At 41.4% G+C, this 144,179-nt stretch overlaps 6 protein-coding genes and 1 long non-coding RNA gene across 10 annotated transcripts; 6 read left to right on the top strand and 1 right to left on the bottom strand.

Moving 5' to 3' along the window:
- The first annotated feature begins 1,689 nt into the window (after window positions 1-1,689).
- LOC133020205 (uncharacterized) lies at window positions 1,690-4,827 on the top strand. Its single transcript, XR_009682916.1, has 2 exons — window positions 1,690-1,746; window positions 4,114-4,827. It is a non-coding gene; the product is annotated as an uncharacterized LOC133020205 (long non-coding RNA).
- A 6,849-nt stretch (window positions 4,828-11,676) lies between these two features.
- Window positions 11,677-15,157, top strand: LOC133020971 (programmed cell death 1 ligand 1-like). The gene is made up of 4 exons (XM_061087742.1): window positions 11,677-11,695; window positions 13,111-13,431; window positions 13,830-14,090; window positions 14,844-15,157. Exons 1-4 carry the CDS (start codon window positions 11,677-11,679, stop codon window positions 15,155-15,157), a joined length of 915 nt encoding a protein of 304 aa, XP_060943725.1.
- Window positions 15,158-26,854: 11,697 nt separating this feature from the next.
- LOC133020890 (pyridoxal kinase-like) lies at window positions 26,855-44,254 on the top strand. The gene is made up of 11 exons (XM_061087631.1): window positions 26,855-27,194; window positions 34,715-34,769; window positions 37,345-37,449; window positions 37,541-37,624; window positions 38,662-38,696; window positions 39,083-39,168; window positions 40,250-40,295; window positions 40,433-40,544; window positions 40,668-40,804; window positions 40,904-40,970; window positions 41,147-44,254. Exons 1-11 carry the CDS (start codon window positions 27,114-27,116, stop codon window positions 41,260-41,262), a joined length of 924 nt encoding a protein of 307 aa, XP_060943614.1. The 5' UTR covers window positions 26,855-27,113; the 3' UTR covers window positions 41,263-44,254.
- Window positions 44,255-47,662: 3,408 nt separating this feature from the next.
- Window positions 47,663-54,234, top strand: plekha3 (pleckstrin homology domain containing, family A (phosphoinositide binding specific) member 3). Its single transcript, XM_061086988.1, has 8 exons — window positions 47,663-47,930; window positions 48,590-48,706; window positions 48,808-48,957; window positions 49,417-49,538; window positions 49,913-50,017; window positions 50,256-50,299; window positions 50,830-50,924; window positions 51,205-54,234. Exons 1-8 carry the CDS (start codon window positions 47,891-47,893, stop codon window positions 51,312-51,314), a joined length of 783 nt encoding a protein of 260 aa, XP_060942971.1. The 5' UTR covers window positions 47,663-47,890; the 3' UTR covers window positions 51,315-54,234.
- Window positions 54,235-58,160: 3,926 nt separating this feature from the next.
- ppp1r1c (protein phosphatase 1, regulatory (inhibitor) subunit 1C) lies at window positions 58,161-67,861 on the top strand. The gene is made up of 6 exons (XM_061087741.1): window positions 58,161-58,313; window positions 59,780-59,837; window positions 61,482-61,519; window positions 62,524-62,578; window positions 65,429-65,629; window positions 67,800-67,861. The coding sequence occupies exons 1-6, from the start codon at window positions 58,233-58,235 to the stop codon at window positions 67,859-67,861; spliced, it is 495 nt and encodes a 164-aa protein (XP_060943724.1). The 5' UTR covers window positions 58,161-58,232.
- Window positions 67,862-69,812: 1,951 nt separating this feature from the next.
- On the bottom strand, window positions 69,813-97,019 carry nckap1 (NCK-associated protein 1). Of its 4 annotated transcripts, none has more exons than XM_061087883.1 (32): window positions 96,717-97,019; window positions 90,523-90,540; window positions 85,034-85,144; window positions 82,954-83,046; window positions 82,798-82,854; window positions 82,482-82,624; window positions 82,274-82,364; window positions 81,610-81,747; window positions 81,442-81,490; window positions 81,189-81,345; window positions 80,943-80,999; window positions 80,402-80,498; window positions 79,580-79,686; window positions 79,313-79,445; window positions 79,005-79,086; window positions 78,799-78,857; window positions 78,517-78,662; window positions 78,252-78,384; window positions 78,025-78,144; window positions 76,668-76,807; window positions 76,264-76,395; window positions 75,872-76,090; window positions 75,385-75,515; window positions 75,176-75,273; window positions 74,924-75,017; window positions 74,474-74,556; window positions 74,285-74,365; window positions 74,088-74,181; window positions 73,879-73,995; window positions 72,571-72,680; window positions 72,328-72,417; window positions 69,813-72,237 (listed from the first exon to the last, which is right to left on the bottom strand). In XM_061087883.1, the coding sequence occupies exons 1-32, from the start codon at window positions 96,822-96,824 to the stop codon at window positions 72,121-72,123; spliced, it is 3,405 nt and encodes a 1,134-aa protein (XP_060943866.1). In that variant the 5' UTR covers window positions 96,825-97,019; the 3' UTR covers window positions 69,813-72,120. The 4 variants fall into 4 exon arrangements, with proteins under 4 accessions (XP_060943866.1, XP_060943867.1, XP_060943868.1 ...); XM_061087884.1 differs by having other exon boundaries at window positions 82,954-83,040; XM_061087885.1 differs by lacking the exon at window positions 90,523-90,540.
- Window positions 97,020-97,909: 890 nt separating this feature from the next.
- Window positions 97,910-110,482, top strand: LOC133021113 (dual specificity protein phosphatase 19-like). Its single transcript, XM_061087888.1, has 6 exons — window positions 97,910-98,071; window positions 98,702-98,947; window positions 102,972-103,018; window positions 105,007-105,159; window positions 109,738-109,921; window positions 110,180-110,482. The coding sequence occupies exons 2-6, from the start codon at window positions 98,719-98,721 to the stop codon at window positions 110,332-110,334; spliced, it is 768 nt and encodes a 255-aa protein (XP_060943871.1). The 5' UTR covers window positions 97,910-98,071; window positions 98,702-98,718; the 3' UTR covers window positions 110,335-110,482.
- Window positions 110,483-144,179: the final 33,697 nt, after the last annotated feature.

Genomic DNA, 144,179 nt, shown 5'->3' with positions numbered 1-144,179 from the left:
CACTTGTTCACGTGTACAACTCCTGTATGACGTATAAATCCTGCTGTGGAAAGATCAGTGTTGTTGTTTACAGCTCATCCACCAGGGCATCAGCCCTCATCACCAAAAGCTCTGGAATCTCCTCGTGTTTCCAAGTTGACGTCTTCGTCTTCTACATGTACGGCTCCTCTTCTTCATTCTGAGATATTCGTGTTCTTCCAGTTTCATGTCCGTCACGTGTTAGAAACCTCATCATCACGTCCACTCGCTCTCTGTGAATCCTCTGGACATTCACCTTCTCTATTCTCACATGGTCTCACTCAGAAACTGTATTAAGAGGCTGCAGGAAAAGTTCCAGAAAATGTCCAGAGCAACTTGACTCAGACTTCAGGTCTGAAAACAGGCATTGATGTTTAATCAAAGTCCTTTATTTTCACACATGAGCTCAGTTTAATTTAGGGTTGAGTTTTATTCTTTATCCAGGGTGAAAAACTGCAGTCTGGCAGAGATCAGCTGTTCTTCTCTGGCTTCAGCTCTGAGGTCAAACCCCTCTCATCTGAAAGAACTGGATCTGAGCTACAACTACACCCTGCAGGACTCAGGAGTGAAGGAGCTGTGTGGTTTTCTACAGAGTCCAACCTGTCGACTGGAGACTCTGAGGTCAGTTTACTGACTGACTTTTGTAGATCTCATATCTAGAAAACAGCATTTATACATAATTTATCTCATTTAATTCTAATTTAAGATAATTTCTCTTCATACATAACTTGAATCCATTCATTAATAAATCTTTGACATTTTAAATATTCAGCTACTTGTTAAAACACTGAGTTTAGTTCTGGATTTCCTAAACTGATCTGCAGGACAGAAACCAGGTCCAAATAATCTTTTTGTACTGAATCAGGACTCGTTTTTAGTCCAACTTGTCTGATTTCACATTTATCTTCCATGTTATGAGTCTGTGCTGACATGAATATGTGTCTGTTATTTTCACACATGAACTCAGTTTAATATACAGTTAAGTGTTATTCTTTATCCAGGTTGGGGGGCTGCAGTCTGTCAGAGATCAGCTGTTCTTCTCTGGCTTCAGCTCTGAGGGCAAAACCCTCTCATCTGAGAGAACTGGATCTGAGCTACAACGACCTGCTGGACTCAGGAGTGAAGGAGCTGTGTGGTTTTCTACAGAGTCCAACCTTTCGACTTGAGACTTTGAGGTCAGTTCACTGACTGACTTTTGTAGATCTCATATCTATAAAACAGCATTTATAACCAATTGATCTCCTTTCATTCTAATTTAACATAATTCCTCTTTATACATAGCATGATCCATTCATTCATTAATCTGTGACATTTTAAATATTCAGCTACTTGTAAAAAAACTGACTTTAGTTCTGGATTTCTGAAACTGATCTGCAGGACAGAGACCGGGTTCAAATAATATATTTTTACTGAATCAGGACTCGTTTTTAGTCCAACATGTCTGATTTCATATTTATCTTCCATGTCATGAGTCCGTGTTGACATGAATATGTGTCGGTCATTTTCACACATGAACTCAGTTTAATTTACAGTTAAGTTGTATTCTTTATCCAGGTTGGAGGGCTGCAGACTGACAGAGATCAGCTGTTCTTCTCTGGCTTCGGCTCTGAGGTCAAACCCCTCTTATCTGAGAGAACTGGAACTGATAGGAAACAACCTGCAGGACTCAGCAGTGAAGGAGCTGCTTGATCTAAAGCAGAGTCGAACCTGTCGACTGGAGACTCTGAGGTCAGTAGATGGTTTGAGTCAGTCCACGTGCTTTCATCAGTAATTTACTAAACACTGTCAGTATCAAAGATCCAGGGTGTGTGCTACCAAGCAGGATTTGTGGTTACTTCTGATGAACGGCTAACCTGCTCCAGGTTAAGTTGGAGATCAACCCATACAAAAGGTCTTTCCACTGACCATATTGACTCTCATTGTTGGGTGGGACATACTCCTTAAAGGGAAGGATAAGGGAAGTTTAAATCACTCAGTCAGCTTCCTGAAGATAGGTCCATGTGTTTTTTTATTGAGTAGTTATGTCAGAGGTTTGCACAACAGTGTATGTCCTCAGAGTCAGTGTGTGTCCTCAGAGATAGTGATACAGTGTGTGGCTTCAGAGACAGTGAGACAGTGTGTGTCCTCAGAGACAGTGTGTGTCCTCAGAGACAGTGAGACAGTGTTTGTCCTCAGAGACACTGTGTCCTCAGTGTCAGTGAGACAGTGTGTGACCTCAGAGTCAGTGAGTGTCCTCAGAGACAATGAGACAGTTTGTGTCCTCTAGGGGTGTAACGATTAGTCGACGTCGTCGAATTTACTCATCGATGAATCGTGCTGATGGAAGTAGCTGAGGAGTGAGCCATCACACTCCCTTCCTATATCTGAAAGTTGCGCATGTGCAATAGCGACAAAACATGGACCAATGGCGGCGTCCACTGCCTCGCGCACCAGAAAGTAAAAAGTACGAGAGAACTTCACTCTTAACAGCCCGAAAAACACTACCCGCAATATCTGTACGGCGGACCTTCTCTCCATGGAAGCAGGACACGCGCATGTGAGGCACGTGTGACATTGTAACGGAGACGATGCGGACTGGCCTCTGTCAGATGTTGTATATACACGTACATACCTGCGCGGGATTCTAGAATCCATTACAAAAATAGTGTTTAAACTTTTTTTTAACGAGTTTAAAAGCGACATGTTATCCTATTGCCTGACAAACGTCTTTTTTTAATCACAATTATTTAGTCTGAAGAAGACTGTAGTTTCGTTTGTTGAATTTTTTATTATTGTTATTTTCCCTGTCCTTTTTTGTTAACACAAAAAATGGATACTTGATTTTTAATTTATTTTTAGTATCAGCACTTGGCCTGTTCTTGGTTCACAGTAAAAAGGGAAACTTGAATTTAAATTAATTTTTTTTTTTTTAGCACTTTGCCTGTCCTTGGTTTTAAATGGACAAAAACTTGATTTTTCTTTGCTTTTGTGTCAACAGTACCCTTTTATGCAGCAAAGTTTATTAAAAGACATTTTTTTTAATGATGTTTCGATCTTTATTGTCTTTATTTTCAGTCATCACATGCCTCAAACAACCTCAAGCTAAATTTAAAAGCTGCTTGCTAAATAATAGCAATTGAGAATTTGTGTCATTCATAATCCGATTAGTCAGTTAATCGTTTCAATAATCGGTGACTAATCGACTATCAGAATAGTCGTTAGTTGCAGCCCTAGTGTCCCCAGAGTCAGCGTTTGTCCTCAGAGTCAGTCTGTGTCCTCAGAGACATTGTGTGTCCTCAGGCTCAGAGACAGTGAGACAGTGTGTTTCCTCAGAGACAGTGAGACAGTGTGTGTCCTCAGAAACACTGAGTCAGTGTGTGTCCTCAGAGACAGTGTGTCAAACTAAAGCTCATTATCGAGGCCACATCCTGGGATTCAAACGTTTCTCATCAATAATCTTCTTCTCTTCCACTCGTCTTGTTTGTAAACAACAGATTCAGATCTCGTAACCTCAAGTTATTTATCTCGTTCACACACGTTATTATGTCGTGGTCACATAATATATTTTTACCAAATGCCACCAGGGGGCGCTGTAACTTACACAAGCTGGACCCCAGCTGACAGCCTCACACGAGGAACAGAGACGATGTCGTCTTCATCTGATCTGAGACAGTTTGTTCTCTCACTTCATCAGTGAACAACTGATCAGGTGGATCTTTGTCACAGCTCTGAGATCAGTGGGACTGAAGCTTCTCCTCATCACCATGGTTACCAGGAGCTCTTTATACAGAGCAGATCCTCTGCTGAGGTCCATCTGTCTCATCTAGTCCCAGTTTGTCAGAAGCAGATGTTCATTAACACACAGTGAAACATGGCTTCACCTGTAACAGCAGTAAATCCACCTCTCAGGTGTCCACTCTGCACTTTGACATGCAGAGGAAACACACTGAGCTCTTAGCGTGTTCATTCCAACACGTGAACATGAAGCAGAGAGGAAGCTGCTCCACCTCTGAACAGGACTGAAGTCCCTGCTGCTCTTTCTACTGGATGTGCTGCATCACTGACTCACAGCTGATGAAGAGTCTCTGTAACACTGATGTCTTCTTCTCTCAACAGGTGGAGGTGGGATTACTGAGTGAAGCTGAGTGTGGACGGAGGCTGAGCTGTGTCCTGAGGATCCAGAGGCTGAAGCAGCAGCAGCTTGTGTGTAGAACGGCTCTGACTGGGCCTTGTTGCTGGGAGGCAGTGGAGACAGAGCTCCAGAGGAATCAGAGGAGGTGGTTGTAATATGTAACTTCACCACTAGATGGCCCTCCACACGATTGTGTTTATTCACATAAAAAATGTGTTTATTGAAATGACACAACACAAGCAGAATATATAACCCCTCTGTAAAGAGTCACATATATGTGTTTAAGTTTTTTAAAATTATTTTCCACCTTTGTCTCTCAGTATGTCTCCATGTGTGTAGAACCACATTCTGTTTGTTTAACACAAACTTAAACACAATCAAATCACTTTGAGTTTAAAATCACAGTTTTGTCTTTGACAAAAAGGTCACAACTCTAGACTTAAAAATGGGACGTTTTCATTTGTGCATCAAGTGCAGAGCAGTGGTGGCTTTTCTACTTTTGACCCACAGGTGACGCTGTAGTATTACAACAGCACATCCCAGTCAAAGCCTTTATATTCAGTCTATGAGTCAAACACATGGATAATTTCCTCTGTGACAAATTAGATGTAACGAGAAGAAAAACATCTCAGAGAGAAAAGTTCTGTTTCTACTTGTCTCTGCTTTAATGCTCAATAAACATCCTTCCACCGACTTCACTGGAATCATGACTCTGCTTTTCTTTCCTCTTCAAACAAACAGGTGGAAACATCTCGTCCTTGGTGCAGGTAAAAGAACAAAATCACCAGTTTGACATAATGGAAACAACCAGAAGATAAGTAAATGAGACATTTACAGTATGAAGAAGAGTCGATGAAGAGCAGAGCATCTTTAAGTCTCTGAGGAAACTGTTTAATAAACATTTTACCATATTTAATAGAAAACTGAGCCGAGGACGTTTTATACAAACGTAGATGAAGATTCTTGTTGTACGTCCTCGACCAGCACCTCAGAACAACCACCAGGGGGAGACTGTAGCAGGCCTCTGGGAACAGCAGCATGCTGGGAAATAATTGATGATGGGAGGTTCCCAGCAGAGACAAGGGACAGAAAGTGTCTGAGAGATGATGTCCTGAAGACAGTGGACATCTTGGGCCTGTTGTGTTGAACAGTTTGTGTTATTTTGTGGAGACACTTGTCTCAACCTGATGAAGTTAGGTGAGTTTAAGTTTGTGTTTAGCTCAGGTTCAGGTTACATTAAACTTATTTTTCTCCCTCAACGCATGTTTGAGGTAAACTGGAGCAGAGTGAGACACCTGTCTAGCATACGAACTTTTCTCAAATGAAAATATTTATTTGTGTTAGAGTTTCGAGGCTTCAGCAGCAGAGGAGTGAGAAGAGAAAAGAGTTTATATCTGATGATTGACAAAGAGAAAACTACAGGATATCACAAGACTTAGTGTGAAAATGAGGACGGGAAAGTGTCTCTGTCTGATATCTGTCTTTAAGAGACGAGTTGGAGAGTGGGGGTGCAAGGAGGAATTAAAGATAATAACAGTTTAAAGATGTCTCATGTTGAATCATTTATTTATCCTGAGTTTTATTCATGTTCAGGTGAGTGTAGTTTAGTTGTTGACCTCTGATACAAAAGTTCACGCGACGCAGCTTCGGTTGAAATACAGGAACTAACACACTGTGTCTTTCTGTTTCTCAGGTCAAATACTTTTGTGTTTTTAACGATGATTGAAAGTTTTCAGGTTGTTGTCACCTCAAAACAGTGATTTGATATTTTACAGTTTAACCATGAACTGTATTATTAATAACACACAAATATAAAGAACTTTAATTAAGAGCATTTTATTTATGTAAAATGTAATATCTATTAGTATCCGTTCATTCTTTAAAATGAAATTTTCTATATCAGCGAACATGAAGCAGATGTGTCTGTAAAGGTCATAGACAATTTCATCTATTATTTATTTCATTTCCTGGAGGAGTTGTTTTTTTTCAGGTTTGTGGAGCAAAAGCAAAAGCACAAAGAAATGCATGATATAAAAAAACAAGTTCAATGGTTTTAATAAGATTAAGAGAAAAAGAAACTGTCCTGATGTTTGATAGTTTCACATCTGCTGCAGTTTGTGTTTATGACTGATGAAGAATACAAATCCAGGAGATGAAAATTTGAGCAGCTCTTAATTTCTTAATTTTGTTTACAGCTCAGACAATGAAGAAAGTGATGATAACAGAAACCATGAAGAGAAGGAAATGCTGTCTGAGACAGAAAGACAAACAAGTACCTCAGGATGAAGAAGAGGATTTGTATTTTATGTCTGGTACTGTTTTGTATTTGTACATATTTTTATGAAACTTTACTTCATCGACTGTTTTGACACATTTAATGTTCTGTTAAAATGTATATTTATAAATCTGTGTGGTAACTTTCTGTATGTGAAACATTTAGGATTTTACTCATCAGGGGATAAAAAGCTTAAATACAGAACAGAGGATTACTGCTCATGACTTTGGTGAATTCTATTTTGTCCTTTAGCGCCACCTGCAGTTCCAAATTCTCCATTTATCCACTGAAATCTAAATTAATCTACAAATGTCTTCTCCTCTGGCTCCGTGTGGTCACTGATTGTTCCAACACTTCCTGAGACCTTGTGTTGTTCCTATATGATCATTAACTTCACCCTCAGTGGGAACACTTGTTTCCCTCAGGAGACAGAACCACTCTTTTCTTTTATCCTCTTTCACTGGATCATTTCCTCTTTTACTTCCAGCCCTCGTCCTCTTACAGTGATCATTGATTCATCAACACACCAGCAGAAACTGCAATAGAATCATCAGTTAAGACTAGTATTAATCCTGTAGAGGCAGTAGAAGCTCCAGTAGAGCTTCTGATAGATGTCCCAGTAGAAACAGCAGCTGCAGATTCAGGACAGGTGGGCATCTTGTTCACAGTAGAACCTTCAGTAGAAACTGCATTAGAAACATCAGCAGACCGAAGCATCGCTCCTCAGGAAACGTCAGAGAGAGGAGCACCAGTCGAAGGTTCAGCAGAATCTATGATAGACATCACATTAATAGAAACTGCAGTAGAATCACCAGTAGAGGTCAGTCTTCCTCCAGTAGAAACCAGAGCTTCTGTTGCAGGATCAGTGGAGACGATGGCAATGGTTGAAGCTCCAGTTGAAACAGAACAAACCACGAGTGCGGATCTGGAAGTCACCAGCATCTCCCTCACTACAACAGTAGAACCTTCATTAGAAACGACAGTATATACCCTTCAGGAGATGCCACTCCTCCCCCGGTGGCAACACTAGAAACTACAATAGCAACATTAGAGCCTTCATTAGAAAGTGCAGTAGAACCATCAGTAGAGTCCATGAACTCTGCTCTAGAGAATGAAGCTGCTGATGTTGAACGTACAGTAGAAATTGAACATGCTGCTTCCATCCAGAATGCACAGGAATCTGCAGTTTACGCTTCAGAAACCAAAGTGGAATCTAGAGTAGAATCATCCTCAGGAAACGTCGCTGTCAAAGAAGAGCAGAGCGAATCTGAACAAATGACCTTAGAGTCTGTAACTCTACATTCAGTGAATACCTCAGTGGATTCTCTGAAAACCGATGAGCTCCTCCAAACAAAGTTTACTCTCGATAAGGAAGTAGAGAAACGACTCCAGGAGCTGTTGGTCGGTGCCGAACACAAAGCTGTGGCCAATGCCGAGAACACGGGTGAAGATGAGGGTGAAGTTGTGTCTAAAGTTCTTTCTCAGTGGAGCTCTCTCTCTGCCGACCTTCAAGAGCTGGAGGGAGAAACCACCTCATTGATGACAGAGCTTGTCTGTCGAATTCCTGCAGCGCCTCCGGGAACCGATGAGGCGGTTAAAACAAGTTCAGCCTCTGATCAAACTGCGGGAGCTAATGTCGCGTGTGTGCAGGTGGAGGAGGAAGAAGAAGCCATGACACTTGAATCCATAACTTTATCTGAGGTGGAGGCTGAAGTGGAAATTTTCGAAACTGAAGCTCTGCAAGAAACAAGTGATGCGCTGGAAAAGGAAGCTGATGCTCTGGCAAAGGAGGAGAAGATTGAAGTGAAGATGGCGACAGGGGAGGATGTTTATAGTAACTCAGCAGAGGCAGAAATCCTAACGCTTGATTCCATCTCTGAAGCAGCCGATGCGATAGAAGCTGAGATTCCTTTAATGATGGATGCCATGTTTGGTTCTGAGCAAGGACTGAGGCAGACTGAGTCTCTGCTTCCGAAGCTGGGGCTGCAGAATGAAATGATTGATCAGGAAGCAGGAAAAGAGTCTGCACAGCCGGAAGGAAGAGTCCTGGCGGCCATGTCTGTAGAGTCTGTGACGTTGGTGGAAGTTGAGGCATCTCTGGAAACTCTGGAGAACGAGTCTCTGAGCGAAACCGCGATGTATCAGCAGAATGAAGCCGAAGTTCTTGCTGGAGAGACGAGGACGGAGGTGGAGGAAGGAACGAGGTCTGAGGAGGTCCCTGAGGGTCTGGACGTCGAGTCTCTGTCTCTGCCTGAAGATCTGCAGACTGATGCTCTGATGGAGGAGCTGCTGTTTATGGTTCCAGGCCAATTCACAGGCGTGACAGAAGCTCAGGTCGATCAGGAGGTTGTAGGAGCAAATATTTCAGATGGTAAGTTTAACTATTAGTGTAAGTAAAGACGAGATGGTAGTAGATAGAAATACTAGTTAGTTTGCATCAAATACTAAATTTAAATCTGAACACACAACACAGTTTTATATTCAGTGGAACACACACTTGTGTGTATCTGAGTAATTTGATCCTTACACACACAGAAAGTTAGAGTTTTACAGAATTTGTTTTATGGTGAACAGACGTTTTAAACTTAAATTTTTTCATGTGTGTGGTTCAGAGTTGGATCCAGTCCAGAGACTTTTCCTGGAGAAGATCATAGAATACAACAACCTGCGCAGGTAGCCACACAAAAGAAGTTTCCTATCACATTGTTTTATTATATTAAAAGGCCTTGAATGATTTGATCAGATCTGTCTAGTAAAGAGAAAATGTAGGATGTAGATGTCCTGCTTATTTAAAGGTTAAATAAGTAATTGTACCACATTGTTAATACCGTACATGAACAGCTATGAATCCTGTTGTCTCCTCTCAGGTCGAGTGGAAGACCAGTGGAGGAGGAGACAGATTATGAGCGTCACCTGTCAGAGGAGACAGCAAAGCTCCAGAGACTTTATGGAGGAGGAGACCTGAGCTCGAGCAGCTTCCCTCAGTTCACCTTCACCGGTGAGAGACACATGGAGGAAGAGAGAGCTTCAGTCCTTATAGTGCTTTGTGAAATATTGTTGTGTTTTACCCTCAGGGTGTGTCAGGTCCCGGAAGGAAATGTCCCTTTCACTGCACAACACATACAGTATCAAACTAAAATAGGATAAATTAATGTTCTTATTGTGTTTTTTTCTATCTAGAGCCCGAATTGGACCAGGACCCAAAATGACTCATGAATTTCTGCCTCCTGCTCTTTATCCTCCTCTGCCTCTGTGGAGGAACCGAGGAAATGGGAGAAGAGGAATTATTTGTTGTGGTGATCTGCTGGTTAAACAAAAGGGAAAAACAATGTATGGTGCAGCAATGATAGAAAGTATTTTATTTTATTAAAGCAGAAGTTTCAAAAGACTAAGTTTGTTTTTTTCAGAGGTTGAGGATGTGTCACTTGACTTTCATTCCTACTTACAGCTGATGAAAGAGAGAACAATGGTGTTCTAACTGTCTGTTCGAGTTTTAATTCATATTTAAATGTATATTGTATATGTACATGTAAATGTTAGCGATTGTATACTGTGGTTGATCATCAGACTTTCGTATGACGTCTTACTTCTGTGACCGGAGCAATGATTTGTCTAGACCAGGGGTCAGCAACCTTTACTATCAAATGAGCCATTTCCGCCTCTTCCCCCAAATAAAACTTGTCTGGAGCCACAAAATATATTTGATAACACAGCTTATAAAGTTATAAGTATAAAGTAATGTACATAGTTATACTCAGTGTTGTGCCAGTTTACACTTAAAATGAACTAGTTTAAAGTTATGTTCATGCAGATGAAATGAACTAGTTCACATTCATATGTAATATTTTTAAATCCTCTTTCTTTACACCGTGTTCACTCACTTCTCTCATCCACTGTGATCGTGTCGGGATCAGTCGCTGGAGAAGCTTTTGACTCGTTTACTGTTTGTTTGTCTTTATTACTTAAGCTTCGGTTATTAGGATTTCACCAGGTTTCAGGCCTGTTCTTCAGTAACAGACACGGAGGAGGAGCGGAGACCCGGTGGTTCGGTGAGTAAACTCAGAAATCACAGGTTCTGTTTGAACGTAGTACTTTGTACAGACATGTTGGTTTCCATCAGATGAAGCAGGAAACAAGATAAATGATTGTGAAGGTTTATAACAACATAGAGAAACATGTTCTCACTGAGCTGGAGGTAAAACAGTTCACACAGATGTTGGGTTCTTTTATTCTTCATTGACACTTCATCGTCAACAGAACTGAACTGAGTTGTGTTTTTGAAAGGTTTTGTGTGTGTGTGTGTGTGCGAATAAATATCAGCTCTGTAAATATCAGCTCTGTAAATATCAGCTCTGTAAATATCAGCTCTGTGATCCAAATGCTGTTCAGGTCTCTCTGAGTTTCTTCGCGTTCTGCACGTGGTTCACTGCAGAATATACAGAGAAAATTAACTTTCAACACAATTTATATTAATGTCATGAAGATAAATTATTGCATTGCTGCCTTTGCACATATCAAAATAAAAGCACACCAGCATTTATGTGTAGACCATCGACTGTACAGTGGATATAAAAAGTCTATAACACATTCCAACTCATGTTAAATAGTAATCAGTCCACACCTGCCATCATTTTCAGTGGCTCTGATTAATCCCAAATAAAGTTTGGCTGTTATAGAAGGATTTTCCAGACATTTTCCTCGTTGCATCTTACAGCAAAAGCTCTGGTCCGCAGAGAGCTTCCAAAGCATCAGAGGGATCTCATTGTTGAAAGGTATCAGTCAGGAGAAGAGTACAAAAGAATGTTTACATTACATCACACAAACCTGGTGTGTGTAGACTTTTTATATCCACTGTAGAGGTTTAACGCAGGTTTTTTAGCACGTCTGTCCGTCCTGGGACAGATCCTCACATGTGGCTCTCTGAGGTTTCTACGTTTGCTTTATGTATTTTTACTGTTGTTGAGGGTTAAGAATGACCACAAGATGTAACAAGATGTCACATCTTGTTAAGTTCTATGAGATGAATTTAGATTTGTGAATATGGGCTCTACAAATCAATCATCTTTATTTACTGTCTGTGATCCAACCCTCTCTAATATAACTTAACTGTACAAACCAAAAACATTATATAGGCATTCAATGAGAATTTTAGCAGCACATTATTCTACAGTATTTGTCACTAGTTATAATTTAGATAAAAGTGCAGGAATCTACACAAAAACACTGGTTTCTGCTTACAATCATATTTTAATTGTTTATATTCTGCTTATAAATGGCAAGTTTCAAGTGTGGTAGAATTTTAATATGTGCAGAACAAAAATAAAAACAAAGATGTCTAATGAGTTTAAGTGTTTATTCAAAGATTTCAAACCACACAAATCAAATTAAAAGTTGAATTATTCTGTTGAAAATATAATTGTAATTAATCTAATACATTAAGTGCAAAGACTATGTGCAGTGTGATAATATGTATTTAGCACATTGAATATTGTTAAGAGGGTCAGGGTATTCAAATCTCTGGGGTTGAATACCTGCTCCTTTAAAAGTCGCCTCTTTTTAGATTCGCAGTCAGATCATTTCCGTTGCTGCAGTTTCCTCTCAATGGATTTTATTTTCTCAAAGAGTCAAGAGACCTACGAGTCTTAAATAAAGTTAAATTGAATCAACCTCTGGCTCTTGAGAGCTGGTGATCATACATTTCATCGCCCTCGCCAAAGAGCTGCCTGAGGAAATTGCCTTGTTCTCCTGTGTGGACGAGCCGGCTCTGATTGTAGTGTTTGTGTGTGGAAACCGGTAGAAACACTGATGTGTCGTAGAGTGGCCAGTGTGAGTTCATCAGCAATAACACGTTATTCCACAGAGTCACTGGCTGTTTCTCACTTGTCTGATGTACATGGAGCCGAGGGTTTGATTCTCCTTTACTGAGACTTCACAGTAAAATAAGAACTGAACAATGTGGACTTGAACCAGGAGACATGTTGTTAATGTTCCACATCAAGTCAAAGCTCAATCCAATCCAAACAGTCACCACTTCCGCTGACGACCCTTCACAATAAAGGTCCCATACAGGTACACTGCATGAAAGGAAACACAAAGGAAACACAAATTCACTGACCAAACCTTCAGAATAAGGCAACTCAATAAATAAGCTTACATTCACACTGGGTGATGATCAACCGGTTCTGCAGCTGAGCTGTGTTTATACCAGAGGTTTATACAGAGGGTTTCTTTTGAAAGTGTGTGTGCGTATGTTATTTTGTGTACACACACACACACACACAGGATTCTAAAAAAATAAATGTTTCATTACGTCTAAATCCTAAGCCTAAATTCTTCTCATCGCAAAGAATGTTCAAATTTTGCTGAATCTCAAAATCAATTTTCTAGATGAACATTTCTGTGATCATCACACAACTTTTCCAACTTAATGTGAATCTGAGCCTCTTTTAGTTCATATTTTTGGTTTGACAGTAAATGTACGTTACACATTCGACTGCCTCGTGTGGCAGGAGGTTGTTTTTGTGAAAGCAGCTCAGATAAAACTACTGTATGTTAACTGTCAACAGCCAAACAGACAGACACTTCCATCAGGATATTTACATTCACAATCCGTCTGTGACCAAATGCTCTAATTGCACTTTGAAAAAAGCTTCTATTCACCACAGTTGATCCTGAACTGGTTGTTTTTTTACCCGGTGTCTCACAGATGATGAGGTCTCCTGCGTTTTAGAGGAGAGCTGCATCTTACCCTGCAGTTTTCAGCCTGGTAAAGAACCAGTCATCCACTGGATGCAGGTGAAACCAGGAAACACTCATGTCCACTCCTACTACAGTTCCAGAGACCAATTTGATTTCCAGAGCGAGCGCTTCAGAGGCCGGACATCGCTGTTCAAAGAGCAGATCTCCAGAGGAAATGCCTCCATCACGCTGACGGGGCTGCAGCTTCAGGAACAGGGCAGATACGAGTGCTACACCACGATCAACCCTGGAGGCGGGGAGAAGTCATTTATCAACCTGAGAGCAGATGGTAAATAAACTCACAGTGAAAACAGATCACAAATACTAGAAATGATATTTGTCTCTTATTGCTGATACCTTGATTAACATGTGTACCGTTGGGTTGAGTTGAAGCTGATACTTAAGCATTGGACTTCTCGTTGCTTGCCGGCACCATTACCTCTTTGAAAAATGGTTAGTCACTAAAGTGCAATGAATCCTGGGACAGGTTGGACGGATCCACTCGTTGGAGCTCGGTCTTCAAATGCAGCACCTGAATTGAGACACAGCTAATGTCAGCAGCACCACATAATGGCTCATATGTGACGTGTTAAATAATAAGCACAATATGTCAAATTAACGATTAGCTCCACAGTGCATGAGGCAAAGATGATCAATGAGTTATAAAAGAGAAATGTTGTCTTGCAGCTCCGGTGCGTCACGTGGACATTGAGCAGGTGGAGGACAGCTTCACCTGCCGCTCAGAGGGGATCTACCCCGAGCCGCAGCTCACCTGGTCCACCAGGCCTCCGTCCACCTTGACCCTTCAGAACCAAACCACAGTGAAGGAGACGGAGCAGCAGCTCTATGAGATCAGCAGCACATTGATACTGTCAGACAGAGACGCTGTTCTGATCTGCAGCCTCAGCACTCGCAGTGGCAGGAGGAGCGCAGTGTGGTATCAACCCAGTACGTTGAATCTGCTCTTTGGAACTGAACCTTTGCTGATTCTGAATGTTTACTTTGTTTGTTTCTTTGTCTGCTGAACAGATTTCCACTAAACTAGTTGTGAGGATGGAACGTGGGCCACAGGTCACTCAGTAGAGCTCAGACCTCCACAAGGCCCAACAGTCTCCTTATGAAACCACATTGAAATTCACCAGGCCCAAATTTCACACACTCATAAATATCAGTCCTCTAAATTTGTCAGATTGTTTCTTCACCTTCATCAGGTTTTCGCAGGGAAATCAATAAAAATGTTGAAAAAGATTCTCTCTCACAATAGCTATGTGAAAAAACAACAAATCCTGGATCCACACAATCATTTGATGAGTTCTTCTCTGAGCGTGACCCATAACACACCTTCCTGCCAAGTTTCATGTAAATCTGTCCAGTAGCTGTTGTGTAATGTTGCTTAAAGCCCAACAAACAAATGGAACATTGAACAGATCCATTAGTTTTCTTTCTTTAACATTGGACCTTTCTGGACTTTTTCCCTGAGAGGACTGATGTGTGTGAAATGTGGCGCAGCTTGAATTGACTGTTGGTCCTTGGAGGAGATATCAGCTCCACTGAGTGACCTTCTAGTTCAGTTCATCATTCCAAGGCCACACCCTCCTCCACATGAATCATTCTGATGATAGAAAATGTTCAGAAAGTCTCATCAGAGCCTAAAACCACATTCTGACAACGATGATATTATTTGATCCCTTTTCTTTTCAGCTCCCGTCCGTGTGTCACCGTTTAAAACAACAACAACAATCCACTGCACTGCTCCAAACACCAAACCCCCGACACACTGGGTGTGGAAATTCAACCACAGGCAGATCATTGTGAACCAGACCGGGGTCGACGGCCTCCACAGCGTCTCAGAGCAGTGGAGGCAGCAGGTGGAGGATGTGTCAGCGTCAGGCAGCCTCACGCTGCACCACTTACCTTCAGATCACCAGGGAACGTTCACCTGTGAACTCAGTAGTGAAGAGGAGATGCATTTCATCAACAGCTACGTGACAATAGACAAAGGTAAGATCACATGAGACGAGAACTGATTGATGAAATCCTCAGAGCGACTGTCAGACCTGAGGCTCGTGCAGTGAGCCCTGGGTTCCTGGGATCCTCCTGGTGGAGTAGATCCCCCTGGGCTCCGTCCTCCAGCTCATCAGGAGCATCATGTCCACATGTTGTCAGGAGAACATACAGGAACGAGGAGGACACGGACACACACACACACTTTACAATGAAGACACATCACTGCACTTTGTTGATGCTACAGTTCTACTCTCTGAATTACATGTTTTTTAGGTTCAGTTGCAGCAATTGTGGTCGGAGTCCTCGTTGTGTGTGTAGCATTAGGAGCTAGAGCAGGATTCTACTACTTTAGAAGACTAAAGGTAAATATTAATACTTACAATAACTCTACTGTTCATTTATTATGGGATGTTTCTTCTAATGATTATTTATTTTGAACAAACCCAAAACAGATCATCCACAATCAGATGCTTCATAGGAAACATTTAAAGTAAGTTTACTGTATATTCTGTACTGAGAACTATAATATTCTGCTCTAAAGAATAACCCTGTTGTCATGGAGATGCTGTACACTACTTTATTCTTGTCACATTGCTTTAACAGCGTGTGTGCGTGCGTGTGTGCGTGCGTGTGTGCGTGAATGTTCCCACCCTGCGTTTGTACGCCACCACCAACCAGTGCAGTGTCAGGCCCTCCAGGCTCCTGACATGTTGAATTCACAATAATACGAGGTCACTGTAACCTTTGACCTTTGACAACTGAAATCGAATCAGTTTATCTTTGAGTCCAACTGGTCTACATGTGAAGAAATCCCCTAAAGACAGACTTGAGACTTCAACAGTCCATGAACATGTTGTGTGACCTTGACCTTTGACCTTTGACCACCTGATCTAATGAGTTCCTCTGTTAGTCTGAATGAACGCTTGAACCAAATCTGAAAGGATTCTCTTGACGAGTTTTTAACATGTTCATGAGGCAAAGAGGGGATTTACCAGGGTGAGGGTCACATGATCACGTTTTGTATGTATTTTGTGTTTTCTGATTTTATTCCAACAGATATTTTCTTTAATTACAGACTCGGTGGTAATGAACTCTGTAAGACTCACTTTGAAGACGTGGCCTCAGCTCTGAAGTCAGACCCTTCACATCTGAGAGAACTGGATCTGAGTGACAACGAGCTGCAGGATTCAGACGTGAAGCAGCTGTGTTCTGTACTGGAGAATCCAAACTGTCGACTGGAGACTCTGAGGTCCTTAAATCCTTCTTCACTTTTCAGACTTTCTTTCTTCTTGGGTCATTATTTATTTAAATTGTCTCAGTTCTGCCTTGCTCACTGTCCTTCAGTCATCTGTCACTCACCCAGCCTGTCAGTCACGTCCACGTCATCAACTCCATTCACCTGCACTCACCTGCTCCTGATCACTAAGAAAGTGTCAGTAAATAACATGTGGACTGAGGCCGAGCACTCGTCCTCCTCAGGTTTTCAAAATAAGACACATTCTGATTGAAACACGTTGGACACTTGATAAGTATAGAAACAAACAGGAAGTGACTGTCAGGAGCCATCCCTACTTTAAACAGTGTTTAATTACACAAACCTGCTCGGTGACCAAACACAGAGAAGAAGCTGATGAATTAAACAATGGTCCAACATGTCTGATCTGATATTTATCTTCAGGTCACAGACTGGACTGAGGTCAGCAGCATGTTGAGAGTCTGTGTTGACATGATGATCCACAACAACAGGAGGACACATTCTAATATTCACATTTCTTTATCCAGGTTAATGGGCTGCAGAGATCAACTGTTCTTCTCTGGCTTCAGCTCTGAGGTCAAACCCCTTTCATCTGAGAAAACTGGATCTGACACACAACGGTCTGCAGGACTCAGGAGTGAAGGAGCTATGTGGTTTTCTACAGAGTCCAACCTGTCGACTGGAGACTCTGAGGTCAGACATCATGTTTTAATGTTGAAGGTTCAGTCTAAATATAATGTATATATTTAAATATAAAATATTTCATTCTTAAGTCTGTAAATATAAAATAGTTAAATATAAAGTATGTAAATATAACGTATGCAAATATACAATATGTAAATGTAAAGTATTTAAATATTAAGTATTTAAATATAAATGTCTCATTCTAAAGTAAAGAAAACAACGGTTGGTACAATTCAGATAAAATCAATCAAAATATCTCCAGGATTCTTTTCTATTCGGTTTCTAACAACGGATCCTTACACCTGATTCTTCCACACCGGAGCTTTAAGGTCAAAGGTCAGAACATGTGTGAACATTCAGACGAGGGGCGGAGCCAAAACACATATCTCCATGACAACCATGGTAACGTTAAGTTATGTTTAGTTACAGATTCACTTTGAAGGAGTTAGTGACGTCTCCAGGTGTCGTACATGTGAACTTAGTACACTTGTTCACGTGTACGACTTCTGAAAATGTCCAGCAAGATATTTAGAGACATCTAGTGGTGAAGTTACATATTACAAACACTTGAACCCAGAGGACACGAGGACTTTCAAGCTGTTCAGTCATGAACTCTGTAAAATAGTGTCCGGACATTTTCTGGAGTTTGACTTTCACATATGAAGAACGGGTGAAGCAGCAGGAGGCCGGACATGAGGTATAAATCCTGCTGTGGAAAGATCTGTGTTGTTGTTTACAGCTCATCCACACCGGCGTCGGCCCTCATCACCAAAAGCTCTGGAATCTCCTCGCGCCTTTATTTTCACACATGAACTCAGTTTAATTTACAGTTAAGTTTTATTCTTTATCCAGGTTGATGGGCTGCAGACTGTCAGGGATCAGCTGTTCTTCTCTGGCTTCAGCTCTGAGGTCAAACCCTTCTCATCTGAGAGAACTGGATCTGAGATTCAACAACCTGCAGGACTCAGCACTGGAGGAGCTGTGTTGTTTTCTACAGAATCCAACCTGTCGACTGGAGACTCTGAGGTCAGTTCCCTGACTGACTTCTGTAGATCTCATATCTATAATACAGCATTTATAACCAATTGATCTCCTTTCATTCTAATTTAACATAATTCCTCTTTATACATAACTTGAATCCATTAATTAATTAATCTGTGACATTTTAAATCTACAGCTACTTGTTAAAACACTGAGTTTAGTTCTGGATTTCCTAAACTGATCTGCAGGACAGAGACCGGGTCCAAATTATCTATTTTTACTGAATCAGGACTCGTTTTTAGTCCCACATGTCTGATTTCATATTTATCTTCCATGCTATGAGTCTGTGCTGACATGAGTATGTGTCTGTTATTTTCACACATGAACTCAGTTTAATTTGCAGTTAAGTTTTATCCTTTATCCAGGTTGGAGGACTGCAGTCTGTCAGAGGTCAGCTGTCCTTCTCTGGCTTCAGCTCTGAGGTCAGACCCCTCTCATCTGAGAGAACTGGATCTGAATAACAACTACCTGCAGGACTCAGGAGTGAAGGAGCTGTGCGGTTTTCTACAGAGTCCAACCTGTCGACTGGAGACTCTGAGGTCAGTTCCCTGACTGACTTTTGTAGATCTCATATCCATAATAAAAACATTTATAACCAATTGATCTCCTTTCATTCTAGTTGAACATAATTCCTCTTTATACATAACATGAATCCATTCATTAATTAATCTGTAATATTTTAAATCTACAGCTACTTGTTAAAACACTGAGTTTAGTTGTGGGCTTCCTAAACTGATCTGCAGGACAGAGACCGGGTCCAAATAATATATGTTTACTTAATCAGGATTTGTTTTTAGTCCAACACGTCGGATTCATATTAATCTTCCAAGTTATGAGTCTGTGCTGATATGAATATGTGTCTGTTATTTTCACACATGAACTCAGTTTAATTTGCAGTTAAGTTGTATTCTTTATCCAGATTGGAGGACTGCAGTCTGTCAGAGATCAGCTGATCTGACTTCAGCTCTGAGGTCATACCCCTCTCATCTGAGAGAACTGGATCTGAGTGACAACTACCTGCAGGACTCAGGAGTGAAAGAGCTGTGTGGTTTTCTACAGAGTCCAACCTGTCAACTGGAGACTCTGAGGTCAGACAACATGTTTTAATGTTAAAGGCTCAGTCTAAATATTATGTATATATTTAAATATAAAGTTTTTAATTCTAAAGTCCATAAATATAAAGTACTTAAATATATAGTATGTAAATATAAAGTATGTTAATATATAGTATTTATTAATAAAGTATGTAAATATACAACATGTAAATATAAAGTATGTCAATATAAAGTATTTAAATATAAATGGGTAATTCTAAAGAAAACAACGGTTGGTACAATTCAGATGAAACTGGTGAAAACATCTCTAGGTTTTTTTTGCTATTCGGTTTCTAACAACGGATCCTTTCACCTGAACCTTCCACACTGGAGCTTTAAGGTCAAAGGTCAGACGTGTGTTCCTAACAGTGAACACTGATACTGAGCTGAGAGAGGTTTGTAGAATGAGCGCTGAGGACTGAGTCAGACTCAATGTGACTGAAGTTTTACTGACAGAAAAACAATCTAATGATGGACAATGTGTAGATGTAATGTTTCTTTACTCACCTGGTCCTGATCACTAAGAAAGTGTCAGTAAATAACATGTGGACTGAGGCAGAGCACTCGTCCTCCTCAGGTTTTCAAAATAAGACACATTCTTATTGAAACACGTTGGACAGTTGATAAGCATAGAAAAAAACAGGAAGTGACTGTCAAGTGCCGTCCCTACTTTAAACAGTGTTTAATTACACAAACCTGCTCAGTGACCAACACACAGAGAAGAAGCTGACGAATGAAACAATGGTCCAACATGTCTGATCTGATATTTACCTTCAGGTCACAGACTGGACTGAGGTCAGCAGCATGATGAGAGTCTGTGTTGACATGATGACGATCCACAACAACAGGAGGACACATTCTAATATTCATATTTCTTTATCCAGGTTGTGGGACTCCAGTCTGTCAGAGATCAGCTGTTCGACTCTGGCTTCAGCTCTGAGGTCAAACCCCTCTCATCTGAGAGAACTGGATCTAAGCTACAACGGCCTTCAGGACCCAGGAGTGAAGGAGCTGGTTAATCTACAGCAGAGTCCAACCTGTCGACTGGAGACTCTGAGGTCAGTAGATGGTTGGAGTCAGTCAACGCTACTTTCATCAGTATGTTACTAAACACAGTCAGTATCACGGTACAGATCCAGGGTCTGTGCTACAAAGCAGGATTTGTGGTTATCAGGTTAGCTTCAGCTTTACTTTTTTCAGTCCTACGAAGCTTGTCCACTTCTTAACGAGGTAAATCACCATGATAACTTCTGATGAACGGCTAACCTGCTCCAGGTTAAGTTGGAGATCATCCCGTATAAAAGCTCCGCCCACTGACCACAGTGAGTCTTCACTGTTGTGTGGTTCACACTCTCCTTAAAGGGACGGATCAGGGAAGTTTAAATCAACGTCTGGTTGGTTCAGTTGATCTCTAACTCACCCAGAACATCTCAATCTCTCCAGACTCATCCTGTCACCAAAACACCAGATTACCTCAGTCAGCTTCCTGAAGACAGGTCCATGTGTTTTTATTAAGTAGTGATGTCAAAGGTGTTCAGTGTGTGTCCTCAGAGACAGTGAGACAGTGAGACAGTGTGTTTCCTCATTCAGTGAGACACTGTGTGTCCTCAGAGAAAGTGAGACAGTGTGTGTCCTCAGAGACAGTGTGTGTCTTCAGAGACAGTGTGTGTCCTCAGAGACAGTGTGTATCCTCAGTCAGTGAGACAGTGTTTGTCCTCAGAGACAGTGTGTGTCCTCAGAAAAAGTGAGACAGTGTGTGTCCTCAGAGACAGTGTTTGTCCTCAGTCAGTGAGACAGTGTGTGTCCTCATAGACTGTGAGACAGTGTGTGTCCTCAGAGTCAATGAGACAGTGTGTGTCCTCAGTTCTTCAGATCTTCAGATCTCGTGGGCGCGAGTTTTTTATCTCGTTCACACACGTTATTATGTTGTGGTCAAGTAATATATTTTTACCAGATACCACCAGGGGGCGCTGTAACTTACACATTGACACAATCCCAGATGTTTTACCAGCTGTTCTTCTTGCATTTAGCAGCTGTGACTGAGTTTCTTTTATTCTGGATCATGTGTTTGTTCTCCTCTGATTTTTATTATCGAACAGTTTGATCCTGGTTGTGAAATATGAGGCTCTGCTGTCACTCAAACTGTCCCTGTCTGTGATTGGTCATACACAGTAGACCCCGCCCCTTTTATGACCCAGCTCAGATCTCGATGAGGAAAACCTGACTTAACTTAACGAGTTGATAACCAGCGTCATGTGACCTCTTAGCCTGACTGTGTCTGTCAGGTTCAGTTGAGCTGATCTCAGAAAGATCTCCTGGACATGTTGAAGTGTCTTCGTAGTTCAGGCCTCAGTGTTTCCTCATTGAAGCTGTGAGAGGACAATGAGGACAGACGTCAGGATTGGACAGAGACACAGAGAGACAACAGTCGGCCAATCAGATGAGCCACAAGCTGCTTGGGATCATTTATTGAGTTGACGTGAAGACGACAGTTGTTGATGTTTTCATGTGAACAGGAAGTGAAGCTGGACCACAGCTGATAGCCTCACACGAGGGACAGAGACGGTGTCGTCTTCATCTGATCTGAGACAGTTTGTTCTCTCACTTCATCAGTGAAGAACTGATCAGGTGGATCTTTGTCACAGCTCTGAGATCAGTGGGACTGAAGCCTCTCCTTATCACCATGGTAACCAGGAGCTCTTTATACAGAGCAGAACCTCTGCTGAGGTCCATCTGTCTCATCTGGTCCCAGTTTGTCAGAAGCAGATGTTCATCAACACAAAGTGAAACATGGTTTCACCTGTAACAGCAGTAAATCCACCTCTCAGGTGTCCACTCTGCACTTTGACATAAAGAGGACACACACTGAGCTCTTAGCGTGTTCATTCCAACACGTGAACATGAAGCAGAGAGGAAGCTGCTCCACCTCTGAACAGGACTGAAGTCCCTGCTGCTCTTTCTACTGGATGTGCTGCATCACTGACTCACAGCTGATGAAGTGAGTCTCTGTAAACACTGATGTCTTCTTCTCTCAACAGATGGGATGGACCTATGTGGAGGTGAGTGTGAAGAGGACAGTGTGTGTGGACGGAGGCGTGTTTATTGAAATGACACAACACAAGCAGAATATATAAACCCTCTGTAAAGAGTCACATATATGTGTTTAAGTTTCCTTTATTCTGTTCCACCCTTGTCCCTCAGTATGTCTCCATGTGTGTAGAATCACATTCTGTGTATGTGTTTGTTAGTTTCTGAGCATTTCAACATGTTTAATAGAAAACTGACCCGAGGACGTATTATACAAACGTAGATGAAGATTCTTTTTGTCAGTCTCGACCACCACCTCAGAACAACCACAAGAGGGAGGCTGTAGCATTCCTTTATATCCGGTACTGTTTTGTATTTGTTCATATTTTTATGAAACACTCCTTCGACTGTTATCGCACAATAAATGTTTTATTAAAATGTATTTTTATAAATCTGTGTAGTATCTTTCTGTATGTGACACATTTAGGATTTAACTCATCAGGGGATAAAAAGCTTAAATACAGAGCAGAGGATGACTGCTCATGACTTCCATCTTGTCCTCTAGCGCCACCTGCAGTTCCAAGCTTTCATTTATCCACTGAAATCTAAATGCATCTACAAATGTCTTCTCCTCTGGCTCAACCGTGTGGTCACTAATTGTTCCAACACTTCCTGAGATCTTGTGTTGTTCCTCTATGATCATTAACTTCACCCTCAGTGGAAACACTTGTTTTCTTCAGGAGACATAATCACTCTTCTTTTATCCTCTTTCACTGGATCATTTCCTCCTTTACTCCCAGCCCTCGTTCTCTTACAGTGATCATTGATTCATCTCAACCAGGGGTAGGCAACCTTTACTAACAAAAGAGCCCTTTCGCCTCTTTTCCCAAATATAATTTGTCAGGAGCCGCAAAACATAATTGATAACACAGATTATAAAGTTGTATATATAGTTATACTATATATATATAAAAACTATAGTTTTTTGCATTTATGAAATTATAGAACAACAATAAAGAAAACAGTTGGCATTTTATCGCTAATTTTACCTGTAACAACAAAGGAAAACACCAAACTCTTATGAAGAGGAGAACCAAATACATGTGTAGGCCTACTTTGAAATAAATTAAACACATAACTATGATTTTCCCTCTTCTCCAGCTTGGTACTTTTCAACAAATGCTGTGTGCTTGTTCTGGAAATGTCTTTCAACATTATATTTTTTGTTGTTTGCTAATTCCTCGCCACATATCAAGCATACAGGTAAGTCGGCATCGTTGGCAGTGAAAGCAAATTAATCTGTCCACGCAGAATTAAACTCTCTACTTCCCTCCCAGACTTTTCTTTTTGGGGATTTATCCATGGTTATTTTGCCAAAATTTTGCCAAAATTCAATTTCTGCAACTCAAAATGCTTCTCAATATCTTGTGTGGCCCCCACGTGCTTGTATGCATGCTTTACAACGTCGCGGCATGCTCCTAATGAGACAACGGATGGTGTCTTGTGGGATGTCCTCCCAGATCTGTCTAAGGGCATCAGTGAGCTCCTGTAAAGTCTGAGGAGCAACCTGGCGGCGTCTGATGGACCGAAACATAATGTCCCAGAGGTGTTCTATCGGGTTTAGGTCAGGTGATCGTGAGGGCCATTCAATTGCATCAATTCTTCATCCTCCAGGTACTGCCTGCATACCCTTGCATGAGGCCGGGCATTATCGTGCATCAGGAGGAACCCAGGACCTACTGCACCAGCGTAGGGTCTGACCATGGGTTCAAGGATTTCATCCCGATACCTAATGGCAGTAAGACTGCCGTTCTCTAGCCTGTAGAGGTCTGTGCGTCCCTCCATGGATATGCCTCCCCAGACCATCACTGACCCACCACCAAACCGGTCATGCTGAACGATGTTGCAGGCAGCATAGCGTTCTCCTTGGCTTCTCCAGACCCTTTCACGTCTATCACAGGTGCTCAGGGTGAACCTGCTCTCATCTGTGAAAAGCACATGCCAATTCTGGTGTTCTATAGCAAATGCCAATCGAGCTCCACGGTGCTGGGCAGTGAGCACAGGGCACACTACAGGACGTCGCACCCTGAGGCCAACCTCATGAAGTCTGTTTCTGACTGTTTGGGCAGAGACATTCACACCAGTGGCCTGCTGGAGGTCATTCTGTAGGGCTCAGGCATTGCTCAACCTGTTCCTCCTTGCACAAAGCAGAAGATATCGGTCCTGCTGATGGGTTGAGGACCTTTTACGGCCCTGTCCAGCTCTCATAGAGTAACTGGCTGTCTCCTGGTATCTCCTCCATGTTCTGGAGATTATGCTGGGAGACACATCAAATCTCCTTGCAACGGCACGCATGGATGTGCCATCCTGAAGGAGTTGGACAATCTGTGCAACTTTTGTAGGGTTAAGAAATCGCCTCATGCTCCCAGTAGAGATAATGACTCTAGCTTAAGCCAACACTAATGGAAAACCAGTCGAAGTGATCAAGAGGGAGAAACTTGAAATGGCCTCCACATGCAAAACCACTCCTATTTTGGGGGTCGTCTCATTGTTGCCCCTCTAGTGCACCTGTTGTTAATTCCATCAACACCAATGCAGCTGAAACTGATTGACAACCCCCTCTGCTACTTAACTGACTAGATAATTATCAAAAAAGTGCAATTGAATTCATGCCATACCCTGATAAAAAAAGTGTTCCTTTCATTTTTTTGAGCAGTGTATATATATATTAACATTTTAACAGCACATTATTCAACAGTATTTGTCACTAGTTATAATTTAGATAAAAGTGCAGGACAACTATGGACGCGGACCTGACCTGGACCCACAAATAATATAGAGGCAGCAAACTCTAGATCAGGGGTGCCCACACTTTATAGGCTTGTGAGCTACTCTTGAAATGACCAGCTCAACAAGATCTACCCCCCCCCCCCCCCCCCCCCCCCCCCGCACGTACCCCCTCTTTTTTTCGAGCCAGGAAACACACTGAAAAAAGACTTTAAACGACATTGATAACATATTTTATATTTAATATGATATAAATGATTAAATATGCATCCCATAGTTTGTATTCCCCTTCTGTTGTCCTGGAGATTTAATTTTACCAATTTTACCAATCACATTATTAAATGTCCCCCTCTGCCCAGACACAAGCAGTCATATAGATAAAAAGAGAGAGGGGGGGGGGGGGGCTGGGCTACGTATTCTCCACATAGGTTTGAGTGGAGAATACGTAATTTACCCTCCACACCCGACATAGCAAACAGCGGACAAGTTCTTGAAGATGGATGATATTAAATTAATAATTTAAGTGGAGAAGTACAGTGAGCTGTATGATCCTCAGCACATATGAGACAAAGAAGACACATGTTGGGCTGTGTTGCAGTTAATGTTGGAGCAACAAGTAAGTATATGCTTGAAAAAAAATGATTAAATGCCGTTTTTACAGCAGGCTGATAACAGCAAAAGTATGTGATATTATTAGCGCGGCGCTTCAGCGTCCGCTGTGAACAGCCAAGCGCAGGCGCTCTAGGGATTAGCGCGGCGCGCTTCGGCGGCGCTTCCGCGTCCGTTTTGAACCCGGCGTGACGAGCAGTCCGCCGCGGTTGACGTTCGCAACATCGTCAAGGGCGGGGGGCGTGGCGGCGGCGGCGGCGGCGACGGCGACGGCAAAAAAAAAAGTGGGTACGTGCGCCGGAGCGTCCACGTGACTGCCTCTTGTCCAGTCGTGCGATCGACCCACACTGCCTTCGCGATCGACCGGTCGATCGCGAAGGCAGTATTGGGCACCCCTGCTCTAGATCAACTCACAGCAGGAACTCAGCTTGTTTCCTTCTCACGACAGAAACTTGGGACCTGGAGTCTTGAGACTTAGGTTCGATTTACTCCCACCAGGGCTGATGCTTTCTGACAACAATGTGTGTGACCTGCGATTACAGCATCATTACCCAGTGTTCCCAGCCTTAGTGAACAGCAGGTGAAGCTCCCAGTTCGTCACCTCTCTAAGTGGATTCCATTTATCTGTCTGCCTGCTTCATGCTTTCATTTCTCTCTCCCAGTGGAATTAATTCGCAGTATTTGTCTGCACACTTTCTCTCCATCGCTGCTGGATGTGGTGACAGAGCCAGTCTTTGCCAAGTCGAACCCCCCCCCCCCAAAAAAACACACACACACACACACCCTCCTCAGTCACGACTTTGTAATAAATACAGTGTGAGTCACAACCACAGATTGCACAGACACATCCACACACACACAAAATAAGCGCAGCACCAGACTCCATAATAAAAGCAGGCACAAATAAAACTTCTATCCCGTTTCCCTTTTATTTTCACACAGTATTCACCCATTTGATCAATAAATCTATGCGAATGATGTTTATGAACAATTCGGCTGCGTGAGGTCACGTGATGGAGCAGAACAGAGCCCACGAGAGCAGAGTTAACGGTCACGTTCATCCAGATGTGCTCATCAGGATGCGCTCGCTCCTGACGTCAGCCGGTTTTAGGCGGTCTCTCAGATTGCCTGTGCAGAATAGTTGCGTATGTGTGTGTGTGTCTGTATGCGTGGGTGCGTGCGTGTGTGTGTCACCCCCATCACGCCTCTCGTCACCACCCGTTACAACCGCGACACACACACGCGCTCCTCGCACACACGCCACCATCCTTGCGTGCGAGACACACTTGCTTGCGTTAGCCTGCTAGCTAACGAGCTAACGGACGTCTGGACCAAGCGGCGTCGCGTCGGTTTCTCCCGGGTTTTTTCCCCCTGTCTCGTCGTGATGTCCGCGGGTCTCCACCGTTGAGGTACCGGGATTATCTGCTTCTGCTCCCCCCCCCCCTCCTCGGTTGACCGGGAGCCGCCATGGAGTGCCGCGTGCTGTCCATACAGAGCCATGTAGTCCGGGGATATGTGGGCAACAAGAGCGCCTCGTTCCCGTTACAGGTAAATATACCCGAGCATGCACCCAATGTCGGACAGTTAATTGCATCCATTTCCAGTTCGTGCACATTCCACCTGCTAACTGGTCGTCTCGCGCTAACCCCCCCCCCCCCCCCCCGCCCGCGGTGCGAGGTGGGATTCCTGTCCGTCGCTGACACGTTTCATCCCCGCTGGTATTCTGAGTGTGTCGGGGCTTAAATGACGGTGCTGTGGAAACAGCCCCGAAAATAGCCTGGTAGCACCGGGGATGTGAGAGGAGAATAGCCGAGGACAGGTGTCGTTTTCCCCTCAAACATACACACACACATTACATGGATGATGAACACAACAAGAAGCGACGTTTTCATCTTTGTTTAATCATTTCATCTCATTGTAGTGTTTGTTAAAACGATGTAATAAACTCTTATAACAGTGTAATAAACACTACAGAACGCCACCTGTCATTGAGGGTGTCCTATAACGGATGGAGGTGTTTTGTCCCCCAAAGCTTTATTGTCCATCAGGAGCAAACCAACCCATTAACTGAGGGTGAATCATATCAGACGGAGTTAAAGCCTTGTTCGTCCGCCAGATGTGTCCCAGATGTGTGATGCTGCTGGAGCACCTGGTGTTAATCAAATGACCCCTACCTGGATGAGTGGCTGGCGATGAGGGTAACCAGGAAGGTTTGACACCCACAGGTTCGAGTGGTGGAGCTCAGGATAATCTCAGGGGTCAGAGGGAGACCTGATCCCAGATGTTAACCAGATGTTAACCAGTCGTCGCTGTGCAGGTCCCCCTGGTTCCAATCATTTGCTCAAGACAGCGAAGGGCATCTACACAGCTGTAGTGGTCATGGTGTGTGTGGGAACTTCTGGACTACACATCCGACCTCAGTATACATCATACGTGAAGTTGATGAATAGATAATCAGTACAGATGTTTACTGCTTTGAGTTGTCTGGATATCCTTCTTTCCTGCAGACATGGCAGCTGTACTGGTTTCTCCAAGGTGATCGATACAAGGATTTTATGTATGTGCATGTTACAAAGGTTGTGACGTCACAAACTTCACACCACTAAGTTGTCTTCGGTGTAACCAGACTTTTGTTTACCTTCATTAAGGAGGTTATGCTTTGTATAGATTTATTATGGTGTTATTGACCATCTTGGATGATTACCTGGCTGACAGCGGGACTGGGGGGGGGGGGGGGGGGGGTAGCTGATATGCAGGTAAACAGTCCGCTGCCAGTTTACTCCTCGTGTTCGTGATGGTCAGTTAGACAGACTCATCTCCACTGTTCTGTGTCGGCACCGGAGACGGATGCACCTCTGGCTGAATCCATTATCATTCAGCTTTTTAGAAAACAAAATGCGTTCGGCAATACGGCCCAAAATGATATCAAGGTACAAAATGTATATTTGATATTGATAATCATAATAGTAGATGTCAATTATGACTTATATTAAGTGTAAGGAATCATTATTGCTCCTAAGTGAAGGTTTAGGTTTTAAATTCTCCTTCATGTGCAGAAACAAACACTTGTGAATGAAAAATGTAATATTGTATGATTCAAATCTTCGTCAAAATGTGCTAATTTCAGCAAGCGAGGTTCTCTCCTGGAGGAAAAAGGATTTTCAAAATGGCAATAGGCTGGAAGTGGAATGGGAGGAGAGAGCCACCTGAAACAGGCTCCCAGTGCCGGGCTCCTACCCTCAGTCTCCATCCAGGGATTCACACGAATGATCCTGTGAGAGAGAGGGAGAGGGAGAGAGAGAGAGTAGCAGGGCAATGAAGAGACAAATGTTGTGAATATCTGAAGCGATGGTGTGACGGGCCCCTACAGTCATAAATATGCATTTATATTATCATCACACAGACTAGAGGCCACTCTGTTCAGCTCTACTCGTCAGACCACTGTAATATAACTGTATAACATCTTATCGTAACGTTATATATAAACACCTCCGACACTTAAAGCTGTAAACCACTGCTTAGTTCCCATGGTCCATCGGTGAGCTAGAACGTGACCAATGAATCATGTACTGATACTTTACATTGTGTTATTGGTTAACTTGACTGTTAAATGTTAAACCGACCGGTCGCTCAGGTTGTTCAGCACAGTTGGAAAATGGTTTTCAGTTTGTTTTTCATTCCCCCTGCAGAGGAGGTTCTTTTTTTGTCTGTTAGTTTGCAGGATTACGCAAAAAACGACCAAACTGATAAGGAAGGTTGCAAATGGGAATAATTCATACAATTAAGGAGCAGATCCAGGATTTATTTTGTAACTTTCTCAAACATTGTTAGATAGAGAGTTTTTCTCTCATAGAATAACTAATGGTTCTTTGTGAAAAGGGACTGTCTGGCCTCAACGGAGGTATTTTCTTGTTTTATTTCTTGTTTTTATTTTGGTAATAAACATTAACAGACTCCCGCCCCTGGAGGAAAGGGAGGGCTGCAGTTCATCAGTCTATTAACCTGGACTGTGAAGCACTTGCCGATGAAGAACTGTTGAGCACAGCTTCTGAGTGGCTCAACATGTGTCTTGCTCTTTAGTTTAATAATAGGAACAAATGACTTTGGCGTTGAGTCATTACCTCTATCAACAGTCGTAATGAAGCTCTTACCTAAAGGTTCAGTTTACAGAGTGCTTGATGGGAGCCTCCAGAGCCAAAAAGGCGCAGGTGCATCCAGAACAAGACGGCGAATTGATATCGTGTGAAGGGCCACACAGGTTATCGGCTCCTTCTGGCCGTGAATGAGATCATCATTTCCCTTTTATGATCCCTAATGTCGACCGTGGGATGATACCAGTGATTGGTTCGGGGCTGTAATTGCTGAACGACAAAGCTGGTGATTGTTGCAGTTTAATATTTTCCTGGAGCAGCTGCGTGTGGCACTGAGTATTGATGCCGAAGCTATAGAGAGAGAGATGCTACAGAACCTGTCCCGTCATCCTGAAAGACTTGTGAGAAGTGCTGAGTCTATTTTTAGCTGGCAGCGGCCTGGATGTATTTTGCGGTCGTCCTAATGGCTGCTGGGCTTTGATGCATGTCACTCAAGATTCAGCCGCTAATGTTCAACTATACTACTGATGACTAAGGTCTGTTTGTACTAAAGGCTCCTGTAAAAACAATGTTTACAAATGCAGCACAGTAGAGATTCCAAAATGTGTTATTAGCAATATGGATTTTAATAAGTGGATCTTAATTGATCTCTGGGGTAAACATTTACGGTTATAATGATAGATCATAATAATTATCATGGTGAGAACAAGATTATAGCTTTATTTATGAAGCAACTTTGTAAAGCAGGTTTACACTGTGCTTATAATAATATTTTACTTAATTAAGTTAGTTAAAGTTTAGTTGACAGGAGTCAATGGATAAAACATCTAATTGAGAAGCATTGGAGAAATCAGTTTTATAAATATCATACACATGTTCAGGTAGTTGTTTTTGATAGATCATTTGCTATTGTTCCTTCACTTTTTCAGTGATAATAATAATAATAATAATAATAATAAATATTTTATCAAATTAGCTGCAGATAAATTATTTTCAGCTGAAGACGAACAAGATGTTGAATAATAGGGCTGCAACTAACGACTATTCTGATAGTCGATTAGTCACCGATTATTGAAACGATTAATCGACTAATCGGATTATGAATGACACAAATTCTCAATTGCTATTATTTAGCAAGCAGCTTTTAAATTTAGCTTGAGGTTGTTCAAGGCATGTGATGACTGAAAATAAAGACAATAAAGATTGATACTTCATTAACAAAAATGTCTTTTAATAAACTTTGCTGCATATAAGGGTACTGTTGGCACAAAAGCAAAGAAAAATCAAGTTTTTGTCCATTTAAAACCAAGGACAGGCAAAGTGCTAATAAAAAATATTAATTTAAATTTAAGTTTCCCTTTTTACTGTGAACCAAGAACAGGCCAAGTGCTGGTACTAAAAATAAATTAAAATTCAAGTATCCATTTTTCGTGTTAACAAAAAAGGACAGGGAAAATAACATTAATAAAAACATCAACAAACGAAACTACAGTCTTCAGACTAAATCATTTTGATTAAAACAAGACGTTTGTCAGGCAATAGGATAATATTTCGCTTTTAAACTCGTTAAAAAAAAGTTTAAACCATATTTTTGTAATGGATGCTAGAATCCTGCGCGCAGGTATATACGTGTATATATAACATCTGACAGAGGCGAGTCCGCATCGTCGCCGTTACGAAGTCACATGTGCCTCCTCCTCACATGCGCGTGTCCTGCTGCCATGGAGAGCAGGTCCGCCGCAACAAATACTGCAGGTAGTTTTTTTCGGGCTGTTAAGAGTGGAGTTCTCCCGAACTTTTTACTTCCTGATGCGCGACTGCGCGCGGCAGCGGACGCCGACATTGGTCCATGTTTTGTCGCTATTGCACATGCGCTACTTTCAGAGATAGGAAGGGAGCGAGATGGCTCACTCCTCAGCTACTTCCATCAGCACCTCCGGTAAAACGCCGTTTAGTTCCGCTGCGCGGCACGAGAAACACGCGCTATGACGTCACCAACAATTCATCGACTAGTAAATTCGTCGGCGACTATTTTGGTCATCGATTTTTGTCGACGACGTCGACTAATCGTTGCACCCCTATTGAATAATGACGTAAACACACGTGTATGTTCATGTCAGATCAAGTGAGAGACACAGTTTAGTGTAATGGGTTGAAATATTGACTCCTGAACAGAAAGCCTACGGGTACGTGTGGGAGCTGCTCTCATTTTTCAAAGTAACAACCATGAATCAGCCGGTGCGGGAGATCAGGGATAAAATGATGATGATGTCAGCGAGCGTGCAGGGCATCCCTCTCTCTCTCTCTGCTGTCAGGACGGAGGATCTCAGGCCTGTCAGGCGGCATGGAGACGGCGCTGTAAAGAAGCAGGGCTGTGATTGGCTGCTCCAGGATTCCTCCTAATGACGCCACTGAAGATGGAGACAGGCGGCCTCGGAGCCAGACTGAAAAGATTCAGCTTTCACATAGAAACTAAATTTAACCGTGAGCGCTGCCTTCAGGCACCTTGTTAAATGGGCTTCTTTTTCTTTAATGGAATGATTCCAGCTTTATTTTTGTCTTCGTCAGATGAAGAGCTGCAGATTATTTAGCGCTGTTAGCAGGAGGGTCCGTTCTAATTCTGCTTCAGATCTATATATCTCAACTCTCATTCTTCAGCTGTATGTCATGTGTTGTCAATGTTAGCATGGACACTCAAGCTAAGATGTTGGTCAACATTTAAAGTGCTAAACATTTGCATATGGACAACATGTCTCCACTTCCTCCCACTGTCCAGAAATGAGGCCAAACTATCCCAGGTACCAACGTTGCCATCTTGCGCTGATGACATTATTCAGACCCAGATTCTACACAATAACCAATCACGAGTCTGTCTCAGCTGCCAATCATGTTTCGCACTGTTTGTATAGCATCATATAAGTAAAATCCACCTTAATGAGCACTTTGATTTTAATTCATCTCCCGTCCACGAACATGGAGGATATGGGGTTTATGCCCGATTCTGCAGTCAGCCCCCCGGGAGAGTTCCAGATGATTTGGCTTCACTTTTGGGAGCCGTCATGTCGTCGATCTTCATTTATAGTCTGATATAATCATTGTGAACATGTTAATAGTCTCAAACAGTTTCAAGCAGAGCAGCAAGTGATATGTTTGGTCTGAGCAGCACTGACATTCAGTTAAATAAGGTGCAAATTAAATGTGAAGGTACAGAAGGACTCAGTAAATATAGTGTTTGTGTTGACTCAGATCTGATCAGCATGTGTTGTCACACATGCTAATTAAAGAAACTCGTCTGTCGCAGGAGGGGTTTCCTCATTTCCCCTCAATTTACCAAAGTCTTTTTCAGAAAAGCCAAATGTGTTCCTTTTAAAAAGATATACAAAATCCTCTCTTCAGCGTCTGAAGATGCCTGAGTGGAAGCGTTTCATTCAGCAGCTTTGTAAACACACACTGAGGCTTATGAACAGTGATCAAGGATGTGACCTAAATAACATATTCTTAGCCCCATGAACATCAGAAACACGCTTTTACATCCACAGTCAATTTTCTTCCTGTTCAGCCAGAAGAACATCTTGTAACAGACGGCTTATGTTCTTGGGTCCTGCTGCTAAAACTGTCGACTGTCTTTTTTTAATTCAAGCTTCTGTAACAGCCATGTATATGGATATGTTTTCATAAGCTTGAATCAAACTTTAAAGACCAATATCTCATTAATAACTTACTGGAACTATCTGCAGCACCACATGCATTCATCTTGCATACTCTTCCTCCAGGAGTGTATTCCCTAAACTACCGACTCATTATGTCATGTCCTGTTTCCCTCACGTTGCTGATACAAATACGGAGATTGCTAATGAGATTATTTTCATTAGCAGGAGCGTTGACGAGTCGCTCCAAGGTCGGAGTTAGTATCTACGCTCCTTTATTCCGGGGGTGTCGCTGCCTGTCCCCACTGAAGCAGAGTCGTGTATCTCAAAGTTACAGTCAATTGAAGAGAACAAAAGGACTCATTCAACCCCCCCTCCCTCCTGCTTCAGTCCAATTAAATAAAGTAATTCAGATAACAATTGGCTGTGCATGTGGATGAGTCATGTGTCTCTCTCTCTCTCTCACCAGGAGATAACTGGTCTGCAACTCTGTGCAGCAGATTTCAGCTCAAGTTAAACTGAGAGGACGTTGTTTTGTTTTTAGTATGAAGAACATGTTCAAATTAAAACATTTTTGAGCATGTTTAAGCCTTCAAAATGAGGTCGTAATAATGATAAGAATAAGAATAATTCTTTCAATTTCACCGTTTCGGTGCTCGGGCCCTAATTAGTTTATTGAAAGTCGTAGAGCTCAATGAAGACACAAAACAACTAGAGAGAGACAAGAAATAGCTGAAACAAGATGCAAAATGACTGTCAAGAGCTGCAAAACTACAATTAAGAGACAAAAACAACTAAAAAGAGATGCAAAATTATAAAAAAAACAGATGTAAAATGAACACAAAGAAACAAAATGACTGTCAAAGGATGCAAAACAACCGCAACTACAAATAATAGACAAACTTGACCTTCAGGGTAATGCAAAAACAAAAAAAAGACACAAAATGACACACAAATATACTATGAATAGGCACAAAAATAAGTCACGAAGACCAACAGCTGCCCATAAAAAACCCAAGTGTCCAATTACTTCTCCATTTTGGGCACTATGTGTTAAAAGGGCTTTTACACAGCCATTTTAATTTAGACTTTAACGTCCTCACACTGAAGCTTAGACTTGTCATTTTCTTGTTGATATTAATATTTTAATACTGTAATTATCATTAAAAGTTATTATACTTTTCGTTTGGGCTGTAGGTGCACTTTGCATACTGTGTGTGTGTGTGTGTGTGTTTGTGTGTGTAGGAGTGTGAACTATACGACTGTAATTAAATGCATTAGAGCTGTTGTCGTTGCTCCTGACATCTGCCTCCTCTCTCCCTGTCTCCAGGTTTTAGGGTTTGAGGTGGACTCCATTAACTCTGTCCAGTTCTCCAACCACACGGGTAAGACTTTCGTGTTTCCTGTCGGGGTGAGAGTGTGTTGTATTTAGTGTGTGTGTGGGTGTGTGTATGAGTCAGGGCCTCTGGTGTCGTGATGAGGTGTTACGGAGCGTTAGAGAGGCTGACGAGTGAACAGAGCAGTGAGTCCCATTTTGAGGAGGTCAGCAGCTTTATTGTCTGACACCGGAGCAGCTTTAAACACAGAGGCAGCTGTTGGCCACTCGCTCCATTCATACTTTATTTCTCTCTGTGTGTGTCTGTGTGTGTGTCTCAGTCACTGATGCTCCTGTTTTTAACATCATGTGGTAAGAAACAGTGGTACAATTAAATCTATAAGAAATAAGTTAATGAACAGATATATTTGATGAGTACTTGAAGAGTATGTATGTATCAACCTAATTAAGGTATTGTAATGCTTTAATAAAGATAATGAATAGTGGTGGAAATGTATAATGAATGTTTTATATTAAATAATCTGAATAGCTACATTATTTACTTTATATTGCAGTTATCAAAATCAGTAATTAAACTCTGATACTTGTGGCTGCCATAATCAGATTTCTGAAAAGGATTTTTGTCTCATCTTGTTACTGGCTCAGTGTTTCTGCATCATCCTCATCACATTTACTTGTTGTGTTTTCTGATCTGTAATTTGCCGGCACCATGAACGAGTAATTCTCTGCTGAATGTAATTCACACACACACTAAACTTGAAGACTGAATGGACTGAGTGCTGTGAAAACAAACACGTCCGCTCAGCTGTTGCTTGTTGCTTCACCGTGAATACAAACACAATCCAGAGACTCACGAATCCTCACAGGATCAGACCATTGTTAGAATCCGTCTTCATGAGCTGTTTTTATACATATGCTGCAGCCACTTCCCCAACGAAGAAGAATACTGACAAAATTAAAATGCTCTGAACTTGAAAGACTGCTGATTGTCTGTTCTGTAACTTGGATTTGAAGTAGAAAAAGGCAGAAACTGTTTCCAGGCACCTTTTCTGTGTAGTTTTTCATTTTTTTATAGTTTGAGAAAGCAAGTCATCATCACCTATTCTCTCTAATTGCCTCTAACGTCTGATGGAGAATCAGGATAATTGTGAGCGGAGATGAGGATGAGTGTTGTGTTGCTGTGTGGGCGAGTGAAAAAATACTGAAATACTTTCATTTCAAATCTACGTTTGAAGCTGCTGAAGGTGGTTCTTTAGTAAATTTCTATTATTACTGGAAAGATGATGTCATACTATACAAGACTTCTTTGATTAAAAGATCCACATGTTCCAAAAGGAGCTAAAACATAAAATTGTATTATCTCCTCACATCTGTTCTGTCCTGTTGTTGCCAGATGTTATTTAATTATGTTGTGGCAGAAATGTCTCACCAGAACTGAGACTTGATTCCCATCAGCTCCCAGTAAAATCTATGAAGCTTTAGTCAAGGACGAAACCAGAGAACACGTGAGAATCACTGGTTTCCTCCTCCCTGTTATTCTTGTCTCCTGAGGACAAGAGGATCAGTGGAGTAAATTGTGTTTGTCCGAGTGACCTTAACCTAGAAATGCATGAGACTGTGTTGGTGCTGCAGTTTAATCAGATCTTGGACCTGGATTAAGGATAATTAACATTTGGCATTTCTCAGAGGAGAGTTTGCAATTTTGGTTTGACATATGTGAGAGAGGGAGGCTGGCAAGAAGCACATATATGGAGAATAGAGAGAGAGAGACAGGATATAAATGAATGAGAGAGACAGACAGTTGATGATGGAGAGAAGGATGGAGGGAGGGAAGGAGAGGAAGAAGAGCGACGGGATGCAGCAGTAAACAGGAGCAGGCGCTGAGAATTGCGACAGCAGCAAATGATGACGACAGAAGCAGCTCTTATCTGTAGGCCTGCCTCACACACGCACACACACACACACACACACACACACACACACACACACACACACCCGACTGCTCATCTCATAGCCCCTTTGGCTTTCTCCCAGCTAGTTGCTTAGCAACCAGAACCCCCCCACCACCACGTGACCTGGCTGTGACTCACCTGGAGCTGCGACATCATCGGCCTGCAGCAAACGTGTCATACGCAGACAGACGTGCACCAACGCACGCTCACATTGGCTTTCACGTCACATCCATATACATCCATATCAGTACATGCAGTACCAAACGCACACATACACCCGATGTACAAACACACACACACGCAATGTCAACACACCCACTCACGCACAGTGTAGGTGTGTGCGCATCAGGAGAACGGTATGTGTCCTGACCAGAAGCTGCACGTCCAGTCTCTGCTCTGTGTGTGTCTGTGTGTGTGTGTGTCTGTACCTCATTGAATTTCACTCTGCCCAGTTAGAGTCAGACGTCACATGGACGTAACAAAATGCTCCGAGTTCTGCTGGTCGGCATCAAAAAATCAATTCTGGAAAAGTATCTGAGAATAATGGACTTTCTTTGTGTGTGTGCATGTGTGTGTGTCCTTGTGCCAGTACAATAGAAGGATTGTGAAAGTTGAGAGTCAGCACTTTTCAAACACAATATCTCTCTCCTCTCCTCCCCCTCCTCTCTGCAGGTTATTCTCATTGGAAAGGTCAGGTGTTGACGGCAGATGAGCTTCATGTTCTTTATGAGGGAATCAAGCTGAACAACGTGCACCACTATGACTACGTTTTAACAGGTGAATATCCACTTCCAATTGATCACACTTCTTTTGTTACACCCAGTCTTTTGTTAATTTGTTTTGACCAGTTGCTGTGTGTTGTGTTCAGGGTACACCAGAGACACGTCCTTCTTGGAGATGGTGGTGGACATTGTACAGGAGTTAAAGCGAGCCAACCCCAACCTGGTGTACGGTGAGTTCTGAACTCAAGAGGTTTCACTTTCACAACAGTTATCTAAGCAGAACTGAGTGAAAAACATAATTAGAGAAGCTTTGTAGTTGCAAAAAACAGTATAAAGACATAATAAGACACATAAACAGTGAAAAGGCTGAATACATTTAAATACTGTGCAGTCATTGTGTGTCTGTGTGTTGAATGTGTATTATTTAATTTATTTAACGTGATTATATTCCATGTATTTACTCCAGAGTTTGTTTTCAGTGGAGGCAATGGCAAGAGAACGCTATCAGAAAAGCATACAAATATCATTGGAGCAGAATTATAATTTTTCTAGTTCCTGCGACACAAAGTTCACATTCCAGTCGTCTCACTGAAGCTCTTGATGGGAGCAGAGCTGCAGCTCCGAGGTCGGCGGTGCACTGTATTCATACACATGAGAAATTAATTGTTTATTCCTGTGGCCTGGAATCCGCCTCGGGCTCGTCTTTTTCCCCTAAAGGTTAATTAATGCAGTTTGGGAAATGTGCAGTTTCTGTTGCATCAGTGGAGACGTAATGTGGCTGCTCCTCCAGTCAGGACCTCACAGTCTCAAAGTTGGGTTATATCCAGTTTTTAACACATTCAAGCTTCACTCAGCCTTTTACTGCATTAAATGCTGTTACCAGTAGATAACAAAGTTGTTTACAACTAAGTGCAGAGTTTCTTTAGTCAGTGCAGTGAAAGTTTTTTTAGGTATTGAAGGATTCAACGTTCACACAGTTTCCTGTAGATGCAGGTTTGGATGTTGTGCCGATACACACTCCTGATACACACACCTGATACATACTCCTGATACACACACTTCTGACTCTTTAGCCTCTAGCTGCTCAGCTGTTATTCACCTAATCAGCTGTTCCGTGTCGGGTAGCAGGTCTTTTACGTTTCTCTTTTTTAAAAGACCTGTTTGACTCATGTCACTGCAGTGTCCTTGTCATGTGGTATTTAGTGAGAATGTTTGTGCAGCTGTACACATCTGTGAACTGACTCTGGATGTGTTGTTGTTTTTTCAGTATGTGACCCCGTCCTCGGTGATCACGGATCTATGGTGAGGTTCCCAGCAGCTTCATGCTCTTAGTACTGTATGTGCAGTATGTTTGTTTTTGTGTGTTGTCATTAGAGGTTTTTTGTCTCTTTAATGTGTGTGGGAGGGATAAAGTGTATATGTGTGTGTCATGTGGGGGTGTGTTACAAGGGTTTTCTCAGCAAATCAGTGAGTGTGTGTTGTGTCGTGTGTATATCTATATTACATTGTGCATATGTTCATTTTCAGGGATTAAGATCATATTCTGTCGGTTAGCGCTCATAATTTCCAAACCGTGAAAACAAAGATCAAAAGCTCAGAGTTAGCCGAGCGTGAAGTTCTTCCCACGAGCTTAATTTCTGTGTTTCCATTACGTGACGTGACTCTAACACGTGTGTCTCCATCCACAGTACGTTCCCCAGAATCTGTATCCAGTCTATAAGAACAAGGTGGTTCCTGTCGCCGACATTATTACCCCCAACCAGTTTGAGGCAGAGTGAGTGTCTAGTCAAGTCTTTTTATTTACTGTTTCATATCCGCAACTTTGAAATCAAATGGCTTCTTCTTTAAATTACCTTCACCTCATTGATTGTGTAACTGTGTGAGTAGCAGAGTATTAGCACAAACCATCTTTATGTAATGCCTCTCATCTTGTTATCTAATGCTTCCATTTTGTGGCTGCAGAAACTTGGGGTAGATTAAAGAGAAAATGCACCTCAGCTTCTCTCTAATCCATCTCATCTCCTTCACTTTCACCTTATTTACTTGTTTTAATCCCTTAATTACTCCATTTAAATCCATACTTTAGAAAATGATCTCATAGAGAAGCTGTCTGATGCCTGATTAAAAAGACCAAGACACTTTGTGTTCTGTGGCTGCACAGTGGCATCAAATGGAAATGTAGCATCACAAGAAAACTTTTCATTTAAGATGGAATTAAATAGATTTCCGTCATACTTGGTGAAGTGGAAACAATATATTAGTGACATCAAACTTGAGTATTTCAATTAATGAATAAAGTTGTTTTATAACTATGCAGGTTCCTAATTTAAATGTATAGGAACTTTAAATTGTCTTTGAATAACTCTCAATAGAAACAATTAAGTATAATACTACAAATAAAATCTTAATTATCATGTAAAATAAAGTTTTGAGGACCTCAGAGATGTTTGTCTTTTTAAACTGTCCTGGTTAAATGAGCAGCGTGACAGAGTTTGATGTCAGTGTCTCCTGTAAATTATTTGAATGCCTGGATCTGATGTTTAGTGTTTAAATACATGTCATTGATCACCTCAGAGAAACAGGCAAATATAAGTTATGAACTGACGTGTTAAAAACATGACCAGTTCCATTAAACACAGTTTATCAGACGTCTCTGCTCAACTCGAGTCCACCTTCACTGTCAAGTAGCTCCACCTAGTGGTGTCTCCCTCTGCCTTCTCAACCAGAACAACTTTAAACCATAAACATTTTCAATCTCGTCTTGAATTAGTCTCAGACTCTTGTATTTTTTTTACTCCATATTATTATAGTATTTTTTTTAATTTTCAATTAAGGCCATGTCTTTGTTGTTGTAGATTACTGACGGGGAAAAACATCAGCACAGAGAAAGATGCTGTGGAGGTAATGAACCAGTTTGAGCTAATTCTTCTTTCCTTTCTTGCATCTTTTCTGTGTTCTGAGCTGTTCTAGTATTATGTGGTCTTGCATTGTTCTTTCCCTGCTGACAACAAACACACTCCCTCACTGACTGTGTGCAGGTCATGGACCTTCTTCATGCTATGGGCCCGGACACGGTGGTCATCACCTCGTCTGATCTGCCTTCCAGGTTGGGAGACCGCTTCCTGGTGTCGCTTGGCAGCCAGCGTAAGGGTAGGTGACGTCTTAAGAGTGTGATGTGTGTGTCTGTACTGTTTTTGAGACGTCTCTAGAAATACAGCATTTGACATTGATTCCGTTTGTTTATAAATTAACCTTAATGCTCTGCTGCATCAGTTCGTCCAGACGGCAGCAAGACAACGCAGAGAGTTCGAATAGAAGTTCCCAAAGTGGACGCCGTTTTCGTAGGAACCGGAGATTTGTTTGCGGCAATGCTGCTAGCGTGGACACACCACTATCCTAATGACCTCAAGGTACAAACGCATGCACGAACACACAACGACCCAGAGAGTCCTGAAGACACGGACACACGTATAAACCGAGTCGTTCTCTTTTACCTGTCTCTGTCTCAGATGGCCTGTGAGAAGACGTTTTCAGTGATGCACCATGTTATCCAGAGGACCATATCTTATGCTCACGGTAAGAAATGTGGGACTAGAAGCTTTTGACTTTGCAATATGTCAAATTAATTCTGTTTTCACACTAGAGACCAAAGAAGATCAACAGGAGCTATAATCAAAATTGTCTTTATTTAAAATTAACGTTTATCTTCATTCATCTTTGTCCGCCCCCCCACCCGCCCCTCTCTCCCTCAGAGCTAGCCGGTCCTGGTCGGAAGCCCAGTCCGCCCCAGCTGGAGCTGAGGATGGTTCAGAGTAAAGCTGACATAGAAGACCCTGCTATAGTGACTGAGGCCAAGGTCATATCCTAACATTACCCGCCCATAAGACTCATACTAACCTTGTGCTCTTCACCCATGAATCTCTCAAATCCTATATCTCGGTAAATCTCTCATCACTGTAAAACCTTGACTGTCATCTTCCCAACTTCAACACGTCATCATCCAGACTCCTGAAACCCCTTAGTATTGTAACCCCTTTAGTCCTTTCCCTTAAAACCTTTACCCCTTGAAATCCTCGGTGTCCGAACCCCTTAAACCCGTAGCTCCGACGACCCGTAACCCAAACCCTGTTTCTAGAACCGGAGCCATGGATAAACAGAAGGGTTGGTCAGGTTGGGCCGTGATAGCGTCTTCTTGAAACAGGGCATGTGAGTGGAATGCACAGCTGCTACTTTATGGAAAGCTTTAGGCTTTAACTGTCGTTTCTTACTCCAGGATATCACTTAATTCACATGTTCTATAGCAACGGTTAATAAAAAAAATCCTGTGAATCTTTAGAGATTAATAGCCATGAAGAAAGTCCAGTATAGATATCGATAAGGGAGATTTCTTATAGCAGAGGTTGAGTAGATGTTTGTAGTTAATGAAAGTTAAGTAAAATAAAATAGGAATTAAGAAATATAGAAATAAACTGAGGAGTGTAAAGTATTTCTCCCACCGTCAATTTAAAATTAAAACATCAGCACTTATTGTGATCCTAGTTGAATCAGGGTTTCCTCTGGGTTTTAAAAATCAGTAATCTGGATTTTAAGCCTTTGAAAACATTTTTAAATGTCACATACTAGGTTTTAAATGCATCCAGGTAAGTCTTATTTAGTTATTTTAAAATTAAATATGTTGGCAGCACGCATAGTTGTGACGTCTCCATGTGTTGTGATTCTGGGACTCTGACATTCCGTCATATCTGTCGTACTTGAAATATGTCTTGTAACTTTAATTTAAACCCTAGAAAAATACCGCACACGGTTTAATTATGTCTTTGTTTTTTAAAGAATATTTCTCATGAGGTTCTGATAGAGTGGGAATGATGTGTCGTTGCTTTTGGAGACAAAAAAAAACTCTAATTGATCCAGAATGGAAAGTGAATTGATTCCAGCTCCTGAATATTTCAGGATGTAAAAACACTGCCTCTAGATTCCTGTTCCTTCATGGCTCTGTTACTGCCTCTCCACTCACACACTTGTTGTGTTACTGACGGTGTTGCTCCCCAGCGACGCTCCTCCACACCAGTTGCTAAGTTTACACTGGTTTTACTGTCACATGACCAGACTCTGTTTGTCTATGGCTCCGCCCACCGCTGTCCCCACCCCCTCCCCGTCTTACAGCTGTGATGTAATGTGACCAAGTCTAACCCGACCCCTTGACAATAATAACAAAGGAAAAAAAAACGCACAATGTATAGTTGATGTATAGATGTTGTACCATAACTGTATTGGACCATCTGTATGATATCTTCTATCTGATCTGTCTATTGGACCATAGTGTTGATGCTACTGTACTATAGACCACACCCACTACAATATCACCCGAACATGGGACGACGGGGGGGGTTCTGGCACCCGAGCGGCACCTGTGGCTCCAGATGTTCTCACTTGTTAGTAATAAGTAACTGTCTGATTATCATAGTAAATAGTTGAACCTCTCTCATCTCAACAAAAAGAAAAATGGTCGGCCTGGAGCCTCTCAGAGCCGCCGCTTCTCCCCCCCTTGGCTGATTTCTATTGGCAGTGCATTGTTAGACCGATCAGAAATCTGCCGCCTCGGTGCCAGAACCAACCCACATCACGCCGGGCTGTTCCTGGCTCAGCTCTGGCCCAGAACCCTATATCTGAGAGTTGTGCCACTGAAACGACTGGAGGCCTCGAAACGTAGTAGAAGGAGACTTCCCCCCCGTCCAGTAGCAACCTCCGCTAACCTTTGTCGTGGACATTTTTATTTACTTGTGCTTCACTTCACACTCCACTGTGAACAGAATCGATGATGGTTTCAGATATAATTAAATATATAAGATTAAAGATCCAATGTAACATCTGGGCAAACTGGGGCCTGTTTGAAATGACTGTTTAAAAGTCTGAAAATATTGAACTTGTTTTATCTTCTTCAGCTGATTATTCACTATTTCGTTTAATCCAAGCAGGATTTTGTCTATAAATTATATATTTTAAATTATAACATCACTATTTCCCCGAGCCTAAGGTAACTAACCTATAAAATGTTTTTACAAACAAAGAATAATTTATTTTAAATTATTAAAGCAAATTTTTGTGATCTAATTTTCAGAAAATGTTTAAATACTGTGATTAAAGTTTTGATTTCAGAAAGTCAAACTTTGCACAGTGTTCTCCACTCACTGACCCAGACACAAACTATTCTCTAAATGACTCGAAACAGTCGTGTCGTCTTCCCCTGTTGATTTGACTCTGCTTTATAATGATGCTGGTCCCAATGATCTAACGGTTGAATTAATAATCATCTCTAAATGACCATCATCTTCTGTTTCCCACTGTGGAGTGTGACTGGGAAAGATGTGAAGAGAACACGACTTGCGACGGTGGTAATGAGCCGGTTTCAAACCAACGACGTTGCAAGAACTTGGCATGTGCCTTAGCCCGCTGAGCTACCAGGGCACCACAGGAAATGAGATTTTAACATTTAGAAGTTGCCTCAGAATCTTTATTTCTTTTCTGATTTCCTCCCTCGTTGTTTCCTGATTTGAATGTTCGGTAAACTTTTAACGACAGGAAAACGACAACAACAATTCCGGCTGACTCTGCTCAGCAGCAACACGCGCGTGGAAACCAAATAACTGGAGGCTTAAAAAGAAAAAGATGAAAAATTCCAGATGCCGTCAGTGTCTCACCTGAGCTTGATGTAAGGTTCTGGGCAGGCCAGTGTAATTCTGTACTGTTGTTGTTTCTCTATGGACTGTACTGTGATACTGCCTTAGGAACCGATCATCATAACATCACAATACTGCTCACTGAGGGAGAGAGGGGAGAGAGGGGGGGGGGGAAGGGAGGAAGGAAACGTGAGATGTCTTCAATGTACATGTCCTTTTGATTGACTGCACATTTCTGTCCTGCAGAGCGAAAAACGAGACAAAACATACTCAGATCTTCACTTTGAATCTATGGTAATGATGTTCTATCATTCTCAATTAAGAGGATTTGATCATTTATTCAATTAACAAACCAAAACTACAATTAAAATCCCAAAGAAATTAAATTTGTGACTAGAATGGTTCTCATTTGAGATAATTTCCTGCCAAAGTCCTTCTATGTAACCAAATTTCAATTTTCTAGATCCAGAAGTTTTCCTCAAGATCTCTGACTTATTCTCTAAGAAATCCATGAAAAGAATTCCTGAATCCACAACATGATCCAGATAGACACCAACATTTGATGAGTCCTTTTTTGACTCGTGTCCCAACCTTACGCAGAATATCATTACGTCCTCGGCAGAAGTTATAATACAAAACATGGAGAAGCAGGAAATTTCCACAGTTTTTCTTGATAAATGAAAGATAGGGTTATATTGTTAATTTTCTGGAAACCTTCTGGAGTATAAAGATGCTAGTAAAAGAAAAATGCAGTCTCATTCTTGAAATTGTCGGATTCCATATTGATTTTCGTACTCGTACTGTTCTATTGTGCCACTGTAGCCCTGATGGTCATATCAGTAATTCTCGGCCAATCAGCTTTCAGCTCTGCTATAATTGACATGTGCACTATCCAATCCTCTGCTTCCTGCTAACAGACCAGTCAGCTGTACTATCGGGTCAAAGTGTGTCTACCTGTCGTGTTCGTACGAGAGTGTGTGTGCGTGTAAGTGTGTGTGTGTTTATAGATATATATATATATAAATGTCTTATGGTCACAGGGTTTTTTTGTGTGTGTATGTGTGCGCATCTGAAATGAAAGAGGAGGGTTTTAAAAAATGAAAAGAAACTTAAAAAAACGATAGTGTAGAAGAGGAGGTGGGGTTTGTTCAGGAGGACAATCGTTGTGTGATGATACACTGTGTTGCATCACTTCTCTCCTCTCTGATAAACCAGTAGAGGACGTTCACTGCCCGGGACTGGTTGAAAGTGGGACGTTCCTTGATGCCTCATGTCTCCTTGTTCTCTTCCTCCCCCTTCCACCTGTCAGAACATCTGCCCACCGCTGCACCTGCCTCCACCGCAGCGCTAGTTGTTGTGTTGCTAGTTTTATCCTCGCAGTGTGTGTGTTGTGTGTGTTACACCCCATCTCTCTGCTCCATCTGTTCCCGAGCTGGTCACAACAACCTGCCGAATCTCTCTGCTTTCATGAACTCTTCCTCCATCCTCCCTGCTGCTCTCCTCTTCACTGTTCATCTGTTCAACATCTCGATTGATTTGCACCAGCTCTCTTGTAAAGACTTGACTAATTTCTGAGCGTCTCGGAGTAACTAGTGGTTTCTTCCACCAACCATGTAGCTACTAAAATATTAAACTTCTGAGCTGAGCAGGGAGCATTGAACAGCGTGAGTTTGTGAGCTGCTGGTAAATGGTTACTTTCAGCCTCTTAACCCCGGTAAATTAAAGGGAGGAGCTGAAAGCTGCGGAGGTGGGATGGTAATTCTCAGTGGGATGAGCAGTTCTGATAAAAACACTTGTCTAGCTTATTCTTTGATAAGAATATTGGTGATTTAAGCCTTAAGATTTGTGTTATTTGGCTAAACTGTGTAATCGATGTTGAAAATGTTACTCTCCAGCTTCAAGTTTCTACTCAAGTTTAGTTTCGAGATGTTTTATCCTTTGCCATCTGGCCCTGCGTCTCCATTTGTAATTTACGTGGTTACAAGTAACGAAGACTTCCCATGGGGCTTTGCTTTGACACTCGCCGCTATTCACGCTCCTCTTTCCAGCTGTTCTTTTAGACCCTCCCCTCATCTGACATCCACGCTTAACGATAAAACATCTGCCACTAAAAAAACTGCAGCCGCCCGACTGCCCGTCACCGACCTTGGTCCTCTCCTCTCGTCCCGATCGACGCTCCCATCTCCACCATATTGTTTTTCTGTTCTTGGTGGCCAAAACAAAAACAAAAACGAGGAAATGTACTAATCATTGTTTGGTAACTGTTTCTAGTGCTATGTTTTTGGAGCGTTACGAGTATTTTCTAACATGTTACAATAAAAGATTGTAGTGTACAAATCCACGTTTATAAAATATATATAGATATATATGAGAAATGTATGTTCTAATGCAATAAAGAGAGATTAAGAACTATGGAAATGTCTTGTTTTTTTTTACGTATTTGTGTCTTCACTTGTTCCCGTCTGATCTGGTGCCTTCACTGTTTTAAACTTTAAATTTATGGAAGTTAAACTATAAAAACTTCAACCTTAATTTTAACATCAGGAATACATCGAGGTACAGACCTCCTTCACAATAACGCCGAACACAGAAAATAAATAAAACTTTCTAAGACACCAACAAAACACAAATAGGAAAATAAGTTAAATAGCTTTGGAATAAATACTGCTCGTAAAATTGTATTTAAATCAAATAAATCCACTAGAGCAAGAAGAACCGGAGGTAAAATAAAGTGAGATTCACAACAAAAGGCCTAAAAAGGATTAAAAAAAATAGTTGAGCTTTAGATTGTTCTCAATGTTAAACCATGCCATTTTAAAACAGTTAGCACCTTCAGTGTAATCCAGACATTTGAAAGGTAATTGTATTTTTTAAAGTATAGATTGTGTTTTTAATTTTTTTAAAACATGGTTCCCAGACATCATTAGGATTTGCCCAAAAGAAATTCTAATTTAAAACCACTTTATTTTTCCCTGAGGGCAATTCTAAGGCACAAAGAGCAAACAAGAAGGAATACAACGTCCACGGACCAATAAGAATCAGTGTAGTATACTCAATTTTTAAGTGAGAGGAGTGTTTATGACTGTAAAATAAAGTGAGAGTGGTTTATTTGACTTTAGGCCATTTCAGCTATGGGCTGCTCTATGGGGAAGGATCTGGATGTGAACCTGAGGTGGCCCATGTGGTAAATGTGGTGAATATGGCCCAAATAACACAAAAAATATTCAGGCTATAAACAACAATAACCTAATGACGCAAAGGTGCACAACTGGAATCATGTCCTGTAACACTGATTAACATCTACTGGTAGTTGGTAACTTAATTTGTGCAGAAGACCTTCAAACGTACAAGTGAATATTCACCGTATTGTCCTATAGTCAAAAATAATTGAATATTAATGGTTTTAAATGTTTTATATTTGTTTTTGCTCATCAGAGCCTCCGTAAATATAGGTGAATCATCAGTAAATGTTAATACTAATGTAAAGTACCAGTACTTGAGTACAAATACTTGAGTAAAGTTGCTGGTGTCTGTGTAACTTTCCTCTGACCGTTTGTTTTCTTTTGGCCTCACTCGTCTTCCGTACTCAGCTGCTGTTTGTTGACATGTCTCCTGTGTTTGTCTGTGACTCGTCGGTGAATCGCTCATTGACACGATGACACGAACCCGCTCCATCGAACCTCGGCCTCTTCTCACAACTTCACGGACACAGCGGCTCGGGATGAAGGTCGATTCCTAACGAGGGACCCGGAAGCGGCCGTTAGCCCGTGCAGCCCCGGAGCTAGCTAGCTAACAGGCTAGGTTAGCCGATGGTAAACAATGGAGGGGATCCTGCACAAATGGACGAACTACATGACAGGTGTGTGTCCCTGTGTGTGTGTGTGTCTGTGTGTCTGTGTGACACGTGTCTGACTCACTGTCTGTTCTGTCAGCTGGTGACACGGGGATCTAATGACTGGTGATGGTGGTTTGTGTCAGTTAGCTAGCACGCAAAGCTAGCAAACTGAAGCTTTAGCACCAAAACATTAAATGACGTCACTTGTCCTCTATGTTATTTTATAGTAATTTACATTCATACATAGTTTGTATTCATCATTAGCTTCAGCATCAAACACCAACAGATTCAAATCATTTCAAAACAAATGTTATTTAAGCCACAAATACTCACTTATCCTGTAAAGTATGACACAATGTAAACATACATGTGTGTTGAAAACAAGTGTTGACATGATTACTTGATTCCCCTCCCTAAAAACCTTCTAAATGTTGATATGTAGATAGATTTTGTGGTTGTCGCATGTCCCGTGTGCTAACGTGGAGGAGGCGGGCTGCAGGAAGTTGTCAAGTCGTCCATCTTCATCCACTGTCCGGGGTCAATAAACAAACATCCCTCAAACAGGCACAGATTTCTCTCAGTGTTTGTGTTGTTTTTAATTTTGTCTTATAATTGACAATCTACGCACACACACATCTGCACCCAGTGAGTGTCCTCACCTCACGCTAGCTGTCTGTCCTCAGGCTGGCAGCCCCGCTGGTTCGTCCTGGAGGACGGAGACATCTCCTACTACGACAGCGAGGACGACGTTGGCAAAGGAAGCAAAGGATCCATCAAGATGTCCATGTGTGAGATTAAAGGTCGGGCCACTGCTCAAATGAACATATATATACGTGATTTCCTTCATATCCCTTTACTCACATAAAGATAAACACATCCATCAAACCTTTTTGCGTTTCAGTTCATTCAACAGACTCCACCCGTCTGGAGTTGATCATCCCCGGCGAGCAGCATTTCTACGTCAGAGCAGTGAACGCTGCAGAGAGACAAAGATGGCTGGTGGCGTTGGGTTCGTCTAAAGCTGGAACACTGGACACTCACAAACACAGAGGTAAACACACTGTCTGTCGTCGGCCATGTCGGGTTTTAACCGTTTGTCATGTCTGCTTTGAAAAAGTGAAGATTTTTGACCAAAAAGCTGAATACAACAGAAATGATGAAGTGTATCAGCTGTGGTTTATTACACATTCTGTGTTTAGGTGATATTCAGTCTTGAAAACTTGGAAAAGACCAAGTGATGACAAATATTGGTACATCTATGTTAGTGGCTCTTTTAGGCTGCACCAAATATTTGACCTGATGAGGGCGATAAACGCCAAGTTAAGAAGAAGGTATTAGAATTCATCACTCTTATTTAAATGTGTGGTATTTAATAGAGTCTTAAATGTAATAAAAACATTTCATTTTGTCTTTAAACTACTAAAGTTATTCATTTAGTTCCAGGAGAAATTGAAAATGACACGTTTATTAATTTATCTTTGAGAGTTTAATTCAAACTCCTTTTCCCAAGGTCCCGACTGTCTGAAGACGAAGATGTCTGAGCTGCGTCTGTACTGCGACCTGCTCGTCCAGCAAGTCCAGACCATCCAATCACAGCACAGCACCGACACAGAGACCACAGACACTTCTGAGGTAAACGACACAAAACATTTATCTTGATCGTTTCTCACATTTATCTTTTATTTATCTTTTAAGGCCGAAATATTAATAACAGGACAGTGTCATGTTCTCTGCAGCTGAAACAATGAATTGATTCGTTGATTGGCAGAAACTATATTGAGTTGTCACTCCAACAAATTCATTAAGTCCCAATAACAATGAATAATAGGCAAATATTTTGATAATCACTGAACTTTGGACTTTTGATCATACGAAACGTGACGTGAATGTTTCTTAATATTTTCTAACTTTTTCTAACAAGTTATCTTGAGATTTTTTCCAGAGACGACTCGTATGTTTGTGTGAATGATGCAGATGATTAATATTCTCTCTCTCTCTTTCTCCAGGCGTCTCTTCTCAGTGCGACCTGTGCTACGTTCATCAGGACCCTGGAGGAGTGTATGACCCTGGCCAACCAGAGTTTGATCCCTGACCTCCGACCTCCTGAAAAGGTAAAAACTATTAGTAACGTCAGATAAATCCCTTAAGTCTACAATCTTATTTTAATTACTTACACTCTTATTTTGTTCTTTTACACCAGCATAAGCAAACGTTATTGTTTTCATCTCTTCTTGTTTTATTACTAGCTGATTTTTTTATTTTTATTGTAACTGTGTCATAAAACTGTAAGGAGGCTTCAGAGGTTCAGGAGTGTAAACACACTTTTACTCTTCTCTTGTCTCTGCTCAGATGAAGAGGTCGATCAGTCACCCTGGAACCTACAGCTTCGACAGGTGAGTTCAGACTTTGTGTCCATTAGAAATTATAACTTTATATCTCTTGTAGTTTTTATGCAAAGTTGATGATGCTTCACTCAACTGGATCAAAAGCAAACAAAAACAAAATAGAAGAAATTATAAGGATGTTTAATAAAAAATACTACACATAAATTTTTTGTGTGTATAGCAGGATTATCCCCAAATTACATCCACATTAAAATCAATATCTATTAATTTAAACTTCAATCATGTCAACTAAATGAATCCCTAAATTATTTTCAACTGTAGCCTCCAGGGCGCAGCATTGCAACACTGAATAACAAAGAGAACATTAAAAAATGGTGTTTAGCACCAAAGAAGACTAATAAACTGGATTTGTTAAGATTTTGAGTTTTTAGTCACAGGAAGAAGATGTTTATGTTTCAATTAAAAGCTTTTGTGTCACATGTTGAATAAAAGTTTTGATATCACGTCAAAGCAAAGAATTTCATAGCTGTAAAAAAGTTTTCATAAATCCAAACCATATCTCCTTCTTCTTTTCCCAGGTCAGGTGTGCAGAAGGAGTATGTGAGTGGAGGTCAAAGGTCAACGCAGCGCAGGAACCGGACTTTCTCCGACAGCTCTGTTTACGATGCTGAACGTAAGACACGTTTTTTAATGTGCACTTGCAGTAAGTGACGTTTCCTTCTATGGGTCCTGGAAATTTTTAATTAATTCCCAATAATTTTTGGGGAAACGACAATTTAATGTAGTAGAAAACAACGAGAGTTCTGTAAATCTTTCAGAAACATCACGTGTGAACGAGACAAACCACAGCCTGTTCACTCTAAAGTAGTCGAATGGAAACACAAACTCCATGACATTTTAAACAGGTAAAATAAAGAGGACTTGAATCTGACTTGAATGTGGACGTGTTGCAGGTTTCCTGTCGAGTCCTAACGGCGACCCGGCCTCCATTCCTGAGGAGCGAGGAGGCAGCACGAGCCCGAAGAACACAGCCACCGACACAGACACTGACTTATCCATCTGACAACCTGACGTCCACCAGGACCTGCTGAGCTCTGGACTCTGACGGGTTTTAACGTCAGTCACAGCGGAGATGCTGACATCATCTCCATCGAAGTGAGGAGGAACTGGCCTCGAGGGAAAATTCTTCTTTTTCACACGTGCACTTTGGAATCATGGGTCACTTTTCCCTCGAGCCTTGAAATTAAACAGAACACACTGGAGAGACTTAAAGACGAATCAACACGTCGCCACAGTCACAGTTCATAACGACTGTGAAGCTGGAATCCTGGAAAAAAAAACTCTGTGAATCAACAAGTGAAAGAAAAGTGCAGTTATATTATCTGCGGTTAAGCCCAGCAACCAAATGATGACTCCCTGGAAGAGTATAAATACACGAAGAACCGTGACATCCGGTTTTCTGGACAGTTTAGAAGCCAGAGTCGGATGTTTCACAGTTTTTAAATTGACCCAAGAATGTACAGATAGTTTTTACATCAGCAGCCGTGTCACAGAAGCATCTTCTTCTACAGTATTTTCTGCTTTTTCCATATATTCCCAAAAAACTCCGTCCCTCTTCCTGACAGCTTTGAGGTGGTGAGGTCAGTCAACCAGACTGATCCTGGAGCAGCTTTGAGACTCAGGGCCAAGAGTTCAGGTCTTCAGATGCCAACTTCTGCTTAAATGCAAAGATCAATAAACGTGCCATTGTTCTATTCTCCAGAAGACGACCTTCTCCGAGGTTTAGCTGCGAGAACAGAGGTTTGCTCTTCTTCTGGCGTGAGGAGGAAGACGAGACTTTGATTCAATCTTCCGCTTCCTTTGAGGAGTTTGCACCTTCTCCTGGTTTTTGTTTCTGCTCGGTTGTGTTGGTTCTACCCCGCGCTCTCATTGTGAATGTGTTGCAAGTTACTGCCTTTTTTCAAGTGTGTATTTCCTCAGTGATTATTTAGCCTTGTAGAGATGATTCCGTCCAAACATGACTCCGAAGAGAGAGAAGTACGGTGGCCCTGGAAGCTCAACTCACTGCAAATTAAGCAAACGCATACAAATAAAATAAATACAAGAAAAGTAAGAGAATAAACTGAAAAAATATTTACTGTAAATTACCTTTATGATTTCAGTTCATTTCTGAGGCAGGTTTCTGTATCTGGTGGTTTTGTGGAAACTTGTGCTTAACGTGAGTGGATGATTGAGTGAAAAGAGATTCTCAGATTTCAGATGAGGGCGTTTGCAGATTTGTTAGCTTCGTGTGTCACTTTCTGCCGGGAGCTTTACTTTCTGCTGCCAAAACAAACAACTTTGGAAAGTATTTCTGCAGCAGTGACGCTGGAGGAATCACAGCTTAGGAATTGAAAAAAGTATTATAGGTCAATCACATTATTTATTAATGCCTTATAGATCAAAACATTCAAGAGAAAAGCTTTTGTGTTGACAGGTTGTGAAGAAAATTTAAATAATAAGTGGTTGAACAATTAAAGATTCAACAAAAACTAACTGAAGAGTTTTTCCACAACCCGGAAACTTTTTAAAGTTGTTTTTATTCAAACTCATTTTTCTAGGCAGTGAAAGACGGACAGACAAAGTCGTGTGAATCTCTGCCCTCGATGAATCTCCTACAAAAGTGTTGTGACACGTTTCACTGTTCAAACACTGGCAAACGTTGTCATCTGAAGGCAAAGCAAACAGGCGTTAAACAAACCAATCGCACGCAGACTCATTATGTGGTAACTCCTCAACAGAGCGTTTGAAGGATCCTGTTTCTGTGCCGGTGTTTCCAGCTCCTTCACCTGTAAATCCTCACGTGTAAAGTTCTCACGGGACAGTTAACTCCTCCCCCTCTGGGACAAAACACACTTAATGCTTTGTGTATTTTATTTACCCTTAAAGACCCAAAGGCGTGACCACAGCTGTCGTACCTGAAGCCACGTGAGAATCTGCAGTTGGCTTCTCTCCTGGTGCCAAACACTGAGAATAATAAGTTGAATATATATCATCGATAACCTCACGGTAACTTTCCCTCCATTTACAGTGTGTAGATGTTGTTTTGCACTTTAAAGTTTTTGAAATTTGAATATTTGTTTCTGAAAGTTTTAAACAATCCAGATGTTAATGTTTTCTCTGAAGTGATGCGTTTGGATTTGCTGCAGCCTTATGTTTTATTCTCTCGTATAACTTTAACCAAAACGCGTGTTTCCAGTATTTGCTGTGAACATGTTCAAACTGTGGATCCTGTATTTTTCTTGACTTCTTCTAAAACAAATACTGTGAAGACGTGTTTTTCCGGACGCTTCAGCCCCGAAGCTGCTGCAGGTTCCCTGAAGCGTCCGGTGGGTTTTATAGTTAAATGCTCTGACAAGAGATTTTAAAACTGAATATCACAAATTGATTTTTAGAGAAACGGATGAAAGAGTTTGAAGTAAAATCAGTTTCTAAATATTTGTCTGAACTTTTGAAGAAAATGTACAAATGCTTTAGTTTGTGATTGTGGTTCGTCATGTGCCTCCTTATGATTTTGACTTGACAGCAGCTTAACTATTTATCTCTGAAAAAATCGTGTTTTTAAATGAATGATTTAGTTTTTTAAAAATCTGTTTGTTTTCTTGGCAAGAGAAGAGTGAAGCGACTCTTCTTTATCGAGCATATAATCCATAATCTGTCCGGGTTTTATCCGAGTTTAACACTTTAATTAGTGTTAACTCTTCTTGTCTTTATGTTTAACTCAGCTGCTTGTTTCTCACTTCATATTTAACATGAAGATATTTCGCGTGTTGTCAAACTTCTTTCTCCAATTGTCCAATGAATCTTATCTTTGTCCTAAAGTTCTTATTGATCCACATCCTGTTTAAACTCGGTCGAACCAGCAGAGATTTTCATGCCTTAAGTGTCTCTGCACAAAGTGACGAGTGTTTCTTCCTCTGAATAAAATCATGTTTTAAAGTTGAGTGAACCTGTGTGACTGTGTGTGTGTGTCTTTGTGTTGACATCTATTTCGCACAAGCACACACGTTTCGTTTGTCAATGACACACAATAAGACAATTAGAGATAATAAAATTACAGTAGAATAAAGAAATGCTATAATTACTGATTCAACAGGTGGGAGTTGGGAAAGGTGCATGATCCTGGAGTGTGTTTACAGAGGGTGTGTGTGTGTGTTTTAAGGAGAACTCCCAGTGTTATAAAGGAGACACACACTCATGACTCTTGATTTTCCAGAACAGAAGCCGGTCCCTGAAGCAGCTGTTGAAATAAACCCAGTTTCCTGGAGCTGAAGACGAGAACGTGAAAAAAACAAGCATGTAAGTTTTATATATTTCTAATTTAGTGTTTCTGTATCAGTTGACACCAAAATATGAAATTTACTCTGGGGAGTTTTTATCAGACATTACAAAGAGTTTAAAGAAACCATGGTTACAGTTTATAGAGCTGCAACAAATAATTATTCTCATTGTTGATTAATCTGATTTTAAATTAATTTTACAAAACATAAATCACAACATCCCAGTTACACAATATTATTAAAAACTCTGAAGTTGAAGATTATTAATAGCATATTTTCTTTTTAGTTTTTCAGACGTAAACATGTGTATCTATTCAACCTGATTTTACAGTTTAAACAGGAAGTTATTCTAAACTATACATTATATTATTAGTGAATAAACCTTTTACTGTTGGGCCTCGGTTGTTCTCTTTCAGCTTTAAGTTTGTGTTTCTTTCAGTTACTGAGCAGCGATGTGACGAAAGAATGAGTGAAGCAATCACAGGTGGAGGTGAGTCAGTGTGGAATCATTCAATAAACTAACAACCAATGTCCTGATGGAAAAATACCAACCACCATCCATTGTTTTGTGTGAACAGAGAAAACTACAGGACTCATGTCAGAGTCCAGAGACTTGACTGAAGATCAGTCTGCAGACGCAAACACACAACTGAAGGTAAGTGCTAATATTTTTATTATTATTTCACATCACAACCTGTAAACAAACCTCTAAACCTTTGGTTAGAAATGATCTAATCTGACAAGGGTCACCACATATTTTATTAAACTGCTTTTTTGTCTCAGTAGATAAATGAAACTCCTGCAGGAACCTTTTTAACAATTAAATAATCACCTTTCCAGAGAACTTTATTCAAATTTAAAAAAGTCCTGTAGACTTAAAACTCTAACTTTTAAATGCTTTCCTTAAATGAAACATACACACAAAATGCATAACATACGTTTTGCATTTTGCATTTCACTTTTTACTCACTTTTTATATCTTTTATCTTTTATATATTTTTATATAGATATGTTTATGTCTAAATAAATGTTACTTTGTATAAATATTAGGAAAAGTGAGTAAATAAGAAGTAAATAGTGAATAAATATATATTGTTTTTTTATAGTTTTTCTTATGTGTGGTGTATTTATTGTGTTTTTATGTTTCTATGTTCATTGTATGCACCAATAAACAGCACAAATTCCAGGTAGGTGTAAACCTACTTGGCAATAAATGCCTTCTGATTCTGATTCTGATTCTGATTCAGTCGTCTGATCACCAGTGTGAGTGACTGTCCTTGTCTCTGTGTTCAGTCCAGATCCAGCCCTGTGCCCCTCAGCCTGGCTCGCTGTGCCGCCTGCTACAACCACAAGTCCAGCACCGTGTCCTGGCGAGCGGACACCGGCGAGTCCAGCTCCTCGGCTGAAGACTCGGGTCCAGAGGGGGAGGACGAAGAGTCGGAGGCAGAGTCCAGCTCCTCCAGCTCCAGCAGCTGCAGCAGCGCCCGGGACGAGGGGCCTGAACCCGAGAGGAGTGGAGATGCTGCTGAGGAGGAATCCAGAGGAGAGGGAGGAGGAGGAGGAGAGGGAGGAGGAGGAGAGGACGGTGATGAGACGGTAGAGACGTCAACCAGGCAGGAGGATAAGAACAAGCCTCCCTCCCTAACTCCTCACCTCCTCCCTAGCTCCCTCCTGCCTCGCCCCCCCCAGGTCGTCTCCACCCTCCACCTGCAGGTGCTCCCTCAGAACTGTGGTGATGATGAAACGCTCTTCAACATCCGAGAACTCCGACCTGAGAGAGAGGAGGAGCAAACACAGAAGGGTAACGGAGGAGGAGGAGGAGGAGGAGGAGGAAGCATCTACAAGCTTCTGCCTCCACAGCCGCATCAGTACCAGCAGTTGATGTTACCATGGCAACACATGTCACAACCAACAATACAGCAACATCTTCTTCATCAACATCTACTTCAGAGACCTGGACACCTCTCAGATCAGGGTCAAAGGTTACCACCTCCCTCATGCACACGCCCCCCGACACCGTGCACGCCCCTGTGGGCACCGAACCCACCATACACACACACACACACACTCAGTCTGCAGCCCTGTTGGCGCTGTCGCTACGTGCACCCCCCAAATACACACTGCAGCTATTAACCAGGTGAGTCCGACTGTGCAGCAGTGGACAGGACCACGCGTGCGCGCGCGTGCGTACGTGCATGTGTGTGTGTGTTTGTGTGTGTGTGTGTGTGTGTGTGTGTGTGTGTGTGTGTGTGTGTGTGTGTGTGTGTGTGTGCGTGTGCGTGTGCGTGTGCGTGTGCGTGCATGTGTGCGCGTGTGTGTTCTGTGTTGACGTGGTGGAAATATTGTGATGTCATATTGTGTGTCTCTAATTGAAAGTGTAAAATAGTATGCTTTGTTTTGATTAAAATGTGATATATCTGTGACATCAGAACTTCTGCTGCATTTTTTATGTGTGAAAACAAGTTCAGTGAAATCTTAATTATTTGTGTTTGTATGAATTTCGAGAGGTACTTGTTCTCTTCTTCTGTTTCTTTACTTCGACAAGTATTTAATGAATTAAATGAAAATACTTCCTGCAGTTCAGCTTTGACGTGTGAAGAAGAAATCAACTCTTACAGTAACTGATATAAGTGTAAAGAGCAGGTGAGACAAAAAGGTCACAGCTGTCGTTTCTGTCTGACGTTCAGTTTCCACACAGACACACAAACACACACAAAGACACAAACACAAGAGGCTCTTTGTGTGATGTGTCCACCTACAGTAGCCAGTAAGTCTCTCCAGATGTCTCCACTGAGACAAAGTGTTTCCACTGAGACTGCCAACAACACACTCACACTCACACACATAAACTGACACACACACACAGTGAAAAGGATGCAGGAGAACAATAATTGTTGGAGAGATTTTAAGTTCCTGCCTGAAGGTGATGATTTTTGTGCGTTTAGTGAACGTGTGAGTCTCAATTAATCATTGGTCAAATGTTACTGTCACAGAGATGGTTGTGTGTTTATTTGTGTTTGTGATGGTTTGTTTGTTTGTTAGTCAGCCGATTTACACAAAGGAGCAATGTAAAAAATAAATAAAAGAACACATTAAAAGAATAAACACATTTTTAAGAAAATTTATTTGACTTTGTTGTCGGGCCCATGTCCAATCTGTTAACATGGAGGAGGCTGGGTTTGTGACCTATGATGACAGACTCATACTATACATGTGCACCACAAAACAACACTTTAATATGATGTCATCAGAATAATCTCTTATCAGTATTTAAACCAAATATCCGGACTCTGATATGAGAAGGTTAAATCTGTAAAAGTCATAAAGCTGCAGTCAGGAGCCTTGAACTCTTTTTATTTATCTTCAGAACAACATTATGAAAATCTCACTTCTCCTTTCTGACTCGATTTCACGTCTTCACGCTTCATCAGTGTTTTGGAAAACGCTGCAATAACTGATCTTCTATTCTCTCGCTCTCTCTCTCTCAGTCTGTCAATTAGTGATAATGGACCCCAGCAGCCAAGAGGAGACCACTCCCTCCCTCTCTGCTCCCTCCTCCTCACACACACACACATACACAGACACACACATAGACAGACACACACACACACTCTCTCTCTCTCTTTCCGTCTGTCTTTCTTTCTACCTCTCAGTCTGTGATAATGGAGCCCAGCAGTCCGAAGAAGATCCAGTTTGCTGTGCCTCCTCTGCAGGGACAGCTGGACCCACAGGCCGCCGAACATGTGAGTGTGTTTCTGTCCCTGTGTGTGTCCCTGTGTGTGTCCCTGTGTGTGTGTGTGCTGTGCGTCCATGGGGCTGAATGGGGCCACTATCCCTGATCCTGTGAGGAATGTACAGTGTGTGGGTGCAGATCAGCATGTGTGCGTATGTCACATCTCATGAAAACTGCTGATTGTGTGTGAAACGTGTGTAACTGTCATGTTACCACTGAGCTGTGTGAGACACTTTGAGGTGTTTTGTGTGTTTGTGGTTTGTTGTGTCACATTTTCCTTGTTTGAGTGAGAATTAAAAAATAAAATATACTAATAAACTGTTACTACTCTACATTCCTGAGATATTTGCTGCAGTTACAGTCACACATGTTCTGATCCATGTGCTGTTGACGTGTTTACATGTTGATGTGAGCAGCAGCAGCTGATGATGTAAACGTGACGCTCTGACGGGGACATGTACGTACGTTACACCCACTCCTGTCACGCTCGATCTGCGGCCGATGCCAGTTTATGCCCATTCTCTCAGGGCGCGTGCAGAGAGGCATTCTGGGAAAACACAGGATGTGACAAACAGAGCGAGCCTTCACGAGTAGAGGTGTAGAAGTCAGGTAGAGAGACGTGAACCCCACAGGTCTGTTTGTAACGTGAACAGGAAACAGAAGCTTCTCCCACAGCTTCTGTTTAACTCGCTGATGTCTTTACGAGGTGTTCAGTCACTGGAAGCAGGAAGTCGTTCGCTTTTAAGGAAGCTGGTAAATGAACAGTGACAGATTAGGGCCCCTCAGTGTGTGTGTGTGGGTGTGTGGGTGTGTGTGTGTTTGTTTGGAGGGTCTCTGTGTTGGAAACCCGTCTCCAGGACTTAAAGATAAATGTCAGTGATGTTTTTTTTACGAGATACCATCTTGTAAACCTCCAGTCGCTCGTCCAGGATGACGATGAACGTCCACATTCCTCTGAGCAAGAGCTGAGAGTCTTTATATTTACACTATAGTAGGTTAAACCCTGAGCTTTACATCATTGACAATTTGATCAGTGTAGGTTTTAGAAGATTCACATTAAAACCATGAGGTAGACAACATAAAGAAAATCTGTTTTTATGGTGATTCCTTTATTATATTTGCTATTTGCAGTATGAGTGAAAGTCTTTATAATCCTGAATAACGTGGGTCCTAAAGCTCTAAGTGGTAAATTATGTTTTTAAGATTCATTTAAAATAATAAACTGAATTCGACTTGTAACTGCTAAAGTATCCATTGTGTTTTTATTGTGTAAGAATCAGGGCAGAGTTGAGATTTGTGTTTTAAAAGCCTAATTACACATACAGTAAAACTTTATTTGTATTTTAATTTTATTTGTGTGGCACCTTTCACACTGAAGGATGCAAGACATGGTCCAGAGCACCAGGAGATGTTTTGGCTTTCAATAATCATTCAAAGAAAGAGAAATAGAAAATGATTTGTGTGTGTTCACCTCAGATCCGCCGCAGACGACCGACTCCTGCGACTCTGCAGATCTACAGACAACCTGGCACAGGTGAGAACAGGGGGGGGGGGGGGGGGGGGCGAAGAAAGAGAGAGATGAGTGGGTGAGAGGAGTAGATGTGGGGGGGAGGGGCGAGGGGGAGGTAGAACTGAAAAGCAGCGACTATAATGGAACCTTTATTAGATTTGTGCTGCAGCTTTTTGTAAAGTGATCCCAGTGTTCAGACTGATGGATGCCTCAAGTGTGTGTGTGTGTGTGTGTGTGTGTGTGTGTGTGTGTGTGTGTGTGTGTGTGTGTGTGTGTGTGTGTGTGTGTGTGTGTGTGTGTGTGTGTGTGTGTGTGTGTGTGTGTGTGTTTGTGTTTCATAAATCCCCCCACACAGGAACCAACTGATTGAATAATCGGCCTAATTCCATTCTGTGAGCTCAGCTCTGTGAGTCTGGTTCCAACAAGCTGGAGGAACCTGATGTGTTATTAAACAGAGATTTTTCTCACAAACTGAGAAATCAAAATCTTTGAATTTACCAAATATTAAATTGACCATTTCAGAACTTTACGTCTTTGTGGAAACTGCAGATCTGGATTGAGACTGAATTATTCTCGGTTGTCTCTTGACTTGAGGTCGAGCTTCGTTCCAGAAGTTCACAGATTTTCTTTCTCAGTTCTTGGTCCCAGTGAGAGAGATGAGTTCCAGCTGCAGCTGCACAAACACACTGAGCTGCTCAGCCTCAGAATAACAAGTGCACGTGTTTTACTGAAAATAACCGTTTTCTATAAATGCGAATATTCTCTGAAAGTTTTAAAGGACCTTACAGATCTTTGTTGTCAACGAATCCCATTCAAACGCTAACAAATTAAACTAAGAAGAAGAACGTAGCTTCACTATGACTCACCCATCAACACAGGTTCACTGGAATCAGCTCAGTAGTTACTGAGTAATCCTGCAAACAAACAAAGAAAAGATCTCAAACCTCCACTGACACTGAACAGTCTCCATCAATTATTATCTTTCCATTAAGATCCATGAATTAATTTATTACACAAACAAACAAACAAATTAACACGACACAGAAAAGCTTCAGACCACAAGAGGAAACAAAACCATAATGATCCATTATCCTACCTGACCACTGTGGTTTGGACGAGCAGAGGTGAGAACAGAAACCCCTCTGTGTGTGTGCGTGTGTGTGTGTGTTTGTGTGTGTAAAAAACCTGGTTCCTTTGGGCTGCAGAGTTCTCATCCAGGTCTGAGAACTATTAAAAACACATGAACTGTATACAACACAGTTCTCTACGTCATCATGAACACACACACACACAAACACACACACACACACACACACACACATTTTTCACCTGCAGGTGTCAAAGACGTTATTGTTCAGTTCCAGGAAATCCTGCAAACCTAATTTACAATTCAAAATCTGCACTTTCTGATCCTGTGGAAATCACCTCCCAGTCGTTTGTTCCGCACGATCCCAGCGTCGCTTCGAGCTTCAGAGGAAACGACCACGACCCAACCTGACAGCTGTGGTTTGGACCAGCAGACGTGTTGATAAACGTTTCTCAGGCTGAAAAATGTGTCTGTCATGCAGAATAACAAATAGCAACGTGTCAGACATTTGGAAAAATGAACTTCTGAAAAATGAGTAAAAAGAGAAATTGCTCACTGCTGCCGTCTGGTCTTTCCTGCAGATGTTGGAGATCAGAACAACGCCAGCGGAGAATCACAGGTTTGTTAAGTGTGGATGTGAAGTGGAGAAAAACACATAGCAGCTGGAGTCAAACCTCACGTCTGGAGCATTGATGGAACCAGTAAAGATAATGTCAGAATGTACTGGAGAAAACTAAAGTTTATTTGGAATAACTCTGGTTGAAGCTTCAGTCGACATACATTTATTTTCCCAGACTCGTATGAGGTCACTGTGACCTTTGACCCCTGGAATCTAATCAGCTCATCTTTGAGTCCTAGAAAATATAAAATAATTCCCAAGAGGCAGAGTTGAGATGATTTGTGAGGTCACTGTGATCTTGACCTTTGCCCTTTGACCACCAAATCTAATCAGTTCTTCCGTGAGTTTAAGTGAACATTTCTGACAAATTTGAAAGGATTCTCTCGAGTCATTCTGGAGTTTTATCGTTCACAATGTAAATAAAAGGGTTTTGTGAGGTCACAGTGACGTTGATCTACGAACACCAAACTCTAATCAGAGGATCTTATAATCTAAATGATTCTCACAAATTTGATTTTGTTCTTGAGATATTCCTGCTACATTCAGTCCTCCTGACACCTTGACGTTTCACTTTGACGTCTCTCCATCATCACTGTTTACCTTCAGTTCATCATAAAGTTATGAAGTGTAAAGATAAAGTTTTTATTCACAGATTTCATCATCGTTTTGTGACCTTTAAGCTTCTCAGCGTCTGTGGTCTGAAGCTCCTGCAGATTAACTGACTCAGTGTTGTTTCACCATAATAAGATTAGGAAGAGCAGCACGGTGCATCCTGTCCTGACCCAGCTGGATATTAATATTTCATCATGAGCATCAGAACAGAACGCATCCATTGTCTGTTACATTATGTTGAAGAGCACAGTCACTCACTGAGGATGTGTCTCACTCATCCTTCGTCTTTTTGAAAATCTTTGTGTTTTTAATATAAATCTATATTAAAATCCCCTGATTTCTCCTTCTACTGTTTCTGATCAGGTTCTAATTGGTTTTCTTCTGTTCTGCAGGAGTCAGATTCGTCTCAGAGGAAGCAGAGCACCTTCGCCCCCCCCACCATGAAAGGTAAACACGGGACACTCTTCACTTTCCCCTGATTCTGCAGAATGTGTCTGCAGGTTTATCAAAGAAATCAAATCAATATCCCCACTGTTCAAAGTCTTAAAGAGAAACATTCACGATGAGAGTTAAAACTCATTCAACGTCTTTCAGAGTAAAAAACTTTTCATTCTGGATTATTTTACTCACTTTGGTTCTGAAAGTGGATTTAAAGAAAAACCAGATCAAACTTTATTTAATAAGCTATGTTTCAAAAGTAGAAGAACACATTTTTACTACAGGTTATGTTTCATCTATGTTTGTTTGTCTGTTATTTAGCAGGATTACGCAAAAACATTTAAAATCTGGGCCAAATCAGTGAATTATTTTTCATAGAATAATTAATTATTCTTGATATTTACTAGTGTTTCAAATTTGGTGCAGATCCAAACTAAAATCTGGCTAATTGAAATGTTCTGCTGTGCGAGAAGCCTTCTAGTTTTGATCTGCAACAAATCGCTCATAAAGAATTTATGGAATCTTTCCTGATCTTTCTTCCTCATGCTCGACATTGATTCAGACGTTTTTGCGTAACAACAACAAACACAGTTGAAAACCTCCTCGGTTGAGGGAAAAGGAGTTGTGAGACATTTAGGAGAAACGTACTCAGATATGCATCAGTTCATATATATATATATATATACAGTATATATATAAATAATCTGCATGTAATCTATGTGAGATGACTTCACATGTCAGTTCTGCCTCTATGTTCCTGAACATCTGCTGCAGCTGTGTCCACAGTCTCTGCTCAGTCTCTCTGTGTGTTTGCTTTCTGTGTGGACGTTGTGTTTTTGTTTTAGTACACAACGATGGTCTCTCTGTTTCTGGTCCCCCCCCCACTCTCCTGTTTTCTTTGTCCTGGTTTTGGTCTCAAGTCTTTGGTTTTGTTTTTCAGCCTCACGTCGGTACATCTGGCAGAAGGATGGGGGGCTCTTATTTTTTTACTTTAAATCACAATATCAAAATGTTCTGCTGCAATTTCATACATTTAAAAAACTGAGAATTTCCCCTTAAATAGTCAAACAAGTAGAAGTTAAACTTTTTAAGGATTAGACAGTTGTTATTATATATTTTTTCGTTGTCAACTCGAGGTCAAACTCTGTCTTGAGTCTGAGTCCAAACCTGGAGGATCTCGTCCCTCTGAGACTGAATCAACCTCCTCGGCCAATCAGCAGAAAGTAGTCCCTTGACACTATAATACTTGGAAGTATAAATACACGCCAAAGTACACAGAAATAGACCAGAACTCTAAAGATGATTAAGTGATTAGTCGACCAACAGAATATTTATAGACAAGCTCCAGACTTAAATGCTGTCCTGCTGCCACGTGATTGGCTGACTGGATAGTTGCATAAACACACTTGTGTAAAGGTTCCTAATAAAGTGCTTGATTAAAATAAAAAGTTCTGATTCAAGCTTTAACCTGTGGAGACGTCGAGCAAAGAAACTAAACAAGTGACACTGAACTGAAGAGTTTAAAGAACGTGAATCATTGAGCTGGTGTTGTTTTGAAATCGTCGACTCTACGAATGCATTCTGATGGATCTGATCTCTGAAACACTGGATGATGTTGTTTTTTTAATCCTCACTCGTGCTGAATAATTTATAAAACAATTGAAGAGCTTCTCCATCACATCACATGTGATTCTGCCTGTAAGACAGTGACGAGCTCAGAGTGACGCTGCTGCAGAGGGTTAGGATCCCATTAGAAACCGAGTGGAAAATGAATTCTGTCTTTTGAGGTCGTTGTTAAGACAATAACGTGAGTTCAAGTGTTGATGATTCTGCTAAGTTTGGTTTTGAGTAGTTGTAAAGGGGCGATACGTCATAATTGACAGCTGACACTGAGATTCACCAATTTGTAAGAGCACCTGATTTTAAAGGGGAATCGGACGCAGACCTTTAATTGGTTTATTGCATGATCACCATAAATTAACCTATGATTAATTAATAGACCAAGTGAAAACCTTTTGGTGCAGTGACCTTATGTATAAATGAAAACTTGAAAAAGAAAAGGGAAGAAAGAGAGGAAGAAAATACATAATGGTGCAGAGCTGAGTGCAGCGCGGAGCTGGTTCCGGGAAGCGGAGACTGTAAAAGCTTTTCTTTTTTATTGATTGTGTGTACGTTTGTGTGTGTGTGTGTGTGTTAGTGTGTGTGTGTGCGTGCACTCTCTCATAAATCCCTCTGAACAGAAACCGACTGATTGAATAATCGTTCTGAATCCAGCTCAGTGAGCGTTTTACATTCTGTGGGATCAGGAAAAATTTGTTTGCATTTCTTAATCTATTTTAATTAATTAAATAAAGAGGTTTTATTGTCACACTGTGGTTTCACAGCGTTTGATGCTTTGTTTTTCATGTCAAGGCTAAAATGCAGTTTTTATTAGACTTTCTTTGTCTTTAAATTCATATCATAATTCTAATATACAGACTTAAGAGAACATAACTCAGGAGGAGTTTAAACGTTGGAAGCTGCTTTACAAGATAGATATCAACATGAAAGTTTACATTAAATCAGGTTTTGATTGGAATAAGTTCGACAGTGAAATAGCGAAACTTCCTCCATAAACATCTACAGTGAGATGAACTTCTCTTCAGTCGACTACTAGTGGCTGCTGAGCTGAATATTTATGTTTTTTGAGTTACTTTTCATCGATTGGTTTTCTCCTAAATTTTTGAGTTCAGATATTTTTCCCCCATTTTTTAAATCTAAGTTTTGATTTTTAAGTCTCGATTTTAATCCCCTCCCACTTTGTTGCAACATGCCTGTAGTTGAAGCGTCTCTCCACTAGAGGTGCTCTTCTCTCCTCAGAGCTTCAGCTGGGGGTGGAGCAACATCTCCTGGGGGCGGGGCTGAGCGAGACGGACGGTGGCCAGCTGAGCCCAATCACAGCGCAGCTCTATGCCACCGGTCCTCTGTGGGCCAATCACAACGGGCCAGAGGAAGCCAACGGGAACGAGGTGCCGTTAGCCAATCAGGAGAGAGGAGTGGCCGAGAGCAACAGTTTAGGGGGTAAACTATTTAATTTAAGACAGCAACACAAAACACACATTTTGAACAGCGAACGCAAAGATAAAGTAGAATTAGTTTTTACAACAAAAGATTGTTCTCAATGTCGTTTGTGTCGGAGCCAAAACGATCGTAACAAGATTCTTCAAAGGAAAATAAATAAAACTAAGAGCTTTTAAAAACCTTTATCGTTCGGTTCTTCAAATTGTCGTTAGAGTTTTTCCTTTCGTCTCGACAACAGATCACAAAACACAACAGATTAAATATGAAAACTTCAAACTGAAAAGGTTCCTGCTTTCGACAGAGATTGTTGCTGATTGGCTGAGGAAGGAAATGCTGCTTTCACGTGAGGCGTGTTTCCTTCCTGTTTCGTTTCCGTTTGTCCAATCAGTTGCGATCTGTGACCACAGCAGGTATTGGCTGTTGTGTCTCGTTATCTGTTTATTGCCTTTTTTGTTGTCGTTGCCAAAAATTGATGTGTGCAGCTTTGAGCTTTTTGTGTTGCGTTCGCTCAACAAAGAAACAAATACAAACACAGACACACACTCACTGTGTGTTACTAATAACTCACTGTTGTGTTGTTTCATTCACTTACACTCTGCTCTTTAAACACCACTAACTCCTCTCTCTCTCTCTCTCTCTCTTTCTCTCTCTCTCTCTCTCTCTCTCTCTCACTCTCTCATCCTCTCTCTCTCTCTTTTCTCCTCCTCACCATCTATCACTTTTCTATCATCTCCTTTTCTCTGCTTCTGTCTCAGATTTGTCACGTGACCACAAACAGGAAGCGTCCAGTCCTGACTCTGTTTCCCGATAGCCATCTCTACTTCTTCTCCTTCATCTCTCCATAACCGACCTCCTCCTCCTCCTCCTCCTCCTCCTCCTCCTCCCCCTCCTCCTCCTCCTCCTCCTCTTTTCCTGCCGCTGTTCATCAGATCATATTTAACTCGCTGCTTCTCTCCTGCACATCAACACTGTGTCGTCCATCTGATGGCGGCTCTGCCTCACTACACACATACTACACACACACACGCACACGCGCACACACACACACTACACACTACACACTACACACACACACACACACAAGTTAAATGTTCAGAATCAGTGGAAACTTAAATACTGAAGGTGAAGTTTTGCGTGTGTAGAAACAGCTGTGAATAAAAATGTAATATATTGGAACGTTTACTGAAAGTCAGAGTGTTATTACCCTGCATGTGTGTGTGTGTGTGTGTGTGTTTGTCCGTGTGTGTGACTTTGCATGAACTGGTTGAGTTTAGAGGTTTTGGTTGGATCGTCTACAACGAATGTGTGTGTTTGTACAAAATAACTCAACAACACATGGAAAGATCTTCAACAAACTTGGCAGGCTCGTTACCTGAGAGTTTATCTCCACATGATTAATTCTCCGAGCTGATCTATCAAGGTCAAGAAAAATATGTTTTGAAAAACACGACAATCGAAAGATCAACAAATGATTCGTATGAAGTCGAGTGACGTCATGAAGAAGTTATGAATACATCAGTCCGATGTGGGAAACGTTTCCTCTTCAAACCTGTGTCCAACTTTTCATGCATCAACACTTTCATTCATTTCTGTTTTTCTGCCACAGACGGATTTACTGTGGTTCAGGTTTGTTCTTGGAGGTTTAAGCAGGTTTTTCCTGTTGATGCTGAGTTTTGACGTGAAGCAGGAAACTTGATGATTTATTCAGGCGACACGATTCTTATTCTTTTCAGTCACAGGTTTATTCCAGTTTCCTTCCAGGTAATAACTGTTTGTGCACATGTGATTAATTATGTGGTTTAAAATTAATTTTAATGTTTGATTTGTTCGGTATTTACAGGGATATTTACACTTTAAGTGAGTAAATGGGAAATTTTATTGGAAGGTATTAAACAAGAATAGTAAATTAAACGGATACCATCACTTAATGTGTCATTTTTAGAATCTGCTGTTTGTAGTGATGATGTGGTAAAAAAAAACATATTCAGGCTTTTAGCAGCTTAAATCTGACAATAAAAGTTTTGATAACTGAATTATATTCTAAGACAGTTTTTCTTGGAGGCCCGCCACAGTTTCAAATTGAGGAACCTCCAAAATGTATTTAAAGGTCAGTAAGTGTCTTGTTTTTATTTAATAATGTTAAATCTAAGTTGAGTTTTTGTTTGTGCAGGGAAACTGGATAGTGCTGTGCCCGAGGAGGAAGAGGAGGAGAACATCCCTCAGGACGACTGATCCAGGGATGAATTTACCTCTTTTGTTATTCTGGACGAACCAACATACGAACTCCAGCTTCAGCTCAGCAGCAACACGACAGGACTTTGATTTTCAGTGGAGAGCCGATCAGGAACCATGTGACAGCAGCTTCTCCCAGTCGAACCAGTGAGAAACCAGAGCTGACATCACTGAGCACATCCACACAAACTGAAATCCACTTTTACTCTTTACGCTGTTCGACCTGCTTCAAGGTGGAAGTTAATTTTTTACTTTGGTCAAATTAATAAAATTCATTCAGAGGATAAAACCACTGATTTGTCACCAACATCAAGTTACTAGGAAAATAAATTAAAAAACGTAATGTTAATTAAAACTGAAAACAAGCATACTTACTAGAAGTATGTATTAATTATTGTCATAATCCATTAATCCTGTTTAGTTTTGTCAAGAACCCAAAGAAATATTCAGTTTAAAAAGCATCAAACTGTTTCTTTGCAGAAGCTGTAGCAAAGACAAACTGTCACTTTTTCTGTTTTTAATTGAAATATTTAGTAAAAATGAATCAGAACGGTGCTTAAACTGCCGACAGCTGATTTCATGTTTTTAAATGTTCAGTGTGACCCGACGTTTAAAGATGCTCGACACCAAACACCTGTAAAATACATCAGCTTAGATAAAACTGAGAATATAAAGCAATAACTTAAATACTTGCAGCTTTTAGCTTTTAGCATAAAGACAATTTGACCTGTGTTTATTATAACGTGTGTTTTTCCTGCAGTGACAAAATGATATTTGATGACTGACAGTTTCAACTGAGACATTTCGTTTTTTTAATCTTCTGTATATCCAGTTTGTTTCTTTGTGACTTTTTTTTAGTTTTTATCACTTACAGCAATAACATGTCACCTGTGATTTTCTACACAATAAAACCTTAGAATAAAAAACCTCTGACATCATTTAACTTCATTACTTCTTTATTACAGCAGTGTTTTCTTAGGGAGCCCCCTGGTGGCCTTTGTGAGACACAGCAGGAAAACACCTGTCTCACTGCAACATTTATACATTTGTTTATATAAATAAGACTGATTCTTCTTTTAAATCTTCTCTTATCAAAGCTTTTCTAAATAAACATAAGCTCTTATTAAAATGGCTTAATCATATATATCTGTATTTTGATAATCATAATATATAATTATATTCATGTTGAAGGTTTTATATAATTTGATTAATATAATTGTCTCAGACACCCAAAGATTAATTTTGTCGAATGGAACCAAATTCCTTTTATATTCAAAGGGAGGTGAGACGAGGTTTTAATGAAGAAAAAGCAGAAAGTTTCCATGAACTGTTTTTAATTCCAGCCGTCTGTACTCAGGGTTGAACTTTTACTTTTTAATTAACATTTCTGCAGTGTTAATAATGTGGAATTAAAATCTTATTCAACACCTCTTTCATTGTCGCACAGGTAATACAAATATTTATTATATAGTTTAGACTAGAGTATGACTGTCTCTCAGAAAACATGTAATCATTAACAAACATTGTAGAATTCAATCTCTGCCTCCAACAGGACTGAGAAAAATACTTAAGATGGACCCTTTATTTAAATGCCTTTTAAGAGGATGTTTATATTTCAATAGCTGCAGATCCCTTTGATACTTTTAACTTCTGTAAGTGATCAGTGACCGAGGTGAATCCGTCAATCCTGCATTTGTGGATGTCGATGCAATTAAGTCTTAATTAACGACGGCAGCAGGTGAATCAGGTCCGATTTCTTTAAGAGGAAAAGTGTTTTATATTAAAGCTTGTGCGACAGTTATTTCTAACTTAAAACTGAATTTTCTAAAGACATTTGTGACATTTAATCGAGCATGATTTGGTTTTATCAGCTAAGTAAGAGCTGAACATTTAAATTCAAATCACTTCTCACCTCCACCAGGATCCCCTCCACACACACTTACAGCTCAGGTCTGACACAGCCCTAAAGTTTATTTTATTCATGTCATTTAAGTTACACGGTGGAATTAGAGACACAAAAAAAAAAGAAAAAGAAAAGAGGTTAGAAATAAAAAAGAGCAACAACCACCATTTCACACCAAATGGCAGAATGTGTCCACGGATCTGTCCTCACCGGGTCATAGTGCGCACTACTGACTACACACACACACACGGTCTGTACTGTGTACTTTTAGTTTTGGAGTGTGTAGTTTGCAGTATGAGCGTTGACAGATCCGTGGTGTTAGAGGGACACGAGCAGAGGGACCGACCTAAAGGACGCATCCTGTGTGTGTGTCTCAATGTGTCGTCTCTGCCACGTCTCCATTCAGACAAATAAATGACTGCACTTTGAAAGAGGTCGTCCGTCCGTCTGTTCTAACAGGTCCCGAATAACCGTCGCACAAAAATTTTAACCGCTCACGTAGGAAAGTTCATCGGAGGACGACTAAAGAAAACCCAGCGTGTTATTGCAGCTCCGGACTTTTCACAGGTCAGAGGAATCGGTTTAATTTTAAATCTATTGTTCCCGTCGATCTGAAGCATTAACGTGAACTACTTTTGCAAGATGTCATATAAATTATGTTTTGTTCATTACTGGAAAAAAAAAGAGCAGAAGAAAAACACCTACTGGTCCTCGAGCCAATCAGGAGCCTTGACTGTTAAATAAATATGGACGCCATGACAGCTCCCCCAAAGTGAAGCCAAAGCATCTTGATCATCCCCTGGTGGCCGGCTGCAGTATAGGTTAATAAACCCAGCATCCTCCTTGTTAGTGGATGGGAAAGGGACCAAGCTAAAAGGTCAAAGTGCACATTAAAATGTTTGGTTTCTGTCGTATTAGTGTCGGATAAGTTTGGTTTTAATTTGTTATTTAATGTAATAAAAACAGGGCGACAGGTCGTGATTGACAGGTGTGATGGCGCTCAAGATGGCGGCGTTTGTAACCAGGATGTTTTGGCTTCATTTCTGGATATTAAGAAGTGTCGTCCATCTTTAATTACAGCCCGTGACCACGAGAGTTGAGAGGAATATTAGCGCGGTCTCTGACAGCAAGACGGGTCGACCGGCTCCTGAACTACACTGTAGCTTCACTGCAGTATTTTCAAACTTGTATGTTCCCACTGTAAAAAGTTATCGTGTAACCGAGCTGCTGCGGATTCAGGCGGATTGTGTCCGGAATCTTCCAAACGTTTAAAATGGCGTTTTCACCCGTTAACACCCAAACACTCCACCACTTCCAAGCCCCTGATATACACGTTGCTGTTTTTTTTTTTTTTTTTAGTGTCAACACATTTGGCAAATCGTCGTTGTCGTCATCATCATTGTCGTCATCATAAAAATAACAAAAACATGAACATTAAAAACAGACGAGCTCAGTTCACATCAAAGTAGAATACGGATATTATATCTTTACCCACAAAAAGTTTGTTACGACTAGCTAGAAAAAAAGAAAGGAAACATCACCATGTTCTACAAGTGTGTGTCTGTCAGTGTGTGTGTGTGTGTTTACTATGAAATGTTCAGAGATTAGTGTTTGTAGTTTTTACATCGCAGCATGTGTGTGTGTGTGTAAACTAACATTAACAAGCAACATGTCTTTCATTATCAACACATTATCACGAACCTCCTGCATAAAACCAAAATATAATAATAAAAATAAAAAACCCACATCACATCAGAACCATTTGCATTCCCAAAGTAAGCATCCAAAATCCATCACCACGTAGAAGCTGGCCACTGAAAATCTCTGATCTTTCATCGAAAAACAAAAGAATATTTTAGTGTCAACTATATATATACTATATATTTATATTTTTGTTCTTTTATACCAACCAAACATATGGTATATTATGTGTTGCTGTGGTTATGGTCCCTGGCAACATCATGAAAAAAGTACAATGATTAAAATAAAGACACTGATCCCCCAACTTCATCCAGCTTGTGTGTATCTGTGTGTTTCAGTTTCTGCTCATGTCGTGTATTTTTGTTGTCTTTGTGCGATGAATTGTGTGTTTCACGTGTTCTTTTGGCGTGTTTTCTTTAATGTACAGTATTTGTTCTGAATTCAGAGAGGACTTGTTTAAATGCTACACGTTTAGTGTTACGTTTTGTCGACACTGACTGTGTGTTTGTTGTCGTCAGGATGGTACGTTGAGGCATTCTAGGCATAGTTTAGCGTGTTTAATTTGTCTTTAGTGTATGCTCTTAGTGTGTAATTGTAGTGGTAGGAGCGCTAACGCTCTAATGGCAGACAGCACAGGAGTGTGTGCACTGTGTTTCTACGCATTCGAGCTGATGCTCTGTTTATAGACGGCGTGGTAGGCGTTTCGCAGCAGGACGTAGGGGAAGCAGGACTCCAGCAGGTCCATGGTCAGGAAGGGAGACTCCTGCACAATCTGAAACACAAAATGAAACACAATCAGGCTGTTAGATGGTAGAAGCACATAGATGTGTTATTATCCTATGTTCAGTTTTCTTTCTCTCACCATGTCCAGCAGTAAGTAAACAGACTCTCTGTTACGTGTCGTCATCTTGTCCGTCTCCTGGCCGATCTTCAACAGGCTGGATGAGGCCAGCTATACACACACACACACACACACAGACACACACACACACACACACATTACTACATGTTAGAGAGTTGTGCTGCAGTTTGAAGCCAATTTCTAAAGCAGTCGTGTGCAGCTGAGGTCTAAACATATGATGGTTAATAAAGTAATTTGTCTTACAGCCAGGAACTCTTTCAGACGATCCTCTATGCTCCCCTTGTGGATGGTGAAGAGAGCTGCAGCGATCTGGTTGATGGCTTTGGCCAGGCAGTGGATGTTGTTACAGTGACCTGTAGGGGGCAGCACACACAGGGTTATTAAGAGAATAAGAACAAATTGATCCTGGGTTGATTTCTGATGATGTGTCAAGTGTGTGGCTCTTTAATCTTTTCAGATTCTCCGGTCCAGAGGTGAAACTCATTTTTGTATTTCATGCAGATGACAGTTACCTCGTGTGTGTTTGTCAGATGCATAAAAAGAAGGTGCGTGTAATTGTACGTTCACTAAATGTTTAGTGTGATTGCACCGTCGTGAGATGTGCTGTCGGAAAACCAATCACATGCTAATACGCCGTCTGCATACTAACGCCGCTGCAGCCTATTACAACTCATTATCCTGTTCAACTGTTCTTTATTAACAATGGCGCCTTTCATTTCAAGGTTGTTAGGAGGCAACGTCTTGATAATTCATCCCCGAGTGACAACTCTTTGAGACCTGATCAAAGCTTCATTCAACCACAACAGTGTCTTTATTACACTGAAAAATATATATCACGTTTAGTTAACGTGATGAATCTTTTCACTGCAACAAATAAGGATTAAACGGGTCACACGGAGTTAACTGACCTTTATTCTCATTATTATGAGAGAATGAGTAATCGTGTGCACACACATGAATCAAACTGAGGGCACGGGGTCAGTCTCATTTATATGCAGAGCAGATGCAGCAGATCATATCGCAGTAGTTTCTCCTGCTCTGCTCTCAGTCCGTCCACCATGATAAGTCAATCGATTAGTTGGAGGACAGAATATCTAACGGTGATTATTGTGGTGATAATTAACCCCGTATGAGCCTTTGTTTGCGAGAAAAGAAAAACATATTTTCTCAGGATCAAGCTTCATTAGATTGAGAAATACAACACGAGAAGGAGAAGAGCAGTAGGTGAGTCTATCCCTCTGAGAGACGCCTTCTCGCAATGTTAAAGAAAGTATTCCTGGATACGCCCCCAGTATTGAATATGTTTACTGGATTCTTTTAGTTTTCTTTTAGCATAATCCTAAACATTAAGACCAATGAACAAGTAACCTGCTTGGTGGAGATAATGAAAAAGGAAAGTTTACTCTGCAGCAAACAGACGTCAGAGGCTCGTATTGTGATTTCTCTTGCGATGTCATGGTGATTGCAAACATAAAATCGCGTTGACTGATCTCCTATTAATAAATCCTTGTTCATATCACAACAAAGCGTTGGAATATCGCGTCATCTTACCTTCGATGGCAGGGCTGTACTGGGACATCACGTTGCTCGCCAGCGTTGGCAGTGAAACGGCCACAAACACCATCAGCAGGCAGGCGATCTTATACTCCTCCTCCGGACTGATGTTCTCTGCACACACACACAGACATTAGAGAAGGAAACTCAGGAGAGCAGATTTGCAGAAGATGGATTCAGGCTTTATTCCTGTGTTTGTGTCTCACCACTCTTCTGTGAGGACAGAGCCACGACCAGCGCCGGGTCGATCTCACAGGGTAAACCTGCGGCTGACGAGAGCTCGTAGACATTCATGGCCACCTGGAAAAGAGACTTGATATTCACATACACACCAGGAGGGAGAGGACGTCTGAACCCTGACAACAGGTTACTTTATTTGTCGTTTTTTAAATGTCTGTTTCACCTTCATGTCCGTCTCTCTGGGAATGTGGTCTTTGAAATCTTCCACCGAACTGACCAGGAAAGGAATGTGACAGGATAAGACCTGGAGAAGGAGAGATGGGGATAAAACATGATGTTCAAGGAAGAACAAGAGCATAATTTTTGGTACATTTAAAAACGGTGTGTGTGTGTGAATGTGTGTGTCTCTTACATCTCTGAGAGCCTCCTGAGCGAGGGAGCGGAAAGACAAAATGACTCCAATGATGGTCATTCTCTTCAAAACACTGTCCACAGCTACAAGAACACATGAAAACAAACATCAGTCAAATACATGTCAATAAAGCTTCAACTGTTCAATCAGTGGGAATAAATATTGCTTCGACACTAACGTAATTCACAATGAAGAACAAGGCGGCTTTCCTTTGTAAGAAGTGTGAGTTTTAGCTGTGTCCTGCTGAGAGTTAATAGTATTCGAAACAAGTGTTGGAAAATCTAACAACAAGATTAAAAAAATACAGAATTGGTTTCTCAAATCAACACTTTCACAAGAACTTGACAGGAACACAGACTCTTCAGCTCTCTAAATATTTCCTGGAAAGATTTGATTACCAGAGGATATTATATATAGTGTGTGTGTGTGTATTGTGTGTTGTATGTTTACAGGTGAGTTTCTTGAAGAGCGCAGCCATGTGCTCTGGTTTGTCAAAGCTCGTCCTCATCTGAGTCAGCACCTCCATGTTCTCCACCACCAGTTTCTACATGGACACACACACACAGTTAGCGGACATGAACTGAAACAAATCTGCATTGTTTAAACCTTTAAATCAGAAGAGATCCTGTGAGATTCAAACTTTAGGGTTTAAGTAGTTTGTGTGTAAAGCATAGTCCATTGTGTGTGTGTGAGTGTGAGTACCTTCAACTCCGCCACCTGTGACGAGATGTGCCACATCAGACTCTCGCTGAGGAACTTCATCCCGTACGGCCCCAGCAGCTCCGACAGAGAACGCATCTCTGTGAAACAACACAGTAATAAGAAAATATTAAATAGGCAAGAAAGGACACCAGCACCATGATATTTTTCACCTGCTGACTAAATTCTGTTGTTTTGCTCTGTGTTTGTACCGGAGATGTCAGAGTATTCCTCAGCGTTGAAAGTCAGTTCGTTCTCGGTGGGCAGGTTGACAAAGGCCTTCATGGCAGGGAAGTAGGCGATGTGTCCGTTACTGACCTGACGGAGCAACGTCTCCAAATACCTGAACACACAAAATATAAATATATTATATACATCTAATGGCAAATCTGAGAACACTCAAAACACCTTGATTAACCCATCTGACATTTGGATGTTTGTGCTGAAACATTTTCTGCAGAGAGAATAAAAAAGAAACATGTAACTGTAGAAAATGATTTCTGTCTGTGGAGCGATAAAAAATAGAGGTTTTACCAATTGTTTTAATGAAAGAGTCTCTTAGAAATCTGAGAACACAGGCTCCAGGAAAGAAGCAAGTCTGCACAGGTACAACATGAGATTCTGAAATATCCCTCATGCTGGAACAAAAACCTTCCATCTCCTTTTCTTTTTTAAAATCAGGCTTTAAATTGAACGTACCAGTTTGTATACAGACTGGTGATTGTTGGTTCCCCATGGCTGTCCAGGTGCTGCGTCTGCTGCAGGAGGACGTTGTTGAAGACGCGGGTGATGTCGATGGTGACGTAGTTCTCTATGGACTGCAGCACCGTCATGTAGGCCCGGACGCTGGTCAGCAGCTCACTGGGCTTGGCTATCTCCTGGGTCGCCTGGTTGTACATCGTCATCCCCACTATGGACCTGGTGACGGATGGGAAACAGTCTTGTTGCCGTCTGTCTGTCTAGGAATTGATGATTCTTCTATTCACAGTTAAATGCATAGTATTTTTTTTAATTTAAAAAAAGGTACATAAAAGGAGCTACGTCCAAACTCAACACAAAAAAGGCGTTGACTGTTCTCTGTGTGTGTTTACTTGGTGAATCGGATCTCCAGGTGCGAGGTGAGATACTCCCTGGGTGTGAAGGTGTGTTCCCACACTGCCAGGTTGGGGACGTAGTTGATGGAGAAGCAGAGTTCAGATAACGCTGTGTGGAGTTTGTCCAGACTGTTAGAATAAAAGATAATAAAACAGGCTTTAGAAGATATGATAAAACTCTTTGCAGAAATAGAAAGAACACAAATATAAAAAGGAAATGTGGAAAAAAATCACAAGAACTCAACATGTACAATGATAAACAACATGAGCACAAACTATAAAAATTTGGTTATTAATCTATTATTAATAACTGGTAGTAGTAATTACGTATTCATATATTCAAAGAAAACAAAGAACTGTAAGTGAACATGAACAAAATGATATCCTCTCTGGTTACTAACTTGGTGACCAGTAATCTGTTCTTCCTCATGCTCTCCACTCCCGGTTTCTCCCGCTCCGGCTCGCCCTTCTTCCCCGTCGCCTTCTTGCTCTTCTTGTTCACGGCCTGGCTGATAGTCTTCGCACAATGCTTGGGAAGCAGCTGGAGACGGGAAGAAGAAGAAGAGTCAAGGGGAAAGAAAACCACAGACACACAGAGAAAGAGAAGATATTGAGGGAAAGACAGAATGAAGCTCAGTAGATTTACTCAAATATGTGAACGCAGCATCCTGATACAGAAGAACTTAAGAAGCTTTTAACGACAGGCATCACGGAAGGACTCAACACATTAATGTGACAGCATGTAATATTACACAATGGGTATAAAAGTCAAGAGACTATGTTTATTTTAAAGAACATGTCAAGAAAACTTTGTGTATTAATTCATTCCTTCATTTATAAACCAGTTCAGTCTGAATGTGACTTGTTATCGATCAATCAGACTTTAACTTTGGGCTGAAAACATCCAGACACTGAAAACTTCTCTCAGACTCTTCTCTCATTCTTGAAGGGAAATAGTTTGATGTTTCGAGAACTGGGCTCACTCGCTTTCTGCCAGAGAGATTTAATGAGAAGATCGGTACAACTCTCATTTCTGATCAATAACTCTCTCGGAACATAACTTGGCGGGGACCAGTAACTCTCAACTGGTTGCCAGGCAACTGGTCAGAGCCAGAAGGAAAAATAGTCCTGTACATCACCCGATATAAAATGGTTGATTGACATTTTTCGACTTTTGTGTTTTTATGGATTAAACAAACAAGATAAAAATTTGATAATTGATGAGCTGTAGAGTTGCTGAGTCAGGCGAGCTACTTCCAGTCTTTGTGTCAAAGATGAGAAAACACTGTGCAACTTTAAATTCCACCTCACACTGAACTAGTGAATCGTATAAGATGGGAAACCAAAGCAATAATTTATACGCTCACACTGTACACTGCTGTTGGCCCCATTCACTTTCACTGTGTTTTTTAATTTGGCCCAAGAGAGTTTCAGGAATTGACTCGTGTGCGATAACATGAAGACGGCTGACAGGTCAGAAATCCATCAGACCGTCCAACCTTCCGTCAGGAGCATCTGATCGCTCCTTGCTCTCCTTATTAACGGCACAAAAAACTATGCAAACCGAAGCTGAACTTCAGTCAGAATCCGAAACGAGTCGTGAATCTAAAAAAAGTTTAAATTGCACCGTATATCTCCAGCTTTAGCTTCCAGGCTGCTGCTGTGGCCTTTATATTCACTTTACAGACATGAGAGCAGTGATAATCTTCAACAACTAGTCATTCCTTTCCACTTGCTGCCTTTGCCTGTGTTCCTCACCTGGTCGCTGAGTGTACATTGTTCAGTGCAGATGTCTGTGATCAGGTTTCTGGCCTGTTTGGCCATTTCATCCAGAAACATGTTACACAACGACAGGCTCCGATCTCCTATGTGGTGTCGCTGTCGAGGAAGAAGAGTAAAAGGACATAAGTCACGACTGAATATTACTGTCATCATTATTATGTTTGTGTTACAATAGATGTGCCCATGGGTGTGTGTGTCTTTACCTCTTCAGGACAGAGCTCGTGTGTACAGGACATGAAGTGTGTGCAGAGCAGAGGGAAACAGATGGAGTGTCGGCTCTGGGAGGGAAGCTCCAAGCACTGCTGGAACATCTTCTCAAATGCACGGCTGTAGAAGCTACACGCACACACACAAAACATGAGGACACAGTTAAAACATACATAGTCATTTTATTAAGATGTCTGAAGATAAGATCTATTCTCTGAGTTCATCCTACTACTTGTGTGTATGTTAGTGTGTGTGTCTCACCAGAAGATGGACAGGTCGGACGTCTCCACCAGCATCTCCACCAGAGAATCCACCATTTTTGTGTGGAAGATAATGGTGTTCATCATTTTACCAAGCTCCTTGTGATCGGCTATTCCAAGACTGGCCTTGGAGACGCTTGTGTAGGCCTGAAGAAAAGAAAACAGAAAAGAAACAAACAGTCAAACCAACAACAGAGTAAAGACACGTTGCACTGACAGAACCTCTTTGACCTTCAGAAATGTGTTTAAGTAGGTTTGTGTGTTTGTGTGTGTGTGTGTGTACCTGCAGTCTGAACCAGTCCAGTCTCATGCCCCTGAAGTCAAACACCTCTCCGTCCTCCACTGCAACACAAACATAACAATTAACTCAAATTTTATCAACACAGACTCTGGTATCAAATATAAAGCCAGATTACCCTATTTCATACATTGTTTATGTATTAATATGAGTTTAATTAAAGCTGCTGTAAATAAAAAGTAATGGTTTACCTTGTTTGACACTGAGAGAGGTCATAGTGTTGACAAATGAAGACATGATTATAGACTCATCCTCTGGACACACGGACAGGTTCTGTTACATTGAAGACAGAGGATAAGTTCAGGTTAGAAAATATGAGCAGTGTGGTAGAATCTTTTTTTTGACACAAGATTAAAGCTTTTTGTCTGTGTTTATCTAAAAGACAATATTTGCACTCATGCAGAACCACATACAGCGGCTTTGAGTGTATGTTAGAGTGTGTATGTATTTAGTGTGTGGTTTTACCAGTGTGTGTTGAAGAGTATGAATGTGTGTATACCTGCACCAGCTCATTCAGCACCACAGCATCAAACCCTGACAGGTACTGGACGTAATATCGCTGCATCACAGGGCCATACTTCCTGACATGAGCTCTGAGCTCCTCCATGTAGAAGATCAACTCTGCTATGTGTCTGCAAAACACAAACATGCACACACAGTCAGACGAGAGGTGCACAGGCAGCGAAGCAGAAAATATGCAAAGGACTTGGAGGTAATTGCATTTAGATGTACACTGAAATGTTGATGCAGGGGAGCAGGTGCGTACTTGTCTATGAAGTCGTCTGTGCTTTTCTTCTGGATGTTGTCTGCATGTCGGAGAAGCCATATTATCTCGTCACGGGCGAACGACAACGCCATGAACACAAATAACGCCTGGTGAGGGAGAGAGAGAGAGAATGCAATGAAGAAACATGGCAAGTAGAGAATGTGATTTAAATAGATTTCTGATGAATTTCCAGGAGCAGTTGGAAGCATGTGCACACTCACAGTCTCTGAACCAAATATGCAAAATGTTTACTGTCCGTCTGGCTCATGGTTAAATTCTGTCACAGATTTATCAAGGTCGCCATCTGGCCTCTGGTGTTCAGACCTGTTTTACGATGGTAATATCTATTGGCCATGATAAGCTGCAAAATCTAAGCAACATAAAAACTGGTATTGCAATGGTTTAAAATTTCATTATGGTTTATCGTATTCCAAAAGTCCACAGAAAAGAGCCAAGTCATAATATAAGGACATTTAGGTTGACATTTTGAATGTTTGAAGGTGATATTCAAGTTTATATTGTGCCTATGTCTTTATCTGACATTTGTATTTGTTGATGCAAAACTATGAAACTATGACGTCTGATTGTCTGTGTGGATGGTAAAAACTTTATGGACGATAGGACAAGTGTGCGAGGTGGAGTGAATGAGCGAGTATGAGGCAAATACTCTACAAGGAATCATCGAAGCAAAACACTAACTTAAAGATCTCTATTGTTATTATGGGAAGAGTAAACATTATTTTGGTTCTTTATGAACGAAATTAGACTATGGCAGAAAACCACAGTCTAGATAATGAATGGGAATCACTGATTTTCCATTACCTTAGGACCGAGCAGTCCAGGCTGATCCGCTAAAACCGTGGCCAGCTCCTTCAGAGCCGATCTGAGGAACTTGCGTCTCTCTCGGTGCATGGAGCCTCTGCAGAGAGACAGACAGGCAGCGGAAGTCAGAGCAGAGCATCAAAAAAACACCAGCAGCCTGATTAAACGATGTCTTGACACTTTCAGGACAATCCCGCCAGAGGACGCAAAAAAGTAAGAGGATGACAGGAGCAGGAGGAGAAAGAAGATGAAAGGGGAAGATGGAATAAGTAATGGGGATAAAAGCAGGGATCAGACTGAGGGGGAGACAAAGAGGGGAGGATGAAACAGGGAAAAAACTGAATAGGGGATAAAGGGAGGAAGGAGGTGATCTGTCTGTGTGACACTCTCCCGGAGAGAAACAAATAAAATGATGGTTAAATAGGGGATGAGGAAAAAAAGATAAAACTGGAAATGTGGGCAGTGAAAAGAAGCGATAAAATAAGAGAGGAAAAAAAAGTAGAAATATGATGAAGGGATGAGAAAAGGATTATAAACATACGCATGAGACAGGGCCTGTTCTTTGCACTCTCTGATGTCGTTGATGCGTTTGTTGTACCTGGAAAAAACAAAGCAACGGAGCATTTGCATTATACTGTGATATGGTTTTCTAATATATGAAAATATGGTTTATTATTTTCAAATTCCTATCTCGTACTTAGCACTGCTTAATATATATATTTTTGAACACAAATCGGTGAAGCTTTGTTGACTCTTGGTCTGTGTCCACACATGTAAAGGCTTTTACCCTCTGATGTTCACAAACAGATCCTCTGCAGCCTTGTGGATGTGGAAGACCTCGTCCCTGAACAGGCAGAGGCAGGTGGAGCTTTGCAGAGCCAACTTCCACAGAGACAACGCCGCTGCATCGGTGTTCAGCACCGCGTGACACAGGATGAAACCAACTGCAGAGAGAACAGAAGGGGTTTATATGAGTGTGTGCTGACAGACGCCTTTTGATCAAGTCAGATGAAGGATTGAAATGTTCCTGCAGAACTCACAAACAATCCACTTCTCCATCGCGTCCAGTGACAGATATTCACACGGCATCTGAAGACAGAAACGTAAGAGGTCAGTGAGGCGTCATCCCAAGAAACACGTTTAGTTTTAAAACACATCACTTTAGTTATGTCTGGACGGATACCATTTTCCATTATTGCCATACTAACCGTGTCTGACTGAGCAGGATTGAGCATGGTGGAGGGGGCAGAGATGAGCGAGAGCAGCTGGGCGTTCCTCCATTGGTCGGCAGACAGGTTCCTCCTGGGGTAAACCATTGTAAGACTGATCAACGCGTCCGACAGGGACTGCAGGAGAGGAAGGGCAGGAAGAGACAGATGAAAGATACATAACAGACACGGAAACTTACTGTACTGATATTATTAAAAAAACTGCCCAGTTTTATGGTATATTTATGACAAATGAGCCAAATTAACCAGTTTGTCTGGATGTGAGTTCATATTTCTGCCTGCTTGTGGATGACCATGCATCTCTGTACTGCATGAAAAACTCTATAAAATATGTCCCTGTCATGTAACATGATCCAACTTCATTTGTGTATGAAGTGTATTAAAGTTAAAACTGCAGCGTTAGTGTTTCACTGAGCTAAATTTGGCTGCTATGGCAACTGTGCCTCTGTTTAAAAAGATGATATCTGTTGCACACATGGTGGATCACACTGTAAACATGCAGAACTACTTCAGAGGTTTACTCTGTGCTACTTTTATAAGGCCAAAAGTCGAGTGTTTTGTTGTAAGTTGATAACACTGAATAGGACCGTTTCAAGGGACTTAGGGGGCCCCAGGTTAAAGGGACCAAAATAAAGACTCGTACCTTTCCATGTGGAACAAACTCCTCCATCATCTTCTTCAAAGGGTTTTCATAATCCACAATCATCTGGCCCAACCTGGGATACTCACGATCACTGTTACACACACAGAATCATCGCTTGATCAACAATTTCCAGGTTAAATCTGTATTTTTGTAGTAGGTAAAAGAGAACACTAAGACAAATGTGTTATTGTGTGTGCGTCTTGCTTACCTGGCTCCGTGTGTCATCTCATGGGCATAGTTGTACAGCCCTATGATGGCTTTCCTCTCCTCTATGCGCGACAGTATTGTCATCAGAGTAGTGTAAGTCACCACCAGGTCCAGGTAGTTCTTGGTCAGGTCAAAGTTCACCGTCTGGCAGGAGACAAATAAAAACAACAACAAAATGACACTTTTATAACAGGTTAAATTGTATTTACCTATAAAGCATCTCTTCAGCAAAGAATTTTCATTGTTCTAGTTGTTAATAAAATCCGTAAACAAATATGATCGGTGTATCTGTCGTCTGGTTTGTGTGTTGCACTTACAATATCAAAAAAGACCTGGCAGGCGTCGATGGTGTTAAGCAGCTCACACACATGGTCCTGTGGATGAAGAAGAGTCTTCATTAGAATCAACAGATCGCAAGTTCCAGCACAGCTTACCATCAGTGTGTGTGTGTGTGTGTTTGCACGTTTTCCTACCTTGAATTCCATGACATCTACGAAGGTAAAATAGTAGAGAGCCAAGTTTTTCAGGATCTCTGACTTCTCCTTCTGCAGCTGAGCCAGCTGTTGCTGTAAAGTCACACAGCAGAAGACACAGTTACAGAGGAACTAATAAATATGTGATTAACACAATCTCTTATTATTCAATGGATTCTCTACCCAAGAAAAATGATTTGTCTGCTTGAGTCCTCCCTTGATGTGGTTTGATTCTGTGCAGCAGAGAAGTTCTATGTGTGTCCCATTAACAACACATTAGAAACTCAACTACTCTGCTCTATCAAATATACTAAGATATGAATCATCTTACAAGTTGATGTAAAATATATTAACTTCAAAGTCTAAATTTCTTATTTGTCTTTAATAAATACTAAAGCTGTCCATCCAACAATGTGTTTTCTAGGTTTTTAAAGACAGAATTGAAATAGGAAATTTAATCAAAGCACTGAAAGCCAAAACTCTCTCTGTACGTGCTGATGGTTGGAAATGTTTCTCAGTGGATGCTGTGTTTCTTATTTCAAAATAACAATAATTCAGCTTTAAAAGAGTGACGTCAATCTTTTAAAGTCAAACATGCAGAGTGAAAGCTCGACAGTAGGTAATAAAAAGCTGTTTCTATTTATTCTACATGACCGAAGAATCCTGCATGTAAATCAAACCCATCTCCAGAAGCTGTGAGCGTCTGAGCTCAGAGCCATAGCCTGAACCAGAGCTAAACTACCAAGGAAAGAGGGAGAAGGTGTAGAAGGAAGTGTGGGACACTGCTGCTGCACCGAGGAGTTCAAACTTCTGCTACACCATGAGGAAGTGTTTAATCTTTATCCAACTTGTAGAGGTGATTGTTTCCTGTTATTTATCTCTAATTTGTAGAGGTTAGTTTCCCTGTGTGCTGGTTTCTGGTGCTGCTTAATGAAAGAGGCAGAGTTGGCCTCACAAGAAGCTATATCTACTGTTTACATCACCCCTTAGTGCAGGCAGTCAGTGCGTTATTTAAACAGCCATCTAGTTGGTCATCGAGCCATCTAACCAATCAGCAGCCAGCCGGCAAACCCAGTTTAAACCAGCCACACAGTCACTCAGACGATGAAGGAATGAAAAGTATAAAAAGCTGCCAGCGGAGGACAGAGGGGAGAAGGCGGAGCAAAGCAAGACACACTGCAAATAGCTTCAAAAACAGGTACAACAGAATAACGTTATCGCAAAACTTAGGTACATGAACTAAAATACAAAAAGGTTACAGGAACTTAGATACAAAAACTTACCAAAAAGCACAAGTCCGGAATAAGCCGAGTTTTAGCATGCAAAACACAAACAAACACAGAAACAAAGCAGAAAAACAACGTAAGAGACAATTTCTGCACAGTTATACTGAATAAAGCAGTTAGCTTGACACAAACACACGCACATACACACAGCTGCTTCCTTAATGACAGTTTCAAATAAACACAAAGGCCAGAAGCTATGACTTAAGCTAACAAGTAAAGCTAAAAGAAATATTTGATGAGCAATGACTTAGTTTAGTTCACTCAACAAACCTCCAGCACAATCACACTCAGAATTAAAATCACAGTCTTGTTCACACAATCCATTCTGGGAATAAAACATAATCTGCAGGTTAGAATATAATATGCCAAGTGGAGAGAAAAGGTTTCATGTTATGTCACTTTGATTTTCCCGATTAAGGGAAAAGGGCTTGTTTTAATGTTTGAATACAATCTTCCACTGCAATGAAGCTATTAGAGAACATATTTGTAAATTGAGTTATAGCTGCAATGTTATAATAAATTGATCAGTTCAAAGCAAATGGTTCAATAACTATATTTATATAATTGAATTGTTATGGCCCCAGATGTAAGATACAGCAATTTACATTTTTGTAACTGTTTTATGAGAACTTATAGATTAAATAATTAATTAATTATTCAAGGAAATGACCAGGAGATTTATCTATAATGAAAATAATCGACAGCCAGTGCATTAAACTGAATAATATAATTTCTGACATAAAAATGTCTATTGCAAAGCAAAGGTTGAAGTGACGAGCAGGTTTCACACTTACGTTATTATTCCGCGTCTCCACCGCAGGAAACTTCCTGACGATGAATTTAACCGCCGACTCCAGGTTCTTATCAACGAGATAGGAGGGCTTAGCCTTGGGATCCCCACATGCCTGGAAAGGAGAGATGAAGAAGAGGAGGTGAGCAGAGTCTCAAGAACTAATATGATGTAAGTAAACCTCTAAGCTCTTTACTCTTTATCTCTGATTCTTTGACACTTTATTCTATCATTTTCTTTCCTCATGATCAGGCATGTTAGATGTGTGGTCATCACCAGGGACACATTTAGTGAGCACAGTTAAAACTGGTTTATCTTAGATGTGGGGAGGGGGAGGGGGGGGGGTCGGTGGATGAAATACTGACACCGTTGACATTGAGTGACGTTTCCAGGACATGAAAACGAGCACACACAAGGCTTGATGCCGTGACCCAAGTAAATTTCTAATTCGACATGTAGATGTTGATGTTGACAAAGGAGATTTGGGAAGTTACACAGAGTCAACATAGAAGGTTTACGTTTGGGGGGAGGGGGGGTTTCATGTTTATATAAACCAGGTTCAACTGTTGTAAAAGTACAAGAGCCTGAAGTTATCAGTGGTTCTCAGCTGCTGAGCTGTGGAGAAACATTAGAGAGCACAGCCTCGATCCTGAAATTTGTATGTCAAATTGAAATTATACTTTGTGATAGAGCACAATTCGATATACTACCTTGAGCAGATACTGATATTATTCTCAAGATGTTATAATAACAAAGAAATATAATTGAGGCTTATTATTTAACAGTTTAACCGTAAGGTTTATTATAAATGACTGTAAATAAAAACAAAATATAAATACAGCCAAATATATAGAATGTGAATACAGGGAAATATTTTTGTTTTTAAATTCACATCTTTTCTGCATTGTTTATTCTATAAAATGAAAGTTTTAATATCGGCTTTGATGTGCAATGAAATACAAATTGGCTCAAAGCTCAACTTTACTTTTTTTTTTTGCTATTTTCCAGATACAGACTTTTGGATAGATAACGAAACGATTAAGAATATAGATTCATACATTTTTTATTAATTTATCGTTATCGAAAGTGAAGGCAAATGTTCTCTACAGCAGCAAGAGGTTGAGAACCACTGAGTCCCAGGTAATGAGAGGGTTTGAGTTCCAAGCTGTCTACGAGCTGTCACTGGTTAGTGCCACAGTACGACAGGCAGAGTGCAGAGTGATGGATGGGTAGAGTGAAGGAGGGACTGAATGAAACAGCAGAGATACAGAGAGATAAATACACAGAGGAGGAGGAAGAGGAGGAAGGGGAAAGAGGGGGAACTTAAACAAAGGGGGCACACAGAGGGGTAAACTGAGAAATGACGAAAGAGCCTGAGACGAAAGAAATACGCTGTTTTTAATGTGTCCTGTCATCTACACCTACATGAGCTGAACTTTCTGGAGAGCAGCAAAATTTTTACTCATTTCACTACATCTGCAGACCTACTTTGTAAAATCTAATTAAATACTTGAATCTACTCCTCAACAGGAGTCACAGCATCTGCCTCACAGTCCTGACTATGGCAGGAAGCAACAGCGCTCATGCATTATGGGTAGGGCCGTAGTGGATGGCGAGGAAGATGTGGTCCATGCATGTGCCATAAACAGAGTGGATGTATAAAGGAGGTTGGCTGCAAACACAAGAGGAGCGATCCTAGAAGAGGTCAGTGTCTTTGACCATTCTGAGGATTCAGTTCCTCAAGGTTAAGGTTTAAGTTAAGAAAGTGGAAGCACACATTTAGAAAAAAGGCATAAAAAGTAACATGAGGATACGAAAATGAACTCTTACAACACAAAACTGCACTGTTAATGTCATGTTGCCTCTTGTATTTACAAACCACAGCTAATGAACCGAGGGGCTTGAAACATAACCACAACCATAAACCAGGATTTCAGTTTGCATGGCGCTGGAATGTCTCCAGCTGGAGCCAGTGCAAAATGAAACCACAAACAGCAACACATGCTAGTTCACACAAGCACAGGAGGGAACGTCTACCTGGGTTTAAAACGTCTTCACACAAAACTGAGGTATCAAGAGCAACACACCACACTGCCGACAGCATGTGTGGTCGTGGTAACGAGACTTTGAAACCTTCGAACCACTTAGATCAGGGCAACAAGGAAGGTTTCAATCTAAAAACTAAAACTTAAATTGACAGATTAGCTTTGACAATAACACAGTTTGTGGATGTTACTGGTTTAACTTCAGGTCTAGGAAGAAGCACATGCTCCCACTTTGCATCTGATATAATCTGTTACCTCTGCAAAGGAGGTTTTCCTCTGCCTTGAGTTGTTTATTTTTAGCAGGGTTAAGCTACAACTACTGAGCCAATTATCACGAAGCTTGATGGGTCATGGAAGAACCCAGGAATTAAATTTGAACTTTTTTAACATTTCGAATTAGGGTGGTTTTCCAACATTTGTGCAGATCAAAACAAAATCTGGATCTAGTGGATTTAAACTGTTTTTATAGAGGCTGTTGTATGGTAACAAATAGGACTGGATACCTCCAACTACCACCAGAGTGAAGAGATAATGTCATTGGTTTAATTGTTTGCAGGAAACTTCTACACCAATTTTAGCAAAGCTTGATTCTCGAATGGGGCCTGGGTCAAGTGTAAAATAGTCTTAAATCGCTACTAAAATTCCTGACAGGGAACAAAAGCACGGGCAAAGCCACCTAAATAGTTTGTCTCATGCTAACAACTTAGTTAAAACCCCAGTTCACTTTGTTTAGTTTGTTGTTGGGGTCACCTCCCTCTGTAGAACAACAGAAACAAGCAGTGCTGAGCTCGTTCTGAAACACTTCTACTGGTGCGGGATCTCAAAACACAGACCACTGGGACACTTTGACACAGAACAACACACAACACCAACATGATTGTCAAAACCCATCAAAGACACAGACTGGACCTTGAGGCTCAGCTTGTTTCCTCGCGCCCACTTCTCTCACATCTGACCAGATGTCCAACCTCAAACAGTTCTCACTGTCAATGTGTGTGTCAGATCTGTGTCGCGTGTGAGAGGCAGGCGGAATATTAACCACGTAAACAAGGAAACAAGATGTAACTGTGAAATCCATGCAGCTGCGAGCACAAGCCTTCGTTTTCTTGCTAATACAGCGCTTGTCTGACCACAGCACAGCGCTAACCTCGACCTACACAACACACTAGTTTCTACATTGGCCACTAGGAAGGTAGTTACCCTTTGATTCACTCCGGGGAACTGTGGAGTAAAAAACGCTTTTGGGTTAACAATGTTACTCTAACTCAAAATTATACCAACACTCAAAAGTTTCTGAAATAGCCGTCATTTAGACTTATTTATAGACCTTTTGTCCTCCTAGTAATTCACTCACAATATTCTCAGACTTCTGTTGGTGAATGTGATGCTGTAGTGACTGACTTTAACATTAAGCCTTATGAAAATCATGTGAGAGCAAAATAAAGTGATAAAACTTATATTTTCCATCAGCATCTGCTCTGACAGCTGAATTACAGATGACAATGACATGATTCTGACAGAGAGATCGATTAACAACACATTGACAGACATTTGATGTAAACACCTAGAATATGCTTTGAATCATGATTGGCAGACATGTACAGTTATAGTTAATGGGATCAATCATGCAAGTTGTCCAAAAGGATAATTCAAAATTGTTTCTACTTTGAAACTAGCATATAGTAGCGACGTAGATATAGCCACAACATTACAGCATCTCACTTGAGCTACTTATCAATTATCTTACTTACAGGAGTTGAGGGCAGAATTGGCTACCTAGCTTCTTAGCATCACAAAACAAAACGAGTCAACAATAATGTTGAATAATATTAGTTGTGGTGGTGGCTAGTGCAATAAGCTGGCTAGCTGGGTTTGGGTGGGGGCTGATGGAAGGATGGATGGATGGGGAGGAGGGGGAGGCGGAGTGATTGACAGGAGAGGGCATGGGAATAAGCTGAGAATCAGTAGTGGTCAGAAAGGAGTAAGGGAACTGTTGCCTGGATACCAGAACAGACCTTCGTCTCGCCTCCACCATCGTTCCTCCACTCCAGGTAGCAATTAACAGCCGAGCTTCTCCAATGGTCCCCCACACTGACCCAACATATGGCAGGGGACTCCCCAACAGAGAGCACTGGGCTGAAGGGAAACCTACATCTGAAAACTAATTACGCCTGCTAATTACAGGGTAAAATATTCAGAACACCCTGTGGCATCTTTTTAGCAAACCTGCCGAGTCCCAGGAAACCACTCGTAAAACAAACGTGTCACTCCGCACTGAGATGATTTTGTTCTGCTGCTCCTCACAGTGTGAGCGCTCTTGTTTTCACAAGGAGGGATTTATTGCAGAGATAAAGACATGTTAAAAAAAAGGTCCAAAGAATGGATGGTCTCACGTGATTGGATAGAGAACCACTAAAGAGCTGGCGGAGTGCTTGCTTGCTGGCAGCTCAACAGACCTAATCTTCACTCATCCTTCTGCATTTGTGACCGTTATTCCCTCTGCTACGATACCTCTGAGCTCTCTGGGATCATGCAAATATAAATCTGGAGCCAAATCAGGTAATTTATGAGGTACTACTTCAAAATCAAACACATTATTTCAAGCTTCTAAAAAGGCAGCTTCTGATGTCCTGTCCAGATTAAGGCAGATATTTCCAGAATGAACTGTTCCCTCTGTGCTTGGGCCTCTTGGCCACATGCAACTTTTAAAAACTCTGCTTTCTGTGAATCTGTGTATACATGTTAAAAAGGAGCATTTAGAAAATTACGGCATCACATCTTACTTTGCGCAATGTCTAATTACATGTTTGCAGCTAGATTCATCCTTACTGCACTACGTTACCGGCATTCACAGGAGACTGCTTCCCCAAATATTACTTCGTCCATAGCGCTCTTCTCAGGTAATTGACGGAGCAGTAACTTTATCGCCACCTACAGGCCTCTGTAGTAATTTGTGTGTTCTTGTCTGGACGGATGTATTTTGTAAAATAAAGGTTGTGTGGGTGAAGATTTGTTTTGCTTAAATGGAGCATAAAATCTGTTGAAATTGTTTAAATACAAATCAGATTAACAATATGTAACCTGGATTAGTATCAATGCATAACATTGAAAACTGACATTTTAAATGAATATTTTCTTTAACATGAGCCCATTTTATCAGGTTTTATGAATTATATTATCTGCATATTTAGCCTCTATATTTTTAGACATCTTGATTTAGATTTTTGCTTAGCTTCCACATGGAATGGAGTCCAGCCTTATGTCAGCATTGCAGATTCTAACATGAAAAGGAGTGAGGCACAAAGGAGAAGACCAACAGATCAGTACAGGTAGCCAGGAGCAGGAGGAGGAGGAGGTGGTGGCGGGGAAGGGAGGAGGAAGAGTAGGGAGCTGAGGAAGGGTGAAGGAGGAGGGGTTTCATTAGTGGAAGGTGATAAACTTTGCAAACCTTCCAAACTTGTCCTTGCTGCATAGGAGAAGGGGGGGAAGCATTGGAACGGAGAGAAGAAGAGAAAAAATCAAAAACAAAGAGCCCACCCAGACAAACTGCTGCATCAGTGATCGACACACTCAAAAATACATACACAATCACACACACTCACACGTCTTGGACAACTGTTTGTGTGTACAGGCATTTTCTGCATATCTGAGAGTTTCATTGAGCGATAGTCAGTCTTTCATTGCTTTTCAACACATGCTGAGCCAACGTGTGACGACATTAACACTTGTTTTAACGCACACCGAGTAACACAAGCTGTAGTTTTTGCCTACCTACGCACCGAGACACAATAAAATTAACGTTTCCATTTAAACATTGAGGAAATGTGCTGAAATAACAAGGCTGGCACTCGGCCGCCCCACTGCCTCCATACACTGAACGGAGTGAGGACAAAGTTTGGTCCCTGCTGTTTTTACTGGCTACGATATTGGCTCCACACTTTGGCTCCATTGCTGTTGCTTAGTAACAGATGATGCAGAGCTCCCTCATCACTGATGCATCGTTGCTGCTGATGCTATCATACATGTTTAAATGTATCTTTTAATAGCTGCATTGGAGTGTAGCAGCACAATTCACTCATACCTGGACACAGTGAACCGTGGCGCTGGTCTTGCCAGTAAAAAACAGCAGGGTTCTGTGGTGTATTCACGGTCGACTGTGATGGTGTTTAAAGAGGAATTTAATCACAACTGTGAAAAGTGGACACTGGGTTTAGTCTGGTGGTGAGAGGCAGTAATCAGGAATAAATAAATAGTTTTATGGTGTTTTTTGTTGTAGTTCAGAGGAACAGAGCAACAATGAGCTGCTTATGCTTAATAAGAATTACTACTAATTATGTGTACAGGCCAATACGCTGGTTGCTATTATCTTCTATTTACAGTACAGAAATACCAATTGACTGTTGGGCCTTTGTGGAACTCTGGGCTCTACATTCTATTATAGACAAATACAATATGGTCATAATATTATTTTTGTGAAATTAACCAAATTTTGTCTCTAAACTAGTTCTGCCATAATGAGCAAGTTAATCAATTAGCTGACAAGTATTTTGATATTCAACTAGTTCTTTCTGAGCACTGAGGAATAAAGGGAATCTCTCTGCACTTGTCACACAGCACACATTTAGAAGTCTGCTACAGTTCAAACCACAGATGTGCAGTAATGCCATGGAGGGAGTCTGCAGGTTTTCATCCAAACTAAACACTACAACAAGTGATTTCACAGATAGAACTACTTCTAGAACTCGTTCAACCAGAAGGTAGAGACTAAGCATCTTCAGTTTTCAAAGAAAACCTGCACACTCGCAGCCATCAATGGCACGACTACCCATTTGTTACTCAAATCCCTCCATCTGAGTTTTGTCTCTTCAATCCAAACAGATTAGAGACAAATATTTCATGTTCCACATTTTCCCTGAGGAATGTGTCATTCATACCATGGGAAATTGATGGGGCGTTTCAGGCAACTTGGCCTTAACAGCTCATAAAATGCCCCAGAAATTAAAAATGATGAGTAAAAAAATGCCCCAAGTAAATCAGGAGTGCCCTTCATTAAATGTCAACCTGTAATTATTCATTGAGTTAAGTGAGTAATGACCAGGCTGCCATGTTTCCCTGTGTGTGTTCTGGGCAGTGCAAAGGCTCCAGCAATTAAACAAAAATCAAAGCAGAAGAAACCACACAGTGAGTGAAAGAAGAAGATCCTGATCTCACAGGATCCATTGTTAAAAAAACGACTGGTATTACAGAACAGTCGAGGTGAAAAAATAGTTGAAAAGAAGAAAAGGGTGATACCATCTTCAGAGTAGCAGCAGCAGTAGGCAGGACCACTGGTACACTGCATTACACACTCTGACTACACACTCATGAGCACTTTATCAGGAACACCTCACTAATACTGAGTAGCTACTCTCTTTGCTCTAAAAACAGTTTCCGATCTTCATGGCATTAATTCCTTAAGACTGGACATTTTGATGTCTCATCTGTTCTGCAGATTTACGTCTCAGGAGGGCTGAACTCACTGACATGTTTATGAAACCTGTTCTAGACAACTTGCTTTATCTCAAGATTGATTATTCTGATGCAAAGTGTGAAAAGCGGTTAACACGCGTAGAAGAAACCGTCAAAATTGTCAGGAGAGTTTGTGTTGATAAGAGCGGACGACTTCTTTGTGTTGTTAAGAAAATCACGTGACCTCCACGTTGACTTGTATCCGCAGGGTTACATGCGTTGCACAGCTGCCATGTTATTGGCTGATTGGTTAAGTGCAAGATTATGCAGATTTGAAGGTGTTCCTAATAAAGTGCTCAGGTAGAGTGAAAGCAAATTTCCCAATTGAAACCTCATATCCCTACTGTAAAATATATGCACTCTAATGAAAAAGCCTTTCTGGAAACATGACCTATAGTACAACCCTCCCTGTCTTAAATGAGATTGTGTAATTTTTAACTTACCTACTTTTATAGACATTTAAAACATCTGAAAGCAGAACAAGCTCCAGCCTGGTGATGGTTTTAGAGCGATTACATTTACTGCATCTAAATTTACAGGTGATAGCTTTGTTGTTTCTCTCTGTTTCCCCTTGTGGATATAAGCAATCCTGCAGTCAATCCTACTGCTGGTATTTAGAGAACCGAAAAGCTAATAAAATCTGTTCTCTGGGTTGAAGCTTTACATTGAGGAACTAAACTGCTTTTCACTTGCTGTCATGATAAATTGGAAAGACTATATTTTTCCCTAACTGCATAGCAGCTTAGGAGACTATGGGATTTACCTGATTATAAGCAAGATTAAGTAGAATAAATACATGTAAGCGCTGTGTGCAAGACAAAGATATGATGTTAGAAGGTTCACAGGCTGAAAGATAAGCACAGCAAAGAAAAACTTGAATGCCACTCAGCCAGGATTAGCAAAGGTGACTGTTAAGGGGAATTTAAGGAGCAGATTTAAAGGTTAACTGCAGCTAATCGGTGGGTATGTAATGAGTGACAATACTTGAAATGGAAAAGAACTTTAAAGTGATCTTGGATGATAATAATACCGTTAGTGAACATGAATTGCTCTCTCCCAAAGGCAGAAACCAAACAACCGGGTCTGTCACATGTGTTTGTATTAAGAAATAATGAAGCTACTCCACTGATGATAAATTGGAGGCAGGTTTTGTGAGCGCTTCAACTGGGAATCACTTAAGAAATTTCAGAAATAAAAGGGATCAAGCTAGTCTCCAAATGGCCATTGAGGGAGCCAGAGTGAGCACTGCTGATCGTACTGTATCACAAATTATATCCCCGGTTCTTTCATTTATGGCTTTGGGATGCAGATGCTAGAGGATGCTGGGAGGTTTGCTAATATTCATAAGGTAAAAAGAAAGCAACAACAACAACAAAACAAAACAAACATATGAACACCATTACAGGGTGGATGTGTTCAGAAGCCTTATGGTGAGGCGGAGCAGGAGAGATATGAGGATGGTGGGACGGACAGAAAGAAAAGGGAAGGAAGGAGGGAGGAGAGGAAGGGCGGATTAAGAAGAGCAATCAGCAGCAAAATCTCTGATTGTGTCTCATACTGTCCTAAACTTCTATATAAACTAAAAACACACTTGTGTTGACAGTGGGGGAAATACAGAGTCATTTGCTGATGTTTTGTTCTGCTGACGAGTATAAATATAAAATCTGATAAAAGGCTTTACAGATAGCAGTTGACTAGCTGAACAGTAACAGAGTACACAAAATGCCAATAGTTAGGACACAGTATTGGCTTTCAGACATTCTAACATCTACTCTGTGTGCTCTCTAAAACTTCATCAGTGAACTCTTTCACTCTCTCCCTCTTGTTCTTTATTCATCATACACACCCAAGCACCAAGGCTCGTCCCACACAGACAGAACCAGTATTCATGTTTCCTCCCACACACAAACCATTGAGCATCACATTGAAGAGTCAGTAACATTAATAATTGTGTTATATTTCACATAAACGTGTATATTTCGCACTGGGACAGAGTAGGAAAAAAGCATCAAAGTTATTCTAAATATTTGAGGTGAAATATTTACAATAATTAAGGGAATAAGTCCATCAAGGGTTCCAAGATTTATCAACTGAAATAATTTTTCGCTTATAAAGTAAGAATTAAGCTTAATTCTCGCAAGCTATAGTTTCATATACATACATTATATACATTTTAAAACCTGTTATATTGTACATTTGATTATTTTGATTTTTTTGCTACTGGTCTAAATGTAGTCATCATATTGAATTCTTACAACCAGTGGTGGACAAAGTATTCAGCTCATTACTCAAGTAAAAGTATCAATACAATAATGTGAAAACAGGGGTAATATCAGCTGAAATTAACAAGAAAAGTACAAATTATGCAGTTAAGTATCCCATGTGACTGACGTATTATTATATATATATCTACTTTAAGATTGTTAAAACTGATGCATGATGAATCTGAGGGGCTTTAAGATCATACATTAAATGACTTTCTCTAATGTTTAACCTTATTTGAAATATTGTTCCTCGGTCATTTAAATGAAACCGAGTGAGAAGCTGAATTAATGCCTTTTTGGCGGAATTGCAAATATCAGAAACATAACAAGGAGCATGATTTTATGACACTTTATTTAATCTCTGTAGCTTATACCATGAAGTTGGGGGAAACTTATTTCCCTCTGAAACTTTGTGGAGTTGATAAATATAGAAGTAATATAAGTTTATATGCTGCCCGTGGTTTTTACATCTGTGCTTCTGCTTCGTAAGTTTCCGTTAGTGCGACAATCCAGTTGAAAGCTGTCATCATCACTGCATATTTCTATTAACATTAAATATCTCTCATTTGTTTGTTTGCTATGTTTTGTATTGTGAGTCTCTGTATTGTCAATTTAACAGTCTCATGAATAATGAGAACGATCTGTTTATTATTTTTGCATACTGGAGTCATTTTGTTATTTCTATTTCATACTCTCTTTTTTAATATGACTTTTTAACATCTGCCTTGGGACTATAAATAAAAATAAGATAACAGATCAAAATTAATACCAGTTGACGGCAATATTTATACGGTTGTGATTTTTAACTCTTCTTCATGAGCAGAAAGTCATAATCTTGACCTGTTACACCTCTTCACTGTGTTTATACAATACAACTATATAGATATTCACTGAACTTGTAGCACAATGCTACTGATAATTAATAATTGATTACTGCCAGGGCTACTCTGGGCTAACATTGACTGATATATAAACCCAGATTAAAAACAATCAAGTGACTCATAGATGACACTTGAGGAAATGAACTGAGATACTTTCCATCATTGCTGATACCTTGTATTGATTATTATGTGCTGATCAACATGACCAGTAGCTAAAAATTACTGATTAAATGGACAAATTATCAACAGCCTATATTTTGCTTTTTGCTCCATATTCTTACCATTAGGAGCATCAAGGCTAAATAGCTTGATGTTCTCATATACTATTATAATGTATAATAACGTTTAATTAGATTGCACGTGACTCACTGGTTTGATATAATGAAATAAACACAATAACCAGACTGAAGCTGTATCTGAGTGTTGTTTTCATGGAGCAGAGACGACGCCCGACTGCTAGCTTTAGCCAGCAGCCGTCCGCCATTACAGCCGACGCTAGCTAAAGCAGCTACCGCCGCCGCAGCAGGCCTGGCTGTTCCCGGGGCTCCAGTAAAACACATCTCGGTCATTATCTAGTATTTCCACTAAACATCCAGTCGCCACACTGCTCACAACCCGCGGCCCGGAGTTCGTCTTTTAAATCGGCCTCGAATCGTAAAACACGACGAGCATCTTTACCGCAAGCTAACATGCTAGCTAGCTAGCCCAGCCCACATCCTGCTTCCCGAGGAAAACCATTAGGAAAACGTGAGTGTCCATTTAAAAGGGGTTTTAACTCATTTTAAACACATTATTAAAACACATTATTATCACTGGGTGGTGTAAACAACATGGTGGTTTATTAATATAGAGGTAAGTGGGTGCTAGCTGCTCGAGCATCCATGCTGCTCCCCGGACACTGACAGCGGAGCTCGGGATGCAGATCCGATCTATCCGTGTGTCAGACCCGGGGATTCGAACCCATGGCGTGTGTTTCCGTGTGCGCGAACCTTTTTGATATTGTAAACCCGGGTCAACATCCCGATGCCCCGGTCGTTGAGGATGGTGAGTTTCTCGGCCAGCTTCTGCTGGCTGGGCTGGATCACTCCCCGAGACATCTTCTCGCTTCAATCTCCCACAAGATCCGGCCAGGGAATTAAATCAAAAAAGCAAAATGGCAGATTATTCGCCGGGGTCCCCCACAGGGTTGAGGCGGAGGAAGAAGCTCGGTGTGGCGGGTCAGATCGGGCCCATATTCGGCTGGTGGTGGACCGCGGCTTCCTGTGCTCCACCCCTCCGTGTCCCTGCCTCGGTTCTCGGTCTCAGGGATGAGGAGGTGTCCTGGGGCTGGAGCGTGCTGCCTTCACGGCCCCCTCGGTGACAGCAGCACCACACACCCACATTCCGAAATCAGCTGTCAGAGTTAGTATGGTTTTATCAATTTCTTTCAATACATGTAACTAATTTCCACAATCCAAGGAGGCATTCATAAACACACAGCAAAAATTAAGAGCAACTAAGTGTGTATGTCCATTAAAGGCCCCAACAGGACTGATATTACTACTTCTATGACTGTACTAAGTAACAAATACTCATACACTACTTCAAGTAATGAGTGTAATACTACAGCTGCTACTTCTATCATCGTGGATCCTGATCATGGATCGTGGTGATAGATCATGATCATGGTGATGGATCCTGATCATCAATATTGGGGATGGTCTTGATCGTGATAGTGGATTGTTGATCATGGTGGGTAGATAGATAGATAGATAGATAGATAGATAGATAGATAGATAGATAGATAGATAGATAGATAGATAGATAGATAGATAGATATAATATATGTGCATGACAAGGGCATTGCACATAGAGCAAAGAACAAAAAAGGACTAAAGAGACAAGCGTGGAAAATTGCAGTAGTTGTTTGAAAAGTAAAGTTAAGGACATGACTAAAATAAATTCAAATGTGCAGTAAGATGTGCAGTAATTTATGATCCTAGTGATGGATCATGATCGTGGATCCTGATCACGGATCGTGGTGATGGATCGTGACCATGGTGATGGTGGATGGTGATGGTGAATCGTCTGCTAGAGAAATCTGAGTTCATAGTGAACACCATAATGTCCTATTTCTCTCCCGGGTCACTTAACGCGTCGTGCTGTTGACGCAGCTTCCGACTCAGCTGATCGTTTGTGTTCATTCTGGTTTTCAGCGTCCATCGCTGCAGCAGAATCTGTCTCACTCCTTTATCTCGTGTTCTCTGAACTCCAGCTTCTGCGTGTTATCATTTACACCTCAAGCTCCGATGGTTGAAGGATTTCCTGGATTCACTTTGATTTCAAACCGTTTAAATCAGATCAGGTGGGTGCACGAAGCAGGGACATGTCAGAGCTGTTATTCAGAATCAGCATTCTCCTGAAGTGAAAGTAGCACCACAGTGTAGGAATACTCATTTACAAGAAAAACATGTCACTCAAGCAGAGCAAATGTATTAGAATAAAAAAACATATATATATATATGCTTGAAGTACCACAGTTAAAAGTACTCGTTGTGCAGAATGAACCATGCACTTGTATGTGATATACGTAACTAGTGGATTGTAATTAGGCTGCTGATGCATTGATGACTACATCCTTTTAATGTTGCAGCTGGTAAAGGTGGAGCTTATTTTATTGTTTTGTATAGTATTTATTTGGTATTGTGTGAGTTCCCCCTATACTCATCATCATGATGTATAAGTTGTTATATTTTGTCCAATAAGGTAGATCTACAGAGTACTAAAGTAATCTGATAATGCTATAAATAAAGTACAATACTTACATCTGAAATGTGGAAAAAGAAGCAGAAACTTGTAATTCAACAATACCTCAAGTTTTGGGGGGCTTTAGCTGTATTTTATACTGTATTACACAAATTATACATAAGTGTGTAGTTCTTATAAATGAAGTTAATTAAGTGTTTTAAGTGTTTGTTACTCCTGTCTATTCCAGCTGTAAACCCTGGTACGATGCAGTCACTGGGTCAGGAGATCCACGGCTTCTCCAAAAACCGTCTGAGGAAGCAGTGCACGCGTGTTACCACGGTGACGGGTCGGAAACTTCTGGAGACGAGGAGCGACGGGGCCGAGGGAGAGGTGGAGCGGGTGGAGGAGCTGGAGGAGGGAAGTGGATGTGGATTTGTAGAAGATAAAAGTCTGGACCTTCAAGTTGGTGTCGTTAGATCCTTCCTGCTACTGGGTAATATAAGTACTATTACTACTACTACTACTACTATTACCAACACCCTCACTATTACCATGATTATTATTAAAATTACTGATATTACTTCTTCTATGACTGCACATACTACTACTGCACTACTTCAATTAAATGTCACACCAGTGCTATTACCATTTAGGCTACTACATCAAAACTTGCATCACTATCTCCTGTTAGTAAGATACTACTACAAATATTCATATTAATTCTATATATGATCATGTAATAGTTATTTCCTGCTCTTTGCTACTAACACTACTGCCACCTTTATAACCTCCACCGCAGCTGGTCCTACAACCACTGTCACAGCTGCCTCTAGTTAATGGTAAATTGAACGTATTCATATGGAGCCTTTCTAATCTTAACGGCTATTGAAGTACGTTATATTAAATGTCACGTTCACTCATTCACACAGTTAGTTCATTCTATTCACACACCAGCGGCTCAGCGATGAGTGGCAGGTTGAGGTACAATGTGTTTGACATGCAAACTGGAGGAGCCTGGGATGAAAGCTCCACCTTCAGATTAATGGAACCCGACCCTGCCACTAGTTCTAATAATAATAATATTAATAATAATTGTGGGGACTTCAAGTAATACGCAAACGTTACTGAGAGGCTGAGGTGTTTACGGCAGTGTTAGTGGGAAAGCCTCAGGGGAGCTTGTGAGGAGTTGAGTGTCTGACACTATCAGTTTCACAGTCACTAGTCCACAAAGGCACGAGGTCACGGTTGTTCTAATAATAAATAAATAAATAAACTCCTAATAACAAATAAATCAATATCATTAATTCTGAATTGGTCTCAGGGAGCGCGGTGCCCTGCAGCTGGAGGACGCGGGTTGACACCCTCAATGTCAGCATGTATCCGTCCTGCTGACGTGTCCTTGGGCCTGACATTGACTCCTTCTCCCAGCGCGGGGGTGCAGATCGCTCCTGATGCTAACGCTGCGCTCTGACCTCTCGGCTGGAGAGAGTCCAAAGCAGAATATCTCAGCAGGGATCAATGAAATATTACATCTGTTAGATTACGTAGAGGTGACTTTTTTTCACACGGGGCTTCGGCGCTGCTGGAATCGCATGAAGCTGCTGCTGATTTCCCCCAAAAAAAATACACGCTAATTATCCTCTGTAGCCGCCGTGTCTTGCACCACAGCCGTGTTGACATCAACTTGATTTGACACTCAGCTGTACTTCTGATCGGCTTCTAGAGTATTGTGGAAATTGCCTCCTGTCATTGTGGATTTTCTCACAGCCTGCCATTCAAAAATTAATAAACACACATTTGATATATTTTCCACAGTAATTTAAAGCACTAACTCGACTTGTCAAGGAAGCTGCCTCTTGTCTGATGCTCTTGTCACATTTGTCATATCATGAATATATATAAATACACACTTTGTTCATCCTCAGCTGTGTTTAGCAATACACTGTGATCTCAGTGTCTGATGGATTTACAGTCATATCATTGGTAAATTCCAATTGTATTCATTATTTTGACACACACGTAAATGAAATATATATATATATATATATATAAAGTATATAGTGGGCAGTGGACCAAACTAAAACAAATCAAAGTTCACGTTAAATACATTTTCCTCTAAGATGGTTCCTGTCATTTTGTGTAGTTCTTATCACACTGGTGTCTAATCAAGTGTTCATGTTTGGTTTTAATTATTTATTTGATGATGTAAAAACAAGGTAAACCATCATGATTGACAGCTGAGACAGGCACCTGATTGGCTAGGCGTTCCAAACCACGACACTTCTGCACATACTCTGGCTCGATATGACCATATTACCGGTGCAAGATGAAATCACCTGTAATAATATGTTTAGTATTTCCTCTCTATCTGAGTTAGTTGACAACTTAAACAGCACTCCTATGTCTTTGATTTAAATATGGAGCAACAGACAGGAGTCAGTTTCCAGTCTTTATGCCAAGATAAGTTAACCTGGCTGCTACCAGTCCAACTTTTACTACAAGTATTTCTGTTTTATAGATGGCTGTTAAAGAAAACAACAAGCATAGGATTTTATTTAACACGGTAACTTGTTTTCTCTGCTCAAAACAATAAGTTTTTAAACCTTGAAACAGACAAGCTGTAGGTAGAATACATCTCCTTCACTTGATTCACTTCACAACCTTAAAATGACACAATGTGGAGATAGATGCTTCTCAGTGGAAAACAGCCGTTTTAACCCACAGGAAAAATCAATCCTCAAACTGCAAAACTACTTAATTAATGTCTCACTTTATTTTCAATCTCTTGGGGCAAAGTCGGCCACTTAAAGACATTAACAACCGCCGGCAAATCGAGCCAAACGTCAAGCAAATATATTATTTTCTTTCTAAATATAGAATTAAAATAATTGTCAACCTTTGCTATAAGAAGAAAATAGATGATGGGATATGCTGTCTCCAGTTTAGCAGACTGAACATGCTCCTGTGTCATATTTGTGTTGGAAAAAGATTTTTTTAAATCCTGGCATCCTGCATCATTTCACAGACGTGTCAGTTTGAATCTTTCCTCTCGACACTGATGAGGCTCATGTGCCGGTGCTGGCTTGTTTCCAGAGATGCTCCATCCCTTTCGGATTTAGACTTAAGCCTCAACCCCATGAATTTGGCATTATGTGGAAGTGGCTTGGCGAATGCAAAGAGTGCATACATGAGCGACTTTAAAGGCTGTGAGCTGCTGCAGAGAATCTGGTGAAGGCCTGCGATCGTATTCTGTTTCCATTCCTCTCTTATTATTTTCCAGCCCTTGTCATTAAACACCACTATGAAGACGTATCTGTCGAATTGAATTGTTGTATGGGTCCTTCTGATTTAATTTCCTCTATTAGTCTTAGAGCTGCTTCCTTTGCTGCATTACTCATTGACACTCCTGCTCTTATAAAGGCTGTTGTCACTTTGATTTGATTCCGTTCCTGTTCTTTCTGCTGGTTTCCGCTGACTGAAATCAGACTGACTGTACAGATAAGGGTTTCTGATATATTGTGGCTTTTGCTTCATGCTACTTAACTTTAAAACACTGTGTAGCAGCAATTTCTACTTAACTGCTCCTGGTGGCTGAGTTCGGTTTGATTCTGACAGGTGCATAAAATATGAGGAGTAGAGGTTTGTCCAGTTGGTCCCTTTGACCATTTATTGTAGAAAATATGTTTTACAATTTGCTTGAAACTAAAACTAAAATACATTAAACTAAAGAGTCTCTCGTAGAGCACATCGAACTTCACAAAACACGGTCAAAAAAGTGTTGCCTTGCTCAGCCACGCCCAGATGCTCTCGTAGCTGGCTCCTTAAGCCTTTCCCCTTGGCTCCACCCTCCGCCTCTCAGGTTCAGTTCAGGTGTCCTTTAGGTGGGGTAAAAACACCTAGGGACACAGTGTCACTCACACACACTCACACATGCATGGCTAATAAAGAAAGATAACATAAAGGTTAATATGGCTCCTACATACCGGCCCCTAATTGTGTTTGTAGAGGCAAAGACAATTATTTAAATTACAAATGAGCCATTTCTATTTGCAGTTTACTTATTTTCAATCATTTGGCAATCTTAAACATAATCTCAAAATATGAACTTGGACAGTTTATGTGATTAGATTCCTCTCTTCATACGCTGATTTTATAAGGCTGCAACTAAGCAGTTTTCAATATCATTCATCTGTTAATTATTTTTTACAATTAAGGGATTAACAGCTCAGTTTTTAAAATGTGTGTAAAAGTATAATAAATACCTGCCACATTTTTCCAGAGCTCTGTTGATCTGAAATCCAATGATATTCAATTTAAATTCTACCAAAACACAGAGAAACCCTGCAAATCGTCACATTATAGAGGCTGGAATAATGTAAATGTTTTGGTAAAAATGATTTATTTAAAAGATGAATCAACTGACAACTCCCTGAATTACTTTTAATGATTTTTGTAACTGTTGGTTTAGTTTCTCAAAGTATTTTTTTTAATTCGCAGAGTTGTTTCTGTCTTTTCAGGCTCTCAGGATGCAGCCCACGACTCGGACACCCTGCTGAGATGTAAGGTCAGTGCAGAGGGATCAATAGAGCGGGCCTGCCCTCGCCTTGTTGTGATGATATGTGCGGTGACATGAGATTAGAGGCAGCCGCGTACGTGTGCCTCTCTCGTGTGTCGGCAGCAACCAGCCAGCAGCCGGAGGAGCTTCGTGACTCATGCAGTGACAGTGTAGCTCAGTAGAGGGAGTAAATGATTACAGTAAGTCTCAGCGCTGCTCCTCCACATCAGAGGAATGTGACGACTCCTCTCTGCAGTGGCTGCTCCCAGGCACCGGCATATTGCTGCCTGTGCAGTCTCACCATGATGAATTGGAGAGATTACAAATACCTTCACTTTCTGGGATGAAATCTTGACTGGCTAATAACCAAACCAGCAATAAATTACCAGGTAGCCTTTAAAGCCCAGGAGATTTGATAGCAGGCCCCAGAGGATGCTTTATAAAGACCTGCCCTCACTGGTAAAACGTTTAATAAACATTTAATGGTGTCGGAATGAAAAGGCCGTAACAGTAAAAATGTAGTTTGTGAGGAAATCAAATCTGTAATCTGGAGAGTCAATACACAATGAAGACATTTACATGCACGTCCATTCACTCCCTGTTTGCATGATTCTCATATTATCCATTATCCATGTCCGTGGAAGATTGTCTTCTGCTCTTCCACATGTTAAACACACTTCCCGCACATTTCTGCATTGACTGAATTTCCTCAATGTTTAAGGATAAGTTTGGTTTCCAGCTGCATGAACTGCAACTCTGCTCGATTTAGCTTCTCCATCGAATCTTGAGAAATGGATGAGAAGAGCGACAAAGAAAACGAGGATCATCTGCTTTGCGGAAGTCCAGACATTTGTTTTTGTGTCAGAGATAGAGAGGACCGAAGTTATTTTGTTGTATTAACTATTTCTATCAAGGTGTTATTTATATTTGTGTAAGTATTTTAATGTTGTACAGTTTTATGAAGTTTGCTATTTTATTCTACTTTTGTTTGAAATTTGAACATCCAGCCACAAACAACAAAATTAAAAAACAGTTACTTTTGATCAATGAACAATCTCCTTGTCAAATTATCAAAGTATAATCTATACAAGGATTTTCTGATTGAAACCAGAATACTAGTTATATACCATCCTGTTTTCTTATCAAAGAGAAACTGCCATTATTCTAATTTTTATTGTTAACGATATATTTGCTTGACATTTGGCTCAATTTGCTGGTTGTTGTTAATGACTCTAAGTGGCCGACTTTGCCCCAAGAGATTGAAAATAATGTGAGACATTTAATTAGGTAGTTTTTCAAGTGCATGGATTGATCCAGTTAGCCGGGCATTGTAGTTATGAGAAAATATGACCTGAGTACATTATGCATTTGTTGGGTTCTATTTTCAGTAGCAAATTAATAAGTTTGCTCTCTTCCAGCAGCGTCTGTGGGATCAATTCATAATAAACTGTGATGTGTGTTAATGGTAATGAAGGTACATGTTGCACAGTGTGGTTGCACAGGTTTGGTTTATCAGACTTTGGATACACACACAATAATTGTTAGTAGAGTTGGATCAGTTTATTGCTGGTTCGGGCATTTTTTCCTGGGATTTGTCGACAATAATAAAAAACCTCTAGCACCAGACTCATCCTGAAACCTAAAAGAATCAATGTTGGATGTTATGAATGGTCGAGAGGCTGCAGACATCAGAACAATTCAAAGATGCAGAGGAGGAGAGAATCCAGCTCTCTGAGGGAAGCTAAATTTAAGTGAGAGTAGACAGGTACTGCAAAATGAATTGGAGCCATCTGTCTTCCCCCCCTCTCCCTCCTTTTCTCCCTCTCGCTCACCTTCTTTCTCGCTCTCCGTCTTCGTGCCCTCGCTCCCTCAGCCAAGTTCAGGCCGTGTCATGTCATCGCTGTGGCCGACCGTCGAATATGTCTCACTGTCCTGCCAAAGCAAAAACAAGCCAATGCTCGAGGGTCATTTTCTCCCATCGTCTTTGTGTCCATCAGGTGTCTCATGTGCTCAACGTGGCCTACGGAGTAAACAACCTGTTCCCAGATCAGCTGGTGTACAAGACGCTGCAGATCCTGGACCTCCCAGAAACTGACATCACTTCTTATTTGGAAGAATGCAGCTCCTTCATCGACCAGGCTCGAGAACAGGTACACACACGGTCTGCGTCACACATTGAGAGTTGACAGAGGTGGACGAGTCTTGGAATTCACAGTTTCCTTAAAACGTCAGAGAGAAAAGTTATTTTATTCAGTTTTGGAACACGGTGGACACCATTACCAAAAACTATAGTAATGCACATTCCTAGCTTACTGTCAGTGTCGGATGAATTTGAATTTCTTGCCACAGCAATGAAAATTCAGAAAATTCAACAAGCAGCCAGTGCCTCCATATCACATTCAGGAAATGCGCTGCCCCTCCGTCCACTTAAAATCAATTCCAGTAGCATGATATGATTCGATTACATCAGCCAAACCTAAGTTTAAATATAACTGCATCTGAGAGCTGCATCCAACAGAGTAAAACTAAAGATAATACCAGACTAGTTGGGTTAAAACTAAAATAGCTTGAATTCTACTCGAATGACTTTGTGTTTTTAAGTTATTATACATCCAAGCAGACACAAATAACACGTGGAGTTCCCCAAGGCTCCGTTCCAGGGCCTCCTCTGTTCATCACCAGCTCAGATTAAGGAAAACAACATCATTATTCAGATGAGATACAGGTTTACGTGACCAAGCTTTGAACAAGTAATGACATTTTTATTCACTTAAACAAAGATAAAGTTAAGCCAAATATCTAAGAGACAAGGAAGACAAATTGAAAGTAATTTCTCAGAGACCTAACACAGTCACATTAAGACAATCACCTGTCTTCTCAAGAACATATTAAAGGACTTTAAAGGTCTCAGCAGGATTTGGAAAAGACTTTACCGCTGTAATGCTGTGTTTACAGGTCTTTAAAAAAAAGACTATCAGCAGCTGATTCAGAATTCTGCTGCTCGAGTCCTCAATGAGATCAAGTGAGTGGATCACGCTGGTCCGGTTCTCAGATCTTCACTCTGGCTTTCTGTCCATCAAAGAATTGATTTCATAATCCTGCTGTTGGTTTGGAAAGCACTGGATGGTTTAAGGCCAAAACACGTTTCTGATCTGCTTGTGAAAATATAGAGAAGCAGTTTTTATGCTCTCCGATCTGGAGCAAACTGCCAGAGAACTTCAGGTTGGTTTTTGTATTATATCTATTTATATAGGCTAGATGCATATATCTTATGTCACATTTACATTTTTGTTTTGATGCTTTTACACATCCACACACTGAATAAGAAGCTTCTCCCAGTTCCTAAATTAGATTTTCTTCTTGCAGCCTTTACCAGAGACTTGTTACGGGTCCTGGCTTGATAAAGACTAAGTTCAGCATTGAAACTACAAACTGTTGTTATCACATATCAGTTTTTTGAACAGACAAACAAACAAGATTCAGAGTATTATCTAATGAGCACTAGAAGTTCTTGTAAATGGACTTTGTCAGATTTGGAGAAAGAAACAGGCTCTTCTTCGATCTCTATGCTAAACCAAGCCGACTGGCTGTTGCTTCATGTTTACTGTACAGACATGAGATGAGTCAGTCTTCAGAGAAAGGGAAAAGAAACATATTTCTCAAAATGTAAAAATACTCCTTCAGGTCAGGAATCATCAGTATTATCATCAAAGTTTGTCGAATGCCCTTAAAGTAAAAGCAGCCGTCAGTCTTGTGTGTTTATGTCGTATGTAATTAGATTAATTTACATCCGAGGTTCTCACAGTGGTAGGTGGGCCTCCACAGGGGTCTCAACTCAGTTCAGGGGAAAAATACATTACTTATTACATTAGTTATCAAAAGGTATTATTCTGGAAACGTGTCTGATATGGATAAAGAGATTTCACTGCTTTTCTCCCATTCCCGGAGTCAGAGACTAATAAGAGCTTCAGGACAAAACCTTCTTATGTTTGTTGTGGTCTCGAGTCGTGTCCAACAGCAACATGAAGCTCAATTGTTGAGTGCCTGTGGGATCAAATGAAATATTCGTGATCCCAAAGGCAGCCATGGATTGAGCAGGAGGGGTCCGGGGGTCTGAGGGGAGGCTCGCAGACACAGACTTCAAACCCCCCTGATATACATAATTCTGATACATTCTCAGTTTCCTTTAAAAGCTGAATCTTAAATCAACACTAGAAAACTTTTTTAAAACTTAAAATACGGTTTGATTAAAATGAGTTTCATTCCATATTGGCTACAATGCCCCCAAAGGTGGTATTGCGCTGTTTCGTGTGTTTCGTTCATGGTCATGTGCTTTAAGAAGACAAACATGAAATGGTTTCATCTATTTCCTTATAAGTATCTCACGTCGAGGATAAACAAGCCATAAGAAGTCATGAAAAACCAGCGTCTATCTTCAATATTCAGCCGAAAAACTTTAAAACTATGAATAATTTTAAACAGAGTTTGGCAGATTGGTTTTAGCTGCTGCTCTTCTGGTTCTATTCACCTCTTAGCTGTGTTTTCAGTTCTTGGACATGGAGCCCAACTACATTAATCACCACATAAGTCTATAGACGGCGCTGTTGCTCAGTAATAGTGACACAGTGTTGCTTTAATGCTTTAATTTGTTGAAGTAGAGATGAGTTTTACTACTACTGGGAAAATATCCTTTTGGAATATTGTGAAGAGGTGAATAGAGTGAGAAGAGTGGTATGCAATTGACATATCTGAGTGAAGTTTGATCTAAATTCTACTTCGGTTAATGCATTTCATCATTTTCCACCGCTGACAGATTCTGACACACAAACACGAACATCCACAGTCGACTTTCATTGTTCCACCAGGTAAAAAAAAAAAGGTGTCAAATCTATTTAAACCTTTTTGGCTCTTCTTTCTCCCCGGAGGCTCACGCAGCCTGAAAATGCCGTCTTTTATATCTGCCGGCTAATTTAACATGTCAGTGTGCACATGCAGCTCTCCTGCCTGCTTACTGTACGCCGTCTACACACACATCCAACTGTCTGTTTATCTGGAACCCGGCACAAAGACCAGGCGGGTGGTCGGCATACCTATTAAAAGACCACGCTGGGGCCAGTTAATGTTGAAAGTCAAAATGTTTTCTGCTCGCATTTAGTTTCCCCCTCACATGCTGCATGTAAAGGGATTATTTCCTGGAAGCGACGTGCATTTCCTCCCCTCTGTGTGTGTTTGTGTGTGTATCTGTGTGTGTGTGTGTGTGTGTTTGTGTGTGTGTGTCAGGAGATTGACCGTAAGCAGAACGTAATGTGATGTGAGCGCTGATATGAAACCACTCAGCTCGAGCGCAATGAAATATCAGCAGAACAAGAAACTCTGACAAAACCAAATTACGTCTCCATGTTTGCGGTGATGGATTATCTGGCTCAGGCAATTTTCAGTCTGTAGAAGTTTTGTGTTTATGTTTTCTTTCCGGGGAAAAAGAAAACAAGAGCTGATCTGTAACTGTACTGACTGCAGGCCCCGGCAGAAATATTACAACCTTTCTGATTGATGGAAACCTGTAAAGGACTGATATTGTTCTCTGTGTGTTCTATACGTGCTTCAATTGATTGTATCTTCCCCCGAGGAGCCGTCTGATTGGATTACAGCACAAATAACAGCAATAACGTGTCAATTATGGTGAGCGGAGTGCTGCATGTGCGCGTTCAGCCAATTCAAATCCTCTGCCCCTCAATGGGTATGGATTGACGTGTGATATCAAAATGTGCTGTACAGTTTCTGTTCTGCTCCACTTCAGCCCGGGCAGAGACTTCATCCAGCTTCAGAGCCGAGGGCCTGCACGCATTGTCTAAAGATGTGGCTGGAATTTTAAAAGTTTATTTTCAGCCAGACACTCGAGGCGGTAAAATAATTACATCAGCATTAATATTAATCGTATCACAAATTTGTTTTTCGCACACACACACAAACACAGATTTCATGCTCTGACTAATGCTGCTTTCAGAGATGGTGACAAGTCAGAAATTGCAGATTTTCACAAGTTGTGAAAGAATAACAGTTCAAGCTGTGAAGACACATCAGCATGAACACTACACTCGCTCATTAGAACGTGACAAGTCGCCATGTGGATGAATTAACACTCAGATACCAGCAGCATGAATCCAGGATGTGAATATCTGGAAATCTCGGCAGATAAAACAGGTTTAAATCATTTGTAGTTGAGGTGAATCGCTCTTTTAATCTGCTGCTAAACAGCTGAACCTGTCAGTTTGTCGTACAGCTGCATTAATGGCTTGAACTTTCTGAACCATATTATTATTTTGCAAAATTGCGTTGTGAACATGATTTTAGGTTCAGATAAATTCATGTTTCTTCTCCTGAACGTGACCACTTGTTCATCTGGGGGGTTGTAAAAAAAAAAAAAAAAGACCAGGATTTCCAGGCTGTTCCCTTTTTCTTCGGTGCTGCGTTCACGACTGTAATTATGAGCAGCCAAGTGGAAAAAGGTTCACGTCAGCCTCTGACTTGTAATTCCAAATAGCAGATATTGTGAATTTCTGACACTGACAGCGTCTCCCACTGGGTGAAGGGACCTGCAGACGTTTATCGCGCGTCGGCTGAATGGCTGAAAATGCACCAACTCAAATCAAAATAAAATATCATCAACAAATCAATCGAACTTCTCTGTTTCCTGTTTCCTGTGTTACGTTCCTCTTCTCTCTCCACAGGGGGGTGCTGTGCTGGTCCACTGTAACGCCGGCGTGTCACGCTCCTCCTCCGTTGTGATTGGCTACCTGATGTTGCGGGAGGGGCTCCTGTTTGATGATGCGTTCAGCCAGGTGAAGCTGGCGAGGCCCTCGACTCGTCCGAACCCTGGATTCTACCAGCAGCTGCAGAGCTACACACCAGGGAGTGTGTAGCTGTTTGTCTCACAGAACATATTTTGTACTATTTTGAATTCTTATCAATGTTTTCATCAGCCTAAAGAGAAAATTAGATATTCAAGATATGTTTTCTGCATTTAAAGAATGTACATGGTCTTTTTTCTGTTGCCAAATGCCCAGTGTGTCTTTTCTCTGAGGTTAGCGTTAATTTCTATGTTTTCTAATTAAAGGACGAACCCTTTTTCCTGAGTTTCAACTTCCTTTCTTTCTCATCTATATAAAACAGCTACAGCATCAATTCAGGTGAAGCTGGCGAGGCCCTCGACTCGTCCGAACCCTGGATTCTACCAGCAGCTGCAGAGCTACACACCAGGGAGTGTATGTCTCACAGAACATATTTTGTACTATTTTGAATTCTTATCAATGTTTTCATCAGCCTAAAGAGAAAATTAGATATTCAAGATATGTTTTCTGCATTTAAAGAATGTACATTGTCTTTTTTCTGTTGCCAAATGCCCAGTGTGTCTTTTCTCTGAGGTTTGCGTTAATTTCTATGTTTTCTAATTAAAGGACGAACCCTTTTTCCTGAGTTTCAACTTCCTTTCTTTCTCATCTATATAAAACAGCTACAGCATCAATTCTAATGGCCGACCTCGCTGCTGCATTGCCTCTATCAATTTCTCAACTTTGCAAAGGTAACTTACCTCGCCGCCTGGATATAATTAGTTCGTTATTAGCTTGTTAGATACTGAGGGAGAAGTTGGTTCACATTTTAATCAACAAACGCCGCGGGGACGAGCGTCTGACACCGAAAACCCACGGAACACAAAGGTGTCTTCGCCGTTCGAGTAGAGAAAGTGAACGTGGGGCAGGTGTGTGTGTGTGTTTGTTGTTCAGCTGAGATCATTTACTGATAATTATTGTTCGGGATTCATATTCAGGGAGTTGGCAATAACACGTCACATCTACATAGAAGATGTTCTGGAGCTGTGTGCAATTTAAATACATAAGGGAAGCTTGGAGTAATGTGCAATGCTACATTAAAATAAAATAAGCTTTAAGTTTACTGGCCCAATGTTCAAAATGACTATAATTTTTCTTCAATTCTGAGTAATAACAGTGACAGAGGGACTTCTTCAATTCTTCCTTTCAAGTGTTTGTCTCTAAAATGCCGTTTTCACGTCTAACTGTTGAATGAAAGCGTATGAACATCTGGAACAGCTGGATTTCAGACCAAGCTGAAGTGATACAGGGATCGACATTCAAATCTAAACTGAAATATCTCAACTTCGTATGTGTGGGTTGTCTTGGTATTTGGTGCAGACACCCGTGGACCCCATAGGATTAATCTGAGTTAATTGGGTCTGCAGCAGCAGCGGCGGTTGGGATCGGTCACAACAACAGAGATTCCAGATGACAGAAGCTCAGGGTTCTGTGCAGCAGTAGAAACACAGGTAAAGTCACTGACTACACAGCTCATTCCTCCTTTTTGCTAAATCACTGTATCTCCGTGCAGAAGCTACGAGTAATATCTCTTTAAAACGTGATATTTGCTGTGGATCTCTCGTCGTCTCCTGTGTGAAAATGCAGCCTTTGCAGTTTGCGTCAGCTGCAGGCGGCCGTCGCCCAGCGGAGGAGGAAGGAGGGAGGCTGGTTCGGAGCCAGACACTCGGAGGAGGAGGTAACTTCTGCCAAATTTGTGGCAATTCCTACTGGTCCTATAAAGGTCATAGATTATTTAACAGCCCTTTAAAGCCACGGACTGATTGCAAAGAGCTCTCCTCTGTCACAGTTAGCATAAATATCAGGAGCCATTGGCTTTATTTGTTCCCAATAAATGTGCACTCCTCTCCAATAAATACACAACCCTGCCTCTTATAGTCTTCAGCTTTGAATAAGAGAGGAATAAAACAGTGAGGTGGTGTGTGACTAACGGCCACAGCACTGGAGTGGAGGGGAGTTTGGCCTTTTCTCTGGTGTTGTTCACTGGTGTATCACTGAAGAGAATCCGCTCTGAAGCCAACCGGGTTTCCCTTGACATTTTTGTGACATTTTGCCGTCTGGATGTGACGACCCACAGTACGGCACAAGCTGTCCCATCTGCAGGGTCTCCGGGGGTCCGGCCAGCATCTCGGGCTGCACAGGCCTGAATGTGAGAGAGAGATGTGAGAGCCAGGTTACACACGGGAGGACCGACACTTTCCCCCCCGAAGCAGTGCAGCGTCATCTGTCCTGTTGGGTCTCATCAGGTTTGATGAACGATGGAGAATTCCTGCTTCGCTTTATTATTTTCATCCACCAAAAAAAAACAGTCCCAGTCTCTAAATGGACATAATGAACGGAGCTGTGATAAAACACATTGTGATCGGTTCGACCTGCAGTTTCTTGACATTAGAGACTCATACATGAATAAAGGCACAGCTGCGTGGAGCTACACCATCTGCATGTATAAAAGAGCACATCACAGGGAGATCCTATGTAAATGTTTATGTAAATCTGTGAATTAAATACATTTCATTATGTGGAGTGTTTAGATTTAGTTCTGTCTGTCTGTCTATTCTGGCAAATACAGTTAACAGTATTAAAGAATTAAAGGATAATGACATTAACAAATGGACGGAGACAGATGGGGTGTGATGGGTCACTGGATGGTTTGATGAGCAGAGAAGTGATGTCAGTCACCAGAGCTCAGATTAATCAAACAGCTAAAACAGAGATTTAAGAGTAAAATGAAAGATAGAATACAAATTTGTATTTTAACGCTTTTGGTGACATTTAAGAATAAAGGATATTTCCATTATTTCAGCTGCATTGTTATTATGGTCCCAAATGCTCTGATGATGGAGGTTATGTTTTTTTGCCGTTTGTTGGTTAGCATGTTTACTCATAAACTACTTTTTGATTCACGAACAAGAGAGACACAAGAAAGAACCCGTTGAACAAACAGGTGGATTCAGGATCCCGGAGAAACATTGTAGGAAAAGGCGGAGTTATCCACTTCCGGGCCTTCCCACTAGTTTCACTTATATTCTACAAATACTGAATATTGATAATTCCACACGTTAAATGCTACTGAAGAAAATAAGGGTTTTGCACAATTTACACAACTCAAACTCAACTCGACATAAATTTTGTATGTTTTTCATGTTAATTCATCTGCACATATATGACACATGTACTAAACGTGACCAGAGCCAACGTGAAAGAATCCTCCCCCAACCTTCACGCTGGAAAACATCTGCTCACCATTAAACTGCACTACATCATATTTTTCTTTGTCTTCTCAAATGTGCAGATGTTGAAAATGAATCGCAGCATTAGCATGAATCTATAATTAGTTTCCCTGTGGGTGCATATTATTAAATAAGCCAAGCATTCGTTTAACACAGTATTATTATTACGACAGAGCTTATTTTAATGATTTCCTTCTTATCTCCTCAGCCCCTGAGCAGGAATCCTAATCCAGCTGCAAAGCCACCTTATCTTTCTGTTGCATTGAAAAACGCAAACAAAATATAAATGTACCAGAGACAGAAAACTTTGCATGATGGGATGCGAGGAAAATATCGATTTGCATATTCAAAAACCAGTGATTTGGAAACGATAAGAATCCTGGAGACAAATAAAATATAGTTTTTGTGTTACATTAATGTGTGTGTGTGTGGGGGGGGGGGGGTTCAGGCTGATAGTGTTGGATAATGTGACCCAAAGTAGAAGGGAATTTATCAGATAAGCCTCTTACTGTGGACGTTATTTTCTCAGAGCTCACCGACAATATTTGGTCAATAAACCAGACAGATACTTCCTGTTGAGGAAAATCCTTCCACGAGCCGCCGCTGCACATGAACTGATGCAGACTCACTCAGTGAAACAAGAAAGGAATTGTTTGGTCTCTTATTGAATGAAAACATTAGTGGGACAGCAGAAAAATAAAGAGTCGGAGCGCCGGGCGTCAGTCAGACAAGCAGCGAGGCTTTCAGATGGAGATTACCAGAATAATGTGTGTGTAGTTTCTGCCGGGGCACCTTCTGTAAACCTCATCACCGCTGAATAATGCAGTGGAGACAACTCCAGCAAACCCCTGAGATGAGAAACCTAAAGTTAATGGTTGTGTACTTTTGGGGAAAATTGCAAATGTGCTGCGAGCTGCAGAGGAGCTGGAGCAGCGAAGCGTTGCAGCTTGTCCTTCTTGCAAAAGGTCGTTAGGTGCATTTTAACTAAACAAGGTCCAGCAGGGATGTGCCATCACCACGAGGCACATGAATATTAAAGATACAGATATAGAAAAACACAACACTCTAATCTCGTTTCCTTATTATTTGTATTTTAAATTCTGCATAGAAATGATAACGTTTGAACCACAGAGGGACTGAAAGATCTGCAGCAGTGACATCACACATCATCTAATCTCACATTGTCTAATCCATAAGTAATCAGTCATTGGTGATACAATAATTCATCTAAATCTTTCCCAGAGCATTAAAGGATGATTTGAACCCCAAACCAAGGAGGTTGTGTTTTAATTGTCCATCAGCAGGATCACACAAAAACTACTGAAGTGTTTTTCTATGAAGTTCTGTGGTTTGGTGGACGTGACCCGAGAAAGAAAACATTCAAATGTATTCACATAAACAAGCAGATACAGGAATATTAACTTGGTGAAATAGGGCATTAGCCTTGACAGACGTAAAAACTCTCTGAGCCTTTTTGTGGGACATCACTGAAATGTAAAGTCTGTGATAAAAGGGTAAAAACTGATGTTCAGTGCTGAGCTCATGTTCAAGAGTTCAGTACCGTAAAGAGTCTTTGAGTCCAGTGTTATTATTATGATCTTTATTCTTCGTCCTCTGCCTGCACCATAATCACTGGAGCGTGAACATATACACATTTGCCGAAGCATCTGTCGGCATTTTTAAAATAATGAAAATCAAGATGCTGTGGTCTGAGCCGCAGACTCTTAATTATCTTGTTTTAGTTTAGAGCTTAAACGATTAAACTAAACCAGATTTTCCCCACAGAGGCAGCAATCATTACTTGTATGAATCATTTGGTGAAAACCTTTTTTTAAGGTGTGAGGATTTGCTTTGTTCTTTTACATTTCAGACCAGAAAACTACAAATGAAAGGTTTAATTGACGTTTGCTGGAATAAAATCATGATCGTTCTGCTTGAAACAGGAATCTCAGAATCAGGTGGCACTGCTAAGAGGAACATTTGATGCAGACGGAGGTAAAATGGAAGATAAACTGAAGGAATTAGTTGTAACTGCAGCTTTAATGTCTTGAGTAAATATTTGCAGCCTCTAATTGTGCATTTGCGGAGAAATAAAGAGAAACTGCAGTCTCTGATACTCAGGTTTGATTTCTCCTCAAGACAGAGAAAACAAGATTTGAAACAGGATTAACTTTTCTCAGGTGGAATAACTCAGCCCGGCTGCAGATTCCCTCACTAAACTAAACAGAATTAAAAGATTTATTCTGATGTCTCCAGTCCCCTTAACTGGGTCTGGAGGATGTATTACATGTCTCTATTTCTCACCATCTAGATTTTGGTGTTTCTCCGTGTGAGTCAGCTCGGTCTCGTCTGCTCGCTCAGCGTCTTCCTGGCATGAAGCTCAGATGCAGAATCTCCCGCAGAGAATCGATTGTTTTCGTATCTCTGACCTCCTCCACTGATCTTCCACTTTAAGGCCTCCCCTGCTAAACTACTCCACAGTCTGCTCCCAGCCCTCCTCCATGCTCACCTTTGACCTGCTGCTTCCGGAACACACAGCTTCGTAATGCAGCGCACGACTGTTGTGGATGTTTAATTTTTTGAAATTTGGTATCCAACGATTAAGCTGCAGATAATTGGAGTAAAACGGGAATTTGTTTGTGACCGTTCCGACCTCCGGGTTGTAAAACTTTGATGATGCCTCCTCGTCCGAAAAGTTAAATTATATTTTGACGGATGAAAAACTTCAGGCCCCCCGAAGGGTCGTAGCGAGAATCAGTTTGAAGATAGTGTTTGGATTCTCTTGCAAAGGTTCCTCCTTCCCATAATGCAACAGTGTTGTGTCATCATAGGTGCTTTGTCGTCTCTATCACATCGATGAAGAGAACGTCGGGTTCAGACAGAAACATGTGGAGGTAGTAAAGCTTATGTATGAAAATGCAATTGAATAAATTAAATAAACCAAAAGATTGATTCACTGTTTCCTAATGTGTGATCTGACTCTGCTGAGGTTACAGATTGTGATTGGTCTGTGCAGGTGAGTCCTCTCCGAAGCTGCTGCACATGTGGAAACACCATGAAACCTTCTGTGGCTCTGTGGGGAGACGTGTGAACTCTGATTAAATATTGGTTTGGTCTGAAGTCTCCAGATTTGATAAGGAAATAAAGTGTGGGGGTGTGAGGTGAGAGAAGTCCGACCTCTGCAGCTCGGCCTCGGGCCACAGGATGGAGACTTCATCAGCTGCTACCAGCATAACACACAGGAATCTAGCAGAATTACATTATGAGTAATGTTGGTGCCAGGATCTGACAAGGAAGAAGAATGTGTGGAATAAAAAAAAGACAGTAAATGAGGTTCTGCTGCATAGATTACGATGGTTTTATTTTAAACTGTCCGTGCTGAGTGACGATGGTACAGCCGTGCAGAGCTAAATCAGTGAGTAACTCTTAAAGGTTGCGTTATGTTAATTACAGGTCTGCACAGGTCCTGCAGGAGTGTTGGACTCGATCTGCAACACTGATCCACATCCTGACCTCCTGCCTTGTTATGCAAAGGACACGCTGACCCCTGCAGTGACGTCCGGCTCCGGTTGTAAACCGATCTGATCAATGATCTTTGAGGTTTAGTTTAGGCTTAAGAACCTCAGGATTATCTGCAGACTTTCTCCATCTGGTCCCTGATATAAAATCCGTAGATGGCAGGAGAATCTCATGTGATGGACGCAAACATTTAATAATAAAAAAGAAAAGGCGCCCGTGCAGAAAACCTCCTGCTGTGTTGTTCATGTGTGAAAAGCAACAAAGCAGCAAAGGTCAGATCTGAAAATGGCTTAAATGTATTTCATTAAAGTGGAGAAAGGTCGTGGGCTGAGTTAAAAACAATTCTTGGTTAAAGTCATAGACTGAAAACAAAGATGGCATATAAAAGCCACCTCCTCCATGTCTGTGGATGGGAAATGGAATAGACTAAAGAATCATTCTCCAAGATGGCACCAGAGAAGAAACCTTGATTCACACAGTTCAGTATATTTTGGGCTTTTGTTGGAGTGAAAGTGAATAGAGACAGGAAGCGAGGAGGAAGAGGAGAGGAGAGGAAGAAGAGGGCAGTAAACACTGCTGCCGGCTGGGAGTCGTACCAGAGACCAGCCTGGAGGCCTGTTTGCCCGACTGGTTTGAGCCTTCAGCTCATTGTTTCAGTTTGAGTTTGCTTTGTTCTCGAGTTTTGTTTCCTAATAAAACGTCTGAGCGTTACAAACAAAGCTGGTGAACACATACCGTATTTAGCTGCTTTATCTCCGACAACTGGAGGTGAATTAAACAAAGTGCTGTATATTGGACTTTCATTCATCACCTGGGCAGAAACACGACTCCCAATGAATACTGATGCTGCTTGTGTGTGATGTGCAAATAAGCAACCGTCTCCCATGAAACCTTAAAAGTGGATCATATGTCAGTGCTGTGTTTGCAGCTCGACTCCGCTGTGACCAACAAAATCAATTCATACAGTTTGGAAGTCAGACCAGGGTCGTGATTCACACGCTGAGGCGTCGACCACTCTCAGACATGAACTCCGGTAAATGTCCGTACGTCCGGGGTTAGGACGTTCTCCGAAGTTTGTCTAGTAACAACATGCCCATTCACTCACATGGAGACGTCCGGTTAATCTAATGGGCTCATGTGGACATTCTCCAGAGTTTCTATCAAAAAGAAGCAGAAACTCCTGTGATTGTCTGCAGCAACTGACTCTGACATTTATGTTCTCACATACATCCCCTCTGGATAGTTTCAGGAGATTATCCAGATGTGTCTGCTCCTCCGGCTCTGAACCTGAACACGGTTTGCAGATTTGTTGTTTGAATACATCAGCGTGCATTTGTTCATAATTTGGCTCTGAACGCTTATGATCCTTTACGCTGAACACACATTCAATTTCAAATGTATACATTTTTTAAATTTTCTAATTTGTCTAAAATCTTGATGAATTAAAGTTGGTGTCTGAAATTGCTCTACTTGTTGTGTTTGTTGTCTTAACTGTAATTTTAATAATATCTTTAATATAAATTTACCTACTTATCAGTTTACCTGAGCCAAACTATTCTGTGCAATTAACTTGAGCCCATATTTGTGTTTTTAATCATTTATTTCATTTAATTTGCAGTTAAAACCGTCATGACAGCAGGAGAATCAGGATTAAAAGGGACACATCTGAAGTGCCCTTGAGCTAAACACTGATTTCCCAGCAGCCTCATCATGTCATTCCACATGGGGATTAATAAAGTGTCTAGTTCCCTGCATGGGATCGACCTCACACGACACAAAGGAGACGTCCTGCTCCTCCTGCTGCTCCGCTCGCTCCTCACCTTCATTCCCTCGTTCTATGTTTCCTGCTTACCAGTAGGTGGAGCTTGTCTCCTTTGGCTTGAGAGAAAAAGAGAAGGAGGGAGAGAAGGAGATGATTAAAGAGAGAAGAAAGACAGCGAGAGCAGAGAGATGGAGGGAGGAGGAGGTGGAGGGTTTGGGCGAGGGGAGGGATGGGGATGGAGAGGGAGGGAGGAGAGAGCAAGCGTCAGCACTCCATGCGTTAAAAGGGCAGATGGTAACCGCGGGTAACTGAGGAGCAAACCACTCTGCTGGCCACAGAGCAAGAGATCAGCAGAGAGAGAGAGAGAGAGAGAGAGAGAGAGAGAGAGAGAGAGAGAGAGAGAGAGAGAGAGAGAGAGAGAGAGAGAGAGAGAGAGAGAGAGAGAGAGAGAGAGAGAGAGAGAGAGAGAGAGAGAGAGAGAGAGAGAGAGAGCGAGATGGAGAGAGAGGGAGGAGAGAGGGAGGAGAGCGAACACATGCAGCGCAGCAGAGGAGAGGAGAGGAGCATCTGAGAGGAAGCTGCACGCCTGCAGACAGAGGGAGGAGAAGACTGAGTACTTCTTCTTCTTCTTCTTCTTCTTCTTCTTCTTCTTCTTCTTCTTCTTCTTCTTCTTCTTCTTCTTCTTCTTCTTCTCCTCAGCACCATCCAGGAGGCAGGCAGCAGAAAGAGACGGAGAGAGGACGAGGACAGGAGATGGGGAGATAGTGAGAGGAGGAGGAGGAGGAAAAAGTATCCCTCCCTTCCACTTAGAGACAGAGAGAGACAAAGAAGGGAGAGAAAACAAAAGGGAATCTGCTGGAGAGACTGTGAAGTGAAGGAGAGGGAGGGATGCAGCGGACGGGAGATAGTTAGAGGAACCGCAAGACTGATCAATGAGCAGCTGAGATTTGTGAGAGGAGAGAGAGAGATTTAGACTCAGCAAAGAAAGCCAGGAAGGAGTGGGAGAGAGAGAGAGACTGATGAATGAAAGATGGGAGCAAAACATCTGGAGGGGAGAGGACTGAAAGAGGAAGATTTAAAGGGAGAAGGAGGAATCTGACACCGAAAAGAACACTTAGGGAGGATAAGAGTGGAAAGAAAGAAAAAGGGGGAGCAGGAGGGTTAAATATTCAAGAGGAGACAGAGACTGAGAGGAGAGGAGGCAGAGTCGAAAACTTAGAGAAGAGAAGGAATAAATCAGAGGCAGCAAGGGGAACCTGCCATTTCTTCTTTCCTCTACTTTATAAAACAGAGGAGGGGGGGGGGGATGGAGTGACAGAATAAGACGGAGGAGAGGAGGAAACAGTTTCAAAGACTTTCTCCTCAGCATCCAGAGCATTGAAAAAGAGACAAAGAAGTTGATCTTTTTTTTAAACGTATGAATTCAAACGACATCCAATGGCGTGCTACTACATCGTGATCAGTTCCACCCACCTGCGTGACGGACAGCTGAGGAGCATCAAGGGGGTGTTCAGGGGACCAATAGGAGCCCACGGGCAGCGGAACACGGTAAGGCCTCGAGTCCGACCCCCCCCCAATGAAATTGCTTTTATTTTGAAAAGTTGCATGTGTGTGTTTTTTGTTCCCTTGCACCAAAGTGGATCCAGGAAACTCGTTACGTCTAAATCAGCTGCACTTAAACCACTGCCACTCACTTGATTGTCAGGTCCTTAATCATTGTGTTTGCCGAGTTAATTAATTGCCACTTCCATTAGGTTAATTGACTCGGTATTGGAGGCATAAAGATGCAGAAGGGGGGGGGGGGGGCTGCACCTTCTCTTGCACTAAGAGCTCCTCTGGCTCCGTGTCCGTGCTCCAACAGGAACGGCTTCTTATTTTCTGCCTTTTAACTCGCTTGATGTTGGGGGGCCAGTGAAATGTCAGGAGGGTTTTTTGACTTTTTAAATATGTGGCCGTGCATTTTGTCACAGTTTGAGCAGAAACCACATGTTTTTATTTTACATTACATTGCCTTTGAAGGAATTTTGCACTTGTAGTGAGGTAAATATGATGTGATCTGAAAATCTGAAGGAAAAAGAGTTCAGCGAAATAACCTTTCATTTCTTTACTTCTGAATCTGTGCGTGTAAGAAGTTTTGAGTTGAGCAGACGCTTCTTTACTTGTCCTCTTGTGATTCAAACTCCAGCTAAACCTTGTTTTCTTATGTGATCTGTCCTCATACTTAACATTAGCTCAAGTGCGTCTGTTGATTGTGAATCTGAAACATGCTCTGATATTGTTTTCTGCACATTGTAGAGGCTGAATTAGAGTTCCACCTGATTTTCTAAATCTTAACAAGATGCATTTTTGACTTTTTAAAGTCATATTAAAAATCTGACTTGGAAATCTGAAGGAAAATGAGACAACTTGTCTTGTCTGAGGAGACGCTCAGACACCTCCACACTTTCCTCCTTGTGATTCCAACTCCAGCTAAAGCTTACATTTCATTTATTACATGATATGTCATCATAGATGATCTGTGCTTAAACCTGACTGAAGTGCGTCTGTGAACATGAAACCTGGATCCTCTGCCCTCACACACGTGTGCTGCTGCTCATGAGCATAGCTCTGCGTGCTTTCTGCACAGTTTAGAGTCTGCAATAGATTTTCTGAATTCTTCCAGGATCAAATCTGCACTTCACGAAGTCAAATTAAAAATCTTGATGAAGTAAAGTTGGGAATCTGAAGGAAAATGAGTTGAGGGTAATGAGTCTTCTTGTCTGATGGGAGTGGAGTCGACCAGACACTTCTTTACTCTGAAAGCTCGTCCTTCGTTCTCACTGAACGTTACAGGGAAACGTAATTACAGCTCGTGTCGAGACGAACCAAAAATTCCTACAGGCTTCAAAGAGAAGCATCGCATGAGACATCAGGAGGTTGTGTGAGGGCAGCTGCAAAAGACTCACACGACATAAAACAAGAAACAAGAAATAGAAACACACTAATCTTCACAAAGTGTACAAACTTTAACCTCTTTCAAACATCTTTTGATTCATAACGTGCATTCATCATCAGAGATTTACACTCTAGAAACACATTTAAAACAAGTGTCGCCTGATGAAGTGATCGTCTGCCTGAGATTCGTCTTGTGTGACCTCCTGCCGCTCCACTGTCAGGTCATATTTCATCTCTACTTATGTCGATACTTTTAATAACTGTCGTAAATCACGTATTAGGATGACAGGTCATGGAGAAATGATGGTGCTGTAAGTCTTCAGGAGCGACCGGCCCACGGTAAATCAACAGGGCGTCACACTCGGCCTGTAATTAAATGGAAAGGCACACGATGGAGTCAGCTGCAGCGCTGATCTGATCTGCACTGGCCTCTGTGGTTTGTATCAAACCAGCAACCGAGACGTTCAGGTGTAAAAACCTTACATGCACAAAGCTGTTACCGTGACGTGAACTCTGCCTCGTGCTGCTGGTGGAGAAGAGACCAGAGAAACCTGCTCGTATCTCGTGGGCTTCAAAGTTGCAGATGGTGACGGCTGTGAGATGAACATGATCCTGATGAGGGGATGAACCTTAATGAAAGAGGCTCATTTTCAGAGATGGACTGTTTGTGTTTGTATAGTTTATTTCCTCCTCCAGTTAAAAAAACCAAAACGCTGACGTCATGAGATTAACTTTTTGTTGCATCTGAGATCAATAGTTCTTATGAATTCAGCTCCACAGCCTCGTTCTTCAGTGTCCGACATTAAAACATCACAAATCACCTCTGCAGGAATAAAAAACAGTTTCCTGATCTGTCTGAGGTTTGGGAATAAAAACAAGGATGAGATAAAAGTTTGGGTTAAAGTTGAGTTGTGGGACTTTTTATTGTCATCGTTACTTGAAAATCAGACGACGAGAATGTCTGTACATCAGAAACCGCTTCCATAAGTATAGCATATTATTATATTTATTATTATACAAAATTTATTATGTGACATTTTTACATTATATATGATCTTTTTCCGAGACTTGACCAAAGCATATTGTAAAACCTGACTTCTCTGGTGGGACAGTCTTGCATATCCACCTCCTGTTAATTAATGTAGCCCCGCATTTGATTTATGAAAATAAAATCGGTTAAAATAAAGTTTTCCCTCTGATCATAATCCTGCAGTGATTACGTTGCCAACACAACGTCTCATTTTCTATTTCTACTGTTCTAAAAAAAGCAGAAGCTGTAGGTGTGGAGGCTCTGGAGTGGATTCACGTCTTTCTCCACAGAGTCATTAAAGTAACAAGTAAAGTCCTCAAAGTATAATTACTCTGGAGTAATTAGTAAAGTAATTAGTAATGGAGTGCAGTTTGAGATACCTGACTCAACCCTGTGAGTACGTTTATCATCACAGCTGTACGAGAGCAAACAGGAAGCGAGAGTTTTCACACGAGAGTCGTTGAAATAATCTTGTTGCTTTTCTCAGATCCTCTTTTTTTCCTCTTTCCAACTCGTCTCTAACTAACTTTGCGGCGGATTCCACTTCTGCTCATTACAGAGCGACACAGCACAGTCAGAAATAGACTTCCCCTCGCCAACACGTTAATTATTGTGCTTCATTAAAAAAAAAAGGACAAACTAATGAAGCCATTATAACACCTTTAACAAGGCAGAGCCGTCAGAGCTGCTGAATGACACACGAACCCAGAAGGAAACAGGAGGTAACGTGTCCACTGTTAACACCTGAGCAGAAATACATCTTCTTTAACAAGGCACAATAAGACGGAGGCACGTTCTCTCAAATGCGTTTGTCACTTTGTCCAGGAATAGAAAGAATTACCGAGAGGTTTAATTGGTGAACAGCCACATATGACGACCACGTTACCTTGGATCCCTCATTTCATACAGCAGCTAATTTTATCTCCCGGTTCCTCGGCGCAGGCAGGTCTGATGAAATTGCTTGAAACAATCACGTTTTTAATTTTTTTTTTTTAAAGAACATGCTCCGTGCATGAAAATGAGAGAGAAATGTCTGCGCCGGCACAAAAATGATTTCATGAGAAAGACGTGAGAGATGTGAGCGAAGTGTGTGGAGATGGATGAGTGTCCACAGCCTCTTTTAACTCCGGTGACTCAAGTCCAGTCCCACGTTGAACCGCCTCTGCCTTCACGTTGTCCGTCCAAATGTCCCATTCTCGTGGACGTGATATCATTCAGTTTATCTCGAAAGCCCCTTAAAGAAATGTCAACTATGATGTGAAAAACCTATATTTGATGGCTGAAGGTCGAAGGTCAAGGACGCTGTGACCTCAAATTACTTTTTGCTTTGTGAACACAATATCTTAATAACATCCGGAGAAAATGTCTTCAAACTTGGCGCAGGTGTTCACTTAGATTCATGGGTGAATTGAGTAGATGTTGGTGGACAAAGGTCAAAGGTCAGGGCGTGTTTGTTCTCGTGAACATTATATCTCAAGTCTGTCTTCAGGGAATTTCTTCAAATTCACAAACACCTCTTCAGGACCTCGGTTCTTGAATGTGTATAAAAGTGTAAAGCCTTCACTTTGCTATTTCCTGACTGATTAGTAACTTCTTCAAGACTCTGCTGGTTTTCTAAGAAGTTCACGGTCACACGACAAGACTTCAATCTGAACCTTGGGATTTTATTTCTGAGCACTTTTGTCTGTGTGGTGAGATCCAAAGTTCGTTCTTCATCTCGGTAACGACGACGGAGAAAAGAAGTCTCTCTACAAGGTCCTTCCCAAATCAGTTTTAAAGCTTTCAACATGTGACCTCGCTGTAAGATGACTCTCTCAAAACATTCAAGTATTTTAAAACCTCGTGGTGACGTTATAAATATGATCAGACACGTTTTTTAAGTTTCTAAGGCTTGGAGAGAAAATAACAACCCCTTGGGCCCCTGAGCCTGAGCCCAGTATTTAGTAATCCACTTATTTTCCAAATGAATATTTCTGGAAACAGTATATTACTGAAACCATGAAGTAAGTGAAGTAGTGACAATCTATATTTTCTTAATCTGAAAATGTTTGTGTGTTATGGACGACATGGCGACCAAGTGAGGTCAAACCATCTTGATCGCCCCCTACTGGCTGGCTGCAAAAAGTCATGAACCTGCCTCCAGGTTAAAAGATGGGAAAAAACTAAAAAGATCTAAGTATATGATTCCAATATGACCCTAAAACTCTTTAGTTCCTGAATCCTTTTATCCTATCAATTCAATTCATCAATAATTTTACATTTCAGTGCAATGACCCTTTAACCAAAAGTTCAAATATAGTTTAAAGGGTTTTAAAATGCATATTGTTATTAATGAACACGCTTTTTGCTGCTGCAGAGACTCAACACATCTCACATGTTGGTTCCAGCCTCTTCTCTCCTCGGTGAAGGGAAGCAAATCCTCCCAACACCTTGAATCAAATGTTGTCGGGTTTTTTCTGCTCCTTAATTGGTTGAACGTGCCAAAGATACTTGGGCACGATGCCGGAGTCGCTCTGTGTGTTACTATTCCTGCTGTCGACATCGCTCATGTCAGGAGCTCGCCGGGTGGTCCCAGGTCTTCATTTATTAAAACAACATTTTAAACCATTCAACAAGTGCGTGTGTTAGTGTGTGTGTGTGTGTACGAGTACGTGTGTCTGCTGCTGTGTGTGCGTGTTGTTTTCGTTCAGGTAGTTCACAGCCACTCTGCGGCGGTCACATTTATGATGGTAGCCCACCGGCTGTCAGGGAATGTTTCACACCTTTTCCCAATATCAGCGAGGCCACAGTCCCGTTGCTATGGAAACATAGATTCCAGGGATTTAAGTAACGCTGATTTTTGGCTCAAAGCGACGCCACCAGATTCCTTCTGAGCCTTTAATGGGAGTGTTTCTCTTTATTTGTTTGTTGGCGCATCGGACGATAAAACCTCCAAACTCCGGCTGTAAAAAAGGAAGCGACTAGTTTACTGTGTTCTGCTTTATTTGCTTTATTTGTCTGTATTTAGTGTTGAGTGTTTTCAATTAAACCCACAGGTGCTGCTGACTTCCTTGTAAAAGCAATAATGTCCTTGAGCTGCTGGGTTCTGGTGGAATATTCTCACTCTTTGTTATCGGCTATTTGACATCAGGCCTAATAAAACCCATGACAATACTGCACTGTTGTAACCCACTGCCTCTCAGCCATTAGTGTGTTTTTGTTTGTGTGTGTGTGTGTGTGTGTGTGTGTGATGAGGTTTGACTGAACTCGCCAAAAACATGGCTCCTCACTCCATAAATTAGCACCAAGGAGGACACTCTGTGCATGCATGTGCATTTGTGCACGTGTATGCGTGTGCACGGGCTTGTGTGTGTGATCAAGGGAGTGTGTGTGTGCGTGTGTGTGTGTGTATCAGAGTGTGTGAGGGTGATGCTCAGGCCGTCTGGGTTCGTGCAGTTACACATGTACGCGAGCATGTTTCTCTGTGTGCGTTCAGTGTTCAGTAGTTGTGACTTAAATGAGAGTGTGTGTGAGTGTGTGTGTGTGAGTGTGAGTGTGTGTGTGAGAGTGAGGGTGTGTATTCAATAGTTGTGAGTACATGGTGTGCTTCACTGATGTGTGAAACATCAGCCATGACTATGGAGCCATCTGCTCCAAAGGGAGAGATGGAGTGCAAGTGCGTGTATGTGTGTGTGTGTCTGTGTGCATGTATGTGTATGCACATGAGTGTGTTTGAGTGAAACAGCAAAGAATGTATCTGTGTGTGTGTGTGTGTATTTCTTCTTGACCGAGTGTTTTCTTTTGTGTATGTGTTCATGAAGTTTCTGAGACTCTGTAAACTGAATTATCTCGTAAATTCTGTTCAACCACAAGGTGAAAACTCTTTTTCTCTCTTTCTGTTCAAATTTACTTATTTTTCAACTCAAACTCCAACAATTCATAAAAGACGAGTCGGCACAGGAAACCTTTTTAGTTTTCTGTTCTGTACAGATCCATTGATCCTGAACATATCAGTCACTTTTCACTATTCAACTTGCTTCAAGCATCACGTTGTTTCTGTTAGGAAAAAAAAAAACAAGGTGTTACAGTCTTGCACCTTTTACGCCGTCCACACAACCACGTCCTGGCAAGTGAGCTGCTGTTAAAATATGCAGCGTGTTATTCATTCAGGACCAAAGAGAATGAAATCACAACCTCAGGCTCCGTTTAAATGTGGGAATTCTCAGGAGGGTAGTTTCACTGCTAACAAGAGGACGACTCACTACTGAGATACCAGCCTCTCACATATCTCATCTGTGTTTGTTTTGATTTTACAGCATGAACAATACACACACCGTTTGAATACTTGTGCAGATTTTACAAATAAAACTCATATATTTTGTATTCCAAGATTTATTTGTGTTATTTATCGTAAAGTTTATGGTTAAACTGAGAATTCATGTACTTCAGGTTCTAGACTTAACTTTGGTGTCGTGAGGATCAACTCAATGACACCAAGTTATTTTTAATGTCATATACAATATGTGCAGTGAACGGTAGGAACTAAAATACCTTTATTCTGAAAAGAATAATGTGATTTATTAATTAGAAAAATAATCTGGGAGATCCAAAAGTAATGTCAGGAATTACTCCCCTGGAAATTAAATGAAATGTCACAAACATTTTAAAGAAAGAGGAAGAAACAAATCCTGGATCTTCCTTCTGATCCCTGACCCATAACATCTCCTTCCATATCGTTTGTCTAGTAACTGTTGTGTTTATATCCTGAAATACAAACAGACCTTAGATAGGGGTGGAAACTCCCAGATGTAATATCCAGATGTGCAGATACAGCTCCACCTCCAGCAGGAAGTTGATTTACCCTCTAAATCCCCGGCTGCATTACACTTGCACGCTGTCTTATACAATAAAACTCTCTATCAGGGACGTTTCTCAGACGCTTGAACGGATGAATGATTTTAAAACAATGTCAGAGTTTTCATGAGCTTTGTTCCGAGTCGTGAACTAGAAAACGTTTCTCTTATGCTCATGAAGATTCCCCCCCCGGGCTCGTATTTACCATCAGGCCACGCTCGGCGGAGCGGCTCCCACGTTCACATCCCGACCACGACCTCATCCTTCAGCGGCTCTGCCCTGTGAGAAGAACAACTGAGAGAGAGGGAGAGATGTTTATTTATCTCTCTTTTTCTTCTTCTTTCTCCACGCGGAGATGTTCTTAATGAGTTGTGGAGAGCAGAATGTTAAAGTATGTATTTGTGTAGCACGGCCGCTACTTGATTACCATGGAAACTGAGGTAGCGTGTTGGAGGTGAGTGGGCGTCAACGCGACTTGGATGAACCCTGCGAATGTGGTGGGAGGGACGGTGAGAGAGAGAGAGAGTGAGAGAGAGAGAGAGAGATAGGGAGAGAGAGAGAGTCACAGAGAGAGAGAGGGGGGTGACAGAGAGAGAGAGAGGGGGGGGTGACAGAGGAAGCAGAAGCAGATGGAGAAGAGTTGTGAAGAAACGGAGAGAAAGTTTTCTCGCTACCAGAAGTTTGCCTTTCTCCCCCGTCTCCCCCTTTCATCCTGTTTACTCCTCCCTCCTCCTCTCGCTTCTCATTGAACAACCTTTGTCTCCTCACGCATCACTCGCTCCTCTCCTCTCCTCCCGTTTCGCCACTTATTTCTCCCCCTCCTCTTTCCTCACTCGTGTTTACTTCACTCCTCTCGACCCATCTTTCTCTCTTTTTCACTCCTCCTCACATCGTTAAACTTGCTTTTCACTCATTTTTTTCTCCATCCATCACGTTCTCCGTCTCCTCTTCCTCCTCTCTCTTCTCGCCATGTCTCAATGAGACATTACTCATCTTCTCTCCTCTCGTCCTCTTTTCCATTCATCCTGAATACGACATCTTTTCCTCCGTCCATCATTTCTCCTCTCTCTCTCTTATGCTTATTTCTATTTCTCTCCTACCCACGTTTCCATTTTCTGTTTCTCTCTCACCGTTCTTCATTTGCACTCATCTGTTGCATCACTAATTTCTCTCTTCCTTCCTTCTCTCCTCCGATTTCTTATTATTTTGTTTTGTCTCCTTCTTTCGTCTCCTCTTCTCTCACTTTGTTTCTTCATCTCTCCACGTTTCAATAAACCTTTGCAGTTGTTTTTATCCACTGTTTTCTTCTTCCTCTCTCTTCTAAGACACTTGCCACCTTACTTTCTAGTCGTCTTTTCCTCCTTCCACCACTTCCTGCTTGTTTTCTCCTCTTCCTCTTCCTCTTTTTCCCCCTTTTTCACTTTATCTATACAGTATTTATCCTCCTTTCAGACAAGTTGTCATCCTTTGCTTTCAACTCTTCATTCCTTCACCTTCCATCTGCTGCTCCTCTTATCCGTCTTTTCCTCTCCTCTCTCACCTGTTTTCTCTCCTCCTCTCTTTTTGTCTCAAATCCTTAATTTCACAAAAATATACGGTATTTGCAGCTTTTCTTTGCACTTTTGTACTCATCCTTTGTTCTTCTTTTCTTCCTGAATTTTATCCAGTTCTACTTCTTTCTCTTCTTCTTCTTCCTATATTTCTCTCCTCTCGTCTCATGCTTCCTCTTGTCGTTTCACCTCTTCCCTTTCATCAACTTCTTCCACACCTCCTTCCTCTCCTTCTTCCACACGTCATTCCTCTCGATCTTTCCTCTCCTTCTTCCTTCCCTCCATCCTCTCCTCCCCTCTCATTTCGCCTCTTCTTCCTCTCCTCTCCCCTCCCCTCCTCTCTCAGGAAGACATTGGCATCCTTTCTTGCCATGAATATTCCTCCTCTCCTTTCTTTCTAATTTGTTTCTCCTCTCCTCATCTTTTTGTCCTTTATCTCCTGTTGATTCTCTCCTTCATCTTGTGTCTTTGTTCCAACAAGACCTTTGCTCTCTTGTTTGTCTTTCCCTCCTTTCATCACTCCTTCGCTCTGCTCCCCCTTCTTTCCCTTATTAACCGCCCGACTCTCCTGCATTTCCTGTCCTCCTTCTCTCCTTCCATCTCTGCTCTTCATCCTCAGTTTAGTGAGCAGTAAAAACAACGATAAAATAATAATAAAAACAACAACTGTCCCGAGATTGTAAACCCATCTCCATCTGGATCTCACACACACATGCACATGTGCACACACTCTCACACACTCTCACACAGCATCACACTGAGATACACACACACACACACTGAGCCCAATAGGAAGTCAAACAGAAGGCCAATAAGACACGCTTCACTGGAGGTGACTGCAGCGAGTGTGTGTGTGTGTTTGTGTGTGTGTGTGTGTGTGTGTGTGTGTGTGTGTGTGTGTGTGTGTGTGTGTGTGTGTGTGATAGAGATGGAGAGATAGAGCTGGGCTGTGTGCGTAAACAGAGAGTATTCACTGCTGTCATTGTGCGAACCTCGTGTCCTCACAGCCACAGGAAGATGAGATAACCCTGAGAACATTCAGACTGAAGACACCTGGAGGTCAGGGCGCCACGTCGGGAACTAAGTCAGAGGAAACGTTATCAAGCCGAGACGACGGCTGTAATTCCTGATTCTTATTTGAAGATTAAAACTAGCCTGTAATTGCTCCATTTTTTAAAACTGTTGGAGTCATAAAACACGTCCGACTGTCACCTTCCTCAACAGCGTCGGACAGGTTTTACAGCTGTGGGTTTAAACAAATGGCTTCGTGGCATTATTAATACAAACATGGTGTGTGTGTGTGTGCCTGATAAAGTTTAAGAAGCAGTGATGCAAAAGATGATGGCAAAAGGGACACATCTGGACATAACAGCCCAAGGGACACACACACACGCACGCACGCACGCACGCACACACACTTGGACATCTTTATATGTAAGGTCTTGCAAGCAGCTTCAGTCATGTGCTGAGCTCCTGGACATATATGAGGATACGAGAACTCAGAATCCTGTTCCAGACAGTTTTCAGAGTCAAATGTCTGAGACCAAAGATATAAAGTAAACGTTAAAAACAATTTGCTGAGCAGAATGAAAAACAACAGAATGTTCTCATCACGTCACCTGGAGCCTCCGGGGCTATGACCACTTCTCAGGATCTATTGTTCTCCGAACGACTGCCTCACTTATCTCTGCTCCGCGGCTGTAAGCCAACATCTGGTACAAGTCCTCCGAGCGGAGTGGACAGCCTAAACACAGATGACCTATAGATGCCCTTGCTCCAAGGCACGTTGGCAGTGTCGGGCCGCTGTTGATACCTGAGATGAAACGAGTAATTCCTCCTCCAGCTCGGTGGCCTTTCTAAGAGGAAAGACGGATAGTCAGATATTTTGGCATTCAGGCTCTTTTCTAATGACACAGCCGACGAGCAGATAGCATTGATCAGAGTGACCCCTCTTTCTAAATCAATAGAAATGATCCCATCTAGATAACGTTACACACAATCAATAATGCGGCGGGTGTGTTTGTCTGTGTGTGTCTGTGTGGGTGCTTGTGTGTGCTTGTTCGCACCGAAGACCCGACCTATGTCTTTCTGATGCTACCTGTGTGTGTGTGTGTTCCTTTCTATAGTTTTGAGATTGCATTGTCTGTGTGTATATGTGCATGAGTAAGTGTGTGTGTGTGTGTGTGTGTGTGTGAGGTGGGGGTTGGGGGGGATGCTTAAGGTCAGCCAAGGTGAGACGTAATGGGACTCTGACCAGATCCAATCTGGGACCACTTGTGGCAAAATGAATTGGCCTCGCACAAGGAAGCTGAGTCTATCCCTGAGTGAGTGTGTGTGTGTGTGTTTGTGTGTGCACCCAGCTGTCTGTGTGTTTCTCAGTGTGTTTGGATGTGTGTAAAGGCCACGCTTGCTGTGGAAAACTAATCTAATTTTGACAAGTTCGCACAGACAAAAGGGCACATTTATTAAAAAAATAAAAACTCCCGACACACCACATTGGCTTTGTGGCTCCGAGTGCGTACGAGCTCGCCGGCTGAACCCGTTGCCGCTTTCACACGCCAGCAGCCACTTTGTGACCGTCTGTGACGGGTAGAAAATGCCACATGATCGGTCGGGCTGTGCCGTGGAGGAAGCGTCTCCATTTTCCTGCCTTCTGGTTCAGCGCCTCGCGGCCGACGACTTCAGATAAGATGCAGTGTTTTAAATCCTCAAATTCTCACTGCTGCGTTAGGTCAACACATAACATCAAGGTTGAAACTGGGATAAATATTACACGTCCAGGTTAAACACAATCGTTCTTTCAACAGCATTTTAAGGACATTACACCTGGAAGTTTAAAGCTTCATGTGTTTAATGTCATTTCTTGTGTCTACCTATATTTGTCGTGGATTGTAGACAAGCGAGTGTCAGTGTGTTGTCAGTTGGGCAGGTAGCAGCTCTTCTGTTTGTAGGGAGATTTATGTCAATCCCGTTTGCCACTGTAATATAATAAAGGTCTTACAACCAAAAAAAATAAACCTCCTTGTCGTTCAAACATTATATTGTTGGAGGTGAAGATCCTGCAGCTGCTTCCTCTTCTTCTTCTTCTTCTACTGTTCAACTTCCTGTGATTTATCCGAAACACATGATCAGTTTGACCCAAACCACGTCTTTTGGTTTGGGTGAGTTGGTCCGTACCTTGGTCTTAGGAACCTTTCACACCTGAAATTTAAGTTCGGACCAAAAACTAAAAAGTCTTCTCCAGTTCGGATGTGTCTGTTGTTCCCACACGTCTCTGCTGAAGAGCTGCTATGTGACGACTGTATTTCCTAAATTAAAACTAGCTCTCTGTTTTATACTAAATGCCAGGACTCCACGGTACGAAGCCGTTCATCTTCTAGTCCTGCAAATATGTCACACAAAAAAAACAAAAGCTTTTACTTTGAAACAGTACAGAGAGAATAGGTGAGACCGCGACTCTCTAGAGGAGCAGCTCAGCTCACAGTGTGTCGCCGCTCTGACCTGATAACACGGCGTACGACTACATGCATGATTCTGATACATGATGAGATAACATAAACATAAACATAAATATCTAAATAACATCTTCAGCTCAGTTTCAACCGACGTCTAATGTCACCACACGCTCGTGATCACAGACGAGGCTGCAGAGACACAAACAACCTGTTTAGTGAGAGCGAGCACAGACTCGTACCTGGAGTGAGAGCGAGCACAGATTCGTACCTGGAGTGAGAGCGAGCACAGATTCGTACCTGGAGTGAGAGCGAGCACAGATTCGTACCTGGAGTGAGAGCGAGCACAGATTCGAACCTGGAGTGAGAGCGAGCACAGATTCGTACCTGGAGTGAGAGTGACCACAGACTCGTACCCGGAGTGAGAGTGAGCAATGATTCGTACCCGGAGTGAGAGCGAGCACAGATTCGAACCTGGAGTGAGAGCGAGCACAGATTCGTACCTGGAGTGAGAGCGCGCACAGATTCGTACCTGGAGTGAGAGCGAGCACAGATTCGTACCTGGAGTGAGAGCGAGCAAAGATTCGTACCTGGAGTGAGAGCGAGCAAAGATTCGTACCTGGAGTGAGAGCGTGCACAGATTTGTATGCAACGTGCAGTTCAAGTGTCTCTGTTTTGTTTCCAGGTAAATTCTTGACATCTCAGTTCAGCTTATTTAGTTCTGTCACAGCGCAGAAACAAACAATCACAATGCACACTTAATGAACAATTCAGAGTTTCCTCTTCACCTGACCTGCCAGCCTGCTCTAGTTTCCAGGCTGCTGGGGGGGAGGAATAAAATGCAAGCATCTTGACGTCCGTAGAAATGTTCCCAACCAGCTCCTGCAACAGAATCCACTTCCATACCTTGGTCTGTATGTTGAGTTTCTGTGCTGCCAGGATTAGGGCCCCGGGATTAGTGCATTTCAGAGCAAATCATTGTCACAGATAAAATTCAGGCTGCTGCAGACCCAGTTTATTATTCTATTATTCTGTGCCAAAGATCTGATCTTACATTCATGGGTTCAGCGAGCTGAAGGAAATAGACGCCGACAACCGGCCGGTATTTATTATACGATCTAGAACATGCGCGGCACGTCCCAGTGAATACGCAGACGCAGGTAAACCTTCAAATTATACCAAACAAAACTGTGTAACCACATGAAAGTTGTCAAACACAGTGAAGGAGAATCTGCGATGAGGCTCTAATCAGGACGAGCGGCTGTCGCACTGGATCCCCGCAGAGATTTGATTGGATCATTTATGGATGATCCAGAGGCCGATTTCATCAAAGATTAGAGACACAGTAACCATGTGAGGAAAAACCAGGCTGGTTCCAGAGCAGCTGCACCACACTCCACAAAGATGCAGCACATGTTAGAACCATCATACATGCAGGTTTATTGTGGTATTGATGAATTATTATTGTAGTAATATGACAACAACAATTATGATCAACACAAATAGTTTTTACACAATAAGATTACTCATGAGATCACTCACTCAGATCCACCAACGCTATTTATTAACAACCTTTCAGAAATAACCAATAACGATTATTCTGATCTGACGCCTCCAATCAGCAGGACGATATAATCTGTCAATAATCTGTCAATAATCTGTCAAACCCAATCATCGAATCAAAATCCTTCAATGAATATCATTAGGTTTTTCTCTCATTATCAACAAGAAGATTGAGTTATGATCTGAGGAATAAGACAGTGTTTAGTGGTGGCTGCTGATTTATTTACCGGTAAAATAATGAATGTAAAATAAAAGTGGGAAATTATGTGAGTGATGCAGTTCAGCTAAAAGCTGTTCATGTACATTTCATAGCATCCATACATGAAGATAATTAAGACATTGAGGATGTGATTAGTTGAATTTATTTATTGTATTTGGGTAAAACAAGTCATTGAAAACTAAAGATGGCGGCTATTTTTAAGCATGACAAATTTTATTTGCAATAAAGTTTAGCCACTTTAGAAACTGGTTCTGTTCCCTCATTGTTAATTATCTAAACAGAGGTTTTCCATTTCTTCTCAGCACTAAGATAGAAAATATCTAGAATAGTTTTTTTACACTTCTACTTAATTATGTGAGAGAAGAACACAAGAGAAATGTCTTAGAAAGAACATGACCTACTAATCTAGGGATTTCCACAAATAGAGACTGAATCCAAAATGGAAAAGATCATATTCAAGTAAAGTTTCAGTTGCCAATTCTGCTGCAGTTGAGGATTTGTTAGGTTCAGGTGCTAAAACAACAGGGGGAAGTTTGGGAAAAGAGGTTGAGGGTTAAAATCTCCTCATTTACAAGTCAAATATGTGTTTTCTGTACAGTAAAACAAACATTTACCATTCGTTAGAAGTACTGTTTCTAATTCATAATAAAGTATTGATCGTTTTAAACATATCGACAAAACTAACTGTGGAGAAGTTGATTATGTGACTCAGGTGGTTTGAAAACTTTCGATAGTTGTTCTGATGTTTGAGTCACAGCTTGATTCAACAGAGACATTTGTGGATCAAATCTGAAACTTCCCTCCCTCAGATCCAGAATAGACCCGAGTCACTGTACTGTGTGTTTGACCGTCTTCTGTTCACCTCCCTTCATCAGACGCTTCTTTCAAATCAACATCTCCTCCGTCGCTCCGTCACTGCAGCTTCAACGTCTCCTCCGATTCTCTGTCGCTGCTATTTCCAGCTTCTCTCAGTTTTACCTCTTTACTCACCACGTCGCACCATGCAGCGTGGAATGTAAATACACCGACACCAAGAAGCCACAGCAGGCACGCACACACACACACACACACACACACACACACACACACACACACACACACACACACACACACACACACACACACACACACACACACACACACACACACACACACACACACACACACACAGACACACACAGATTTGTATGCAGCAACGAGTTTGACCGTGTTTCTATTTCGGGACGGTTTCGACTTCTTTGTAAGTCGGCCGCTCCGCCTTGAGAGCGTTGCTTGGTTGTAAAATAACGGCTGCGGATACATGTACTTCTCCACAAAGATTTGTTAGCTCTCTCTATTACAAGGTGTGAGTCTGAGTGTGTGTGTGTGTGTGTGTGTGTGTGTGTGTGTGTGTGTGTGTGTGTGTGTGTGGATGTGGGTGTGTATGTATGTGTGGGGAGAAGAAGGCAGAGATAACATTGTTCTCCCAGAAATCTATCAGCGCCAACAGGATTGCTTTCCCCCCGCCTCGTTTTTTCCTGTGTTTCATTCCTGTTTCCATCTCCTCTGCTTGTCTCTCTCTCTCTCTCTCTCTCTTTCTCTCCTCCACCCCCCTCCCCCTTTCTCCACCTCATACTCCTCTCTTTCTAATACTCTCCCTGCTCCAGCTCTCCCCAAACGGTGCACCAGTTGCACTTTATAACGTCTAGTTTAGCGGCTGCCCACCAAACACTGAGACACACTGGGAGACAATGGATTGGCAGGCTAAGTTGTGTGTGAGTGTGTGGGTCTGCGTGTGCGTGTGTGAGTGTGTATGTATGTGTGTGTGTGTGTGTGTGGGGAGGGGGAGAGAGAGAGCATCAGCATGTCTGTGAAAGCCATCTTCTCTAAATGATACTCTGCCTCCTCCACCCCTGACAGGGAGCGAGATAGATATGAAGGTGGCAGAGAAATGGGAGTCGAGAGGCAAGTGGTGATGCGGGAGACAGATGCGAAGACGGGAGAACGAGGTGGAGGAAAGAGAGGGATGAGGGGGAAAGTGAGACGACGGGGGGAAGATATAGAGCAGGGGGGGGGGCAATGAGTGATGGAGGGCGAGAGAATAAAAAGAGATGTATAGGGATTAGGTGAGAGGGAAAGAATTAGTTGTGGCTGCTGCGGATGGGAGACAAGAGGGATGGAGGTAGGGCACAGCAAGGTTGTACTCAGCGTTTGTCAGTTCAACTCGGGTCTACTGGGAATGTGTGATTTGCCTGTTGAGGGGGGGGGGGGGGGTGAACACACAACAGAGGGGAACGTATGAGGGGACGAGCGGCAGCCTGGAGATAATCTAACAAGCGTCTTTTAGAAATGCTCGGACCAGCAGAGTGTTGGAGATGAATCAACCTCGGAAACCTGCAGCATTAAAGCTGAATCTATATGAAATGATGAAATGATAAACAAACGTTCTAACATTAACCCCCCCAAAAAGTCATAATAAAAGATATGTCTTTGTCTTTAACAGTCAAGATGATCAGAGATGTTAAAACTCATTGGAGGAACTTTTCAATTAGAATTTAACATCCTCAAAAATAATGATTTTAAATCAACGATTGGCGACGCCTGTAAAAACAGAAGTTACATTCAGCTGTTTACACTTTGAAATATTCTTATTGAGAAGGGAAAAGAGAGGCATTTGAAATAATTTTTAATCAGATAATATTTATGCCAAGCATAGTTCTGTTTTACTTTTATATCTTAAATCATATCCAGAGGAAATATTGAAAGCGATAGGAAAAACTTTGGTAAACAGGCAGGTTCTTGCAACATCACTTCTGTTTTATAAATGTGTAGATTTTTTCTAAAATCAGAACTGATTCAGAAAAATGTTAAGCTGCACTGAAAGATTTTTGGCCACTAAATCACTACCCGCACCTTGCAGACGGAGAGAATTGGCACAGAAAGTTGTTTCCATCAAATACAACCAGCAGAGACGGACATTTGTCCATATAATCTTTTAGTCCGGTTTCTACAAACTCCTCAGAGAAATATCATTTACTACATAATTTACTACATGTTTAGAATAACTCTGTACTATGAAAAAGTACTACAATAAACCATGGAAGATCTCGATCAATCAGACGGTGAAAAATAAACACGATTTGAATGACAGCTATAAGTACACAGTAAAACACTCCTACTCAATTAACAAAGAAATACATAAATTAACTAAGGTGGAGATGTAAAATTATGGAAATATCCTGTATAAATGCAGAATATGTGTAATTAAACATAGAAATATATATAGTCATGAATTTACAGATAAATAAATAGATATAAAAATAAACAATTAAATAAATAATAAAATTAAGAAATACAGAAATGGCCTAAATCAATGGAGAAAATACACAACTGTAGAAATACATACACCTTATTTTCTCATAATCAAACTGCATTTATTTTCCATTTCTTATATAATTCATAATTTATTTCTGTGTCTATTTATTTATTTACATACTATTGAGTCCTTCATGTATCTCTTTATGTATTTTTGATTTTTGAGAGTAGTTTTTGGCTCCATGTTGATAAGCAGCCAGAACAGAGAGTAAACAGAAGCAAGACAAAGACCAACCACAAAAACAAATTGAAGAATTATACAAAGTGAATTGAGTCCAACAAAAACCTGTGTGTGCAGTTGTGTGTCTGTGTGTGAACAGGATAATGATAATGGAGATAACAGCAGCGTAGAACGATGCTGTGTGTGTAATAAATATATATACACACACATGCCCAGCACACACACACAAACATTCTCAGCCTAAATCTGCTGAAAGCAGCAGTATTGATTTACCGTCCGGCCTAATGTGTAAATGCAGAAATGCACCGTAGTGTCTGAATTACATTCATCATTCAATATAGAGGAGCTTTGCGTTAAAGCAGCGCTGGCTCAGCTGACTGTGATTTATGGGATTAACCGTATTTATTCCTCTCCGCTACTTGAATTCATTGTGAATATCTGTAATGGAAAAAAATGGGTCTTGCCATTCTTGGGTTTAGGCTTTAAGTAATTATGTTGCAGGTATCTCCTGCTTGGAAGTTAGTAAACCTTTCTAATTGCAGTATTGGATTGCTCATGCTTTGCTGCAAACCATTAACTAAATGTCTGAGGAGACAGATATATGCTGTGAGGTAGTTAATTAGAATGCCAGCAGTTAAGACATCCCATAATATGGCTGTAATGCCTGAGTGGTTCTGGGATGAACCACCTCAGTGACCGAGGGCGACTCCAGCTTCCAGACGCCTCCTCTCTCACGGGCGGGACATTAAAAATGCAGCGACAAGGCTTTTTCACATCACTTCTTTCTGGAGAGTTTCTCCTGCACTTCATGATCACCTCCCTCTCTCTCCGTTATTTACCCACCTGCATTTTCTTTGTCTCATCCCCCCCGTCGTCCTCCTTCCCTCCCTCTATCCGTTGTAATCTCTGCGCTCCTCCCTCACCTCTCTATCAATTCATCTCGATCTGCTTCCATGTCTTTATTTCTATCTCTTCCGCTCCCTCTTGCCTCTTAGAAATTCCTTAATGACTCTCCTCTCTTTTTTTCGGTGGGAGGAGAGACGGAGATTGATGGAGTGAACAGCAATAAAGAGACAGGAGGAGCGAGGGGGAGAGAGGGAGAGAGGGAAAGCAAAGGGAGAGGGAGAGAGAGAGAAGTGAAAAATCTCTGAGCCATAATCTTCACTCAGCCTGGAGAAGCTCTGCCAAGCTGACCACACACACACACACACACACACACACACACACACACACACAAGCAAACACACACACACACACACACACACACAAACACACACACACACACACACACACACACACACACACACACACACACACACACACACACACGCACACACACACACACACACACACACTCACTGTGTGGGCTAAGTTTAAGACAGAGTGGAAATCAATGCAACCACTACCACTATGCATGATAATGAGAAACACTTCTGTGTGTGTGTGTGTGCGTGTGAGGCTGTATGACTGAGTTGTGTGTATGAAACAAGAATCTATTTGTGTATGTGTGTGCGTGTGTGCATGTGTGTGTGTGGATGGCAGTGGATATCTGCAGAGTGTGTGTTTGTGTGCGGTCTAATCCTGACTAAGCCTGTGGATGTGTGTCTGACTCTGATACAGAGTCGTAGGCTGATTGGTGTATCTGCCACGAGAACGTGCATGTGTGTGTGTGTGTTGTGCATGTGTGTGTGTTGTGTGTGTTGTGTGTGGGTGTGCGGCCTCTGTGGAGGTAAACTCAGCTGCCTGAATGTGATGAGGAAGAGTTCAGGTTGGCCAAAAAGCCACTTTATTAAATGTGAGGGGAAAGGGCAGGAGCAGTGAGTGAAACTAAGACTCTTCCCGGTCACGCTATCGCTGCTCGGGCAAATTCAGGCTCTGGCTGCAGGGGGAGGTGGTGGAGGAGGTGGTAGGGGGGGGGGGGAGCGAGGCAGAGGAGGTGGGGGTGAGGCAAGGTGGGGGTGATGGCGGTTGGAGGTTAAGGACGAGGCCGTGTAACTACAAGCAGCACTAACCTGTCAAGATCCTGCGCTTGAAGCCCGAATCCAAAATCGTTATTCCCCGGTCATGCTGCAGGCTCCGAGGAAATCCATAACGCCACGGCCGGATCCTGACATGTCGGCAGTTCATCAGCACTTTGTTCGCATTACGCTGGAGAAAGTCAGAGATATAAGAGGGAGCAGTGAGGATGTCTCGGCTGACGCATGGGACTGCAGCTCGCTCGTATGGATCTCTGGATGTGCCGATATTTAATTAGAACCAAAAATTGTAGATTTGACTGAATGATACTGTTTTTCACTCATTAGATAGAGAGACAATCTATGATATTTATTATGGTCCTGACTGGTTTGACCAACAATACGATGCTGCACAAACCAAAAGGAACAGCTGCCCCCCCGTTAAAAGATACTGCTGGGGGAGTTACCTCATTTGAAAATGGTCGATGGTTGAAACGCTGTCTGCAAACCAAACAGTCGCTGGTCAGACAATCACTGGTGTTATGTTCAAAAGGACAAAAGCGTGACATCGATAGTCCTGCAGGATTAATCCATTATCTTCAGCCGTGGGGGTGATGATCGACTTCATTTAAAATCCCTGAATGTTGACTGGGATCTGGCTCCAAACTGTTTATTACCGTGTCGGACGTGGAGGTCGTCAATGTGGCAGCACTCAGTGTGGTGTGAACTCTACAAACAACAGTTTTCATATCACAGCTCAATAACAAAAGTGTATTTCACCAAAAAAACGTGTCTGTGATGCTTTGAAACCTGCGTAATTCACCATGTCCTGTGAGATAACCCGGTACAAATTATTTTGTTCACTCCAAATAATAGATTTTATTTTTTTGTTACACTCTTTGTGTTGCCTACACTTTGTGATTATTGCACCATGAGCCTTAATGAGAACTGATACTGGAACGTCTGGCGGTTTATTTCATTTCATTGCATCTACTTGTCAGAAAACCATTGTTTGTAAGTGAAAACATTTCTGTGCTATAATTTCTTGTTTCTCATCGATTGAAAAAAACACAGAAACCAATTCAGAAGCAAGACGCTAAAGTTCAATATAAATCCCTCCTCTTCCATGTTAGCAGATGGGACATGGACTGATATATGATAAGGATAAAGTCATTGGCTTGTTGAAGATAAAGAAAGAAAACAAACAGTATGAACAAACCGTGGTGTTCATCCTTCATAGACGCTCTTGAAAGGCCTGATATCACTTTCTAAATTATGTCACAAGACTTTCGACATTTTTGCACATAATAATCAAAGTCTCAAATCGTGCAAACATAGAAGAAAGTTACTCATTATTCTGTTATTTTATTTGCACCCTGAATCTCATTATCACCTTATACACACACACACACACACACACACACACACACACACACACACACACACACACACACACACACACTAACACACACAACAGTTCAATTACTGAGCAAGCAGCTGAACAAATATCCACGTTGTGTGTAAAAGTATTAAAAGATTCTGCAGCATCAACTTTACAAACAAACGTAAAGTCAGAGGAAAAAACATTCTGCGACAAAGAGTCAAACGTCTTCAAGCAGAATCCAACTCGTGTCTCCACTCGTGTACTGTACATGTTTTGTGTGTACACGCTGTATTGTGTGTGAGAGTGTGTGTCTATGGCGGATGTAGCTGTGTGAGTCTCCTTGCTTTGCATGTGTCTGTGTGTGTGTGTAGTGTGATTTGTGAGTGTGTCTGTGTGTTAATTGGAGAGCTGTTGTCTTGAGAGATCATCCATTTGTCTCCATCTGGCCCCCTGGCTGCAGATACCTCCTGCCACATCGCACACAGACACACACACACACACACACACAATCACAATCACACAGACAATCACATTTAGTGAACAGTACATCCACTCCAGGGATTATGATATTTTTTTCAAACACGACAACGTTTTATCAAAGCAGTCGCTCAAACGCGTTTTTGAATGTACATCTTCAATCAAACGTGCTGCCGTAGGACTTCCAGGTTCTGTCGCCTGCCGGATAAAAGCCTCCACCATCAAGGGTGTCTGTGTGTGTGTGTGTGTGTGTGTGTGTGTGTGTGTGTGTGTGGGGTGGGGGGGAAAGAGCAGCGAGCCCGATGGCTCAATTCAGAGTCTCCTCTCATTTGTTTTAAAGATGGAGAAGGTGCCGCTAACACTCGGTTAAAAACACAAAACAACTGCCTCGTCGTTTTATTGAGTGTGAGCCACAACGTCTCTGTCGAACATGTGTGTGTGTCTGTGTGTGTGTGTGTGTGTGTGTGTGTGTGTGTCTTGTCTAATTTGAACAATGTTTATTCATGGGATAAGACTTTGGCTGGAATGTGGGTCGTGTTCAGAGACACAACACGCCAAACACTTTTCAAAGTGATGAAATATTAATGTCAATATGCTCGACTCATTTTCATCTCACTCTCGCATATTTGGGGGGAATTCTTAAAAAGGCCGGTTCACTCAGAAACCCAGACAGATATTATCCATCCATATGTTTTTCTATATAGTTTATTCTTCGAGGGCGGCCGGGAGCTGGAGCCAATCCCAGCTGACCACTAGGCGAAAGGTGGGATACAAAGGTCATTGTTCTGACATAAAGGGACAAACAACATGATATATGTCATTAAAAATTAAAATGGGGATCAAATCACAAGGACACATTTAAATTAAAAAAACGATTAACTCGAACGCAGAAGGGCTTTAAAGTCTTTTTGACAAATGTATCTCAAACTACAGCTCGACAGAATTTTAGTGGTCGATGCTGAGAAAGATAAAGTGTCTGATATACATATTAAAAATGTCAATGGAAGACGGGCCGAGCACGTTCGCCCTTACTGTAAAAGCGTCTCAACATCTGCAGAGAAACAGAAACAATCAAATGGGACTGAATTCTTGGAAAGAGATTCCATATAAGAACTCCGTTGCTGAGGAACCGACTTTACTTAATTGACTTCTTCCTATTTTCTTTAAACGTCCACAAGTGATTTGGAGCGTTGACCATGAACACCATCATGGTTTTAAAGGGGAACTTCAGTTTACACACGATTGGAATCAGCTTCAATCTACTTTGTGTAAAGGTACATGAAGTGTGATTCAGGATTCCTTTCACTCTGTGTGTTCACACAAACAACAGAGCTGCTCAGTTCTTCTAAAACTTGAATTAGAATATGAATTTGAATATGAACGAACATTATTTCAGAGTTCACAATGAGAACAAAAATCACCATTAAAGAGCAGCTGGCATTAAACACAACTTGGCAACGTGGCCGACATCCCGCCTGTGTGGGAGCTCACTGAGACACAACAACAACAACATGCACAACGGAGTTCAACCCATATGCTTGAGGAAGCAAATGTTTTCACACCAAAGTCACCAGCAGGAGAAACACGACTTCATTTTTATTATCAAATAATCTGGTGACGAGCTCATCAATTTATCAATAAACACAGAATAAACAGATAAATATGTTAAAGTGAAAGTTATTAAATGAGAAGTTCCGACCAAAGTCACCAGCAGCAGATATACGAGTAGTTTCAGTGCTTCAACGATTAATAATCCGGTTATTATTTTGATCAATTAATCAAATAATACAGAATAAGCTGAATAAAAAGTCAAAGTGGAAGTTGATCTTTTTTGGCAGCTCGTGTTTTCAACCAACAGCACAAAAACAATCACTTTACAAACATAGAAAAACTAAATTAGTTAATTACTAAACTCAAATTTACTCAAATCACTAAATCCATTTCAGCTCTATTGATGAAATGTTTAGTTTTAATATTTATCCATACTTGTACAGAGCTTTACATTCCGCATCTATATAATATTAAGCTAATTGCAAATTAACTGGCCCGAACAATGTAATTTATATAAATCAAAAGTAAGCAAACGAATAGAAATTTAATTAAATTATGATTGTTTCACTCCACACTGAGGCACGTGACCTATTTATTTGTTATCGTAGTTTTTGCACCGCAGGGGGGGGGGGAATATAAGTCCAGCTCTCCGGCTTCCACACATCTCCTTTCCTTCACAAGAGAGAGAGAGTGAAAGAGAAGTGGGAGGGTAAGCCTGTGTAATTAACCCACAAAGTACAGTGTAGACATAAAAAACCCTCTTTACTTCCTCCTTTATCTCCCCCTTTCTTCCCCCCCCCCATCACTGTCTGTATCTCTCTATCTGCCTCTCCTGCCGTCCCTCTGAAGTCCGGCCTCGGTATCAGACGGGCTAATTAAAGCAGCTCATAATGAGAGAGGCGAGGAGGAGGTGGAGGAGAGGGGAGGGCAAGAGGGAGAGACGGAGAAGAAAGGAGTCATGATTCGGGGGATGTCACATTCCTATCAAAGCCTCTCGCTCTTCAAACACTCCACTCCCTTCCTCTTTCTGCCGGCTGCCGCGGCAGCGCCGGGCTTTCCTCACTCGGCTGAATCTCTGCGATGAAATAACTCAAACATGGCAGAATATATTAAACACACACACACACACACACACACACACACACACTTGGTCAGCGTGTCAATAAGAAAGTTGTGATAATGAGAAGCGGATGATGCCTGTTAATTACCAGCAGTTTTTAAAGTTAAAGAAATGTAGGGTGCACGTGTGACGTACTTCTGGGATCCACCTAGATACGAGTTGCATGTT

This window comes from Limanda limanda, chromosome 15 (genome assembly GCF_963576545.1).
Source record: "Limanda limanda chromosome 15, fLimLim1.1, whole genome shotgun sequence".
In the NCBI taxonomy this organism is placed as follows: domain Eukaryota; kingdom Metazoa; phylum Chordata; class Actinopteri; order Pleuronectiformes; family Pleuronectidae; genus Limanda; species Limanda limanda.
This window is presented reverse-complemented; position numbering and strand designations above follow the sequence as displayed.

Bases quoted from the DNA above. Each gene is read 5' to 3' on its own strand.
- LOC133020971 (XM_061087742.1), top strand. The intron at 13,432-13,829 runs GTAAATAAACTC...GTTGTCTTGCAG, and splicing joins TATCAACCTGAGAGCAGATG to CTCCGGTGCGTCACGTGGAC. The intron at 14,091-14,843 runs GTACGTTGAATC...TTTTCTTTTCAG, and splicing joins CGCAGTGTGGTATCAACCCA to CTCCCGTCCGTGTGTCACCG.
- LOC133020890 (XM_061087631.1), top strand. From the start codon at position 27,114: ATGGAGTGCCGCGTGCTGTCCATACAGAGCCATGTAGTCCGGGGATAT. The intron at 34,770-37,344 runs GTAAGACTTTCG...TCCTCTCTGCAG, and splicing joins CCAGTTCTCCAACCACACGG to GTTATTCTCATTGGAAAGGT. The intron at 37,450-37,540 runs GTGAATATCCAC...TGTTGTGTTCAG, and splicing joins CTATGACTACGTTTTAACAG to GGTACACCAGAGACACGTCC.
- plekha3 (XM_061086988.1), top strand. From the start codon at position 47,891: ATGGAGGGGATCCTGCACAAATGGACGAACTACATGACAG. The intron at 47,931-48,589 runs GTGTGTGTCCCT...GTCTGTCCTCAG, and splicing joins ATGGACGAACTACATGACAG to GCTGGCAGCCCCGCTGGTTC. The intron at 50,018-50,255 runs GTAAAAACTATT...GTCTCTGCTCAG, and splicing joins ACCTCCGACCTCCTGAAAAG to ATGAAGAGGTCGATCAGTCA.
- ppp1r1c (XM_061087741.1), top strand. From the start codon at position 58,233: ATGGAGCCCAGCAGTCCGAAGAAGATCCAGTTTGCTGTGCCTCCTCTG. The intron at 58,314-59,779 runs GTGAGTGTGTTT...TGTTCACCTCAG, and splicing joins ACCCACAGGCCGCCGAACAT to ATCCGCCGCAGACGACCGAC. The intron at 59,838-61,481 runs GTGAGAACAGGG...TCTTTCCTGCAG, and splicing joins CTACAGACAACCTGGCACAG to ATGTTGGAGATCAGAACAAC.
- nckap1 (XM_061087883.1), bottom strand. From the start codon at position 96,824: ATGTCTCGGGGAGTGATCCAGCCCAGCCAGCAGAAGCTGGCCGAGAAA. The intron at 81,748-82,273 runs GTACGAGTCTTT...CCTCTCCTGCAG, and splicing joins AGTTTGTTCCACATGGAAAG to TCCCTGTCGGACGCGTTGAT. The intron at 79,687-80,401 runs GTAATGGAAAAT...CTCCCTCACCAG, and splicing joins CTGGACTGCTCGGTCCTAAG to GCGTTATTTGTGTTCATGGC.
- LOC133021113 (XM_061087888.1), top strand. From the start codon at position 98,719: ATGCAGTCACTGGGTCAGGAGATCCACGGCTTCTCCAAAAACCGTCTG. The intron at 105,160-109,737 runs GTACACACACGG...CTCTCTCCACAG, and splicing joins TCGACCAGGCTCGAGAACAG to GGGGGTGCTGTGCTGGTCCA. The intron at 109,922-110,179 runs GTGTGTAGCTGT...TATATAAAACAG, and splicing joins GCAGAGCTACACACCAGGGA to CTACAGCATCAATTCAGGTG.